The following is a 144,179-nucleotide window of genomic DNA, read 5'->3' on the forward strand; positions in this document are numbered from 1 at the left end:
AAAAAACCATAGAATTTGCAAAATACTAACTTCAAACGACACCGTTAAAACCCCTGCAGCATCAATTTGTTTGTAAGTAGCTTGCCTTAATTTAAAAACTTGTCATACGCAGAACAAGCCCTTGCATATCGAACCATTTGATATATAAACACCATATGCGGATGATAATGAAATACTGTTATATAAATATTGGAAGAACCTGAAATCATCCCATTTATCATAGACTTGAGTTGTTAGTTTACCGTTAATATCGATTTTCAATACAATGTCTAAGTATAAAGCTGAAGTGGACGACTCCGTGGTGCCTTTTATCTTGAGTTCACGGAGATCTATTGGGTCGACATATAAATGAAGATTTTTATTGCTATTAGATAAAACATGGCCGATATATCTAAATGTTGTATTGAAGACCACAGCAGGGAGTTTCTCCTTCTCACGCAGAAGTGTTTTAATAAATTCCGCTTCATCAGAATATAAAAACTGGTCAGCTAACGAAGAAGCATAATTCTTGCCGATGGGAATTCCAACTGACTGTTTCAAGACCTGATCACCAAAGACTATGAAGATATTGCCAATGAGGAATTCTAGCATATTTTTTATTTCAACTTCACAGTACCAATTAAATGACCGAAGTTCTCCTGTATTAAGGGTTTTTTAGAAAACGTGGTTTGATGTCCTTATTTTCAACTGTAACAACATCACCAGTAATGATATGTCCCGTTGGACTATAGTTGAAAGAAGACGAAGAACAAGAACACGTAGTTGGATTAAGTTTAAGATGGTCTATATCTAGGCACTACAAGGTTTGTTTTTTAATTAAAACGTTTGGATGCAATGGCAGAAGTATATTTGTAAAAAATACAGGGTGTAGACTTGAATTTGAAATAAGTTGGAATGCAAAGCTGGATAATATACCTGTATCAATTATGCAAGTATAGAATGGTCAGCAGGTTTGATAAATGCTCGCAGCTCGCAACGCCATTGTTGTCAAACTTTTTGTGAACACTTTGACATATTTATGATTTAGAAATTACTTGAAAGTAATCGCAATGATTTCAAAACTAGCTAAATTTTATAGATTAGTTCAGGATTGTAGTTAGTTAATTTGCCAGTTTGTGCTGTATATCATCAACCCGACAATATAATCAACCATGTTGTTGTTGCTGCTCTTGTTATTTACATCAACAGATGAATCTTTTACCCATTTTTTTCATTAACAAACTTGTCTCTGATTTTCTGACTGTCTTTTCTTTGTTTCTCTTTGATGAATGGGGTAATTAATTTTATTATGAAGACAATCCAAAATAGAATTTTAAAAGTGCCAAGATATTTTGAATGTCATTTGAGTTCCTTTCCTAATACGAAAATATTGAGATCGGTTTCCGAAGGTCCTCCATAGCTTATGAAACTGACACGCACATAGGAAGTGAATATTTCGATCATCTTAAAAACTGTATTGACATTTCTTGATTTTTTCTTCATTGACACTTCAACGGTAAGTCAAATCAATACGTATTGTTGTTAAAGGCATAGGGTCTAAGATATCAGTGATATTTTGCATGTTCCAAAACGGTGGCGAAATTTAAGATCATAACTAGAAATTCACACAAAGTTCTTCAGAATGTTTACAAACACATTGGATATGATAGTAATTTCAAAATAATTCCCTGTTCTCATTTGCCTAAACTGGTACCCTGTTGACTTCGCATCTCTTATGTTTGTGTGTAGCCACCAATCAGCAGGGTACCAGTTTAATATATTGTCCTCCAGACAAAAATTTTATAAAGGGCTAAAACATCAAAATGACTTCAATTTCAAAGCGCTGCAGCTATAGATAACTCATAATTAATACTACAAATTTGTTTTTTGAAGTTCTTCTTGCAAAATATTGTGATGTCATTTTTGAGATAAAAGATAGACCCTATCCCTTTAAATATGAATGTAACCTTCTGTTTATTTCTGAATCACAGACACCTACTGATTGTAGTCATACGCGACGTTTCTCAGATTTCTCTTGAACTATTTTTTTCATCTCCTCAATATGAATAGTTCTTGAATAAATTACGAAGTAGGTTGAAATCGTGTATTGCAGTATTATTACATTGGCCTGGGTAGCGCAGTGGTTAGATTATTTGACTAGTAATTCAAAAGTCCCGGGTTTGATCCCATGTTGATTTAAAGTTTTTCTCCCATTGTTTCCTACAAGAGATGACTTCACATATTTACTTAACATAGCTCACTATCAAAATTTGATCTACAACAAATCTGGTAGTATATTCATCTTTTCTGTAGAAACAAAATAGGATGCAAGCGAATTACTCCTAAAATTTCACAAAAAATTATATATACTTGAGAAATGTCCGATACATTTCAACCTGCTGACTGACAAGTACCGATAGTTCGGCGAAATGGTATTACTCCGACATTTCTAAAAATCACATCTAAATTAATAAGATTATAAGCGTTAAATAATTGGGTTGTTTTATCTATTTAGCTGACAACGTGCATTATTCAATTTGTCCCTGCATCATAGCATCAATGTTATAGAAAAGAATCAAAACTTAATGATTAAGCAAACGAGGAAATGTTTCGTCAGCCTAAAATCCAATTGAAAAACTAGCGCACTCATTGGTACGAAAACCGATTACTATCAAGGAAATTATTTTTTTGTCATAAATACGAGACAACGATCTCCTGTTTTAAATAACACTGACTTCCGTTAAAGATTGATTGGATAAATAATCAACACACAATAATTATATGTCCATCCTTATGTATTACTGTACTACGATGTGTATACATCCGTCCTTCCTCATTATTACTAATTATTACCTCCTATTAAAATTTTAAAATTTTCTTTATCAATTTTATTACTCATTTATAAGTTACTTCTTTATTTCATTATGATTTATGACCTAATTATAATCACATGTATGTGTCCGGCCATCAAAAGACAGTACCACAGTCATTAGACGTGTTGGTACACGATGGTCCTTATTTATTTATATTTATTTATTTTTTAAACCATGGGACAACCCATACGTCCCATACGGAGCATATGGAATGTTACTACAACACACTTCAACTTCACTATGTTGGTGCATTTGGGAGGTGTTGGAGGGTGAGGCTGGATCGCAATGAGATGGATAGTATTATGGTATATAATACAGTCACCATTCGGTTAACGATATATAGTTAACCAATCCTACGAATATCAAACAAACCCCGCCCATCCGTCCGTAGTTTCCTTATCTATCTTATTTTCTCCGTCACATCTTAAACTGAAATTTATGATATTTTAACATTCTTGTGACTCATACTAGATCATGTTTTTCCAATTCAATCTCTCTTGAGGGAGTTTCCCACTTAGTTTGAAATTGAATGCCATGTGATATGTACATGACTTGTTCGTATAACTCTTATCAGTTTTCAGGAGAGGATCATCCCAATTTACAAATTCTTCTACTTATCATTAGTATGGGTATTGAAGATCACCAAGTGGCAAGGATGTTGATTTTCTTAAATGCTTGAAAAAATAACAGGTTGTTAAATTTAGTCACTTTTCAGGAAATATTAACAGTACATGATTTGTTTGTTTCACTTTTCTCAAAGTTTTCAAATTATGAGGCCTTTGTAAACAATATCACGTTGATGTGTGCGTATTGATTTTCATTCCCAACATTTTTTCATTTGATCTTTAAACCAAACTTACCGATTGTTGAACTTAGTCAACTTTTCAGAGATAATTTACACACAGGGCTCATTGCTTGTCTATTTACCTTTTGGTAAAGTTTTCATCTACACGTAGGATTTTTTATCCATACGATGAAAAAGGAAGTAGGTCACATCTTGATGATGGCTAATAATGTCTGAAGTAAAGGTCGTGGCATTTTTCTCGTGTTTGCTAATCAATTTCCTAGATAAAAAACTCCTTAAGAAAAAACTTCCTGTCGGACCGTTCTTGGCTGATTTTGACAGCGGATTGATCCGTTCACCTGATCAAGATATAAGGGTGTATGGCGGGTGTGGCCGGTCGACAAGGGATACTTACTCCTTTTAGGCACCTGATCCCACCCCTGATGTGTCCAGGGGTCCGTGTTTGCCCAACTATCTATTTTTATTGCTTATAGGAGTTATGAGATTGATCACTGTTCATTATCTTCACCTTTCATTCATCATTGTTCGTTATTTTTACCATTTCATAAGCTTGTAACGGGAATATCATGTACTGTTACTCTTGTTGAAGAAATTTCAAATCTTTTGTCTACAGTAGTAAATGACATCAATCTAATGTGCATGCGTTAGTCTATGATTCAAATTATGAAAAAATAAAAATACAGGCCATCATCTCGAAATTTCCGGATCTTTGTTTCTAGTAATTTCGAGATCTTTTCTCGTTGTAACAAAACAATTAGGTGCACTTTCTTCCCTTGACATTAATTACCTGATGAGGCTTCTTTGAAAAGAATTTTGGACAAATGTGGACTTCAAACATGAATCTAGCAGCTTTAGCTCAACGCGAATTAGAACTTTTGAAAATATTCTTTTGTCCCAAAACTACAAATATTATCAAAATATCGACTTCCACTTAATAGTTTATCATTGCGAAAAGTTTGTATGTTCATTTGTAAGATTAATAACATTGTAATTTACTCCTAATTTGACCCTTATGTTAATGTATATTTAGAGAGTGTAGGTACCTCCTGTAACATTCCAAGGTTTTGATAAATTGAACTGAACTTTTCCCACCCTATAAATCATCGTACAGGTTACTAATCAGCGCGATTAAAACATAGTACTATTTCTCCCAAACTTAAGTTTCAAAACAATTTATAGAATTGTTGTAAAGTATTACTAACCAATTCTACTAGAAATGCACAGCAACTATATACACTTTTGGTATATCCAGGGATCCGTGGTTACCCAACCCTTAATATTGTATTCTTATAGGAGTTGTGAGATTGATCACTGTTCGTAATCTGCACATTTTCATCAATTGCATCTTTTTATCCATATTGCATTTATTGAACCAATCGGTAGATATTACAATCAAATGCATAGGAATATGAAATTGTGAAACTCGAGTTTTGTATGTAAATTTGGTGAAGTCATGACCTTCTTCTTCATTCTCATTAAGTATATGCAAATCTATCTTTCACTAACTAAGTCACGTCATCAAAAATTTTAGAAGCTTATAATTTACATGTGATGGAAAAGAGCTACAAAATGAAAAGTACCACAAAAAATATACTTCCTTTAAAATTGTATGGTATACATACTTGTCCAAATTGGAAAAATGAAGTCTGACGATAATATTCTCTCAATTCAAAAAAGAAAGTGATATGTAAGAAACCGGATATTTGATTTGTAGTGAATGGAATGGAGAACACAATTAAGCGTCACATACTATACCTTTGTTCATGGAATTTCCAGACAACCAGACTACTGATATCAACAGGTATATATAATTCTGTTTTACAAATCTGATTCCGATGTAAGGAAAACAAAATTCCAGATTTACATCAGTAAAAGAAACACAAGACATTACAGACACATAAAGATAAATTTATATTTTTTCGGTGACTAAATCTGTTTGTATTTAAAGCTCTTTTATTCGGTGTATGCGGTTTCACGTGGTTTGAGGCACAAAATGAATGTCGTTTAATTGGGCAAACTCTTGTCTCAAGACCCCATACGAACAATCCTTTCTGGACCAGCCTCCATCAACGCCGATCTTTATGGATGCAAAATCTCGGTAACATATCTTTTATATAAAGTACGAATTATACACAGCGGGGTTAAGGTGTCCTGAGTAAAATAACAAGTAATAACAGCATATTCATATAAAAGTAAAATTCTTTCAAGCGTCGCATATTTTTAGTAACAATCGTTTGTCAATACATAAACAAACATAATATCACGTGGGGAAATCCTTTGCTTAACTATTACGTCGTCATACAAGTGACGTAGAGCTATTTTTATCCGCTAGACTTTTAGTTGTTTATCACCTCTGTACAGGTGAAAGATGCACTCAAATCATTTGCAGTTTGGGCTTGATATGTCGACATTGATATGGTAAATTTAAAGAGTGATACGGATCGGTACAATATCCTCTCAAATATAGCAATTTCCATAATCTCAACTCAAATGTTGGGCATATTCCACATTCACATCCGAATCGTATCTAAACGAGGCAAAATATTGTACCTTCCGTATCAAAATCCTAAATCTGCAACTAGTTACCTTTCTGAATATGCCTTGATCGAAATAAAATATCGTCATCTTTCACTTGTATCGAGTCGATATGTACATGCGTTGGTTTTCTTTATTCCAAATGACTATACAACTACGGGTAACTCCGTTTACCTGATCAGGATATAGGGCTCACGGCGGATGTGACCTGTCGACAGGGGATGCTTATTCCTCCTAGACACCTGATCCCACCTCTGGTGTGTCCAGGGGTCTGTGTTTGCCCAACTATATATTTTGTATTGCTTATAGGAGTTATGAGATTGATCACTGTTCGTCATCTTCACCTTTTGTGCTAATGGCATCAATTACCTTCAACCATTTATGTAAATCTTTCGCTTAAAATGACACATACAGACAAGGAGATATCAAAAAAACATGTACACACATAGATAACTCAAATTGCATTTTCATAAGATAACATATATTCTTCTTATTATGTGATTCTAAATATCGGTTTAATTCATGTTTCGTTAATTTGGTGGTATTTTAGGATGCTACAAATACTCTGATCAGGATCCTGCTCTGAGAGACGGTGCTGTCTTCGATATGAATTATCATCCTTCTGCTGGTCTATGCCAAGAGCTTTGCATGGAATAAAACAAAACGTTTTCATTTGTATTTGGTATTAAGGTATTCAAATAATCCCTGAATGCTTTATACATGTAATAGAGGTTTTACACATTTTAAAAAGAGTATAATTGTCTATTGAGACAGTAGAACATTAACTGTAAGATTGGAAAAAGTACAGGGTTCCTGATTGTCATCTCTTACAGTCAAAGCATTCGACGTCACATGGATCACAATAAAAGGGTAGGTACGATTCAGCCTGGACAACCGTTATAACAAGCCCAAAGATGTGATACTTAAATCAATTATGTATTGATGATTATCAATTCACTGGTAGTAAATTGTGATACAATGAATTTACTGATAATATTTGTTATGATACAGGATTGAAATTCACATCGAAAACTACAATTTTAGTTCAATGTTTTCACGGTCGTCCGCACTGTTCAAATCATACCTACTCTATTCATTTGTGACGTAATTTTACTGTAACAGATCACAATTACCCAGTATCTCTAGGTTTGACAGTTCATGTTTCACGGTCTGGGAATTTTATTTGATGGGAAAATTTCCATTGATAAGTTTGACTGATCCCACCTCCGGTGTGTCCAGGGGTCCGTGTTTTCCCAACTATCTATTTTGCATTGCTTATAGGAGTTATGAGATTGATCACTGTTCGTTATTTTCACCTTGCATTTAAAAGATGATATGAAACCTTTCATTGATTATACTCTCTAATTATTTTTTCAAGAAAAAAAAATCTGTTTAATCTATCATATTGTATTTATCTTTCACGTACAGTGTATACCAAGTGTCAAATCAAGCATGTTTCCTCATGTATATTATCGACCAAAATCAAAAATTTTAATACACAAAATTCATTTAAAAAATATTTCCTTTTTAGGATCAAAACTGTTTTTGCTTTAAACACAGTACATCAATATTACCTCCCCTGAACAGCTGCAATAGTCGGTGTAAGGGAACCTGCAGTTCTGGGAATGGATCAACTTGTTCCAAATATCGCATATATTTGTCAGGTAACTTCACTTCCATTTCACCATCATCAAATATTTGTACATGCACAGAACTTATCCGAGTGTTTAACTAAGGTCACTCGCATATCATGTATTCGTAATTGAAATACTGTCTTGCAAGAAAGCAAGTATTCTACTTTTTAAGATAAAAGATGTTGTAAGGACTGAAACATCGTTATTTCATGGTCAGTTTCTTGATTGATTAAAGGGATTATTAGTCATACTCACAAACAATGTTGCCAATTGCCGCTCACATTGCTATAGATATTCTGTATGGCATTTGCTTACCATTCCCTGTACCGTAATTTCAAGACTCCAGTGGAACATTTAGTTTTCTCACACTAAAATTCTTCAATGTACCATTAAACTACATGTAATGAATTTAACTTGATTTCTGAAGAAGAAAAAAACAAAAAGTAGTTCTTCATGTCAGCAATTGATTCATACATATATACATACATGTTTTACAACAGTTGGAGGACAAAGGAATGACAGATTTCCCGCTGCCTATCCTGGCTGTATTGTCATACAGTGCACTGGTGATACAAGCTACCGGGTTCGACATTGTTATTCGAATTTTGCTACAGCTTGTGAAATACAAGGTAACATCTCTCTTTTCTGTCCTTTTCATAACATTTTTTCCAATTTCAATACAATTTCGCACGCCCCCACCCCTTAAAATTTACAATGTTTAGGTTACAAATCAATGCGTACTATAAAAAGAGGGAAAGTCAAATCATATCTATAATTATTGATTCTAAAAGGTGAATATCAAAATACATGAGGTGGGATCAGGTGCCTAGGAGAAGTTTCCTCTGTCGACCCGTCAACGAACCAACCAACCAACCGAATCTATGTCATTTTAGTAACACTTCATTTATGATGACATGGTTCTGAATCTAGGTCATTTTCAGAACAACAGGCGAATTGCGTTGTGGTTTTTGTACAAAACGCATTTAATTTTAAAACATGTGGACCGTTGCCAATTTTGGTAGGGAAGTAGAACCCTTGTCTTATATATGGTACAGGGGTTTCAACAGTCTCGATTGAAGTCAGCATTTCGCAAATTCTATGGTCGTTATAACGATCTAGTTCGTCAGCACTACCTCGCATTGGGTCAAATGCTGTCTTACGTTTTTCATACCGATTGTTAAGCCGTTCTTAGCACACTGATTTTGACTGCGGATAACTCCGTTTACCTGATCAGGATATAGGACTCACGTGTGTGCTTTAAACATTTCAACGCAAATCGTAATGTCTTTTAACTTATCCTGCATATCGTTAAATGTAAGAGGCCTAAACTCACCAAGTAAAAGAAAAACATTGTTTACATTTTTTAAAGAGAATTTTCAAGGCCACTTTGTTTATTTACAAGAAACAGACTCAACTGCACAAGATGAATCAAAATGGATAAACGAATGGAACTCGGATATCATATTTAATCATGGAGAATCAAATAGTAAAGGTGTAGCAATTTTATTTCCACATAATGTTGAGTATAAGATATTAAAACATACATGTGTCAACGCTGGTAGATTTCTACAAGTTTTTGTACAATTAGATAAAACAGAATTTATTTTATCAAATGTGTATGCACCAACTAAGGATAACCCATCAGAACAGAATGAATTTTCAAACAACATCTTAAAGCACTTAGAAGAAGAGAGTTCTCAGAATAAATAGAAATACACTTACACTGAGTTTCAATGGTAATAGGAGTCCCATATCAAACATGACTTGTAAAGATTTTTACTGGATTTTGATGGAAAGTATAGCAGAATTGCCAACATGTATACCAAAATGGGAAAATATTTTTGATTCAAAATTAACACAGCAAGAGTTAGAGAGTATTTACAAGTTACCTTTCACAATATCAATGGAAACATCATTACAATCTTTTCAATATAAATTAATTCACAGATTTTTAGCACACAACAAATTGCTGTATGCAATGAAAATTAAAACATCACCTTCTTGTATATTATGGGGAAATTTAGATACAATAGAGCACAGGTTTTACTTTTGTGAATATGTTGGTACTTATTGGAAGCATTTCCAAACTTGGTGGAATAGATTAAACATTACTTATATAAATGATATCTCTTATCAAGACATAATATTTGGATTTTATGAAGAAAAGTGTGAAAGTCTGAATTATTGTATACTGCTTTCTAAATATTATATACAGTTTGTGTTTAATTCAGATACAGGGCACAGTGGTCCTTCTTTATATATTTTTTTGCAATTTTTGAGAAGAAAATTGTTTGTTAAAAAATCAATTTATTGTGGCAGAAGAAATCTTGATTATTATAACCAAGTATGGAAAACGATAGAAGACAAAATAATTTCAATGTAAGATGTATCTTCCTTAAATCAATTAGTTATGCATATTTCATGTACTAGTCTCTCTTTATCTTCAAAGTAATTGTACAATATTGCTATTAATTTTCACACAGTGTTTAACATGTTTGTTGAAATATTGAAGTTGCATGTAACATCCTGTTTATATGATAATATATGTCCAAAAAGAGCCAATAAAAAATATATAGGGCTCACGGCGGGTGTGACCGGTCAACAGGGGATGCGTACTCTTCCTAGGCACCTGATCCCACCTCTGGTGTGTCCAGGGGTCCGTGTTTGCCCAACTATCTATTTTGTATTGTTATAGGAGTTATGAGATTGATCACTGTTCCTTATCTTCACCTTGCATACTGCTGATTCCGTTACAGTTTTTCACATTTTACATCAATGTAAAATTGACAGATTGATTCATATTATTATTCGTTTATGTGATCAAGATATAGGGCTCAGGGCAGTTGTGGCTGTATATTGTTTAATGTCCCGATCGAGAATATTTCACTGATATAGATACGGCACCATTGCCGTTAAGTGGCTGCAAAATGTAGTCATATGCTCGGCGCTTAATACCTTTAAGTAGGGTGGGATTTTTATCGCGATACACATGCTGTGACGCATAGCCTCGATGTTTACAGTCTCATCCGAAGGATCCCCCCATTTAGTAACTTCTTACAACAAGCAAGGGGTACATATTCTAACCCGGGTCCCGACGGGATTACATTCGGAATTGTGACATCATCAATGACGTTTTTCTAAAAGGACAGATTCGGAATTTTGACATCATCAATGGCGTTCGAGTAGCACCGCAGGCTTGAACAAACTTTACAATTATGTCATCAGCTAAAAGATTAAAAGCTTAACGAAAGCCCAAACATTTTTAATTCACCTATTGGCTTTCCAGACTGCATACAGTGTTATCAAATATCTAGGCTTCCTTCAGTATACAATTGGTTTTTGACACGATTTCTGTATTTTTGGATGCCTTTTTCCTAAACGTTGTCTTTCATGAGATTTACTCCAAAATACACCACTTAGGAGTAGAAATATTAGCTCCTTTCATCAGCACTAGTAAATAATCCCATTTTATGGTTGAAATTAACTGGTATTTTCTTTTCATTTTAGATTCCATCAATCAAGTTTATCATTTAAATCCGATAAAATTCATTTTGAAATACAAATTGATGCAAAATCCATCTAACTACTTTGGAAAAGACGTTGAAACGTTTTTCAAGAATACCTGTAAATCAAGCATTAAAAACAATTTAGAACCAGTGTGGATTGCATTCTCGAGGGAGAATTACACTCGTTTTGATAAAGGTTTGTATCAATATTCCATTTGACCCTCCTTTGTATTTCTAATGTTTTACTCTTATTAGACTGCTTACGATTCTTTGTTTTTAATCAGGGGAAATGTTATCCGATGTCGACAAACGAAACACCATGGTCTGTCTGCTGTGTAAAGATGGTTGTCGATTCGGTGATTGCAATCTTGAGGTAGACGAAGCAGTGTGTTCGGAGGTAGATTTAATTATGAATATAATCGTAGAATGTAACCCTGTGTTTGATACATTATTTGTTTGGGTTTTGTCATAAACAGTGTATTCTAATATTTTTACGACATTTACAAAGGATGAAAATGTGAAGATAATGAACAGTGATCAATTTCATAACTCTTATAAGGAATAATCTGCCGTGACAAGGGACCTCCGTTTGATGGTCATATCTGAAAAATCGGTGGTTCTCGCTTTTAAATGCCAAGCGTTTGGGGAAGTAGCAATCACTACCTATGTTTATGTCTTAGGATTGACGCGGTCATGGAACGAGTGGGGTTAGAATTCATGACCTCCCGGTTACGAAGTAAACGCTCTAAGCCATCCGACCGGTCAATAGGACTGGGGATCCCAAAGACAAAATTAAAATGTTGAGGTTTTAAAGAAAATAACATATGGTCATTTTTTTTATTTCGGTTTTGTTGTTGTTCTTGTTGTTGTTCTTGTTGTTGTTGTTGTTGTTGATGTTGTTGTTGTTGTTGTTTGTATGAGGTACATTCATTGTAATTCATTTATGAATCAATAGCTGTTTACGTTAATTATTTCTAGAATAAATCAATCGTGTAATGAACGATTTATTTACAGTATTCTGTTTATATGTCAATTGATTGACATTTTGCTTCGTAAATGTATCGATAAAAAATTTATTTAGAAAAACATGCACCTTTGTTTAGACTATAGTGACTAAGGAGACTAGCACGAAAACAGCTCTGAAGATGACAGTCACAAAACCTAGCTTTTCCAACACCGGCGTTATCTCGAAAACTTCAAATGAAACAAGAGAAACAAAAACAAGGGAGACGACTCAAGAAGGTATTAACTTTAGAAACTGCAAATTGATCTTTTGAATCTCCAGATTGTATTTTGAATCTATAATCATTAGCATTTTATATTCACTGGTAATGGTAAATATTCAGCTCGTATTCATGATCAAAACATGTTGTAGAAACGTACGTTGCATAATATAGTGAATTTTGTTTTTGAGAATTCTGGACTTCGTTAAGTTTTTTTCTTTAACATATCAACATTTTGGAATTCTGTCATCATTGACTTTGCCACAATCTGCCTCACCGTACCAGCAGAATTACAGAACGTTACATCGCTATACTTTTAATTTGTTGCAGTGTCACGGCTTCCCCGTAATTATTCTGACCATACATTGTCCTACATATTGGAGACAATGACATCAACAAACAACGGTAACTATTTTTACAAGCATTAGGAAAAATTGGATAATTTTGTAATAGTAAAAAATAGTTAGAACACAGTAATATCTGAAATGAAAAAAAATACATTTAGGCAAATTTGCTGCCATTCATTATTTGTTGGTTTTAATCAGATGATGTGAAAATCCCAAATTTTATGCATATATCTTCAGAGAAAACTTGTACTCCAGGAGTACATAATCCCATAAAGTCATCATTCGGGGATCATCAGTTTTAATTTGGTTCGCGTGTATTGAATTTCGCTCTGAGTTGCATATGGCTGACATGAAAATAGCTTGCATAATTTAAGTCTACTGGTATAAAATTACGCGGAACATGTGTTACAACAGACTTAGCGGAAATGAGTATCGTGAGTACAAAGTAAGTTCACAGTAAATAAATCGTAATTGATGTATTTCGCTTATCAAATGAACCACAAAGACAGCAAATGCATTCTACTATGTCCTACTATGTTCTTCGGTGTTCTTGAGCTGTGCTCAGTAGTTGCAACGGATTTTGGTGTGCTTAGGATTGACAGTCTTCTGCATAAGGTATGAATACATGCATTGAATACAATGAGATTGCAATATATTTTACATCATCTCAAATTTATCATGGTTTCCACTTCTTATATATTATATAGTTACATAAGTATGTATTGATTCATTACATTTCAGTGTGAAGAAAGCTGCGTTGCAATACGCTTTCCTATTTTATGTGTCAATTACCGTTTTCTATACCTCTATTGTACTTAATGTATTTTTTAGCAGACGGAAACGAACATCAGCTAAAACTGAAAGAACAGAAAGACACAAAGCACCATCATCCGGACAAATAAAGCCAATCCCTATAAAGGATTCAAAGATGGACACGTTAAAAAGTCTAAGATTATTCTAAACTTCCGCATATTTGCTCGATGAAAATGGTACATTTGAAGAAAATTGTGCTTATGACATGGCAGACAATAGAAAACTTCAAGAAGAAAGTCCCTATCTTGAAGGAGAGAGATATTATGACCACCTCAGTGACACGGCTTTTAGAAGACAAATAAGACGAAAATATATATAATCATCTAACTACTAAAGGACACACCAACATCTCCAAATACGACATGATGCAGAAACAAAGAATCACCGATGCGGTCAATCAGATTTTCGAACTGACAATCACGCGAATGCTTATGTAGAAAAATATAAATATTCGAAACCACAGAACAGGTTTTATACATACAGAATTTGGGTTAAACCATTATTCTGACAGTCGCGAAAGGGTGAAAGCTATTTTGGAAATTGAACACTTGAAGACAAGATACACTCAACTATACTTCTAAGCAACCTTCATTTTAATGAGTGTCCTTCGAAACATTATTTGATATAATTGACTTGCACACAAAGAAATAAATACATGTCATATTGCAATCTGATAACTATAAGAATTGCAAACTTCTAGTATGTAACAGGTAGACAGATTAAAGATTAAAGATGGCAAATGAATTCAATAGATAAGATATATTGTTTGTTATTCTATATTAAATTACAGTAATGAAATATTTCATACATGTTTATGTATTGTACTAGAAAAGTGTTTGGTAACTCTCCAAACTCTCATATCTCTGACTATATACAGGATCTCCCATGTTTGTGGTTTCATATGATTTATATTCAAAGAGTTGTGTGGGGTGTCTTTGTCCCCAAGCCTTGTCGAGGGAATAGAAATCACACAACTAGTTGAATATAAATTATATAAAACCACAAACAATGGTATGCTCTTTTATCACATGTTAACCCACATCCGGTTCTTCATTTATGGTACTGTATTGTCTGGAATTTTACTTTCTGACATTTTGTAAACAGACGACGTAAAATTGTTACGTCACAAACGGCGTAGGAAAACATACTGTAATAATTAAAATTTATGTAATGGGTGATACCCATTTGATAAAGGAGTAAACATGTGATAAACTACATTACCTAGATATTTAATGTTACTGAACACCACAAGCTTTACATGACGTACCATTAAGACCATAGCAGTGAAGATTTTCTATTGTAACAACACTTAACGTGACACAGGTCTCAAACTTTAACCGGTTTGCAACGAAATAGATCTCAACTTATCATATGGTGGATGACGTTCGGGTGGCAAAATTTCCCTTTTTCGTTGCCATATCTCAATCCTGTCATAGAAAGGTTACATGATAAACAAGTGATGATAACTAACAGTGATCAATCTTATAAATACTATAAAGAATACAAACTTATGATGGGCAAACACGGATGCCTGGACTCCCCAGAGGTGTGATCAGGTACCTAGGAGCAGTAAGCCTCCTCTGCTGATTGGTCACACCTGCAGTGAGCTCTATATTTTGATCAGGTAACTGAAATAATGCGCAGTATTTCGGTTAATTTACTCAAAAGCTTTTATATGAGAAGACAAAACATCCTGTGGCTTTCAATCCGACATTTAGATATAACGACGACATTTTACTTATTAACAATGCTCATTTTCATTCAGAAGTCGATTCGAAATATCCCAGTATCCTAGTGAACTCGAAATAAAAGACACCACAGAGTTAACGGCAAATTAACAACTGACTTTTATGACAAACGAAATGACTTCAGCTTCTCCATCGTCAACTTCCCATATCTATGTAGCAATATTCAATCATCACCTGTTTATGGTGTGCATCTCTGTACACTGATTCGATATACACGTACTCGAGCATGTTCTGAAAATTATCAGGATGCTTACAAATAAGTTGATGTTACGGGAGTTTTAACAGTCTCATTTAAACTTATCATTTCGCAAATTATGTGGTCGTTATAATGATCTACTTTGAAAAATATAAGCTATCACTGGACCAAATACTGTTTGAAGTGTTTGGTACGTCCGTTTAGCGGGTTTTTCCGCGGGGTGATCAATTTGGCTTCTTTTAGCGGTTAGATACCTTTCCGGCAAAATTCCACTCGCCGAATATGCATCCAATGAGAGATAACTCTTCCTTGTCTGCCAAAATTTATTTCGCTAAAATTATTAGCATACCTTTGAGCCAGCAAATCACTAAATTTTAGACCCGTGGAAAAAACACGATATACGGTAATTGATAGGCCGTTCTTTACATAATGATATTGACTACGGGTTACTCCGTTTACCTGATCAGTGACGGGTCAACAGAGGATGCTTCCTCTTCCTAATCACTTGATTTACTAATGGTGCGCCCAGGATCCCTGTTTACCTTACTCTTCAAATAGTTTTAAAGGAATCGTGAGATTGATCATTGTTATTTTCCTTTTTCATTCATCATAATTCGTTATCTTCACTTTTTCATTACTAGCTGACCATTAGAGATAATTACCAACTGTTTTGGAATGAAGACGAGAACCGGCTGTGAGCGCATTTGTTGTTCATAATCCATGGAAATTTGACAATAACATGTCACATATTTATATTACATCTGGTATAATTTCAATCATATAGATTAAGCATATGATAATCTGTCTTATAGTATGAAGAAGTAATTGAACGCAGCACTATATTAACGGGACAGTCTTGACAATACCGTTGACACTGATTCCGTATCTCTCTAGGAGTTCACCGCTATTGCCATCGCGGAACTTTCGGGATGGTAAGCTTCTTGACGACGATCTAACGATAGCAAGTCACGGCTGAGCACGCTATTTCACACCCTCCACCCCTCTTAGATCCACTACAATTTTAAGAAAAATAATTGGATCCTCACGCAAGATTTAAGTCTTTCCGATAAGCCATATAGGAGAGGTTTTTACATGGTTTGTGACGGAAGGACTGACAGAAAGTTTTTAAAAAACTGTCTCAATATAATTTGCTTATACTACTGTATGCATGAGTTTTTATTTCCGGCTTTTTCTTCCCATTTAGAAGCTTTTGAATAAATTCATAAGAATGCGAAAATAGGTCAGCTAACAAAAGAGCACAATTCGTTCCTATGGGAATTTCAACAGACTGTTGGAAGGTCTGACCTACAAAGACTACGAAGATATTGTCTATGAAGAACTCCAGTATATTTTTCATTTCAACTTCAGAGTACTTGTGTGTGGTTCATAATGTTGTTTAAGAAAGTATTTTTGGAATGGCTGATCACTAAAGATTTGAAAATTTCCTTTTTCCGTGTTTGTTGAAGTAGCAAATGTCAAAATGTTAAGTCGTTCATTTATCGTGAAAAAAGGCTCTGTAAAGTATTGACATGTCATACGTTTTGATGTTGTTTATATGAGAAAAGTTTTGCAATTTCAAATTTACTAAGTTCTTTGGAATTTTTTAGGATCCACATTTGATTTACACCACTTATGGCATATGTTGTGACACGGTATGTTTGAAGTTTCTCCTTCACCACTGTTAATATTTTTGTGATGAGCAAATGTAGGGGCTTGGTGGAACATTTCCTGGATCAGATATGCATCTATGTTATTCAGCGTTTAGGAATCCAGTACAGTTCTTACAATATCGCAAAATTTTATAATGCTACAATATTCACAAATGCATCCTGGCTCATGAAACATCAATACAATCCTTAGGATGCGCGATAACATCTGGCTTGGGGTTATAAAACTTTACCGTACCCATACTCAAACTCAGCCAGTTTTGTTTTGAGTACAACTCTAAGTAAGCTTCGAAAAATACTCAAAAAATCTTGAGCATGTACTCCATTTGAGTGTGAAAAAGATTTTTTAAAAGTTTCACAACTTTCACTTTTGAGTATGAGTACGATTTAGAGCACATAGTTCGAGTTTGACTATGAAAATGTGCTCAAAAGTATTATATCCTCCAGGGCTGATTTAAATTAAGGAACCTGTATTGACAACATCTGTGCTAAGCTTAACAACACTAGGATGTTTAAGATGCAATCTAAACATCTCATATCGTAGAAAAGACATACAAATCTCTAGTAAGACCGCAGTTAGAATATTTAACTACGGTATGTGTCCAATACCAACAGGGTCACAGACACCAATTAAGAAAACGCTCAGAGAAGAGAACCTAGATACGTGACGGGAATTATAGAAACAGATCACGTGTAGAAGAAATGTTAGACCATCGGGAGTAATCAAGACTAAAACACTAAGATTTTCGATGACATGCAAGATCAGTACAAACATAGAACAATCTTGATACTTAATCCTAACGGACATACAGACATAGCATTCACAGCACCATGCTTTTACAATACCACGAGCGAATAATGACTGTGGACAATGATCAATCTTTATAAATACAATGAAAGGCTGGAATGCTTTTCCATCGAGCATTGCAAGCTCCAAATCTCTTCAGATTTTAAATTTGAAGTGAACAGCTTCCTCAAATCAGATACCAAGGTTTGTTTCAGACAGTTTTAATCTTTATCTATACATTTCTAAACTATGCCAACACACAAACCGACAGAATATTCGTAGTCACAAAGAATGTAAGAAACTAAAACAAGAACAATCTCTTTAAAAAATGCGAAAAAACGCTCACACCTTATGATAAAAAATGATAAATGAACGTTATATAATTTTAAAAAGCCAGTAATTAACCAATGTTGATATAGCAGTAAATACGTTCCACGAACTCGCAGTGCCATTGTTGTCTCACGTGCTGTGGCAATCTCACAAACCGTAATAATAATATGATGGAAGTACATAATTGCAAAAATATAATGCACTAAAGATCAATGAAAAATCTCTACCACAAAATACAAAAATGAATGAGCAATGTATATATAGTAGGTACCGAAGATCGAACACAAAAAATGGCAAAATTATAAACAAATATTAGAAGCCAGAAAAAACTACGCAAAAATAATAAACGGTAGCAAATTTCAAAATAATAAATGAAATGTGAAGATATCGAAAAGTGATCAATCTCATAACTCCTATATGCAATACAAAATAAACAGTTGGGCAAAAACGGACCCATGGATATACCAGGGGTGAGATGAGGTGCTACGGAAAAGTAAGCATCCCCTGTCGAACTGTCACACTCGCTGTGAGCCCTATATCTTGATCAGGTAAATGGAGATATCCGTAGACAAAATCAGCGTCCCGAGGACATTCTGACAATCGGTATGAAACAATTCAGAGTAAATTTGACCCAATGATAGGTTATATTGGCAAACTAGATCGTTAAAAAACCCATAGAATTTGCAAAATACTGACTTCAAACGACACCGTTGAAACCCCTACAGCATTAATTTGTTTGTAAGTAGCTTGCCTCGATTTAAAAACTTGTCATACGCAGAACAAGCCCTTGCATATCGAACCATTTGATATATAAACACCATATGCGGATGATAATGAAATATTGTTACATAAATATTGGAAGTTGACTATGAAGAACCTGAAATCATCCCATTTATCATAGACTTGAATTGTTAGTTTACCGTTAATATCGATTTTCAATACAATGTCTAAGTATAAAGCTGAAGTGGACGACTCTCTGGTGCCTTTTATCTTGAGTTCACGGAGATCTATCGGTTCGACATATAAATGAAGATTTTTATTGCTATTAGATAAAACGTGGCTGATATATCTAAATGTTGTATTGAAGACCACAGCAGGGAGTTTCTCCTTCTCACGCAGAAGTGTTTTAATAAATTCCGCTTCATCAGAATATAAAAAACTGGTCAGCTAACGAAGAAGCATAATTCCTGCCGATGGGAATTCCAACAAACTGTTTAAAGACCTGATCACCAAAGACTCTGAAGATATTGTCAATGAGGAATTCTAGCATATTTTTTATTTCAACTTCACAGTACCAATTAAAAGACAGAAGTTCTCCTGTAGTAAGGGTCTTTTAGAAAACGTGGTTTGATGTCCTTATTTTCAACTATAACAACATCACCAGTAATTGTATGTCCCGTTGGACTATAGTTGAAAGAAGATGAAGAACAAGAACACGTAGTTGGGTTAAGTTTAAGATGGTCTATATCTAGGCACTGCAAGGTTTGTTTTTTTAATTAAAACGTTTGGATGCAATAGCAGAAGTTTATTTGTAAGAAATACAGGGTGTAGACTTGAATTTGAAATAAGTTGGAATACAAAGCTGGATAATATACCTGTATGAATTATGCAAGTATAGAATGGTCAGCAGGTTTAATAAATGCTCGCAGCTCGCAACGTCATTGTTGTCAAACTTTTTGTGAACACTTTGACATATTTATGATTTAGAAATTACTTGAAAGTAATCGCAATGATTTCAAAACTAGCTAAATTTTATAGACTAGTTCAGCATTGTAGTTAGTTAATTTGCCAGTGTGTGCTGTATATTATCAACCCGACAATAAAATCAACCCTTTTGTTGTTGCTGCTCTTGTTTACATCAACAGATGAATCTTTTACCCATTTTGTTTCATTAACAATCTTGTCTCTGGTTTTCTGACTGTCTTTTCTTTGTTTCTCTTTGATTGATACATGAATGGGTTGATTAATTTTATTATGAAGACAACCCAAAATAGAATTTTAAAAGTTCCAAGATATTTTGAATGTCATTTGAGTTCCTTTCCTAATACGGAAATATTGAGATCGGTTTCCGAGGGTCCTCCATAGCTTATGAAACTGACACGCACATAGGAAGTGAATATCTCGATCATCTTAAAAACTGTATTGACATTTCTTGGTTTTCTCTTCATTGACACTTCAACGGTAAGTCAAATCAATACGTATTGTTGTTAAATATTAATCTAACCTGTTTATGTCTGAATCACAGACACCTATTAATTGTAGTCATACGGGATATCTCTCAGATTTTTCTTGAACTATTTTTTTCATATCCTCAATATGAATAGTTCTTGAATAAATTACGAAGTAGGTTGAAATCTTGTATTGCAGTATTACTACATTTCGTATATTGCCCTGAGTAGCGCAGTGGTAAGATTATTTGACTAGTAATTCAAAAGTCCCGGGTTTGATCCCCTGTTGATTTATAGTTTTTCTCCCCTTGTTCCCTACAAGAGATGACTTCACATATTTACTTAACACAGCTCACTATCAAAATTTGCTGTACAACAAATCTGGTAGTATATTCAACTTTTCTCTAGAAATAAAATAGGATGCAAGCGAATAAATCCTAAAACTTCACGAAAAATTCTATATACTTGAGAAATGTCCTATACATTTTAACTTGTTGACTGACAAGTACCAATAGTTCGGCGAAATGGTATTACTGCGACATTTCTAAAAATCACACCTAAAATAATGAGATTATAAGCGTTGAATAATTGGGTTGTTTTATCTATTTGGCCGACAACGTGCATTATTCAATTTGTCCCTGCATCATAGCATAACTGTTAAAAAAAAGAATAAACACTTAATGATTAAGTATACAAGGAAATGTTTCGTCAGCCTAAAATCCAATTGAAAAACTAGTGCACTTATTGGTACGAAAGCCGATCACTATCAAGGAAATTATTTTTCTCATAAATACGAGACAACGATCTCGTGTTTTAAAAAACACTGACTTCCGTTAAAGATTGCTTGGGTAAATAATCAACACACAACCCTGATACTCGTTATACATTGCTTGGGTAAATAATCAACATACAATAATTATACTCCTTATAGATTGCTTGGGTAAATAAAATTTTGATGCACCAGATGTGCATTTCGACAAATAATGTCTCTTCAGTGATGCTCAACCGAAATGTTTGAAATCCGAAATAACTATAAAGTTTTAGATCTAAATATAGCCAAAAACAGCGTGCCAAACAAGTGGAGCCAAATTCGTCCAAGGATAAGAGCTATGCAAGAGGGAGATAATCCTTAATTTTGAAATGAATTTCGAAATTTTATAACAGTAATTAAATATACATCCGTATTTTCAAGCTAGTAACGAAGTACTTAGCTACTGGGTTGTAGAGACCCTCGGGGACTAACAGTCCACCAGCAGAGGCCTCGACCCAGGGGTCATAATGTAAAACTTATACGGTACCAATTTTGATGCACCAGATGCGCATTTCGACAAATGATGTCTCTTCAGTGATGCTCAACCGAAATGTTTGAAATCCGAAATAACTATAAAGTTTTAGATCTAAGTATAGCCAAAAACAGCGTGCCAAACAAGTGGAGCCAAATTCGTCCAAGGATAAGAGCTATGCAAGAGGGAGATAATCCTTAATTTTGAAATGAATTTCGAAATTTTATAACAGCAATTAAATATACATCCGTATTTTCAAGCTAGTAACGAAGTACTTAGCTACTGGGCTGTAGAGACCCTCGGGGACTAGCAGTTCACCAGCAGAGGCCTCGACCCAGGGGTCATAATGTAAAACTTATACGGTACCAATTTTGATCTTATTTTCTCCGTCCCATCTTAAATTGAAATCTGTGATATTTTAACATTCTTGTGACTCATACTTGATCATGTTTTTCCTTTTCAATCTCTCTTGAGGGAGTTTCCCATTCAGTTTGAAATTGAATGTCATGTGATATGTACATAATGTACATGACTTGTTCATCTAACTCTTATCAGTTTTCAAGAGAGGATCATCCTATTTTACAGATTATTCTACTTATCATTTGTATGGGAATTGAAGATCACCAAGTGGCAGGGATGTTGAAAAAATAACAGGTTGTTAAATTTAGTCACTTTTTAGGAAATATTAACAGTACATGATTTGTTTGTTTCACTTTTCTCAAAGTTTTCAAATTATGAGGCCTTTGTAAACAATTTCACGCTGATGTGTGCGTATTGATGTTCATTCCCAACATTTTTTCATTTGATGTTTAAACAAAACTTACCGATTGTTGAACTTAGTCAACTTTTCAGAGATAATTTACACACAGGGCTCATTACTTTTCTATCTACCTTTTGGCAAAGTTTTCATCTGCAAATAAGATCTTTTATCTATACGATGCAAAGTCAGTATCTCACATCTTGATGATGGCTAATAATATCTCAAGTATAGATCGTGGCATTTTTCTCGTGTTTCCTAATTAATTTCCTAGAAACAAAACTCCTTTAAAAAAGACCTTCCCGTCTGACGTGTTTCATATCGTTCTTGGTTGATTTTGACTGCGGATTGTTCCGATCACCTGATCAAGATATAGGGTGTATGGCGGGTGTGGCCGGTCGACAAGAGATACTTAGTCCTCCTAGGCACCTGATCCCATCCCTGCTGTCTCCAGGGATCCGTGTTTGCCCAACAATCTATTTTGTATTGCTTATAGGAGTTATAAGATTTATCACTGTTCGTAATCTTCGCCTTTCATTGATCATTGTTCGTTATTTTTACCTTTTCATAAGCTTGTGACGGGAATATTATGTACTGTTAATGGTACTCTTGTAGAAGAAATTTCAAGTCTTTTGTCTACAGTAGTAAATAACATCAATCTTATAATACTGCGTTAGTCTATGATTCAAATTATGATAAAATAAAAATACAGGCCATCATCTCGAAATTTCCGGATCTTTTTCTAGTAATTTCGTAATCTTTTCCCGTGATAACAAAAAAATTAGTTGTACTTTCTTCCCTTGACACTAATTACCTGGTAAGGCTTTTTTTTTAAGAATTTTGGACAAATGTGGACTTCAAACATGAATCTAGCAGCTTTAGCGCAACGCTAATTAGATCATGTAAAACTATTCCTTAGTCCCAAGACTAAAAATATTATTAAAATCTTGACTTCCACTTAATAGTTTACTATTGCGAAAACTGTGTATGTTCATTTGTAAGATTAATAACATTGCCATTTACTCCTACTTTGACCGTTATGTTAATGTATATTGAAATAGCGTTTGTACCTCTTGTAACATTCCATGGTTTTGATAAATTGAACTGAACTTGTGCCACCCTATATATCATCGTACAGTTACTAATCAGCGCGATTAAAACACAGTACTATATTTCCAAAGCTTAATTTTGAAAACAAATGATATTGTATAAAATTGTTGTAAAATATTACTGACCATTTTTACTCGAAACGCGCTGCAATTATATTTACTTCTGGTATATCCAGGGGTACGTATCTACCCAACTCTTAATTTTGTATTCCTTATAGGATTTATGAGATTGATTCCTGTTCGTTATCTTCACATTTTCATCAATCGTATCTTTTGATTTGTTTTGAATTTATTGAATCAATCGGTAGATATTACAATTAAATGTAAAGGAATATGAAATTGTGAAACTCGAGTTTTGTATGTAAATTTCTTCTTCATTCTCATTAAGTATATATAAATCTGTATTTCACTTACTAAATCATACTATCAAAACTTTTAGAAAGCTTATAATTTACATGTGATGGGAAAGAGCTACAAAATGAAAAGTACCACAAAAACTACACTTCCTTTCAAAGTTGTATGTTATATATTTTTGTCCAAATTGGAACATGACGTCTGAAGATAATATTCTCTTAATTCAAAAAAGAAAGTGATATGTAAAACCGGATATTTGATTTGTAGTGAATGAAATGGAGAACACAATTAAGCGTCAAATACTATACCTTTGTTCATGGAATTTCCAGACTACCAGACTACTGATATCAATAGGTATATATAATTCTGTTTTACAAATCTGATTCCGATGTAAGGAAAACGAAATTGCAGATTTACATTATTAAAATTACAGATACATAGAGATAAATTCATATAAAAAAAAATATAATATATTAAACATAAATTAGTATTATTATAATTATTATATAAATCAAATCAAATAAAAATTATTATATTAAATTTTCTTTATCATTTTTATTAATCATTTATAAGTTACTTCTTTATTTGATTATGATTTATGACATATGACCACATGTATGTTTCCGGCCATCAAAAGACAGTACCACAGTCATTAGACGTGTTGGTACACGGTGGTCCTTATTTATTTATATTTATTTATTTTTAAACCATGGGACAACCCATACGTCCCATACGGAGCATATGTATGTTACTACAACACACTTCAACTTCACTACATTGGTGCATTTGGGAGGTGTTGGAGGGTGAGGCTGGATCGCAATGAGATGGATAGTATTATGGCAGATAATACAGTCACCATTCGGTTAACGATATATAGTTAACCAATCCTACGAATATCAAACAAAAAAAAAATTCATATTTTTCGGTGACTAAATTTATTTGTGTTTTAGCTCTTTTATTCGGTGTATGCGGTTACACGTGGTTTGAGGCACAAAATGAATGTCGTTTAGTCGGAGAAACTCTTGGCTTGAGACCTCATACGATCGAACCTTTCTGGACCAGCCTCCATAAACGTCGATCTTTATGGATGCAAAATCTTGGTAACAGATTTTTTTCTCTATTTAAAGTACAGATTGTATTTTATGTATTTGTCAATCTTTGCTTTCTGACGGTAAACTTCTCTATTTTAGTCATAGCATGATCAAAATAATCCCAAACATTTAATTTGAATGATATACACACATTAACAAATCTACATACCGTGAATTCGTACCATGCACCACATACCACGCCTCCCATCATCTGTTGTATATCAATGTATTGTTGTCATCTTCTTATGTCTTCTTCAAGCAGGATATATTTGAATAAGAATAATCCTAATGGCATCAATTACCCTCAACCACTTATGTAAATTTTTCACTTAATATGACACATGCAGACAAGCAGATACAAAATACACACATAAGTAACGCAAATTACATTTTTATAAGATAACATACATTCTTCTTATCATGTGATTCTAAATATCGGATTAATTCATGTTTCGTTAATTTGGTGGTATTTTAGGATGCTACAAATACTCTGATCAGGATCCTGCTCTGAAAGACGGTGATGTCTTTGATATGACTCATTACGCTTCAGCTGGTCTATGCCAAGAGCTCTGTATGGAACAAAACAAAAAGTTTTCATTTTTATTTGGTATTAAGGTATTCAAATAATCTGTCAATGCTTTATGCATGTAATAGAGTTTTTGTGTATTTTTAAAAAAGAGCATCATTGTTTATTGAGACAGTAGAATATTAACTGGCATGACAGGAAAAAGTACAGCGTTCGATTGTTATCTGTTACAGTCAAAACATTCGACGTCACATTGACCACAATAAAAGGGTAGGTGCGATTCAGCCAGAACAAACGTGATAACAAACCCAAAGATGTGATACTTAAATACATTATGCATAAATGATTATGATTTACTTGTAGTAAATTGTGATACAATGAATTTGCTGATAATATTTGTTATGATACAGGATTGAAATTCACATCGAAAACTAAAATTTAGTTCAATGTTTTACGATCGCCCTCACTGTTCAAATTATACCTATTCTTTTTATTTGTGACGTCATTTTACTGTAACAGATCACAATCGCCCAGTATCTCTAGGAATGACAGTTCATGTTTCTCGGTCTGTGTATATTATTTAATGGGACAATTCTCAATGCTTCGTTGATTAAAAAGATGATATTTTTGCAGACACTAAACCTGTCATTGATTATACTCTCTAATTCATTTTTCAAGAAAGAAATATCTGTTTAATCTATCATACTGTATGTATCTTTCACGTATATCAGGTAACCCAAAATATCAAATCAAACATGGAGATCTACGTTTGGATAAGGCCGCATCTAGTCTCTGGAACTCTATGCCTTTTAAACTCAGACAATGCACTTCACTGTCTAGTTTTAAAGCGGACCGCCAAACGCATCTTTATAGATGACCTTATAATTTGTGATTTTTTTTATTTACTTAGTGCTCTTACATTACAGCTCTGACTGTGCTGTTACATTTTTTAAAACACAAAACCTTCAATAGTTGATATTTGAACTGTAATTTGTTACTATGTCTATGTTTTATATGTATTTAATTATTCTTGTTAAATATGTTATTATGATAATTATATAATTGCATTATGCGCTATATATTAATAATGATATTTATGCATTTCAATTCTGACATTATGAATATCTTATTCACTTGTATGTGTACATCGATTTTATATTATCTTTTCTCTCACATTTGTAAAGCACGTTAGAGAACTAATGTTGATAGAGCGCTATATATTAGTTACAATTACAGTCTTTCCTCTCAGTATATTATGGATCAAAATCGAAATTTAATCCACCATCATATAAAGTGCACAACATTCATTTCGGAAACATTTCCTTTGTAGGATCAAAACTGTTTCTGCTTTAAATACGACATATTACCTCTCCTGAACAGCTGCAATAGTCGGTGTAAGGGAACCTGCAGTTCTGGGAATGGATCAAATTGTTCCAAATATCGCACATATTTGTCTGGTATTTTCACTTCCATTTTACTATCAACAAATGTTTGTGCATGCACTAAACTTCCCCGAGCGTTTAGTTAAGGTCGCTCGTATATCATGCATTCGTAATTGAAATACTGTTTAGTAAAAAAGCAAGTTTTCTACTTTTTAAAATAAAAGATCTTGCTGGGACTGAAACATCGTTATTTCATTGTAATTTTCATGATAGATAAAACGGGTTATATTTCATACCCACAAAACAATGTTGCCAATTGCAGCTCACATTGCTATAAATCTTCTTTATGATATTTGCTTACCATTCCCAAATCTTTTTGATATTTGCTTATCATTCACTCTACCGTAATTTCAAGACTCCGGTGGAACATTTAGCGTTCTGACAATAAACTTCTTCAATGTGCCTTTGATTTACATGTAATGAATTGAACTTGATTTCTGAAGAAGAAGAAAATACAAATTAGTTCTTCATGTCAGTTATTGATTTTATAATCCTTGGCGACTCTATAAACTACATACATATTTTACAACAGTTGGAGGACAAAGGAATGACAGATTTCCCGCTGCCTATCCTGGCTGTATTGTCATACAGTGCATTGATTATATAAGCTACAAGGTTCGACGTTGTGAATCGAATTTTACTACAGCTTGTGAAATACAAGGTAACATCTCTCATTTCTGTCCTTTCCATAATATATTTTCCAATTTCATTACAATTTCTGATAATTTCTGATAACGTTTTCCACCCAGCTTCTCCATATCGGTGAAATATTTTCGAAAGGGACGTTAACAATAAACGATCAATGAATCCACCCCATCTTAATATGCATAATTGCATGTAGCTCAAGCGAGCCCCACCCCAATCATTGCCGTTGTTAAACCGAAAGGCACAGAATCCCTCCTCAATGGTTAAACACAAGCAAATAACCTTTAGAAATCATCCAAAGAAACGTCAAGCCAGCACTTCAGTGAATATGTACTTAAATAATGTAGATCGAATTTTTTTTTAATTCTCAAGTGTCAGGGTAGTGTATAACATAAATGCTATACTTTATTTAGCATAGATATATACATCGAAACTATATTTCAAAATTTTCTCAATAGGAATAAGGTTGAACTGTTTAATAATGCTATGCAAGCATATTGTCCTTAAGTCAGGATGACGTAGTATTAATTAGGGCGTAAAAAGACCAAGATCTGCATCATTAAATAACTCTAATATACAATAACATAGTTCTTTATATAAAGATATCGTTATATCGAATTACAAAAGGCCCACAAAAATGCAAAAATAGGGTGGGGTCATTTATAAATCTTCTTCTCAAGAACCACTGAGCGAGAAAAGCTGAAATTTACATGAAAGCTTTCTGAGATAGTGCAGACTCAAGTTTGGTAAAATCATGGCCCCTGGGGGCTGGATGGGGTTACAATAGGGGATCAAAGTTTTACATTCGAATATATAGGAAAAATCTATAAAAATCTTCTTCTCAAAGGGGCCAGGAAAGTGGAAATTTACATGAAAGCTTTCTGACAAAGAGCAGATTCAAGTTTATAAAATCATGATCCCCGGGAGTAAGATGCGGCGACAATAGGGGATCAAAGTTTTACATACAAATATATAGGGAAAATCTTGAAAAATGTTGTTCTCAGCAACCACTGAGCCAGAAAAGCTGAGATTTACAGGAAAGCTCCCTGACATAATGCAGATTCAAGTTGGTAAAAATCATGATCTCTGGGATTAGGATGGGGCCACAATAGAAGATCAAAGTAATAACTAATAAATAGGGAAAAAATTCTCCTTAAGAACCATTGGGCTAAGTTTACATTAGCATAAAAGCTTTTTGACAGAGTGCAAATTGAAATTTATGAAAATTATGGCCCCAGGGTGTAAGATGGTAGGGGATCAAAATTTTACAAATATATAGGGAAAATCATTAAAAATCTTCTTCTGGAAAATCACTGGCCAAAAAAGTTTCCTTTTACATGAAAGCTTTATGACATATTGTAGATTCAATTTTGTAAAAATTATGGGCCCCCGGGAGTAGGTTGGAGCCACAACAGGGATCAAAGTTTTACATGCTAATTTATAGGGAAAATCTTTAGATATGAGCCAAGGTGACTCAGGTGAGCGATGTGGACCATGGGCCTCTTCCCTAGTTGTATCATTGGGTGAAATTCTATCTGACGTGTTTCATGCCGATTGGTTGGCCGTTCTTGGCACACTGACTCCGTTTACCTGATAAAGATATAGGGGTCACGGCTAGTGTGACCGGCTGACAGGGAATGCTTACTCCTCCTATTCACTTGATTCCACCTTTGGTAAGTCCAGGGGTCGATGATTGCCCAACTATCTATTTTATATTGTTTATAGGCGTTATGAAATTGATCACTGTTCGCTATCTTCACATTTGTAAAACAAATCTCAATTACGGCAGATTTACTGTTTGTAAAAGGGAAAAAGGGACCACTAGCATTTGAAAAATGAAGAACCCCTATATATTAGAGTTTATTGCAAGCAGGGCTTTGGGATTATGGTGATATTACAATAAAAATCAATGGAAATCTATACATAGCAATAAACCCCAAAACGGCAAATAATCAAACATGTAATGTATATTCCAGCTTCTTGTTTCTTTGAATTATGTCCATTGGGCTATATATAGAGCAAGGCATTAAATTATCGCATACCAGAGTTACGGTCTATGTTTACTCTATCCGCCGACACTATGGATCAATTTTATCACGAAATAGATTTAGCCATTGAATCTGGAATGTGTGATTTTATCAAATCCATTAATCTAATAAATTATCATGTATCAACGACGCGGAGGGGCGGCCGGGCCTCCGTGGCCGAGTAGTTAGAGCATCGGGATCAAAATCACATGGCCTCTCACCTCTGTCGGCGCAAGCTCGAATCCCGTTCGCGCCGGCAAGTGAGAAAGTTTCCCAGTTTACTTTCGAAAGGTCGGTGATCTCTTCCCAGGTACATTGAATCTGGGTTCTCTCTTCCACCAATAAATTCTGGGCGCTACCAGAAAACTGAAAAATTCTTGAGTGTGGCGGAAAACATCAATCAATCAATCAATGGATCAACGACGCCATGTTATATACTTCTAGTACGCTATGTAATAGACAATGAAAATGAACCGTTTGAAGGATTTACATTTAAAAATAAACAATAATGGAACAATGTTTCAGGCAGCATTTATTTCTGTCGTACAAGATTTCTAAAATGTTGAGTTCCTTAAGATTCACAAAGCACACATGCCTTTTTCAAAGTTTTCAAATTCCGTTAGGCTTAAAGTTTCCAATTCAATCAATATGACTCCGTATTTAGAGGATTTTTCAAAAAAAATATTACCTAAGGATATTTTGGTTCCTATTCACTGCTCAATTTCAAAAATCGGCAAGGCAGGTCTAGTGAGTCAAAAAAGGTAATTGTATAGTTCGAGCAAATATTCCTCAGCAGTTGATACTTAGATTTTGATTTCATATTCGTATGATTCCGAGATAAGGACCCCGCTTGGACACGAGAACCGACGTAATTATATCTGGTTGATAATTAAGCCATTGCCAATCAGAGCACAATGATTTTAATCAACCTGCGTTTCCCCATCAGAACCGTGGTTTTATCATCTTTCAGAAGAAAGTCAAACTTTCTGGTATGATTATCTTTAAACATTAGATCCTCTATGGAAGATATATGTTAAACGGTTAAAAGACGCATAAAACGATTGTTTATCAAAATCTTTAAAGGCAATTATAGATCACTCGTCATATTTTGGTGAAATTTCATTTTTCTCATTTTCAAGCGAAGTAAGGTAAGGTAGCTTATTAGAAAAAATATACCTTACCATCAATGTTAAACAGCCCTCACTAACATTTCTTTCAAGATGAATGAAGGCAACTACGAGTATACGAGCGATGAAAATAACGAAAGTGATCAATCTCATAACTCCTATAAGCAATAAAAAATAGAGAGGATCCCTGGACACATACCAGAGCAGAGGTCGGACCAGGTGCCCAAGAGGAGTAAGCATCCCCTGTCGACCGGTCACACCCGCCGTGAGCCCCACATCCCGATCAGGCAAACGGAGTCACCCGCAGCCAAAATCAGTGTGACAAAAACGGCCCAACAATCAGCACGAAACATGCCAGACAGCACTCGCAATCGACAATGTTGAAACCCCTGTATCATCAACTTGTTTGTCAGTAGCTTGACTCGATTTAAAAACTGACCATACATAGAACAAACTCTTGCGTATGGAATCAGTTGAGAGACACAAACACCGGTGTATATGCAGGCGACAAAGAAATATTTTTATATATGTATGGAAAGTTGACAATGGAGCTGAAATTATCACTTTTGTCATAAAGTTGAGTTTTCAGAGGTGGGATCAGGTGCCTAGGATGAGTAGGTATCCCCTGTCGACCGGTCAAACGAACCAACCAACCAACCGAATTTATGTCATTTTAGTAACACTTCATTTATGATGTCATGATTACGAATCTAGGTCATTTTGAGAACAACAAGCGAATTGCGTTGTGTGTTTTGTACAGAACACATTTTATTTTAAAGCATTTGCACTGCTGTCAATGTTGGTAGGGAAGTAGAAGCCTTGTCTTATATACTGCCGATCTCTAAGGCACTGTCTCCAATTACAGTAATAATACTATTAGCTTCTTTCATCAGTCCAATGAATAATCCCATGTGATAATTGAAATTGATTTGTTTTGTTTGTTTGTTTGGGGTTTTTTTTTCATTTTAGATTCCATCAATCAAGTTTATCATTCAAATCCGGTAAATTTCGTCTTGAAATACAAGGAGGTGCAAAATCCCTCTAACTACTTTGGAAAAGACGTTGAATATTTTTTCCAGAATACATGTAAATCAATGTTAAACAACAACAACCAACCAGTGTGGATTGCATTCTCAAGGGAGAATTACACTCGTTTTGATAAAGGTATGTAACAATGTTCCATTTGACCCTCCTTTGTATTTGTAATGTTTTACTTTTATTAGTCTGCTTACGATTCTTTGTTTTAATCAGGGGAAATGTTATCCGATGTCGACAAACGAAACACCATGACCTGTCAGCTTTGTAAAGATGGTTGCCGATTCGGTGATTGCAATTTTGAGGTAGACGAAGCAGAGTGTTCGGAGGTAAATTGAATTTTGAATATAATCGTAGAATGTAACCCTGCGTTTAATACATTATTTGTTTGGATTTTGTCGTAAACAGTGTATTCTAATATTTTTATGACATTTACAAAGGATGAAAATATGAAGACAACGACCAATCTCCTGTAAGGAATACAAAATTAAGTGTATAAATAACGGCCTAAAAATTGATATGAAACGCGTCAGACAGCATTTGACCCAATGACAGGCTGTATTGGCAGACTAGATTGTCATAAGCTACAAAAGGCATTATCCTGCGCGACAACAAAACTATTCCTAAGGCGCAGTCGAAGGGAATAATTTTTGTATAGAGGCACAATTGATAAACATCTAATAGTTTCAATTCTCGGTAAACAGATAGAATCCCAGCTATGTTGACGTCTTCATTGTTTACCGATTTTCGATAATGCACTTACGACGTAGAACATGTATAATAAATTGCAAACATTCTGATCCGTTCATCTTTGGAATGTTTGTGTAATGTTCCAATATACACTAGCATTATTTGTGCAACAAAACTGCCGTAATCACTGATCTCGCTGCATTTGTAGGTACGATGTCAAGTAAAATAGAAAGGCTACTCACATGATTCTAAGAACTGAATAACTCAAGCGATGACAATGTATTCTGCTGATTATTTCGGTTTCTCTTACTTAAACATGTAGTCAACATTCTGAATTTTCCATGCAATTGAGCGAAACAATTTGATCTGTATTTTGCTTCATGAAACAAATATAAACTTTATCAAACTTTTCACAAGATATTTGTAACAGTTGCAAGCATAAACAAATCCTCTTTCTCCAGATCTAGACACCTGTATATAGAACGCATGAATTCGAACTTTAATAACAGGAAAAGGTGCAATTGAATCGTAAAAGCAGGAAGTGTCTGAATGTTAAAGCATAAGGCCTTTCGAACGAGACCTTAAACATCCAGGTTCCTTGTCACATGGTGTATACATATAAAATACGTGGCTCTGACGGTGTCTCATTGTAAGTGTAACTATCTCAATGGGAAGTTGATTGATTCGTTGGTTGGTTGTTTTACGTCCTGTCGAGAATTTTTCATTCATATTGAGACGTCATCAGTTGTACATTAAGTATCACAAATTGAGAACTATGCTTAGTGTATACGGTCGTAGTACATGTAATAAGGCTTCTTTAACGTGGCAACGCCTGCAGTGACACGGGACCTCCGTTTTAAAGTCATAGCTGAAAGACCCGTGATTCACATTTCTAAATGCCTAGCGTTTCGCGAAGAAACAATCGCTACCATTTAATGTCTTAGGTTTGAAACAACCGTGGCACGAGTGGGGCTCAAATTTATTACCTACCAGTTACAATTGTACGAAGTAAATGCTCTAAGCCATCCGACCGGTCAATAGGACGTAGAATCCCAAAGACAAAATTAAGATGATGAGGTTTTATAGAAAATAGCATATGGTCATTTTTTTTTTATTTCGGTTGGTTTCAACTGCCAACGTATAAACGAAAATCAATTCTGTGTTGTTGTTGTTGTTGTTGTTGTTGTTGTTAAAGGTACAATGCACTGTGATTGATTTATCAATCTATATCTGTTTATGCTAATGATTTCTAGAATAAATCAATCATGTAATAAACGATTTAGTTATAGTATTCTGTTTATTAATTGACATTTAGTAAAGAACAAGGTACGGTTTTAGCCAAAATCTGCCCTGTCAAGGAAATTCACCAAAATATTAAATTCTGGTATTTGAGAATGTGCCATTTATGAAAATGACCATTTTTATTCTTTATCTACCATAGTAGCTGTAATATATTCAACGGAAAACTTTATATTAACCTGACGACGTCACCAAATTTGACGTTAACTTTGACGTAATATACGAGAGTTCTCCCCAAGCGATGTTTTGAGTAGGAAAATGAAAACTGTATCACAGAAAGAAGTATTAATTCTTAATAAATGCGAAAATATTGGTTTTTGTACTGATTTAATGGGTATTAAATGGAAATTGAAACCACATCAGATATGCTGCACAGGGGCAAAAACTGCAGGCATTCGCGGAAAGCTTTTCTGGTGCAGAAATATATTGGTTTGAACACCTATTAACTAAAGAAACATTTATATACTGGTAACAATGATTTCTTATTTCTGTCTCCAACTTCCTTTATTGTGGCGAATTGTAAGATTTTTTTTATATTTGTTAGAGTCTCACGCGCATTCGAAAAAAAAATGATGACATCAAAGGCAGCTCAAATTCAAATCACTGAACTTTATGCGAAGTTTGGGTTATCACCAATGTAATTTTTCACGAATCGGAACACAATAAAATTCATCGGTATTTGTTTTTAATTGGCATACGCAATATTCCATATATGTATATTCTCAATATTATATGCGTGGTATTAATTTGGAGTAAAATGTCATTTCATAGGTATAGTCAGGAAAAAACGCAGTATTTCTGAGAAACTAGAAACACAACTTCAAAGGGAAGATAATTATGAAACGGTTACGGTTATCAGTGGTAGGGCTTTCTCTTCGTAACCGGGAGGTATAGTGTGTTCGAACCCCGCTCATTACATGCCACGTCGAACCTGAGACGTAGACATACATGTGCTCTTCGACAAATCTCGACAAAAGTGAGAATCACGGATCTTTTAGATAGGCACCTGATGCCATCTCGACTGTGTCCAGGGGTCCGTGTTTGCCCTACTCTTTGTTTTGTATTCTTTATAGAAATTACGCAAATTCATCACTATTCGATATCTTCAGCTTTTCGTGACCTTGAAAAGGAGGTCCTGTGTCACAATAGGTGTTGGCACGTTAAACAAATCAATGCTATAGCCTTAAGTGCTAATGGTTATCTTCTAGCATCCGAGTAATATTCACATTATCAAATAGATGGGCGGTCCTTCTGTCACGAGTGCGCGGACCGCCCATCTCTTTGATAATATGAATTTTACGAGGACACTAGAAGATGACCGCCTTGTCACATATTTTAAAAGCTTCTCATTTTACATTTATTGAACCATACATTCAATACAATGGTAGATTGCCATATACCATCGTCGGACGATGCATGTGAATATAAAATTTAATATACTTTACCCGTAAAACAGCAAAACTAACTTAACGAAAATTGATTATCCCTGTCAGTATCAATCACATATTGGTGGCTTCATAAATAATTTTTCAGGAATTTATTCTATACATATATTTGTACAAATTGTTTTAAGAAAACATGTATAACACAAATATTAAAGTAGGAAAAGGATTAAAGACTCGCATTAGCAAACTCTTTATAAAATGAGAGAGAGAGAACTATTTAACATTACTGACTGCAAAAACGGTCACAGGTATGTGTATACATGTATTTGTTACATAACACTTCTCGTCTGTTTCAACGCCCCAGACATCAATCGGCGCACGCTTTACCCGTGAAACAGCAAAAGTAACTTCACGAAAACTGAATTATCCCTGTCTTGTTTCTATTGTGTAATTCTGATGTTAGTACCGCCTATGCAATAACAAGGTGGGAGGAGCTCGTTTTATCACATATGCGATAAAAACTATGTTGATGATAACCAGATACAATACCTGAACAACAACAAAAAATCACTGTAAATATGTGACAAATATGTGGTACTTCACATACAGCTGATGATTTCTCAATTTGAGTGAAAAGTTCTCGAAAGGACTTAAAATAAACAAACAAAACATTAAAAACTTTTAAAGTCAAAATACTCTCTCTCTCTCTCTCTCTCTCTCTCTCTCTCTCTCTCTCTCTCTCTCTCTCTCTATCTTTCTATCTATCTATCTCTATCTATCTCTCTATCTCTATCTCTCTCTCTCTCTCTCTCTCTCTCTCTCTCTCTCTCTCTCATAAATTCATAAATATACCATGCCTCAAACATACTGTCTCTCATAGTCATATACATATTCACACATGCTCTCACTCACCATTATCAGGCTCAGATTTCTCCACAAAAAAATCGTCAACGTGTTCGGTACTGTACAACTGAGCGACACAAACTGTTACATCCCAACACTTGGTTGGTGCAATTCAGTGTCATTGTATCCACTTTTGCCCAAAGAATCCCTCTTAAAATTTATAAAATACAAAAATCATTCGATAGAGAAATAAAACTTAAGACTTGCTAACCAACCCCCGCCCATGATAAAAGAAAACCATTCATATATAAACTGCATTTTCTCATTATGCAAGTATATATATACATCGTATGTTTATCTCGAATGGAGAAAAACAAAATTTTGACGGAATGCTCAATTTTGCGAGTCTCAATATTATATTTGTATATATCCATACGTTGTGTATTCGCTTTGTGTAACCTTCCTCCCCCGGACTGCATTTTATAGTAGTAGAGAAAGATAGATGAAATGTAATTGTAAGTGATGCATTGGGTACATGTAATCAACCTACTCCATTGACCAATGCTACCGAAATCCCCATTTGTTTGTTTGTCAATGTTTTCGAGAAGTCAACCCCCTCCCCTTTTTTTTGAAAAACGATATATGCGCCTATAATCTATTTCAATTTCAATCATTGTAAATCAAAATACATACCGTAATGCGAGTAACACATATGGAGGAAATTATCTTTCAGGCACCTAAATCAAACCATTTAAAAATAATTTTAATGAGTGACATATTTTCAATTCCTTCTAAAAATTTTGCTTAGATAAACTTGCACCTTTGTTTAGACTATAGTGACTAAGGAGACTAGCATGAAATCAACTCTGAAAATGACAGTCACAAAACCCAGCTTTTCGAAAACCGACGGTTTCTCAAAAACCCCAAATGAAACAAGAGAAACAAAAGGAAGGGAGACGACTGAAAACGGTATTAACTTTAGTAACTGTAAATTAGTCTTTTGAATCTCCAGATTATATTTTGAATCTATAATCATTAACATTTTATATTCACTGGTAATGGTAAATATTCAGCTTGTATTCATGATCAAAAAATATGTTGTAAAAACGCACGCTGCATAATATAGTGAATTTTGTTTTGAGAATTCTGGGCTTCCTTAAGTTCCTTTCTTTAACATATCAATATTTTGAATTCTTTCATCGTTGACTTTGCCACAATCTGCCTGACCGTACCAGCATAATGACAGAACGTTACATCGCTATACTTTTAATTTGTTACAGTGTCAGGGCTTTCTCATAATTATTCTGACCAAACATTGTCCTACATATTGGCGACAACGACATCAACAAACAACGGTAACTATATTTATATGTAATTTTTTTTAAATTATGATTTTGTAATAGTAAAAACTATTAAACATAGAAATATCTGAATTTGAATATGATCGGCATTAATACTTGAAGATAAACAAATTACATTTGATGTCATCAATTTTAATGTCGTTCATTAAACGAACCATATACAGACAGAAAATCGCTTTCAACTATGTTCTTGGGTGTTCTTGCACTATGCTTGGTAGTTGCAACAAGTTTGGTGTGCTTAGGATTGACAGTCTTTTGCATAAGGTATGAATACATGCATTAAATACAATGAAATTGTAATACAATCTCAAACTTATCTTATTGTACACTTTTTACGCATTATATAGTTACATATATATACACTGCTTCATCAGATCACAGTGAATACTAAACACTGTAGTTCAATAAAATTCCCAATTGTCAATTATCGTGTAGACTTCTACTGTATCTAATGTAAATTTTGACACAGGAAACGAACATCAGCTAAAACTGAAAGAACAGAAAGACGCAAAGCACCATCAACTGGAAAAATAAAGCCAATCCCTACAAAGGATTCAAAGATGGACACATTAGCCGAACTTAAAACCTCCGCATATGCATTGGCAGACAACAGCAGATTTGAACAAAATTGTGCCAATGAAAAGGTTGACAACAGCAGATTTGAAGAGTGTGTCTATGACGTGGCAGACAACAGCAAGCTTAAAGAGGAAAGTCCCTATTCTGAAGGGGGAGAAGGACACTATGACCATCTCAGGGACACGACTTCTAGAAGACAAGTAGATGAAGATACATATAACCATATCGCACCTGCAGGATACGCCACCATTTCCGAATATGATGTAATGCGAAAAAAGGAAAATGACCAATACCGTCAATCACAATTCCCGACTAACAATTATGCACATGCTTATAGCTGTGTCACCCTGGAGTTGTATGACAAAAAATGGAAATATTTAAAACCACAGAAAAGGCTTGAATAGATAAAGACAATGAACGAAAATATCACTGTGACAGTCGCGAAAGGGGTGAAAAATATGGAGGAAATTGCACATTTCAAGACAAGATACACTCCGTCAACATAATTATGAACACTTTTGCTTGCAATAAAAGTGCCCTTGAGAACAACATTATAGTATGCTTGACTTGCACACAAAAAGTTGTACATGTCAAATACATGTAGGACATTCCTAACTTAGAGTTACAAACTTCTATAGTGTGACAGACAGACAGACAGATTAGAGATCGTATATAAATTCAATGTTCGTCGTATAATGCAATGTTTATTCTTTTTATTAAATTACAATTATGAAATTGTTCATATTTGTTTATGCTTTCGAGATTTTATACCAGGGAAATACTCGGTAGTACACTAAACTCACATACCTCTGAATAAATCACATTGCTTAGCTATTCAATGTTACTGAACATCACGAGCTTTACATGACGTGCCATAAAGATTGCAGCAGTCAGGGTTCTCTATTGTACCAATACTTACGTTACACAGATCTCAGTCTTGTAACGAAATTGAACTCAGCCTATAATATGGTAAATGACACTGGGGTTTCAAATTTTCCTATTTTCTTTGCAATCGAGAAAATTTGCCTCGCTATTAAATTTGGCGAAAGTGACCTTTTGCATCAAAATTAAAAGAGCGCAAACGATTTTCCATTTCAAAAGTATTCTTGGAAAAGTTATATTTCATTCTGTTGTTAATTTATACCTGAAGAATCTGTTTACGTAATCTCAGGGTAGTTTGTATATATACATACAGACAGACAGACAGACATATACATACAGACAGACAGACAGACATATACATACAGACAGACAGACATATACATACAGACAGAGAGACAGACATACTTGCATACAGATGAATAACAATCTTTTATCATTCGAATAATGCTAAATGTACAGGAATCCACTAATTTATGAAGATTTCATTATCTATATCTGCATCATTTGCATCTACAATGCTTGCTCCCAATTATCACTTTGACGTCCCAATATGAGTGAATAGAGGGACGTTAAACATCAAACAATTAATTTTCACTTTAGTGCATCGAGATGAAGACGTAATGAAGCGTGAGGGTTATCAATACCGACAATTCATGTGGATGTACCTATATTACCTATTTTATATTTACTCAAAACATTGGTTTCCCAAAACATTACGAGTGCACGATCATTTATTCGACTACATTTGCATATCATCATATCATACTGGGAGATTAAAAAAAATCGCCACTTACTAAACGTTCGTAATAAAATAAGTTAAATGTAGTCAGAATCATACCCACGTAAAAACTACATAAAACCTACGTCAATGCGTTCAGAATTTCGTGTTTTCAAAGGACTTTAAAAGGCGAATTCTGCCTCAGATTTCACTCGGCTTCAGGACGGAGAAATGAAAGGTTGGTTTTCCGAGAAAGAAAGCAGCGTACCAATTTTGGTATTCCTTTTTCAATGTACCCTTGCACAATTAGTACAATTTAGTCCCCGAGTTCGAAATCGATCAGAAGCTATTGACCATATGCTGTACAAAAAAGTGAATCAAAGCACAAACAAATCGATGGTGCACTAAAATTAATTTGCGCCAATGTCTTGGCACCTCTGCGATAAAATAGGTAGGTGTCAAATTTTCTCATTTTACAGTATCTCAAAGTACCGTTTGAATTCTGTCATAGGCACTTTACATGCCAAACAGGTGAAGATAACGAATATTGATCAATGAAATGTGAAAATAACGAACAGTGATCAATCTTATAAATCCTATACAGAATAAAGAATTAAGAGTAGGACAAACATGGATCCCTGGATACAGCAATGGTGCCTAGTATCCCCTGTTGACCGGTTACACCCGCCGTGAGCCCTATTGTTGACCGGTCACACCCGCCGTGAGCCCTATTGTTGACCGGTCACACCCGCCGTGAGCCCTATTGTTGACCGGTCACACCCGCCGTGAGCCCTAGTGTTGACTGGTCACACCAGCCGTGAACCCTAGTGTTGACCGGTCACACCCGCCGTGAGCCCTATATCTTGATCAGGAAATCGGTCCAGTGATAGCTTCAACTTGCAAAGTAGATCATTTTGACGACCATAGAATTTGCGAAAGCTAATTTTAGACGATTTAAAAACTGATAATACACAGAATAATTTCTTGCGTATCGAATCAGTTGAAAGACATAAACAATCATATATAGGTGATGATAGAATATTGCTAGATAGATAAGGGAAGTTGGCGATGAGGAAGCTGAATTCATTCTATTTGTCAGAAAGCTGAGTTGTTAGTTTGCAGTTAACATCTATTTGTTCAACAAAATATCCAAATATGAAGCATATGTGGAAGGCTCCGTGGTGTTTCTTTATTTCGAGTTCACTGGGATATATGGAACTGACATATGAATGAAAATGAGCATACAAAAATAGGTCAGATAATAAAGAAGCACAATTCGTGCCCGTGGGAATTCCGACAGACTGTTGGAAAACCTGATCACCAAATACTACATAGATATTGTCAAGTAGGAACTCCGTCATCTTTTTGAAATCAGATTCCGAGAACTTGTGTTTAGAATCAATACCTGGTCACACATCAAAAAATGCAAATCTCAAAAAGAAAAAGAAAACTATGTTTGTTCAGTAAGCGCATGTTAGTATTTGATGAGACCATGCTGTGTGTATCCATCACTAGCCTAAGTTCATGTTCCCCATACATTTCCATTTTGAGGCAAATGTTAGAAAAAATATAACAGTTACAATGAAACTTGTGCAATCCAAATCTGGAATGTTGTGTAAATAGTATATTTACACACATCATGGCATAAAATATTCAATTCTAACATTTAAAAAATAGCAGTATTTGAGATTGTTGTTCGATCCAAAGACTTTTTTTCTAGAACCAAGTACACATCTGGGTTAAAAAAAAAAGCTTCACCATACATTGTTCTTTAAATCGTGGTAGAGATACTCATATACATGTATAAACATTAAACATCTAATTGTTGTTACCTATGAATAATTTACTTACAGGGCACTTAACCACAGAAAATAAATTAAATCTGACCTGTAACATATCGCTGGCCTCATTGCGTTTAAAGAAGTACTTTTTGGATGAATTGTCACAAGATCCGAACATTTTCAAGTCGCATTTTTATTGAAGTCTTTGATTTCAAAAAGCCTAGTCATTTATTTACGAGGAATGGCCTCGTAAAGTGTTGAAAAGTCATACGTTTCGATATTGATGTTGATGATTTAAACTGTTGTGATTTACAAATTTACAAAAGGTTCTTCGGAATTTCTTAGAATCCTCATTTGATTTACACCACTTCTCCCATATGTTGTGTCACAATACGTTTGGAGTTTCTTCTTCACATCAGTTAATATTTTCGAGAGGAGCAACGATGGGCTTTTGGTAAAACAATTAACGGATATTTTGTACTCTAATATGGCATAATTTATTCAAAAGCTTTTATATGAGAAAAAAAATATCCTGGTGGGCCCCACAACACACAACATTTAGATAAATCGACGTTGTTTTATCTAAAATAATACCAACTTTCATTCATATGTCCATTCTATATAGTTCTGTGAACTCGAAATAAAAGAAACCACAGAGTATTCAATACTAACGGGAAAAAGAAACTGTCCATTATTTAATATATGAAAAAATGATAAAAAATAATAATGAACACATTTTATTTTTTGTAATACTGTTAACAAATGTATTCGTTACAACATTTCATAATCTATTAATGTTAACGTCGAATAACGTCAATTTCAGCACACTCGAAAGACACTGTTATTCGAACTTGAATTAACAAGTTAATAACACGTGTCCACCATTTACATTCACGCATGATTGACAACGGCGCCTTATTGATGTCACTAAAGTGTTCAGAAATGCTTGAGGGATGTTGTTCCAGATGTTGGTTAAAGCCTGGCCTAAATCAGTCAATGTCACTGGCTGATTTGGTAAACGGCGTAGACGTCATTCCATTTCATCCCAGACGTATTCGATCGGCGAAAAATCGGGGGGAACAGCTGGCCAAGACAAGACATCGACATTATGTTGTAAAACAAAGTCCCTGACTACAGGTGCAACATGTTTCCTTGAGTTGTCTTGCTGCAGAGTGATGTGATTTTGCTATCTCTGTATAAAGGGTATCACATGGTGCTGATTAATTTCGTCTCGATAGCGTACGCCAGTGAGATTTCCATTGACAATTTGTAGAGGGGTGCTTCCACGTACTGTTATTCCACCCCACACCATAACGCTACCTCCACCGAATTGTCGACGTTGCACAACACAAGTGTCCTGGTACCGCTCCCCAACGCGACGATACACTCTACAACGGCTGTCACTGTCATTCAAATGAAATCTAGATTCATCAGTGAACAGAATATTGGCCCAGTCCTGTATTCTGAATCGCAGATGTCGTCTGCACCACGCTAGTCTAGCGATACGATGACGTTGAAGCAGTATTGGGCGCACCGCTGGACGTCTTGGTCTGATGTTGTGCTCGCGCAGACGATTACGCACAGTTCTTGGACTGATTGGTCGAAGTCCAGGAATGCTACGAGCAGTCAAACTTGCTGTGTGGAAACGATTTCTCAGGTACACAAGTCTAATGTGGTCCTGTCGACGCGACGTCACACAAGGATGCCCAGAACGTGGTCGATCCCGAGTGTTACCAGATTGTTGAAAACTCCAAAGTGTCTTGCTACGATATTTTGTGCCATTCCAGCTTGAAGCATCCCAACAGCACGATTACGTTGGTTTTCGCTGAGTCGTGGCATGACAGAAGGGTAAATTTTGTCAAGACTAAAGTGCTTTCCTTAAGAATAGTGTCCAAACAAACCTTTTACACTTACTCCAAACAGTATTCGCCAGAAAAACTCGTGCGTACGAACACTTCAATAAACAACATGTGTTCACTAACCATGAAAAGGTATGTGCATCTGAGTCGGGTACTATCCGATATTGTTTTAAAACATCACCTTTATCGATTGTTTAGATTTTATAAATATAAACAATAAAATAGAAAAAATATACTAAATTTTATAATGCACTTTCTTTTTTCCGCTAGAATATATCTGATTCATACTTGAATATTTTATTCAACATAGATATTAACAGCAAACTAACAACACAACTTTCTCAAAACTTGACTCTAACGTTATTTATGTGGCAATATTTTATAATCACATGTATATGGTGTTTATATTTATGTCCGTCCCATTGATTGCATTTCTATTCATAAATCTGTGCGCTTTATAAATTTTAATAATAATGTCTCTCAACTGATTCGGGTGTGACCGGTCGACAGGAGATGTTTACTCCTCCTAGGCACCTGATCCCACCTCTGGTGTGTCCAGAGGTCCGTGTTTGCCCAACTATCTATTTTGTATTGCTTATAGGAGTTATGAGATTGATCACTGTTCGTTATCTTCACATTTCATTAATTCAGAATTGTAGTTAGTTAATTTTCCAGTTTTTGCCGACCATATAATCAACCCCGTTGTTGCTGTTGCTGCTGCTCTTGTTGTTTACTTCAACAGATGAATCTTTCACCTCGTTTTTGACTGGGTTTTTTCTTTGCTTCACTTTTATACCTACATGTATGAGGTGATTAAATTTATCATGGGAAGAACCCAAAAATAGAATTTTAAAAGTACCAAGAGATTTTTATAGTCATTTAAGTTCCTTCCCTAATACTAAATAATTTATATCGGTTTCCGGAGGTTCTCCATGGCTTATGAAACTGACATGCACACAGAAAGTGAATATTTGGATCATCGTAAAAACTGTATTGACATTTCTTCGGGTTTTTTCTTCATTGACACTTCAGTGGTAAATCAAATCAATCCGTATTTTTCTTAAAAATGAATGTAAACGTCTGTCTACTTCTGAGTCATGCGCGACTTTTCTCGGATTTTTCTCGAACTATTTTTTTTAATCTCCTCAATATGAAGAGTTCTTGAATAAATTACGAAGTAGGTTTAAATCATGTATTGCAGTATTACTACATCTCGTATATCGGCCTGGGTAGCGCAGTGGTTAGATTATTTGACTAGTAATTTAAACTTCCTGGGTTTGATCGCCTGTTAAATTAATGTTTTTCCCCCTTGTTTGCTACAAGAGATCACTTCACATATTTACTTAACACAGCTTACTATCAAAATTTGCTCTAAAACAAATATGGTAGTATATCCAACTTTTTTGTAGAATCAAAATAGGATGCAGGCGAATTACTCCTATGTAATGAGGTTTTTTCTTTTTTGATTTTGTCAGATTGAGCAAAGACTAACGATAAGTTGTTGAATAAACAATAACAAATTTATTAATTAAATAAATAATATATAAAAACATTCCTTTCACTCTCAACACAAATTTACATGAATAAGCAATTGACAATATGAATATCTGATATGTTATAAACACAGTTCTCTTTTGAAAAGTCCGATAGTACGTATCAGATGTAAAGAAAATGTACAGGTTTTAACTTTTGAAGTTAAAACAATATTCAAAAGTAGTATAATTTAAAAAAAGTTCCAAATATTCAATTCTCCTTTTCTTTAATATAATATTCTTTGGTTTTGTTTCTAAATTCGAGTTACTTTAACTTCATAATATAACTAATATGAACTCTGAAGACACTGTTCCGGTCTCCCGCCAATTTGCGATAAGCACGCCCAGAACGGAAAACATTCCACCACCATGCAAGCCTTGCACGAGCTATCGTCAACTCCTGACAATACACCAGGGTTCCGATGCCTCCCAAGTCTCGGGTTATCCTCTACAGAGCTACACCACGCCCTTCCATATTGTAGCACAATATCCGCATGAATTTCCGTATATCCGAATCCCGCAACTCTCTGCCTGCCTTCGGGTTGAAACTGGTTTTGTTAAACACCCATGTTCGCACTAAAATTAATTTCATTAAAAACTACCAACTTGCAACTAAACAAGAAACCGAGAACTCACAAATAACAAGATCGTGCTAGACTTATTAATACTCACGAAGTATCAGAATACAAACAAAACACGCTTACCGGCTAGGAAAAAGATGTGCCCTCCAAACACACTCCTATTTCAGTAGTTATATTTCTTCAAATGTCCTACATAGAATCTGACAGGAAAATAACTATCCCCTGAACTTCTAGGACCTGTCAACGTGGCACTCGGCTGATGTCGTTACCGTGCCCTATCTAATTTACAACCAGCCAAACCGGTCTCTTTTATACTAGCAACTAAAAATAACTCACACCCGACTCACTCTTACGATAACCCATTCGCATAAAAATCAAAACAAACGAAAAATACAAAACGCTAAATCAGCAAAACTGAATCAACTTCATTAAATGTCACGACAAATTCTATATACATTTCAATTTCTTGACTGATAAGTACCTCCTCCTAGGCACCTGATCCCACCTCTGGTGTGTCCAGGGGTCCGTGTTTGCCCAACTATCTATTTTGTATTGCTTATAGGAGTTATGAGATTTATCACTATTCGTTATCTTCACATTTCATTAATTCAAAATTGTAGTTAGTTAATTTGCCAGTTTTTGCCGTATATTATCAACACGCCAATATAATCAATCCCGTTGTTGCTGTTCCTGCTGCACTTATTGTTTACTCCAACAGAGGAATTTTTCACCTCCATACACCCCTTCTAGTCTCGTTTTTGACTGTTTTTCCTTCTTCTTTGTTTCACTTGTATACATACATGTATGAGGTGATTAGGTTTATCATGGGAAGAACCCAAAAATAGAATTTTAAAAGTGCCAAGAGATTTTAAATGTCATTTGAGTTCCTTCCCTAATACCAAATAATTTAGATCGCTTTCCGGATGTTCTCCATAGCTTATGAAACTGACACGCACATAGGAAGTGAATATTTCGATCATCTTAAAAACTGTATTGCCATTTCTTAGTTTTTTCTTCATTGACACTTCAACGGTAAGTCAAATCAATTCGAAATATGAATGTAACCTTCTGTTTACTTCTGATTCACAGACACTTACTGAATGTAGTCATACGAGACGTTTCTCAGATTTTTCTAAAACTATTTTTTTCATCTCCTCAATATGAAGAGTTCTTGAATGAATTACGAAGTAGGTTTAAATCATGTATTGCAGTATTACTACATCTCGTATATCGGCCTGGGTAGCGCAGTGGTTAGATTATTTGACTAGTAATTCAAACTTCCGGGTTTGATCGCCTGTTAAATTAATGTTTTTCTCCCATTGTTTCCTACAAGAGATGACTTCACATATTTACTTAACACAGCTTACTATCACAATTTGCTCTACAACAAATCTGGTAGTATATTCATCTTTTCTATAGAAACAAAATAAGATGCAAGCGAATTACTCCTAAAATTTCACGAAAAATTCTATATACTTGGGAAATGTCCTATACATTTCAACTTGCTGACTGAAAAGTACCGATAGTTCGGCGAAATGGTATTACTCCGACATATCTAAAAATCACATCTAAAATAATGAGAATATAAGCGTTAAGGAAGTTAGCTCCTGAGCTTTTGAGAACAAATGCGCAGGATGCTACAACTAAGTATTTACTGATTCAATACTAATCCCATTGGTGCAAACATATCACACATCTATTGCTGAACCCTATCCAGTTGAAATTTTTTTTATCAATTCAAATTTTGAAAGAGTTTGGCAGGGGCTATATTTTGTGGAAGAAGGTTTTATTAATCAAAAAGATCTAAATCTGCATGATATTACAGTTTCTTCCAATGTATCGTCTATTTTTATACTCCTATTCGTGTATTTCAGTTTTATAATTTATGATACAGGGAGCTGAGACTTGGAAGTAATTCAAATGTTGTAATTTATTAACTCGGTTGATATATTTTTCCAAACAGATTGCCGATTGTTAAAAAGGTTTTAATTAATTTATTCGAAATTTTGTATAAAAATTCAGTATTTTCGCCAATAATTCAAAAATTTGATCTCCAACCCCCACCTTTTATAGTTTCATTTTAAAGTGTAGGACCAGGCCTTGAAAATTATGTAAAATTTTAGAAATTGACATTACTCCTAATATGTCCTTTTAAACTCTCAATTTTGATATTAAGAAGTTTTTCGTATATCTAGTGCAAAAAGGTCATTATTATTTTTTCCTCCATTACTAGTGATAATATTTTTATCTGTATTGTTAGAAGACATGATTATGTATCTATTTTATGTAATGATTGATTTGTGTTGATTATGTTGTGTTGACACCAACAGTAAAATCTAGTTTAATTGAATAAATTCTAAGTACAAAAAGGTCATGTTTAGAACACTGTAGCTCAATAACAAGCGTTGCAATCCCAGTTTTTCTTTTTAATTTCCTAATTCTCCTTCAATGTAGAAATCGAAAATACAATTCCAAAAAAATTGACATTATTCCAAATCTCAGTTGCGAACCTCTTTAAATCATTGAGTTGTTTTATCTATTTCGCCGAAAACGTGCATTATTCATTTTTCCCTGCTTCGTAGCATAAATGTTAAATAAAAGAATCAACACTTAATGATTAAGCATACAAGGAAAAGTTTCATCAGCCTAAAATTCCATTGAAAACCTAGTGCAGTTATTGGTATGAAAGCCGATTAGTATCAAGGAAATTATTTTCTCCTATAAATACGAGACAGTGATCTTCCGTTAAAGATTGCTTGGGTAATTCAACACACAATAATGATATCCCGTGGGGATCCGGGTTAGAATAGGTCCTCAGTACCCCTTCAGAAAACCTAGGTCCCGTGTCACAGCAGGTGTGGCACGATAAAGATCCCTCGATCCTGCCCAATGGCCATCCGCGCCGAGCAGAGGCCTAAATTTTGCAGCCCTTCACTGGCAGTGGTGACGTATCCGTGTAAAACTTATACGGTCGTATTTCTGATGCACTAAATGCGCATTTCGACAAATAATGTCTCTTCAGTGATGCTCAACCGAAAGGTTTGAAATCCGAAATAACAATAAACTTGTAAGAGCTATTTTAGGGACAAACAGAGTGCCGAAAAGTGGAGTCAAACAAAGGATAAGAACTATGCATGAGGGAGATAATCCTTCATTTTGAAACGAATTTCTAAATTTAATCACAGCAATTCAATATACATCCGTATTTTCAAGCTAGTAACGAAGTATTCAGCTACTGGGCTGTAGCGACCCTCGGGGACTAACAGTTCACCATCAGAGGCCTCTACCCAGGGGTCATAATGTAAGACTTATATGGTAGTAATTTTCATGCACCAGACGCGCATTTCGACAAACAATGTCTTTTCAGTGATGCTCAACCGAAAGGTTTGAAATCCGAAATAACAATAAACTTGTAAGAGCTATTTTAGGGACAAACAGAGTGCCGAAAAGTGGAGTCAAACAAAGGATAAGAGCTATGCATGAGGGAGATAATCCTTCATTTTGAAATGAATTTCTAAATTTTATCACAGCAATTCAATACACATCCGTATTTTCAAGCTAGTAACGAAGTATTCAGCCACTGGGCTGTAGCGACCCTCGGGGACTAACAGTCCACCATCAGAGGCTTCCACCCAGGGGTCATAATGTAAGACTTATATGGTAGTAATTTTCATGCACCAGACGCCAATTTCGACAAACAATGTCTTTTCAGTGATGCTCAACCGAAATTTTTGAAATCCGAAATAACAATAAACTTGTAAGAGTTATTTTAGGGGAACACAGAGTGAAGTATTCTCGAGAGGGACGTTAAACAACATAAAATCAATCAATCCAGATACTTGTTATAGGGCAGTTTCTGTTTTATCTGTCCGTCCTTAGATATTACTGTGCTACGATGTGTATACATTCGTCCTTCCACCACCACCCCGCCCATCCGTGCGGGGTTTCCTTTTCTATTTTTATTTCTCCATCATATCTCAAGCTGAAATTTATATTGTAGCATTCTTGTGAGTCAATCTAGATCATTTTTTAATTTTGATCCAATTCGATCTCTCTTGCTGGCGTTTTCCACTTAGTATGAAATTTAACGTTATATGTGAAATGTGCATGATTTGTCCGTCTACATGTAACTCTTATCAGTTCTCTACATGTTATTCTTATTGCAGTTTTCAGGAGAGGATCATCCTGTTTTACAGATTCTTCTACTTATCATTTGTATGGGTATTGAAGATCAGCAAGTGGCAATAATGTTGATTTTCTTCAATTCTTGAGAACATAACTGGTTGTTAAATTTAGTCCACTTTGAGGAAATATGAACGGTACATCACTTGTTTATTTCACTTCTCTCAAAGTTTTCAAGTTATGAGGCCATTGTAAACAATTACAAGTTGATGTGTGCGTATTGATTTGGATTCCCAACATTTTTTCCTTTGATGGTTGAAACAAAATCACCGATTGTTGAACTTAGTCAACTTTTCAGAGATAATTTACACACAGAGCTCATTACTTTTCTATCTACCTCTTGGCAAAGTTTTCATCTACACGTACGATGATTGATTGCATATTGTTTAACTCGAGAATATTTCACTCATTGGAGACGTCACCATTGCCGGTGAAGGGCTGCAAAATTCAGGCCTATGCTCGGCGCTTATGGCATTTGAGCAGGAAGGGATCTTTATCGTGCCACATCTCATCCGAAGGACCGCCCCCATTTAGTCGCCTCTTACGACAAGCAAGGAGGTATTGAGGACCTATTCTAACCCGGATCCCCACGGGATTACACGTAGGATCTTTTATCCATGTGATGCAAAAGAAAGTATGTCACAACTTGATGATGGCTAATAGTGTCTTAAGTAAAGGTTGGGGCAATTTTCTCGTGTTTCCTAATCAATTTCCTAGAAAACAAACTTCCTAACAAAAACTTCGATTACCTGTCATTGTTGTCTAATGTGTGTCATATCATTTGTTAGGCCATTCTTGGCACACTGATTTCGACTAAGGAAAACTCCGTTTACCTGATTGAGATTTGGGGCTCACGGCGGGTGTGGCCGGTCGACAGGGGATGGTTACTCCTCCTAGGCACATGATCCCACCTCTGGTATATCCAGGGGTTGGTGTTTCCCCAACTCTTAATTTTGTATTCCATATAGAAGTTATAAGATTGACCATTGTTTGTTATTTCTACCTTATGACGGGAATATTATGTACTGTTTCTGGTACTCTTGTTGACAAAATATCAAGTATTTTGTCTACGGTAGTAAATGACATCAATACAGTGTGCATGTGTTAGTCTATGTTCAAATTGTGAAAAATATAGGCCATCATCTCGAGCCTTCCTTATCTTTTTTCTAGTAATTTCGAGATCTTTTCTCGTGATAACGAGATAATTATGAGCACGAATTACTTGATGAGGCTTTTTTTAACGAATTTTGGACAAATGTGGACTTTAAAAATATGGCTTGAATATGAATCTAGCAGCTTAAGCGTGACATGAATTAGAAGATGTAAAAGTATTGTCTGTCCCCAATGCTAAAAATATTATGAAATCTTGACTTTCACTTATAGTTTATCATTACGAAAACTTTGTATGTTCATTTGTAAGATTAATAACATTGTCATTTACTCCTAATTTGACCCTTATGTTAATGTATATATAGATAGTGTTTTGTACCTCCTGTAACATTCCATGGTTTTGTTAAATTGATCTATATTTTCCTACCCTATAAACCATCGTAAAGGTTAGTAATCAGCGCGATTAAAACACAGTACTATTTTTCCCAAACTTAAGTTTCGAAACAAAGTATAAAATTGTTGTAAAATATTACTTACCATTTTACTTGAAACGTGCAGCAATTATAAACACTTCTGGTATATCTCGGGGTCTGTGTTTACGCAACTCTTAATTTTGTATTCCTTATAGGAGTTGTGAAATTGATCACTGTTTGTTATCTTCACATTTTCTTCAATCGCATCTTTTTATTCATTATGTATTTATTGAACCAATCGGTAGATCTTACAATTAAATGCAGGGGAATATGAAATTGTGAAACTCGAGAGTTTTGTATGTAAATTTGGAGAAGACTTATATGTTGAATTTATCCTGATCTTCTTCTTCATTCTCATTAAGTATATGCAAATCTATATGTCACTTACTAAATCACGCTATCAAAACTTTCAGAAGGTTATATTTTACATGTGATGGAGAAAAAATGAAAAGTACTACAAAAACTACACTTCCTCTTGTACAAATTGGAAAAAAGAAGTCTGAAGGTAATATTCTCTCAATTCAGAAAGGTAACATGTAATAAAAAGGATATTTGTTTTGTAGTGAATGGAATGGAGAGCACAATTAACCGTCAGATACTCCACCTATATCTATGGAATTTCCAAACTACCAGACTACTGATATCGATAGGTATATATAATTCTGTTTTACAAATCTGATTCCAAGGTAATGAAAATGTCATTGCAGAGATACATTATTGAAAGAAACACAAGGAAATACAGATACATGTACATAATAATCAATTCATATATTTTCAGTTACTAAATCTGTTTGCATTTAAAGCTATGTTATACGGTGTGTGTGGTTTCACGTGGTTTGAGGCACAAAACGAATGTCGTTTAGTCGGACAAACTCTTGGCTCAAGATCTAACACAACCAAAACTTTCTGGACCAGTTCCAATAAACGTCGATCTTTCTGGATTCACAATCTCGGTAATAGATCTTTAAAATCATGTAGGAATCGTATCAATCTTTGCTTTGTAACAACGTGAAAGTCTCTGCTGCAGTTGATATAACGTGATTGAAACAATACATTTATTTCAATTGAAATATACGTATTGACAAATCTACCTTCCTTTTGTTCGTACAGTATTTCCAGAATCTGTTGTATATCAATGTATTATTGTCATCTTCTTAGATATCGTAAAGCAAGATATATTTGACTAAGAATAATTCTAATGATATTCATTACCTTCAACCACTTTGGTATTTTTCACTTAGAGATGACACATAAAGACAAGCAGATACAAAAAATACACATAAATAACGCAAAAATTTGCATTTTTATCAAATAACAAATATCTTATTAAAAGTATGCGATTCCAAAATCGGTTCAATTCAATGCCACTGCATGTTTTCTTTGTGGTATTTTAGGATGCTGCAAATACTCTGATCTGGACCCTGCTCTGAGAGACGGTGCTGTCTTTGATATGGCTTATTCTTCTGCTGGTCTATGCCAAGAGCTTTGCATGGAACAAAACAAAAAACCATTTTTATTTGGCATTAAGGTATTCAAATAATCTGTTTAAAAATATTTTATATAGATTATGGATATTTTACGTATTTTAAAAAGGGCATTATTCTATATTAAGACCGTGAAAGATTGGGAAAAGTACAACGATTGTCATCTGTTACAGTCAAAACATTCGACATCACATTGATCACAATGAAAATGTTAGGTACGATTCAGCAAGCACAGAGGTGAAAATGGGTGCAAAGATGTGATATCTCAAGAAATTATACATTAATTATTATTGATTTACTTGTATTCTATTATAAGACAATGAATGTACTAATGATATGTGTTGTGATACAAGATTGAAATTCACCTAAACAAAACTACAACCCGCCTTAAAATGGTTGACATAATGCCAAAACGGCGTAAAACCATAATCAATTAAACTACAATTTTAGTCCAATGTTTTCACGGCCGTCCGCACTTAACCCTATCTACTCTTTTCATTTGTGACGTCATTTTACTGCAACAGATGACAATCTCTAGTTTTGGCAGTTCATGTTTCGCGGTCTGGGACTTGTATTTGATGGGGCAATTTTCAATGATAAGTTGATCAAAAAGATTATATTGTTAGCAAACACTAAACCTTTTATTGAATATAATTCATTTTTCGAGAAAAAAAATATGTTTAATCTATTACATTGTATCTATCGTTCACATATATTAGTAGCTGCAATAATGTAGCCCTATCCAATTTTTTTTTATTCTGACGTTTTCGGGATAGGGCTACAATTCCATAGGATCTCCGTAATGGTGCAAAATAATTTTATGAATAACCGATAATAAACTCTGTGTATTGGTCCCAAATGTTGTTTACACCAAAAGGAGTACCAACTTTGTGCTCGGGCATGTCTAATAAAGGTGTTTTTCATTAAATATAATGTACAGCATGCAAAATTCTTCGTCTGCTCCGCCATGCTTGTTATCGCGAGATCTCGTAGGTGGATCTAATGAAAAGCCTAAACATTGACAATCAGCGCGAAAATGTAGTTACTCGAGCCACTTCGACAAAGGAAAGAAAATCATATTGTTGCAGAAAGAATTTACACTCTGCTGTTCGGTTTTTAACTTGATATTAAATTCAAACCTTCTCAATACCGACGAAATAGCTTTCGCCTCCATACTTGTCCATTGATGTAAATACCACCTTATATGGCATATGCAAATGACTTGACAACCGGAAGTTGAAACTTCAGTACATCAAACATGGCACATAAATATGAATCGAGAAACTGGGATTTATCGAAATTGTTGAAAACGGTAGAATAGAGCCTCACAAATCTAAAGTTGCAGGTTGTAAATTTATATATTGACTAAGAAACATAGAATATCATTTTAATTACGTAAAGAAAGTCAGGAAATGTTTAGAATGAGCGCAAATGTTGCGGGAGTGAATCACTCCCGCATTTGCACCATTACGGAGATCCTAAGGAGTTGTAGCCCTCTCCCTAAAAAAAAAAAAAAAAAAAAAAAAAAAAAAAAATCAGAGAGGGCTACATTATTGCAGCTAATATATTAGGTAACCCAATATATCAAATTAAGCATGTTTCCTCATGGTATATTATCCATCAAAATTAAAACTTTTTTAAAATACACATTGTTACAAAATTGTACAAAATTCATTTCCAAAATATTTCCTTTGTAGGATCAAAAGTGTGTTTGCTTTAAACGCAGCACACCAATATTACCTCCCCTGAACAGATGCAAACAACAGTGTATGGGAACCTGTACGTCTGGGAATGGATCAAAATGTTCCCAATATCGCACATATTTATCTGGTAACTTCACTTACATTTCACCATCATCAAATATTTGAGGGGCCTCCTTAGCCGAGTGGTTAGAGCATCGCGCTCAAAATCAAACGGCCTCTCACCTCTGTTGGCGCGGGTTCGAATCCCGCTCGCGCCAGTAAGTGAGAAAGTTTCCCAGTTTACTTTCGGAATGTCGGTGGTCTCTTCCCAGGTACATTGTATCTGGGGTCTCTCTTCCACCAATAAAAACTGGACGCCACCAGATAACTGAAAAATTGTTGAGTGTGGCGGAAAATATCAATCAATCAATTATCAAATATTTGTACATGCACGGAACTTCTCTGAGCGTCTAACTAAGGCCACTCGCATATCATGCATCCGTAATTGAAATATTGTCTTACAAGAAAGTAGGTGTTCTACTTTTTAAAATTTCATTGTAATTTTCTTGATTGATTAAACGTGTTATAATTCATACCCACAAAACAATTATACCAATTACAGCTCATATTGCTATAAATCTTCTTTATGATATTTGCTTACCATTCCATGTACCGTAATTTCAAGACTCCAGTGGAACATTTAGTGTTCTGACACTAAACGTCTTCAACGTATCATGGATCAACATATAATGAATTGAACTTGACTTTTAAGAATTCAAAAAATAGTCCTTAAAGTCAGCAATTGATTTTATGATCCTTGCCGACTCTATAAACTACATACTACATACCGATTGTTAGACCGTTCTTGGCACGCTTATTTTTACTACGGATAACTCCGTTTACCTGACCAAGATATAGGGTTCATGGCGGGTGTGACCGGTCGACAGGGGATACTTACTCCTCCTAGGAACCTAATCCCACCTCTGGTGAGTCTAGGGATCCGTGTTTGCCCAACTATTTATTTTGTATTGCTTATAGGAGTTATAATATTGATCACTGTTCGTTATCTTCACCTTTCATGCATGTTTTACAGCAGTTGGAGGACAAAGGAATGACAGATTTCCCGCTACCTATCCTGGCTGTATTGTCATACAGTGCACTGGTGATACAAGCTATAAAGTTCGACATTGTGATTCGAATTTTGCATCAGCTTGTAAAATACAAGGTAACATCTAATTTTTGTCCTTTTCATATTTTTTTTTTTTTTTTTTTTTTTTGAATTTCATTACAATTTCTGATAACGTTTTCCACCTCACCTTAAATATACAAAATTGCATGTAGCTCAATTAGCGAATTTTGCAACATGATCATTGCGGTTGGTCAACCAAAAGGGTAGAATCTCTCTTCGATGGGTAAACATTAGTAAATATCGTTTAGAAACTTCTAGCCAGCACTTCAGTAAATGTCTACTAAAATATTGCAGAGGTCATTTTTTTTCCAATAATTCACAGGTGTCAAGTTAACCTATAGCGTAAATGCGATACAGAATTTACCATAGAAATATACATGGAAGCTATATTTTGAAATTTTCTAAATAGGAATAAAATTGCAGAGTTTGAAAATGCTATGCAAGCATATTGTCTTTATAGCCCTGAATGTAAAGATGGCGTAACATTAAAGGGACGTGGACACGATTTGAGCTGAAAATTTTCAAATTTTATTTTTTGATTTTTAATGTTTAGAATGCTTAACTAAGGTATTACTAGTGATCAGCAAAAATTTGAATGTCAGTAGTCAAGGTACATGGGAGATACAGAGGTCACTAGTCCTTGTTATGTAAATAAGGTTCGTGTAATGTTTTTGTTTACATAGGTTAAATAAACTAGTAAACGTTTCTTGAAAGCAGATTTTTTCAATTTATAAGGAAATTATTAACACAATCAAATATTTTCTAGTGTTTAGCACATATCATATTGTTTTAAACAGGCTATTTTCTATTAAACAGTCTAATGTAGGCAAAAACATGGTACGAGCCTTGTTTACAAAAGAAAGAATTGCGAGTGTTGTATCTCACTTACCTCAACAACTGATATTCAAATTTTGGTCGACTATTAGAAATACTTTAGTTAACAATAAAAATGAACAAATAAAATTTGAAAATTTTCAGCTCAAATCATGTCCATGCCCCTTTAATACGCAATTTCTCTGAGTTTTCCAATAGTTGTTTCCCTTTGTTCAACTCTTACGTACGTTGAGACGCAAAATAAATTTTCGTACAGACGCGGTGGGTACAAACTTATTGCTTCGTTCATATGTTGCCAAAAGGATTATATACCAGCTGTCGTGCAATTTCCTGAGCTTCAGGGAAACACAAATTTTGAAAGTTTATGAGTATTTAATAATAAAATAACGCACACAAAAATCGATAATCATCGTCTTTGTAGATAATGGTATCACTCGTGTCAAAGAGGAAATAAATAATGATTTCTTATTTAATTTGATTTAATGGCCTATTGTTTATAGGAGTTATGAGACTGATCACTGTTCGTTATCTTCACCTTCTATTTCAAATAAATTATGCTTCATATGCTCTGTCTAATGCATACCAACAGCTGATATAGACAAAATTTACGCTTTCATAACTTTTATCGATATCTACGTGACTAATCGATAATATATGTACACATCTTGTACCCACCCAAGCGGTTAATAGAATAATGAACGTACCTCCATTACAGAACAGCTGATATCTCAAAAATTGTGATTTGGGGCATAAAAAGAGTGATTTGCGTCATTTAAGGTAACTCCATGCTCGCAGTTTTATCTGATTCAAGTTTTTAAAATGTATTTATTTCCATTCATTAGAGTTAAAACTAACAAATTATCAAATAAAATATATAGGTCATCACACTTTTTAAGTTGTGAAATATACATATACAGAATCATGTATCACAGTGAGAAAATTGCAAGTTTCCTTAAACAGTGTTATCAAAATTTCAAAACAACTGGTTATGACGATATAATCGCATTCATAACAATTTCATGAATCTGTTTCTTCACAAAAATATACAAAATGTCTGTAAAAAAAAATAAATGAAATATATCGCGTAATAGACTTGATAAAGAAATCAATAAAAACATAGTTATTGCCCTTGGGTTTAATATTTTAAAACTTATCGTTGATTATTCATCTATAATTTAGACTTTTGAAGTAGTTTATTTTTAACAAGATTTTTTTACAATAACTATCGGATTGATTTTGCAAAATCTGATGACATCATAGGAGGGTGGAATTACTTTAATTCAACTCTAATATGTACTAGCATAGTTCTTTACATAAAGGTATCGTTAGATCAAATACTATACAGCTTTACGTCAATTCATCTAAGGGAATTAATCATGACGTATTCAAAAGCATATGTATGTGGATGAGTGGAAGATTTAGAGGAGGTCCCCTTTTGCGCCACAAATCGGCAAGGCATTACTGGTGTGTATAGATGAAAACTCCAGAAACTCCAGATTTGGCACATAAAATGGCTGAGTGTTTTGGTAAATGTTTGACTTTCACATGTACACCCCTTTCAGAAATCCCGGATCCTTCCCTGTGATTTTCCCTCCATTTTCTTTTCTTGTAAAAAAAAAAAATGTCTCAATAACGACAGAGATACAGTTTACAAAGAAAAAAATAGACCTATATGTACTAGTATTTGAAGAGTGAAGGCCCCCTATAGATTCTAGTTTATTTCAAACATGGCTTTTAGATTAAGATGGCGTTGTCAATGGAAAGCTTCACATGGTAATAAACAGCAAATAATTAAAGATTATATATATATTCCAGCTTCTTGCTTCTTTGAAGTATGTCCCTTGGGGCTAGAGCAAGGCATTGAATTCTATTTATGGATCAACCCTGTCACGAAATACATCTAGCCAATCTGCACTATGCGATACAATTAAACTCGTTCTATTCAAACTTAAAACTAAATATAGCACAAAACAATAATCTATCAACGACGCCATGTAATATACTGTGTGATGTAATACACGATAAAAATGAATCGTTTCGAGAATTTACATAATAAAGCTAACAACAATGGACTAACGTTTGATTTTTGTCGTACATGGTTTCTATAATGCTGAGATGAATAATTAAAATTCACAAACTGAACTTGCCTTTTCCAATGAGCCTGACAGTTACCTATCTAATCAACATAGATCTGGATTTAGAGGATTTTTTTCAACAAAAAATATTTCAATCTTTCCACTCCTCAATTTCAAAAATCGGTAGGGCAAATCTAGTGGGTCAGAGAGGATACATGTAGTCCGAGAATCTCGTCCATGTATGCTATAATGAGCTTGACGCTGGAGAGGAGTTTCAAAGATTTTCTATAGAAGTATCCTTGAATATTATGTTCACTATTGAACAATGACTTAAAACTAATTTGGAAGTGAATGCATCATTGTGCAATATGTAGTTGTACAATATAGTGTAAATTCATCTATAGTTCTGCAAGAATATGCCTGTAGTACTACAATCAAGGATTCCCAAAACGTTTCCATCACGGGAAAATTATATGTGAACTGTGTTATTGACAGTAGTCGAAATAAATCCATGAAACCGTTAGATCAGTGACAAAAATCGGAATAACTCACTGCCAACTATTAATTTATTAATGTCTAGCTGTTGATTTTCATTGGCCTCAATATTCACTAGTTCGTAATACACTAACTGCGCATGTGCGATTGTTATAAACAATGTCGGGGGAAATGCTGACCGGTATTTATATCCCTCAGCTGTTTATTCTTATTTTTTTCATTTAGGTTAAGTATATTGCACTGTTAAAAGTTGATATCATCATATTATCTCAGATGTAATAGAAGACAAAACACGCATAACATATTTACTTCAGAAATTTTATTTGTGTTTGGCGTGTTTGGTCGCGGTGAATAATATTGGCCAATGAATAAATAGGGGCGGCCGCCGGGTCGCCCCCCCCCCCCCCTAACAATGTACAATACAAGTGGCAACCCCAAGTGGGCTTAATTATGCACTGGGTAAAACAACTTCTCAAATGCACAACGCCACATAAACAATGTTATATCGATGCAATATAATTGATCGAAGGGCCAATATCCTATGAATATAAATGTCCAATTTTTCAATGGGTCAATATCCCATGAATATAAATGTCCGATTATTAACTTCAACGGGCCAATATCCCATGCAATACACATAATTGTTGAAAGTCAAAAATTCAATGTTTAAAAACTTTGTGAAAATGCGCTATTTGCACAACTGCAACTTTACAAGTTAATATCAAAATTGATCCATTTGAGGTGGGGTTTGACGAGAATGCCACATACACACCAGTGCATGCGCCACCAATATAAGTGACCTAAATATTGATGATGTCGTCACAACTCCACCTCAAATAGTCACCGCTGACCAGCACCATAGCAGTAAAAGCGAGGCGATATGATGATTGACCATGGGTACCAATTGTCATGACCACCCATGAAGCGCTCAATTACCACCTGTAAATTAGTAAAAAAAATCATTTCCTAGTTGATACAAGTGTACCCCGTCCGTTTAAACAGCTAAGTAAAACTAGCATTGAATTGTGGATGTTGGATGAATGCCCCTCCCAAGAACACAACTGATCTAGGTACCACTCAATCTAATCGGACCCTAACTTAACTCATTGATATAATCTGTTGGAATATATCCATGACTTCCTAGGGAGAGCGCAAGACAAAACAAGCTTGGAATCAGGAAACAAACCCCTACACTCCGATAAGATGGGTCTAATGACAGGCGTCTTATGTGTAAGCCATCTATGTTGCTAGCTCCACCATAGATGATGACAATTTTAGGTGTATTGTCTGAATGAATTTTTACAGGTATTTCAAAGATCTAAGAGGCTCTTACCACAGCCTCCTGCCACTAAATATGTGCGTTGGGACAGTGAGACTCATGCCTCCTGTCCTGCAGGTAGCAGCATTGTTGCTCGCTTGATGAAAGCAGACCATGCCATCCACACCTTAACTGGTGATTTATATTAGCAAACAAAACTAATATGAAGCAGTACAAATTGCTGTCTCACCTGATATACAAGATCAAATTAATGATCCACTCGTAAAGGGCAACTAGTTTGGTTTAGCCAATCCGAATGCAGCATTTAAAAGCATTAGCTTACATGTACCAACGGCCAGAGGCCTGTAGCTTGCCTGAGCGCCCCTGGTGAGTCATGATTCTAGCTGCTCCTATTTGTAGGGATGGCAATTATATAGCTTACTATCAATGCCTAGAAAATTTAGTGTTTGATACAACACTGAAGAGAATTGATATTAAACGAGTCAGTATTTGCCGGAATAATGATAACACAGGGAGTCTGGACATTAGGACAAGCTTGTAGATATTTGATAGGGCGGGAGACTTGTCTGGTGTTTTCAATGGACAGGATGGTACCTAACCGACCTTGGTCAGTTTTGGAATGTACTTGATAAGTAAACTAATTGCTGAATCTTGGATGGAAATGTGCTAAACCTGGATGATTTTATTCGGTGAATTATCCTTTGAGAGGGTTAATTCCCCTACCCTCAATAAGGCGTGATAAGCAGGGTAAAGCAGTTCTGAATAAATTGTCTCGTGTGAGTCGGGCATACCAAATGCAACTAAGGAACCATTTGATTTAAGATTACTATGGTAATAGGGAGGCTCAGGGCTCCGTCATGATTACTTTTTCCGCAGCCTCTAAATGTTAAACCTATCAGGAAATGTTTCATGTCACTACATTCTGCAGTGAAATGCAATAGCGGAAGTAAATGTTCTCGCCGTGGATTGTATGTACCCAGGATGGACAATTGAGTTATAAACATGAGCATGAGCTCAAATAGTGGTGGTCATTAGAGACTCAATTGCTGCAGTAGTCTGAACTGATCGAAGGCTTGTAGACCTACTGAATATGCTTTGTTAAATTTTAATGGTGACCTAAAGAGGCTGTTTATTTTATATACAATAATACATTGTGGAAGGATGCTGGAATTGCCTGGGGCTGTTGGTTGGCTGTATGAGCTAGGTCCCTAAATCTACTCCACTGTTGACGAGATATTGCATCGGGCATAGCATTATGTTTATCCTGAATGTGTTGTTTCTGAAATTGTAAAATGTTTGTTAAAGTTACAAGCATAAGTGTCATAATAAGGAACATTACCTGGTGAGATGATGGAGATTATCAATAAGGTGAACCAAAGCTAAGTCAACAATATGCAAGATGATTTTATGTTTGTAGTGCGTGATCCCATGTGTAAAGGCCAAAACCATTCATAATAATTCCGAAAAATGATGTCACAGATAATTAGTATAACTGCCAAACTTGTTGGCCACTGAAGGTGGGCCCACTGTCCCTCACCAAGTAGCCCCCCCCCCCCCCCCCCCCCCCTCCTAATGAAGCGGTCCCTGAGCTATCCGTGAAAACTTGGTTGTCTGTGAAATATATAACCATATGAAATTGGTAAGAAACTCAACCAGATCTGCATGACTGGTTGAATAGGTTTAGTAATGTTGACATGATAGAGTTTGAGATATTTTTTATTAAATGCACGAAATAGAGCAGCCAAAAGGCAACATTTTAACTAGATATGATAAGCCCCCTTAAGTAAAACCGTAATAGTTCAAAGTCCCCCAGAGATACGGGTTGGCATTTGTCCTCAGTACCCCCTTGCTTGTCGTAACAGGCAACTAAATGGGGCAGTCCTTCGAATCAGACAGCAAATTCCGAGGTCCTGTGTCACATTAGGCATGGCACGATAAAGATCCCTCCCTGCTCAATGGCCACAAGCGCCTCTCATAGGCCTAAATTTTTGCAGCCCCTAACCGACACGAAAGATTCTTGAGAGGGACGTTAAACAATATACAATCAAAGTCCCCTGTATAATTTGGTATGAACCTAAATGGAGTTTAATGTGTGATTTAGCTAATACCACCCTCCCCTGTTGACTTACGGTATTTATATTTGGTGTTAATAAATTAAATGCATGTTCCTTTTTACATTTAATGCATCTGTGCGTCCAAGAGCGATTGGGTCTCAACTCAAACATGAAGCTATTTAGTTAAATTCTTAGCATATCCCACCCTCGGGCATAAGGGGGTGTTAGTGGATGTCCTGTAGGGCACTCGAAATTCAGTGTCAATTTCTCGCCAATCTGCGTAGGATTTATCCATGCCCTAATACGATTTTGATTCATAATAATTAATCCAGTCATGTGACAGTTGTGCACCCAGCCTACTGTCTTGCATATATTTCAGGAACTGTTGAACTCTTTCAGGATATACAGCTGTATAAATGCTTGTGAAAATAATAAATGCCTCTGTCCACTTGTCTATGTTTTGAATTTCTTGTTGTTTAGATGGGCTACCAGTTAGCCCCTGTGATCAATAGATAGTATGGATAAGATTTGAGTTTGGTTCTCTGACTGGTAGCGGGTCCAGATTAATAAATTTCCCCCAATATAATTTCATCCCTGGTTTTTGGCACGCTGCCAATATCTACATAAAAACCGAAAGAAAAATGGGTTGACCAACTGATATTGGCACGAGACCTTGAAATTAACTAATAGAGGTAATAATCAAAAACGTGATGATATAGCTCAGTCTGTTTGTTGCTTGTGTAGGCCTGACGAAATTGTTGGGTATACTTCCGGCAACTCTCCTGGGAGAGGGGGTGGTGGGATGTTGAGACGACGACTTTTTTGTGTAATGGTGGTTGTGTTGTCGTTGATACGTGGCCGTATAGCTAATCTCTGCATTGGTGTTGCTCATCCATGGCTGGTTTGTGTGACCTTGACTTGTTTGTTTTTTTTGGCAAGGTATGCGTGCAAAATTAAGTATCAAAATAAGATAAAATTCATTTTCGGTTTAGCAACCGCTTGCCAAGACTTTACAAGCAAGATAAATTTATCATGAAAGTGAACCTGACCGACTTACAGATGAATTATGTACTCGATGTGATAAACATGGCGTAGGTGGTTTAAAAATGCAGCACATATTCAATCCAAAAGCAATAATTAACCATCCGACAACGTGGCGTACTTAAATACTTGGATATAGGCCTCTAAACTTGAAAACAATCTCAGTGTTTAATGCAATTAAACAGACTTTAATTCATATTTTTAAAATTTGAGATGTCTGAATGGTCTGACCCACCAGTTTGTTCGGCTGCTAGAATAGAAAGGAGGATATGACGTAACTGAGGTTATTTATTACTAGGAGATTTTTAGAGCCGAATATGCACTAAATATTCCGTAAAACAAAGTCCTAATCATGCAATGAATCATCCCCGAGATAAATAGGCGTATTCTTAGACTTAGCTTGAATACGCACTATTATATGCAAAAATTCAAATCCAAAAATATCCACAAAGTTTTGAGTCCATCGTTGTATGGTTCCCTCATCAGCCTCTTCGACTCGAGAATCGTCGTTATTGTGCCCGGTAGATAATTAAGCAATAGATAAATAAAAGGAAAATACACAACAAAATTGTAATTTAAAGCAGTTCCACCGTCCTCTGACGCCATCAAAATCAATGGTTTATTTGGATTTAGGCATGATAGATACATTTTGTAAATTTTGTTGGAGTCTTTTCTAATAGTTATGGTAAAAATCTTGTTAAACATAAAAATATTTCAAACGTTGAAGTTGCATATGAATAATCAATTATGTTCCAAAACATGAATCCGTAGGCAATAAAACTGTTTTCATTGAATTATTTATCAAATTCATTATGCGATGTATTTCCTCTATTTTCCATAGACATTTTATATAGTTTTGTAAACAAAAACAAGTTTTATGAAACTATTATGAATACTATTATATCATTATAACCAATTTTTGCTGTTTCAGGTAAAATTGCAATTTTCTGACTTTGATATATGATTCTGTTTATGTATATCTCGCATCTTTTAACGTGCAATTATCGATATATCATATTTGATAATTTATTTGTTTTAACTTTAATAAACTGGAATAAATACACTTTCCATAATTTTATAAGATAATAATGCGATTATGGAGTTACCTTGATACAGGTTGCTTTCCTCTATTCATCAAACTGCGTATCCCATCAGAACTATGGATTTATCATATTTTCAGAAGGTGAAACGTTTGGACTCCATGGAAGATTGTTTTTTGACATATTAGAGGAATGAAAATGAAGATTTTGCATATTAGGTCCTAATTGTTAAAAGACGTATGAAAAGATTGTCTATCGTAATTCATAAAGAAAATTATAGGTCACAAACCAAAATTTTATTATTTTCAAGCGGAGGGGGGGATTATATGGAAAAATATCTTACATTGAATGCTAACAAGCCTTCTCTTATAGTTGTATCAAAATGGATGAAAGGAGCTATCAGTAAATATAATTAAAGTTTTAAAATGTTTAAAAATAACTTTAGTATTAATACTGTAATCAGATACAGAGCATCAGACATCTGCAGTATATTGTCGAAATGCGCATCTGGTGCATCAAAATTGGTACCGTATAGGTTTTACATTATGACCCCTGGGTCGAGGTCTCTGCTGGTGGACTGTTAGTCCCCGAGGGTCTCTACAGCTCAGTAGCTAAGTACTTCGTTACTAGCTTGAAAATACGGATGTATGTTTAATTGCTGTTATAAAATTTAGAAATTCATTTCAAAATTAAGGATTATCTCCCTCATGCATAGCTCTTATCCTTAGACGAATTTGGCTTCACTGTTTTTGGCACGCTGTTTTTGGCTATATTTAGCTCTAAAATTTCACATTTATTTCGGATTTCAAACATTTCGGTCGAGCATCACTGAAGAGACATTATTTGTCGAAATGCGCATCTGGTGCATCAAAATTGGTACCGTATAAGTTTTACATGTGGCAAGGGTTTTACTTCCCTACCAAAGTAGGTCGCCGTGCATGTGTTTTAAAATTAAATGTATTTTGTACAAAAATCACAATGAAATTCGCCTGGTTTTATTTTTTCAAAATGAACTAGATTCGGAATTATGATATCATCAATGAAGTTTTCCTAAAATTACATAGCTTCGGAATTATGACATCATCATTCACATTTTCAAAAATGATAGATTTCGGAATTTTGACATCATAAATGACGTTTGAGCGCAGGCTTAACATACCGAGTCTCAAAGAGAACCAACGCATTTGTATTTGCCTATTCTCCTTCGAATCTACATAGATTGTCAATAACTATCTAGCCTTCCTTCAATGTGCTTTAAATGTACAGTTGGTATTTGACACAATATCTGTATTTTTGGATATCGTTTTCCTAAAAGTTGTCTTTGATAAGAATCACTCCAAAACATACCACTTAGGAGTAGAAATATTAGTTTCTTTCATCCGCATTAGGAAATATTCCCATTTCGCGTCCACTTCTGCTTCATATTTAGAAATTTGATTGCAAATAGATAATGGCAAATTAACAACTCAACTTTATAACAAACGGGATTATTTCAGCTTCTTCATCGTCAACTTTCCATATTTATGTAGCAATTTTCCATTATCACCTGCACATGATGTTTACATCTCTCAACTGATACGCGAGAGCTTGTTCTGCGTACATGTATGGTTAGTTTTCTAATCGAGGCAGGTTACTGACAAAGTAGTTGATGGTGGAGGGGTTTCAACAGTCCCGTATAAAGTCAGCATTTCGCAAATTCTATGGTCGTTATAACGATCTAGTTTGCAAATACAACCTATCATTGGGTCAAATGATGTTTCATGCCGATTGTTAGGCCGTTCTTGGCACACTGATTTGGACAACGAATAACTCCGTTTACCTGATCAAGATATGCGGCTCACGGCGGGTATGATTGGTCGACAGGGGATGTTTACTGCTCCTAGGCACCTCATCCCACCTGTGGTATATCCAGGAGTCCGTGTTTACGCAACTCACTATTTTGTATTGTATAAGAAAAGTTAAGATAACGAACAGTGCTCATGTAGGAGTTATGAGATATTTCACTGTTCGTGATCTTCACCTTTCATATAATAGATGTAATTTATTTGTATTTACTTTTCATTTCAGATTCCATCAATGAAATATATCATTCACATCGGTCAAATATCAACTCCAAATACGCGCTGCTGCGAAATTCTTTTAACTACTTTGGAAAACACGTTGAATCTTTTTTCAAGAATATATGTAAATCAAGCATTAAAAACAATGAAGTACCAGTGTGGATTGCATTTTCAAGGGAGAATTACATTCGTTTTGATAAAGGTTTGTAACAATTTTCATTTGACCCTCCTTTGTATTTGTAATGTTTTACTCCTATTAGACTGCTTACGTTTCTTTGTTTTTAATCAGGGGAAATGTTATCCGATATCGACAAACGAAACACCATGGCCTGTCAGCTTTGTAAAGATGGTTGTCGATTTGAAGATTGCGACACTGATGTCCGAGAAATAGTATGTTCAAAGGTAAAATGAATGTAGTTGTATAATGTGACCTCGTCTTTGATATATCATTTGTTTAAATTTTGTAATAGACAGTGTATTTACTATTTTTACGATATTTACAAAGATGATTATCCTGCGAGACAGACGCAATCGAGAGAAATATTTTTTGTTGAGAGGCAAAATTGATAAACTTTTAATGGTTTCAATTCAATAGAATCCCGGCTAGGTTAAGGTCTTCATTGTTTAATGACTTTCGATTATACGCGTTTTCTTTTTTGTTAGCTACATCTCAGTGTGATTAATTTACGAATCATATATGTTTATCTTCATGTTTTTTAGAATAAATCAATCATGTAATGAACGATTTATTTACAGAATTTTGTTTAAATGTCAATTACATGTAATTGGTATTTTGCTTAGTAAATTTATCGACAAGAAACTTTGTTTAAAAAACATCTACCTTTGATTAGACTATATTGACTACCACGAAAACAGCTCTGAAGATGACAGTCACAAAACCCAGCATTTCCAACACCGCAGATATCTCAAAAACTTCAAATGAAACAAGAGAAATCAAAGTAAGGGAGACGACTGAAGAAGGTATTAACTTTAGCGACTGCAAATTTTTCAGTTTTTTCAATCTCCAGAGTACATTTCAAATCTGTATTCATTAGCATTTTACATTTATTGGTAATAGTAAATATGCAGCTTGTATGCGTGATCGAAACTTATGTTGTAAAAACTTATGTTGCATAATATTGTGAATTTAAACAAAAACATTTTGGTTTTTTTTAACATATCAATATTTAGAATTCTGTCATCGTTGACTTTGCCACAATCTGCCTGACCGTACCAGCATAATGACAGAACGTTACAGCGCTATACTTTTAATTTGTTGCAGTGTCACGGCTTCCTCATAATTATTCTGACCAAACATTGTCCTACATACTGGCGACAACGACATCAACAAACAACGGTAACTATTTTTATAAGTAATATTTTTTTTTAAATTATGATATTGTAATAGTAAAAAATATTAAACATAGAAATATCTGAATTTGAATATGATCGGCATTAGTACTTGAAGATAAACAAATCACATTTGATGTCATCAATTTTAATTTCGTTTATTAAACGAACCACACAGACAGAAAATCGCTTTCAACTATGTTTTCGGGTGTTCTTGCACTATGCTTGGTAGTTGCAACAAGTTTGGTGTCCTTAGGATTGACAGTTGTTTGCAGAAGGTATGAATAGATGCATTGAATACAATGAGATTGTAATACTTTTCATAACATCTCAAAGTTATCTTATTGTACACTTTTTACGCATTATATAGTTACACTCACACACACACACACACACACATATATATATATATATATATATATATATATATATATATATACTGCTTCATCAGATCACAGTGAATACTAAACACTGTAGTTCAATAAAATTTCCAATTGTCAATTATCGGGTAGACTTTTACTGTATCTAATGTAAATTTTGAGCAGAAGGAAACGAGCATCAGCTAAAACTGAAAGAACAGAAAGACGCAAAGCACCATCAACCGGACAAATAAAGCCAATCCCTACAAAGAATTCAAAGATGGACACATTAGCCGAACTTAAAACCTCCGCATATGCATTGGCAGATAACAGTAGATTTGAACAAAATTGTGCCTATGAAAAGGCTGACAACAGCAGATTTGAAGAGTGTGTCTATGACGTGGCAGACAACAGCAAGCTTAAAGAAGAAAGTCCCTATTCTGAAGGGGGAGAAGGACACTATGACCATCTCAGGGACACGACTTCTAGAAGACAAATAGATGAAGATACATATAACCATATCGCACCTGCAGGATACGCCACCATTTCCGAATATGATGTAATGCGAAAAAAGGAAAATGACCAATACCGTCAATCACAATTCCCGACTAACAGTCATGCACATGCTTATAGCTGTGTCACCCTGGAGTTGTATGACAAAAAATGGAAATATTTAAAACCACAGAAAAGGCTTGGATAAAGACAATGAACGAAAATATCACTGTGACAGTCGCGAAAGGGGTGAAAAATATGGAGGAAATTGCACATTTCAAGACAAGATACACTCCGGCAACATAATTATGAACACTTTTGCTTGCAATAAAAGTGCCCTTGAGAACAACATTATGGTATGCTTGACTTGCACACAAAGAGTTGTACATGTCAAATATATGTAGGACATTCCTAACTTAGAGTTACAAACTTCTATAGTGTGACAGACAGACAGACAGATTAGAGATCGTATATAAATTCAATGATCGTCGTATAATGCAATGTTTATTCTTTTTATTAAATTACAATTATGAAATTGTTCATATTTGTTTATGCTTTCGAGATTTTATACCAGGGAAATACTCGGTAGTACACTAAACTCACATACCTCTGAATAAATCACATTGCTTAGCTATTCAATGTTACTGAACATCACGAGCTTTACATGACGTGCCATAAAGATTGCAGCAGTCAGGGTTCTCTATTGTACCAATACTTACGTTACACAGATCTCAGTCTTGTAACGAAATTGAACTCAGCCTATAATATGGTAAATGACACTGGGGTTTCAAATTTTCCTATTTTCTTTGCAATCGAGAAAATTTGCCGCGCTATTGAATTTGGCGAAAGTGACCTTTTGCACCAAAATTAAAAGAGCGCAAACGATTTTCCATTTCAAAAGTATTCTTGCAAAAGTTATATTTCATTTTGTTGTTAATTTATACCTGAAGAATATGTTTACGTAATGTCAGGGTAGTTTGTAGATATACATACAGACAGACAGACATATACAGACAGACAGACAGACAGACATATACATACAGACAGACTTGCATACAGATGAATAACGACCTTTTATCATTTGAATAATGCTAAATATACAGGAATCCACTAATTTAGGAAGATTTCATTATCTATATATGTATATGTATCATTTGCATCTACAATGCTTGCTCCCAATTATCACTTTGACGTCCCAATATGAGTGAATAGAGGGACGTTAAACATCAAACAATTAATCATCACTTTAGTGCATCGAGATGAAGACGTAATGAAGCGTGAGGGTTATCAATACCGACAATTCATGTGGATGTACCTGTATTACCTATTTTATATTTACTTAAAACAAAACATTGGTTTCCCAAAACATTACGAGTGCACAATCATTTATTCGACTACATTTGCATATCATCATATCATACTGGGAGATTAAAAAAATCGCCACTTACTAAACGTTCGTAATAAAATAAGTTAAATGTAGTCAGAATCATACCCACGTAAAAACTACTTAACCCCTACGTCAATGCGTTCAGAATTCTGTGTTTTCAAAGGACTTTAAAAGGCGAATTCTGCCTCAGATTTCACTCGGCTTCAGGACGGAGAAATGAAAGGTTGGTTTTCCGAGAAAGAAAGCAGCGTACCAATTTTGGTATTCCTTTTTCAATGTACCCTTGCACAATTAGTACAATTTAGTCCCCGAGTTCGAAATTGATCAGAAGCTATTGAGCGTATGCTGTACAAAAAAGTGGATCAAACCACAAACAAATCGATGGTGCACTAAAATTAATTTGCGCCAATGTCTTGGCACCTCTGCGATAAAATAGGTAGGTGTCAAATTTTCTCATTTTACAGTATCTTAAAGTACCGTTTGAATTCTGTCATAGGCACTTTACATGCCAAACAGGTGAAGTTAGCGAATATTGATCAATGAAATGTGAAAATTACGAACAGTGATCAATCTTATAAATCCTATACAGAATAAAGAATTAAGAGTAGGACAAACATGGACCCCTGGACACACCAGAGGTGGGATCAGGTGCCTAGGAGGACTAAGCATCACCTGTTGACCGGTTACACCCGCCGTGAGCCCTATTGTTGACCGGTTACACCCGCCGTGAGTCCTATTGTTGACCGGTCACACCCGTCGTGAGCCCTATTGTTGACCGGTCACACTCGCCGTGAGTTCTATTGTTGACCGGTCACACCAGCCGTGAGCCAATCGGTCCAGTGATAGCTTCAATTTGCAAAGTAGATCATTTTGACGACCATAGAATTTGCGAAAGCTAATTTTAAACGATTTAAAAACTGATAATACACAGAATAATTTCTTGCGTATCGAATCAGTTGAAAGACATAAACAATCATATACAGGCGATGATAGAATATTGCTACATAGATAAGGGAAGTTGGCGATGAGGAAGCTGAATTCATTCTATTTGTCAGAAAGCTGAGTTGTTAGTTTGCAGTTAACATTTATTTGTTCAACAAAATATCCAAATATGAAGCATATGTGGAAGGCTCCGTGGTGTTTCTTTATTTCGAATTCACTGGGATATATGGAACTGACATATGAATGAAAATGAGCATACAAAAATAGGTCAGATGATAAAGAAGCACAATTCGTGCCCGTGGGAATTCCGACAGACTGTTGGAAAACCTGATCACCAAATACTACATAGATATTGTCAATGAGGAACTCCGTCATCTTTTTGAAATCAGATTCCGAGAACTTGTGTTTAGAATCAATACCTGGTCACACATCAAAAAATGCAAATCTCAAAAAGAAAAAGAAAACTATGTTTGTTCAGTAAACGCATGTTATTATTTGATGAGGCCATGCTGTGTGTATCCATCACTAGCCTAAGTTCATGTTCCCCATACATTTCCATTTTGAGGCAAATGTAAGAAAAAATATAACAGTTACAATGAAACTTGTGCAATCCAAATCTGGAATGTTGTGTAAATAGTATATTTACACACATCATGGCATAAAATATTCAATTCTAACATTTAAAAAATAGCAGTATTTGAGATTGTTGTTCGATCCAAAGACTTTTTTTCTAGAACCAAGTACACATCTGGGTTAAAAAAAAAAGCTTCACCATACATTGTTCTTTAAATCGTGGTAGAGATACTCATATACATGTATAAACATTAAACATGTAATCGTGATAGAGATACTCATATACATGTATAAACATTAAACATCTAATCGTGGTAGAGATACTCATATACATGTATAAACATTAAACATCTAATCGTGATAGAGATACTCATATACATGTATAAACATTAAACATCTAATCGTGGTAGAGATACTCATATACATGTATAAACATTAAACATCTAATCGTGATAGAGATACTCATATACATGTATAAACATTAAACATCTAATCGTGGTAGAGATACTCATATACATGTATAAACATTAAACATCTAATCGTGGTAGAGATACTCATATACATGTATAAACATTAAACATCTAATCGTGGTAGAGATACTCATATACATGTATAAACATTAAACATCTAATTGTTGTTACCTATGAATAATTTACTTACAGTGCACTTAACCACAGAAAAAATTAAAACTTACCTGTAACATATCGCTGGCCTCATTGCGTTTAAAGAAGTACTTTTTGGATGAATGATCTTTTAGAATAAGTGATTTGATGTCCTTATTTTAAACTATATCAACATCGCCAGTAAAATGTCCAGCTGTACTATAGTTGAAAGAAGATGAAGAACACGTAGGTGGATTACGTATAAGATGATCTATATCTAGGCACTGCAGTTTGTTTATAGTTAAAACGTTTGGATACAATAGGAGAAGTATATTTGTAGGAAATACTGGGTGTAGAATTGAACTTGAAACAAGTTGGAATACACGACTGAACTTGTTTATGACGACGAATGTTGCTTATGTTGACGGCATCTATTCATTTGTTTGCAAATTTGAGCTGAAGGAACTGGCGGTAAGATTCAGAAGGAATATCATCCATGACCCGCGGTGGTTTAAAGAGCCTGTGATTGTCAACATCCATAATCATAGAGTTCAGTCGATATTCTGGTGTTGTAAAAATCCAAGTATAGACTAGCTTTGGCTCTTTCAAATAACGTATGTAAAGTGTGCGAATATGATGTGTACCTAATTGTCTGTTGACGTAAGGTAAAACTGAATCAAACGTAACATCATTTATACTTGGTCTTTTATATGAACGATATCCATCACTGCTTTTCCGTCTCCGAGTATTTGGAAAGAGTTCCATCACATCTACATTTTTTCTTTGTGGATTAGTCAAATTCCCTACATCATATACATTATCATTGCATTTATATAGAAATGCAGTATATACATAGAGTCCTGATCCAGTGATCATCTCGTTCTCTACGAAAAGGGGTACTTAAGATTGGATTGTTTGTATGATGGCAATTTTTTTCTAGAATTCTGACCCTCATTGACAAGATGGAGTGGTCACAAGAATTAAAGTGCTTGTAAAGAAGTTGGTTACCATCGTTACCAAAGGCGAAGATAACGAACAGTGATCAATCTCATAACTCCTACAAGGAATACAAAATAGAGAGTTTGGCAATCACAGACTCCTAGATATACCAGAGGTGGGATCAGGTGCCTATGGAAAGCACATATTAGAATACTAGTATATTTTATCATGAAAACGATGGTATAAATACACATTTTTTTATTCATCATAAAAAGTATATTAGATAATAATTTAATTAAATATATATATATACATATATATATTAAATATTTATCAAAATATAATAATTGTTCATGTGCAAAATACAAAATGTAATACAAATCTTAGAAGTCGGTAAATACAGTGTAAAAATTTCAGCGATCAGCAGGTATCAACATAAACTTTTTTGTCAAAGTGCTCCAATGACAAGGCATCTGAGAATGTTCTTTTGTCCGCCTCCATCTTGGGTCTAATGCGATGACTGCTTTCACGTCAATCAGCATTTCCTCTAGATGTGTGGTAGTGTAGTTCGTTTCAAATGTTTTGATACAGTTATAGATGAAGATAGACCCAAAGTCTTTATAACGATAAGCCTTGTATCCTGAAAGTAGAAACTGTATACATGTAGACTGATACTGGGTATGTTCTTCAATCTGTAAATTTGATGACACCGAAAACTATACACATGAAAGGCGAAGAAAACGAACAGTGATCAATCTCATAACTCCTATAAGCAACACAGAATAGACAGCTGGGCAAACACATCTATACTTACTTTAAGCAGACAGAAACTACGTAATTAGATGTGAAAGATTTAAGAATCGATCAAGTGAATAAAAAGTCCTTATGCTGAAAAGAGCATTAATGAAAACGAGGGGTGAGTTACCTTCTGTGGTGGCGTGAGCGATGAGGATATCTCCATCGGCTGGCACTCTTAGTTTATCGCTGTCCTCGTCATCACTGTCAGGCTGTACCACTGTATCCTGGTGTAACTCGCCTCGACAACATTGAAGGAAAAACACTTTAGGTTTACCTGTCGTACGAAAGATCATTGTGCAATAGACTGTCTGCAAATTTGTGATAACTGTATTTCGTTTAGGTCGGGACAGTAAAAAAAGAACATTTTTATTCCAGCATCAAAATCACCAACTAAGATACGTCTGTGTTTTTCTTTTAAATGTTATTTTCTTGAGCTTAACTCTTACCTGTAAAATTGGACACTTTATCGTTCTTAAAGTAATTTAAAATTTCTTCGACGGTTATCGTCATTTTCTTTTTTCCTTTATCAGCAGTTCTCACTCCAAACTACAATAGAATATTTTCTTTATTATAAAAACACATTTTGTTTACAGAAATTTTTCAATATTTGAATAATGAACTTACTGATATTTGACTATTTTTTTTATCTTTAAAACGTAATATTTTCCCTCCATTCCGCTACCCAATATATTTCAATAATACATATTTATAAAGTATATCATTTAATTAACACCATTAAACAACCAGTAAAAACATTCTATCAATTAAAATACTAACCTGACTTCCGTGGCCCATCAGAAAAAATGTGAAACAGTAATAGGCATTTGCATGATCGTTCAGATGCCTCGAGGTCGATTCCAGTACTTCAGTTAGCTCCCCTTTTGTTGGATCTTTAACCACATCACATTCAAATTTTAACTTGCTTTCCATGAAGCCTTTGATATTATTTACATCAATATCTGCCCCTGTTTGAAATGGTACATAGCATCAGTATTTTTGTTATTATTGTTATTTATTCTGTGCATGATATACCACAGATATTTTACAATATTGATGATTTGACCAACTTTAAGATAACAATTCAAAAGTAAAATCATTGTCCTTATTCAAAGAATGAATTTGATTTCAATGTATGTTATGCGCAATAGTACACATCATACTAATCAAATGCGAAGCTGTTTATAAAAAGCGTAATCTGAACTAAGGTATGTTATAACCTGAGAAAGTACTTCACAATCAAATTCATTCCATAAAATCAAATTGATCACTTGATTTTTATGTTTTAAAATGAATTTTAAACAAAAATGTCGAGCATTAATGACGTCATAATCTTGCACATAGCAAGTTATTGAAGAATAAATTGATTTGTTCAGCCATTTCGAATTGGGGATAGGGCTAAAATTGGCTGTGTCTACTTCCTATTATTTTGTGAATAAATGTTGCTCAAATCAACCAATCAAACTGCATGTTACAAACGAAATTACATTATTACTTCTGTTGTGCTTATCCTTATATTTGTGAATGAAATACATGTATTGTATAAATGATACTCACAGTCTCTGTTTCTGCTGAAATACACAACGAGAACGTAACCAGTCTGTTTAGGCTTACACTCATAACATCGCCCTTCTGTCGGAATACCTGGTCCTTAGAAAAAATACAAGACAGGCATCAAAATACTATGTTCAAGGTTTATTTTATCATGATGTAATTCATGTATATTAAAGTGAGGAAGGAACGGGCAGTAGCTGGAAGGACACCAAGAAATAACCATATGATTGTTCTAAATGATCTTTTAATGAGAATATGTTCTATAGAATAAAAGTTGAAGATATCAAACAGTGATCAATCCCATAACTCCTATAAGCAATACAAAATAGACAGTTGGGCAAATGCAGATCCCTTGATATACCAAAGGTGGGATCAGGTGCCTAGGAGGAGTAAGCATCCCCTGTCAACCGGTTACATCCGCCGTAAGCCCTATATCTTGATCAGGTAAACGTTATCCGTAGTCAAAATCAGTGTACCAGGAACGGCCTAACAATCGGCATGAAACACGTCAGACAGCATTTGACCCAATGATAGGTTGTATTGGCAAACTAGACTGTTATGATGACCACAGAATTTGCGAAATGCGAACATTGCAACACTTCTGAATTATGCTGTGTACTATTTGCACTGAATTGACCAAGGTTGTTCTAGAAGGTTATGTTTGCGTTATATCAAGGGTTTGTTCTGGTCTATAACAATGAACAGGGCAACATTTGACAAAAAGCACACCTCCTGTAAAAGGCTGAAGTATGTGACTCTTCTGTAGACCGCAGGAGGCAGCATTTTGTTTGGCTTCTTTTTTCGATCTCCCCCTCCCTATATGTTCTTCCATATTTTCTCTATTGTCCAGGGTCATTACAAGTTTGCACACAAAATCATCTCCATCCTTTTCAAGTTCCTCATATCTCTGTTTTATCTGCAAAAGACACCCTCATTACTTGCTTACTCCATCAGTGTGAGATTTCTACATTATCGTAGATTAAGGATTTATTACAAACAAAAAACTTAATATATTTCGTGCAACAGCTACAATTGTCATCATCCAGCTTTGTACTTTGTCAAATATTCTTACAGGTTCATCATTCTAAATTCCCTATGTATTGCAGGAGCCATTCAATATTCGCAAAATTCAAAAATCCAGCGATCATTGAAGATTAAAGAAAAAATACTGCCAAACTGCATATAAGTTGAAAGAATATGTTGCAGATAGAAACAAAATTTACTTTTTATCTTAATAAAGTAGAACTTTATCTGAACGTACAATGTGTCTATGCAACACAGGAAAAAATGTTTAAAATCCAACTGATCTAAATGCGTATTGCGGTCACTAAAATATTTCCGAATTTCAAATGATTTGGATTAAGCTAACTCGAGTTACCAATCCAAATCAAAAGATTTGCTACATCCACAAAATCAACGGAAATTACTTGAAACGTGAATTCCGTTAACTTCGAATCAGGGACTCTAAACCATCTAATTTTTTTTTAGATAATCAGAATTATTGCGAGCGTTAATTGAATTGTTGATAGCATTAATTATTCTACTGAATTGATGCGCGCAATAATTAAGGTGGTGCTCTCTTCAAATGAATTAATGATATCAAAAATTAAATTGATGCAAACTATAAATCAATTGAAGAGGACAATAATCAAAAAAATAGTTGAACTCTTTTTCTATTTAATTTAATTATAGCGTGCATCAATTCAATTAATGTGCGCAATATTATTGAATTATTGCTCTCTTCAATCGAATTAATGATTTCATTAATTCAATCGATGTGCGCAATGTGTCTTTTAGAGAGATGAATTATTTAAATATGGATATCTTCAATTCAATGGAGTTCTATTATCTCTTTACAAAATTGTTATACATAATTAATTATTATATCTCCAATAGAATTAAAGTGACCATCAAATGATTTATACCGAGCTCTAAATTAAAAAAATTTTCTAGCAAAAATTCCCCCATATTGATGCGCGCATAAATTCAGTTGATGAAAGCAATGATTGAATTGATACGTGCTTTAATTTCAATGAGGAGAGCAGTAATTGATTTGATATGTACTTCAAACTGAATTATTGTGTACAATAATTGAATTGATGTGTCCATCAAATAAACCATTGCTCTCATGAAAGGTGAAGATAACGAACAGTGATCAATCTCATAACTCCTATAGGCAATACAAAATAGAGAGTTGGGCAAACAAGGACCCCTGGACACACCAGAGGTAGGATCAGGTGCCTAGGAAGAGTAAACATCCCCTGTCATAAATTCAATTGATGTGCTCATCTCTTCAGTTGATAAAAGCAGTACACGTAATTGATTTGGTGCGCGCATCAATTGAAATATTGCGCGCATCATTTGAATTATTGCGCGCATCCCACCTCTGGTGTGTCCAGGGGTCCGTGTTTGCCCAACTATCTATTTTGTATTGCTTGTAGGAGTTATGAGATTGATCACTGTTCGTTATCTTCACCTTGCATGAAATAGTTTTCCAACATCCGTGAAATTCGGTAAGTCACTGGTTTAACGTACGGGCAATTATATCACTTGGGTTTGAATTTACTACGCAATAGTACATCATAATTCGAACCCAAACGATATAACTGCTAGTGGTTTAAAGAAACCATGATAATCCTGAAATGATTCTAAATGTCAAACCATTTGTTTTCGCACGGCCATCCAACGTACCCTTCTCAAACGCACGAGTCTTCTATTAACTAAAAACTTTGTTAAACTCTAGACTTTTAAAAATATCTGACAAATTTATAAAAATATGAACAAGGCACCCCATTCCTTCAAACCATTTACACACATTTTTAAGGATTTAATAATGTCTACTGACAGACCTCGATGTTTTGTTGACATAGTTCGTTGATTCTTGTGGCGGGTGTTTTCTCCACTTTCTTCTCTGGGGTTGCTTTGTCTTTCCATTCTTCTAAGGCCTCCGCCGCCGCCTTGTCCTTAGCGGAAGTTTTATTACTTCCGATTCCAGTGTATTTAACGTCTCCTAACGTCAAAGTGGCTAAAAATCCCTCCGGATGTGACTCAATTTGACTTAGGATCTGTAAGGATGTAATTCAAATGTATGCTTTCTATCCCTCATTAATATTCATCAATTCTTTACATTACTAACAGTACTTGGTTGGATGTTCGTCAATATAAGAATAGGCTCCTGTGTATCGAATCAGTTGAGAGATATAAACACCATATGCAGGTGGTAATGGAATAGTGCTACATAAACATGGGAAGTTGACGATGGAGAAGCTGAAATCATCCCGTTTGTCATAAAAATGCTGTACCAAAGAAATAAAGATGTTGCAAAATACAACTACAGTGTACTTTTATAGTTAGTCAACTTTTCAAAGTTTATACTAAAGTAAATAAAAGTTTCCAAGATTTTCCTACATAGTTTGTAAGATATTACGTTATTGAATCAATCAAAGCACCAATACAGTAAATCAACACTATTCATTTTCATTTACTGGAGAGGGAGGGGGGTCAAGCATTCACATTAATTATAATTATTATGCTATGTTAATTTCCATTTATATAATTAGTTAACTGGAATGGGATTCTATATAGATACTTCTATAGATGATTGTTTATTTTGCACGTTTAAACAACAATTCTTCTATTATGTTTAATTTGATATATATTATTTTTCACTGTATTTGATATATTCAGTCATAAATAGTTGTGAAGATTGTCAGTGTGTTGCCCGCGTTTGTTACTGGATGAATCAGAATGACATGAATTTACTAAAACTTAGTAAATACACAAAATCCTCCAATTAATATGTGTAATTACGGGATCTATTTTAATCATCATTTTACAAACGGACAGTTCATAATCAAAGTATTCCTGGCTTGAATAGCCCGGAAAATAAGCAGTGAATTATATTAAACAGTTTTAAAATTACACACTTCAAATCTTAAATATAAACCCGTCTCTCATTAAAATCCTCTTCTGTTCATCGTCCATTTACAATAGCAATTTATGTCATTATAGACATAAAATTAACTGCAAAAACAATTAAAAGCCGTCATTTAGACGATTGTTTCCATTTCATTTATTGGTTTCTATTATTTCCAGAACAAAATTAAATTAAAATTGACCACACTATGAAAGTTGCCCTGTACCATGACAAATCTGTTACAAGTTCAAGGGTCAAGGAAAATTTTAACCGGCAACATCATTGGAGGACAAATCTGGTCCTGTTTTCCTTGAAACTCGTGCAGAATGTCCAATTCACAGGAATGGACCAATCGACACAGGGTTCAGAAACGATGTAATTTCTTTACAAAAGCACAAAGTTAAGAACGGGTGACCTCCACTAGTCCTAAAGGTTACAGGAAACACGTCTGTAACGACTGCTGAAAATTGCGACTTGATATACCCGCGTCTGCCTTCACTACCACACTATATGTACATCTTTATATCGACTACTTAATTGCCGTGCATTTATAAACTAAGTGGGAAAATCTTAAATTTGATCCGAATCCCTGCTTAAACATCGTCGACTCCATCAATAGTCCCCAAACAATCAGTAGATCACTTACATACGTACCGTTACTCGGGTTTTCTGTGCTATTTCATCTAACTGTTTGAAGCTGCTCTTTGGGGTCTTTAATAACGAATCGGATCTCTCTGACATAGTTCAACGTTCCGCTAAAATGTACATAAAAATGATTTGTTCCCATTGATATCACTTTTATTAGTTTTTATTAATCAATTTTATTTAATTATCAGTAAAGTTGTATGATATTGGACCCATTATCCTTGTATCCTGATCGATTCCGTACCAGACCACTTCTTTCTTATACTTTCATTTTCGATTTGTTTTCGAGAAATTAGCGCTAATTAATATACCTATAATATAAATACAAATTACCCGTGTACACATCAATTCGTTTTATAAATTCTAAAATTACGCACATAGATATTTTTTAGGAAATGCATGTTACTGATCAATATGTCGCGGTCCACAGGAGTCGGCAGTTTTAAACCGTACTTCTGATTGTAGGCCGTTACAGGTAAAATTGCCAACTCCTCTGTCTCTACATGAGATAAGATGTACTAGCCTAGTATAAACTGGTCATTGTTAGAGATATCAATTCTATGATAAACTTCAAATACGAGCGTGTACAATGTACTTACCTTTGGACTCCGTACTCTCAGCTCAATTTGCTTCTTTATAAGTGTACGTATATTTATAGTTTAAAGGTATTTCCAAATTCTAAATTTAGATAATGACTCATTAATCGTCAAGCTGAGGGAAAACTTCTTTTCTCGACTGGATAGAAAATGAGCGGTGGTATTCATTAGGCCTAGTGATTTTAATTCTAGATCTTAGGCCGTAAGCTCGATCGCGATGAATTCAGTTTCAAATTATGCTATTCCGTAAAATTTTGCATTGTTTCTAAATATTCAAGAGACTAGTACCGTGTCCTACTTTCGGTTTTCTTTTATTCTTTCTCTGAGTATAGAACATATTAAATTTATTTTTTTCCAATCAAGGGACCTCAAGGGGCAGCATGAAAATACATACAAATACTGTATATATACATGTGCATATACATATCAGCAAAGAAAAAGAAGTGATTATACACAACACTATGACATAATTAAACAGAGTGTCACTATAACTGTTAATTGCACATATTGTTAAAAATAAATTTCCCAGTTATACAGCTCTTCAGAACTTAAATATGTAAATGAATTTTTTATATAAAAAAAAATCTTTACTGTTTTTTTCTATAACATCACGAAAAGATTTTCTTTCATCTTAGTACAAACTTTTCACATTTAATCTGTGCGGGAGGGAGTTGTCTCAGGTGGCAATGAGGGAGGGGGCTCTCCCAAATATTTTTAAGACCCAAAATAATGCATTCTGAGAGCATTTTGTATAATTCATATGTAAAGCTCGAGATTTCTTTGAAAATGTGTGTTTAAAAAATGAAAATGGAAAACATTTTGATATCCACATTTCATGACCAATGTAAAAATTCCATACTGAAATTAGAGGCGAATTCAGCGCCGGTGCAGGCCCCCCCCCCCTTAAATATGATCAATATTTTCTAGAAATGATGTGTAACCCCCCCCCCCCTCCCTAAATATGATCAATGTTTTCTAGAAATGATGTGTACCAAAACACTAAAACCTAAAATATATTGCGTCAAGTATTTTGTCAGAACTCGGTAGTTTAAAGGGTTTTAACCCTGGGCCCACACCAGGGCTTCACCCTGGACAGCCCCAAACACCCAGCCGTTTACGACACTCCCCTTCAGGAATGTCTGGCGATTTCCCTAAAACAATTCTTGGAAAAGGGCAAGAATCTCATTTATACGGAAGCCGATAGGTGCCAGGGTATAGAATTAATATTTATTTAACTGGCGGCCGCCACTTAATTTATGTGGCGGCCGCCACTTAATTTAACTGGCGGCCGCCACTTATTATCTGGCGGCCGCCATATAAATTAACTGGCGGCCGCCACTTAATTTATCTGGCGGCCGCCACTTAATTTAACTGGCGGCCGCCAGTTAATTTATGTGGTGGCCGCCAGTAAATTATATGGCGGCCGCCAGTTAATTTAACTGGTGGCCGCCAGATAAATTAACTGGCGGTCGCCACTCAGTTTAAATAATTTATATGGCTGTCACCAGTTATTCAATTCCTCTCTCTTTCTCTATCTCTCTCTCAAAATGAAAGGGGTGCAATCCCTCCCCAATGCTTAGTAATAAGTATGTGATATATATATATATATATATATATATATATATATATATATATACACACAATTAAGAGCATTAAATTATTGTTTTTCGATTGTACTGTTAAATACGTAGAACCACGGGGCTGACCTTCCATTTTTTTTTTGACAACGTTAAAATTCTGTTATTTTCACATGCTAACTATTTTATTTTAACATGTGAAATAAGATTAATTGGCGGATTGGCCCCCACCCCACTCTTTTGGTGGTAGTAATAAATGATAAGAAGGTAATAATGAATTAATTGATCAATTGAAGGGTGAACGGAGCCCCCTCCCTCCAAGTTAGGAGTACGAAGTTTGGGCAAAAGAGACATTTTAGGTTCCTTTTCTACTTGTCAACAATTGTAGAAGGCAATTTCTCCTCCGACTGTCCCTATATACTTTGAAAAACGATGCTGCGTGTTTGCGTACTATTCTAAATCTTTCCAAAATAATCACTCAGCGATACGAATTACATTGTTTTTGCAATTGGCAGCCACCATATAAATTAAGTGGCGGCCGCCAGATAAAATAACTGGCGGCCGCCAGATAATAAGTGGCAGTCGCCAGTTAATTTATATGGCGGCCGCCAGTTAATAAGTGGCGGCCACCAGATAATAAGTGGCGGCCGCCAGTTAAATTAAGTGGCGGCCGCCACATAAATTAAGTGGCGGCCACCAGTTAAACAAATATTAATTATATACCCTGGCACCTATCGGCTTCCGTACATTTAAAGTCACGATAGATTCGGAAACTGTATAAGGGATTTAGGAAAGTATAACAATTGTGATAAGCAGCTATATACTTTGTGGTCCACTCAACTTCCTCTTCTCTACCACTTGTCCTTATGATCGAATTTTTTTTAAAGGAATACAACATTTATCAGTCCTCATCATTCACTGCAGATACGGGAAAATCCAAATGTTGTATTTGATGTGCTTTATATGCACTATAATTTCGTCCACATCCAAATGGTAAATGCCAAGATAAGCCTTGTGGGCTCGAGAGCTTGACTGTATAGATGTATGCATGAGGGGGGTCAGTAGTGTGCAGGGCCGTAAATTACATGGAGGCGGAGGAGGCAGCTGCCTCCAACTTTTGAGCCAAAAAAAAATTAAAATTTAAAGTTCATTAGAATTTATGTTGTTTCCAATAACTAAGAACATGATACCTCCCTTAAAAAGCATTCCAAATCTTTCTTTTAGAATGAGTTAGTCAAGTAACATCTTAGAAGGCCCTAGAATCAAGGATTTTGCACGAAACGTGTTCAGTGTGCACAAAATGTGCTCAGCGTCTGGGGGCCTGGGCGGCTCCCAGAACCCCGCCTAATTTCCTGCCTCCTCCAAATTGAAGGTTAATTTACGTCCCTGGTGTGAGATAAAGCAATAGTGTCCTAAGAAAACTGCGTGTACGAATACAACCACTGCCGATAACGAGGTTCGGTCCTGAGTCACGGAGGCAAGACGTGCATTTTTTATGTCCAAAATCTAAAAGTACACTATTATTCAGTATAAGTGGTACCTATTACTGCATGTGTATATTATTTCAAGCGTTACTAATGACAAATAACATTCGTTGTTTCCCCCCCCCCCCCCTAGAAGTGTGACCTTGACGTGGTGGTGGTGGTGGGGGGGGGGGGGGGGGTTGCGTGACTCAAATCTTAAGGTTGGTGGATATATAGTAACCTCAAATAAAATCTCACGTGAACTCACTAACAAAAATGACTGTTGGACGACGTCTGCAACGTACACGTCGCCGTCGTAACGCAATTCCAAGGCGTTTTTGTAATCCACTCGAATCGTTAAATGAAGCTGAGGTCTTCGATCGGTATTGATTTGTACCTGAGACAATTGTGTTTATTGTGGGTCTACTTGAAAGATCAGTTGCGATATCAGAGCTAACGAAACAACCCTCTCACTCCACTACATCAAGTTTAATCTCAGCGAGATTCGTCGAGGCTGGATATTTGGACTGACGCCTCTTCCGAATCTCAGACCAGTGTCACATAAAGTGATTCGGGAAATCTTGCCTGAACTTCGGCCGCTTGTTGCGATTAAAATGGGTTAAATTGAATTTCTTGTCCGCTTCAACTTTTCGCCTTAGACATCCTATTAACTCCCTATCACAATGAAACATGCATTTCCCGAATCACTGATTACATCAAGTTTTAAGTTTTAAGTTGCTCTTCGGTATTTTGCAACGGGATATCCTTCTATCTGACACTTGGAGACACGTTGCTAGTATCATCAGGAACAGAACGCTCAAGACTTTCCAGTGGAGACACCATCATATACTTTGGGTTGGAGGACGGTCAGTCACGCATGCTTGGAGTAGCGTTGCTGATAACACATGAAGCAACGCATGCACTGCTGTTCTGGCAACCAGTGTCACCAAGGATCCCTATTGCAAGATTCAACTCGTAGGACAGGAAAGTCGCCATCTTGCAGTGCTACGCTCCCACAAACGCAGCAGACGTTGAAGACAAACAACAATAATTTGAGCAAATGCAAGCAACACTGAACAAAGCACCAAAGAGAGACTTGATGATCTTCATGGTCCGCGATCTAAATGCACAAGTGGGCCCACATCGGATAACGCAAACCAAGAACTCATCATGGACAGACACTGAGTTGGAGAACAGAATAAAAACGGCGAACTTTTCTGAGTTCTGAACTTTCAACGACCTCATAATCAGAGGCACTCTATTTATCCACAAAACCACATGGATTTCCCCTGACGTCAAGACCGACAACCAAATTTACAACATCGGCAGAATGTGGAGAAGCCTGCATGACGTCAGGGTGAAGTGTGGGGCAGACACAGCATCGTATCACCACCTGGTTGTAGTAACACTCAATACAAAGCTGAAAGCCTATAATGACCAGGCAGGATCCCACAAGTTCAATGTTCTCATGCTGAAAAAGATCGTAGAAGAATTCAAGGTAGAGCAGAACAAGTTCAGTGTGTTTTCCCAGCTACAAGATCTAGAAGAAATAATAGAAGAGCAATGACACATTTACAGGAAGTCTGGACAACAACATGTAATGCAACCCTAGAAAACAAGGAAACACAAATAATGGTTAACGATAGAGACCTGGACACTAATCGTCAACAAAAAGCACGTGAAGGACAAGATCAACCAGGCATAGAATGAAGAAGAGAAGCCAGAGATGAAAGCACATTACTGGTAGATGAACCGACAAGTGAAAAGAAGTGTGAGAAAAGACAAGAGAAACTTCATTGAGGATCTTACTAAAGAAGCAGAAACTGCAGTGGGACAAAAGAACATGAAGATGCTATACGAGATCACCAGAACACTCTGGTAACACCAGCATCCCCAACTGTCATCTCAGGCAAAGAGAGCAAGATGGGCTGAATACTTCAAAGAAATACTCAACAGACCTGCACCATCAGTCCAACCAAACATCCTACCACCAACCCAGCTCCTAGGTATCAGCATCAACCTCCCAACCAAGGCAGAGATCGTTAAAGCCATCAAGTTGCTAAAGTCAGGTAAGACAGCAGGTCCCGATGGAATACCACCAGAAGCACCAACGACAGATATCCAGACTTGAACCGAGATTCTACACCTACTCCTACACGAGATATGGGGGCAGGATAGAGTACCGGGGGAGTGGAAGAAAGTACACCTTCTGAAGCTGCCAAATAAAGGAGATATGTCCTTCTGTAACAACTGAAAGGGAATATTCTGCTATCTGTTTCAGGGAGTCCTTGCAGTATAATGTTTAGAACTCCATAATTCTGTAACAGTTGCAACAGCACAAGATCTACATGTTTCACCTGGTATTTTTCTTCACTTTTTCATAACTTTTTTTCTGTATGGTTCATCATTCTTATATCAAGGTTCAATTTTATTGTAATATCCATTTACAGAGGCAGATCCCAGATTCTTTAATCCTGGTACCAGTATCTAAACTTCTTCCCCATGTAAAATAAAAATTAGCAGCAAGATATATTGGCAGATTGCCTCCCCTACCTTTTTTAGTGATTCAAAGGACGAATGCCACCCCCACGGGATTTTTTTCAAGGTTGAGCAAAAGAATATCTTTCAACTTTTTTCCCCTTTTCTACTCGCTTGTCAAGAATATTAGACAAATTGCGAGCTCAATTCCACCTGCCCCTTTGAAAATAGAAGATATGTGCCTTTGTGTACATGTGCATTGTATATACATGTCTACAAATGAAAATTTATGTCACAATTCCTAATGTGCATCATTCAGTTCAAGTTCATTTATTCTTTCGAAACCATTTATAAAGCATGTCATGTAATCTAATTATACTATTCTCGAGTTGTGGTACTTCGAATGCTTAACTCAAGCACGTTTCAATCACACAATCCGTTGAAATTTCCCTCATCACTTCACAATTCATGAGATTGTTCTCTTATCCAATATCTAAGGAGATAATCCACACAATGGCTACATTGACCTTATTGTGTGTAATCAACCAACCCAAGGTCATTTGCACTTCAATAGGTCAAGGTCATTGTGAAACAAAAGAAAAACAACCATAGAATTCTAAAACTCTTGTCAGGGTTTATTAATCAGTTTTGTAATTCCATACAGTTATTAAATTCTGCATAAAAAAAACATCCATCTGTTTATCCATTATATTACTCCATTCATGACAATAAAATTCTACAAATCATCGCACATACAGAGCTCAGCAGTGTCTCGCACACAGGGTACAGCCAACGCATTACTTTATACTCTGTGTCCTAAATCCTACCTGTTGTTAATAATGAATGAACTGAGAAAATCTAATCCAGAAAATATGGAGTACAGTAAGTGTCCTGGTTTGTACTTTGTACAGGTGTGATATTTCATTTACAACTATCATGACTGAGATCTAAAAATTGTGTTTCCAAAATGTTTCTGATAGTATGTGTATACATCTAAAAAAGGTAATGTATTCTCATATCAAATGGCAGTACACACAACAATAAAAATACAGACTAACAAACTTACATCAAATAATTCATTTGTTATTTGTTCTTAAACATGAGGGAGACTAGATGCACTTATTATCATGCATATTTATTTTTGATATATATGGTCTCTGGTTGCACTGGCCCATCAATCATATCTTCCTCCACCCCTTGAAGACACCATTGGTGGTTGCACACTTCTAGCGCCTCCCACTCAGCTTTAAAGGCTTTCATTGGATCAGGGGGTGTCATCATTCCCGCCCCTGACATCTGCTCCTGCATGGATTTGGTCTGATCAGCCGCTACAATAAATTGCTATTATATTAGTTTACAAATTTACAAATTGAAATGAAACATCCATTTATTTTCTTATTTTATCACACCCTATTACTCGTAAAAAAAAAATATATACAAAGCCTTGTTCTGTTGTTGAAAAAAAGATGGAAATATTTTATAGAATTTTTTTTTTATTTCATAGTGAATATATTTTTGTACAGATGTATTTGGGGTGTCCCTAAATTTTACAATTTTGCTTTAGCATCAAAATTAAAAGCATTATTCATGACTTAAATTAGAACAATGACTAAGATTAGAACAATGACATCATAGTTGACCTTCACCTACTCTATTTTTCAAGCAAACTTTATTATTTAAAGAATTAAGCATTGACTACTTCAACTCTGGCTTAGATCTATAACATAGATTTATCTTTTTAGAGCACTTTTAAGTGACCCTAAAAACTGCTTATTGAAAGAAAAACACTTAAACATTTTTGATATAATTGTTTGAAGGAAATTTCAGTAAACTTTAGAAAATGCATCACTTTTTGCTGTCATTTCCTTCAAATTTTGTAAATATTGAGACAGTAGTGAACAGAATCTACTTTATAAAACAAAACAGAATCTAAAGCTTTGAATTATTCGTATCTACAAGACCCCTTAAAGACCCAACTTTAAGTTAACGCCCCCAAATTTTACCTGTGTAGCGATCAATGATAAGCTGCTGGTCAATCAAACTTTTAATAATAGAGCTTAGGTTGATTGACATTTGCAGAGACCTTGGTCTACAGCTACCTGAGAAAGATGTTTTGATAACAATCATGGCTAATGATGACCAGCAGTCTTCAGATCTCGAGGAAAGCCCCAGTATACCTGAGTTTTGATAGCATTGACTCACACCTAGAATATTTTAATTTCTAACGTCCCCTATACAATGCAATTTATCATCGTATTTTCTCTCTCCATCTTTATACATGTATTATAGATTAAACAATCAGAAATCAAACAATAATAATAAAAAAAAAAAAAAAAACAAACAAACATAAGTTATTGGAATATTTTCTATTAATGATTTGTTGTGGCTTTATATTTATAAAAACATGAACAATTCTTTATTGGTGCAGCACATCAACATGTATAATGGTTATATTGCCCATGCGTAAAGCTGTTACAGTAGTTTTAAAAAAATGCTTCTGTTTGAGATACCACATGGATTATAAATTACACAATCAGAAATCAAACAATAGTATAAAAAAAAAAAAAAAAAAAGCATAAATAAGTTATTGAGATATTTCTACTTATAATTTATCACGGCTTTATATTTAGAGAGAGAGAGAGAGTTACTGAGATATTTCTATTTATAATTTATCACGGCTTTTATTTATAAAGATAAATAGAGAGAGAGAGAGAGAGAGTTATTGAGCTATTTATAATTTATCACGATTTCATATTTATAAAGAGAGAGAGAGAGAGAAATGTGTAAAACTGTAGCAATAGTATAGATGAAATAATATGGCATGGCAATAGTGTTGCATACGTATGACAATAATTACTCATTTAGTCAATGATTGAGAGTAAGGGAGAGAGAAGGGGAGGGGGGTAGACTAGCTATGTGTCAGCTTCTGTTTGGGATACCATCGTTACACAAACACTACGTCCACAGAAACCCTAAAGAGAGAGAGAGAGGAGGGGGGGTAGACTTCGTGTCAGCTTCTGTTTGGGATACCACCATTACGCAAACACTACAGCTACAGAAACCCTACAGACGGCCCATATTGAGGGGTATCTTGATCATTCTTCATTTGGTTGTACATGTACACAGATCTACTTGGATTTATTCATTCTCTCGAAACATGGATATTTTACCTACTACACCCACGACATCGCGAACTCCCAAGACACCAGGAAGTGCCCGGAAACGCCGGGTAATATTATATTCAGGAAATTATTTATATGCAATATATAACAATTTAATTAGAAGTTTTAAAAAGCAAAGGTTTAGAAATGGGCTAAACCTGTCATTTGCAATACATAAATATGACCAAGTTTGAAGGTTTACGGGAAATAGAAATGCGGTATGCATGTAGGTAGAAATTTAAATTTTTATTTTTTTTTTTGCACAAATCAAGACACTAAGCATAATTTGTAATAACCTGAGAAATTTCCTGTGTATATCATAAAAATATACACAACAGCTGATCTCTTGGCCAGGTAAATAACATTGACCGTGGATAAGCTCCGCCCACATTCAGTGATCCGTGGAGCAACCCTACGGTGTTTTTTTTGGGTCTTTAACTGATATCATAAATGATATCTAATGGAAACAAGAAAGAATTCTTACAATTATCCTGGCCCAGTATAAGTGTATAGAAGCTCCTCAATCCAAAGACATTCAGGAAATACCAGGAAGCCGAGCTAACCCTGAAATTGAAACAGATATACATTTGTATTTCTGTCATTGAAGTTTACACTTAACAACAAAAATTACATAAACACCAATATAATGAATATATTTCTTTCATTTCTGTATGTGTTACACTTGTATTAAGGGTGACATCAAAAGGTCAATGTCTGATAAAAAACTTTAATTCACTTACTAGTTGTCATATTATGTTTACACTTTTATCTGTACGCTTAATCTATTCTTAGTTGGGGAATCCGCATTCATTTCTATAAATACATTTGGCTTAGTGCGCATGCACAGTATTGTGTAACCAATCAAATTATTCAGAAGTATTGAATGTGGTACAGTTATGTCGACTTGTGTGTATTACAAACATCACACTAGTTTTCATCAAGACCCCCCTCCCCCTCTCAAAACTTCATATAATGAATTTTGACTCAAAAAGATTATCATGAAATACACAATAGTACTAAATAACAATCTATATATGTTTTTTAATGTTTATTAACAAATGTGGTCTTTTAATGTCACCATGCCTACATCCACTCAGTCAAGGTCAATAAATGTGTGTATATCGTAAACATGTTAGTTAATACATCAAAAAACGCTGTACTGACACAGAATAGGAGCGTTTAAAAAGATTAACTCATACCAAAATTATTTTTAAAAGTATCATATGTATAATAAAACTGAGGTCAGATGACCAAAACTTGCGTGAGTTTTTAACTACTCTCACCAAACTATTTTTATACGACATTGATCTTTTGATCTTGCCTCTTATATAGATCTACTATGTAAGTGTACAGTGTATTTAGTTTTGTGTACCATGCAACACTGTTTTTCACCAAATAAACAATTTGATTGCAATTCAAAACTGAATTAAAATTTCCTGGTTTATGGGAACCAGGTTCTCTTATTCAGTGTAGCATGTATCAAGTACCGGTATTTTTGACATCCAGAAAATTTGGTGGATTTTTCTCGAAACGTACAATGTACAGTTGTCGTTCGAAATGTTGCCAATTTATCTTAAAGGTACTAATGAACGATCCCCACCCCCACCCCACCCCCCTCCTTTGACTCATAGAATCATTAAAATTTAATGACTCTTCAACTATTCGGTCTGCAAAAAGGGGGGGGGGGGGGGGGGGGTCCGGACCCCCTGGACCACCCCACCCCCACGGATCTGCCATTGTATTTTTATCTTAATATTGCAAATATATGAAAATGATTTTGTTTAACATATACATGGCCCATAACTTTTTGAAAATCTGCCTTAAAAATGTTAAAAGTTATTTTGACAATTTTCAAAGACAGTAAATAATCATCAGCTTTATCCCATCATTCCAAAATAGGAATCACTTCAGAGAAAAATAAATCTCCATTTCAGTTTCTATTTCAACAAGGAATATTTTTGTTTATAATATTTACATTTCTGGACCATAAACAGCTATTATCACACAATGTCCTTTGTTTACAATTAAATGCATCATAGATATGAAAACGAATTTGTGGTTTGATATTCCAACTTCAAGAAATACGTCAGCTCACCATGAAGCGTCTAGTGATACCAGCTCCACTCCTCGCTGTAACATGGGCTTAAATCGTAGAGTCAGGGGGAAAGGAACTTTGGCTACAAAAATACGATAAAAATTGTCAAGGTCATCTGCATATTTATATCCAATTCAGTCCAGTGTGATTATTTTGAAACTTCAATATGACACATATTTTAAAAATCAATTTGTTTGATAGTTATTTACTTACTTGTCAAAAACCCTGAGAACGCCCAGTTAATCCAGCCTCCGATAATTATCATTGGTAAAACATTGGTAACATTGCCCTTCAGCATGTCTGTCATCATAGATGGGTCTACAAACAAACACAGCATTATCGTGAGCACTTCCATGTATATAGCAATACATGTATATAGCAAAGTGCTAATTTAAAATCTCTCATGACAATTACAACATCTAAGTTTAGGTATAGCTTAAAATTCAAGGATAATAGTTGATGTAACAGGTATAGCTAGTTCTCTACGTCCCGCGTGACTCGACAACAGGGGCATAAAGATCACTAAAATTCACACCTAAAGGGTTCACAAAATTATGCTCCATCATCATACACTGAAGATGTCATTCCAATCCAATTCACGTCAACATTATTAAGGTCTTCCGTTGTTACGGAAGACCTTCTACTGATTGTGCTGGTTAAGATTATTCTTATTATTCTTCTTTTTTTTCTTTTTCCTAGACGCTAACTTTGAAGCTTCATATCTCGCTCATTTCTGCATGGATTTTGCTCAAATTTTCAGGGTTTATAAACTTTATAGAATGATTTTAAAATAATGTACTACATTTCAGAAATTCCCTTCTGTTCACGAGTTATTCCCCTTTGAATGAAATTTTAGGGGCTTTGGTTTCCAGACAAAGGCTCCGATACTGTATAAGCTTGAGCAGAAAATGCATCGAAAATGAAAAGTAGGAGCATTCTAGTTGTGCACATCGTTTTATGTTTTTTGATTACAGCGTTCGAAATGGTGGTTGACAGGGTTAAAAAATTAGGACGCCTAAAGGAGCAAAAAATTACACATATTTTCCTTTGTATCTTTTAAACTAAAAATATTTTGTTAAGACGTGTAGAACAAAAGTTGTGCAAAATGTTAAGAGCTTTCTTTTGATATCCCTAAAAAGGGGCTGGCCCCTTAAATTAGGGATCTGGGGATCTTCAAAGTTTTCGCTTTATAACTCAAAAATGGTAAATATTTCGATATGGCTTTCGCTGGAAAAGTTGTGCTTTAACATCTTATTGATCTCATAAACATAATATTTTGCTCGAGTATTGTGTTATATATGAGTAAAATGCTTGACCCGCAAACAGGTAACCGTATCATTAGGTAGGTGAAGGGGGAAAAATATGTATAACTTACTTCGGCACGTGCCCCTGGCGTGAAATTCATACGCGACTTCTGTGCGCACTGTGTACATAATATACTTACATGTATTTACGCAGATAGATATTAAAGTTTAATAAAATATTCAAGATTTGAGAGCAATTTATTTGATTTGTATGTATAAATAATTCAAACTCGATGAATTATTCTCTTCAGTCTGAATATTATGCTATCATAATTTTGTTGTATGATAAAATATTGTTAACAGCTATAAACCTTTATTGTATGTCCTGAGCCATAAATTTCATAAATTTAAATAGTAATTTTTTGTTCATTATTGGGACTGAAAAGTTAAATGCTGAAAGAATTTAATCCCACATACACGCACGCCTCAAAAGACTGATTCGTGGAATGAGATCATACACGCATGTACTTGAGTAGTATAAATTTATTAAACACCTAACTATAAAAATTTATAGTACACCTTTATAGCTTCATTTCAATGATATATATTAAATTCTCAAACTATTTCATAAGTACATACGAGAAGTCAGAATCGCCAGCGTAGCCAAACTACTTATATCGTTACAGTACTTATCTTCCTGTCACAGTACAGTTGATTATTTTCTTTCTAAAAACTTAACTTGTATTCATCTTTTGTAAAATCACTGGATAATTATTTCAAATAATTTTTCCCGGGGTGATGTTACGTATAACATATCAAGAGGGAAAGAAGGCGAAAGTTAGATCCCACACACACATACTCATGTATGGTTCCTGTATTTTTATGTTAACTAGGCTGCATTAGGACCTGACCCAAGGACATATGGTCAAGTTTAAGGTTTTTATGTCACACAGCTCCGATGGAAGACCTCTCGTTGCTTTGCAACGAGCTTGGCTCTAGTTACACATATATTTCAATCTTAATTCTAACCAACATAGATGTAGGACGGAGAGATTCCTGTGTCCTGACATGATTTGAAGATGACAAAGAACTAAATCCTTGCCATCTTAACACACAATAACCTGTCATTGGGTTTTTGGTATTTGATTCCCTCTTTTCTGTTTTGAAATAACCACTATTTTCTGCATTGAAAAAGCTCTTCCTCATTAAAAATCCCTACAAAATGCAAAAAATAAACAATTATGTCTGAAAATAAAAGTTGTAGATATATACATGTTGTTTCTTTGATTCAGTTAGTCTTTAATACTTTATTTTTAACGTAGAAAGAAGATATTAAAAAAAATGTATTTTGAAACAGAATTTGGTTTCTACACTTCAGTTCATTCAATAGATTACAAATTTAGCATTCTCTATCTGTAACACCTAACAATTACCTGTTTTGTTATGAATTTCCCATTTTCTCTTAGGATCTTGCTCCTTATTAGTACGTGACTGAAATTTGAAAATGAAACTTGTTAAAGCTGAAGATTATTAACACTCAGATTTTGCATATAACATTACAACTCTGTCTAATAATGTTTACTATGTAACCAACATCGAACAGTTACCAGCAACCTGCAGTATTATCATCTGTTCAACAGCTGTAACAGCACCAGGGCTATAAACAGCACCAGGGCTAACAGCACCGAGGCTTCAAGCTAACTTTTTATGTCACCAGTTCAGCCGGACTGATGGAGTATAATTTCAACCAGTCCACAAAAAATTTACCACTCCACCAGTTTTCCAGAAATAATTAAACATATTTGCTAATGCTATTTAAAACGAAGTAATGAAATTTAAGTAGATATGCCTCAGGCAATATTGTAACACTTCATGTGTGATTTATATTTACTAATAGGGTGCATCTGATATTTAGAGAGGAATGCAATTTTATGCGTGTTTAAGATTCCATAAGTTTGTTTTCCAAAATGATGTTTAGAAAATTGACCATTCCCATCGGACTGAATGGCGCAAACGTCAGTCAGTCCGCCAGACTTTTAACCAGTCACGGACTGACATGCATAATTATGTTAATTTTGAGTCCTGAGCACTCATTTGCTGACCTGAATGGATCAGATAAAGTCTGTTGATCTTGTACAAGTAAAAATAATTTCATTCAACTTTTTATCATTATTAAAGATATGGATATTCTACAAATCCAGTTAGAGATAAAATTCATTCCATATGTTTGTAATACATGTAGTAGCAAACATATTTTTGAATCAGCGAATTTTCATAACACACCTTCACTGAATTTCATACATCAATGTGTTTTACAAAAAGGAAAAATGTATTCTGCAGGTCTATATCTGGATTGCCATTGTAACAATAAATCCAGAGAGTTCCTTAAAAAGAAAATATTTTACACAAGTTGTTTTATGTTGTTTACACTTGGATTTATGTATAGTTTTGGAAAAAAATAACTTTCTTTATACTACATGTACTGCTTTTATGTTAAGCACTGTCACTGACTATCTAATAATTAATGCACACAGAGCTGATGTCCTCTGCCTTGCTATTGATTCAAGAGTAAATGGGATCGAAAAATATTGTAACTGTGATGAGAGTATCAAGAAACAGATTATTTTAACTAGTGTTTAATGGCAGAACACTTATTTTGGATGATTTCACGCGGAGTAACAAAAATCCTCCGGTCTCCAGTCCTATATGACATAGATCCAGTAATAGAGCCAAATTAGATCCAAGGCTAAAATAAAATATATACATGTGCATTTCTGGTTTCCAGACCCTACCTACTTAATACTGCCAACTCTAAAGAGTGAGTAAAGACTTTATTGACAATATACATCATATATATAAATAAAATAAAAATGTGCAATTTTCACAATGAATTTTTTCTTTTCTTTTCGCATTTGAGTTTCTCTGATGAACTACTATTGATCTTCAAAATGTTTTAAAATGTAATTGTAATGTATATAGATATGTATTCATTGTGTATCAAAAACTAAGATTTCAAATAAATGTTTCAATAAAGTAAAATGTTTTACCTACCTAATATTTTTGGGGAGGGAAATAGGAAAGATATATTTTATTTCGGCCTAAGGAAATACTGCTTCACAGTGCAGTGTGTACACCCAAACATGGAATACTTTGCCAAATCAAGTTGTTTGTGCTAAAACCCTCAACTTATTCAGAATAGATTGGACAATTGGTGGGATGATCAGGACGATTATAGATCCCAGGGCTCGTGCTGCCCATCGCATTTGTCGCATTTTGCAATTTTTCAGAAAAAATGCGACAGAAATTCCGGAAATGCGACACGGACATTTCGTATTTTAGTATTCGCGCGCCATTTTGAATTTCAGCTGTTGGCATCCAAACAGCCTCAGGGCTGTTTTACCTGTGCAGAATGTGGATACCCTGTCGCATGGGAACAATAAGACTTAGGGGCGTCTTGTTTATTTAGCAGTTTACACAAAACAAAGGGTTGATCCTCTATGTGCAGGTAAGTGTGAATGAAATGAACTTTGCACGTGCCAGTTGCCTACAGTACATATCGTAATTTTAGAGATACCTGGAGTCATTACTGGGGAGCTACCTGTTTTGTACTGGATGGAATAAAAAGCGTGTGATTGTGCACACAAGCTAGTCAATGGAAGATACTTCCGTGTTAATAAAAATATATAAAATTTAATTTGTCGGTTCATCACAGTACAAAAGCGATTTCATCTAGAAAGGTAAACTAGAATGTTCAGCTATATTTTCTAATCCATTTAACATTAGTATAGTGTATAAATAGAGGAATGTTGGGAAATTGCATTATTCTTTAGGTCTTTAGTTTGATCTATTTAGAAAATGGCCATGAGGAAACGCAAAACAGTAGGTTCTTCTGAAATTGCTATCCTGTCATCTTTTGACTTCACATCATCTTAAGCCATTTAAAATTTGTTTCAGACTTCATGAAGTCCCTTCTCCTCTACATGATGAGATTCACCAAAGGACCACTTTGTCATTCTGGATTTCAAGATGAAAACAGGATTCTTCAGTGAAAATGTGATGTGAAACTATGATCATGTGTTATGTATTACAGTAATTAATTTTCAGTGACTTTCTAGACTGCAAATTTAATGAGTAATATATGTCATTTACACTACTAAAATGATTAATAAACATTTAGAAACTCATTTCTTGTCTTTATTTAATATAGCCAGTTTATATGCTATGAAATACTCCTATTTTTCTGGTATGAAATAGAATTGAGTCAACTTAGCCAAAAACAATATTTAGAAATAAAACCATTATTGTGCTGCAATGTCATCAGACTGACTAAAAAGCAATCTGCTGAAATACGATCGATTTTCACAATATCCTAATAATTATAGTGAGCGCAGCGAGCCAGCGCGGAGCGCTGGCTTGTACTGCGAGCTATAATGACTAGAGCGCGGGAAATAATCCGAGCTAAATCTCAACCTCTAACAAGAATTTTTTTTTGACGCCAATCCCAGAAGTCCCTCATACAATATGGCGGATGGTTCGATTCGTAAAATAATAATTAAAAAAAATCTTTGAAGTATTACAAACCTTTCTTATTTGAAAGGAAAGGATGACAATCATATTCTTCCCCCTTTCTTTTTCTTTTTAAAATATTGTCTAAAGAAATGTAAACAGTCACGTCACAACTACCAGGCTACGTCACAACACGCTCGTTGCATTTCCCGCTAAACTGGTTCCTACATTGGCGAGAAGAGCAAGACAGTAATCCTACGTATTGACAGTGAACGAGATCAGTTTTCCTTGTTTTCAATATAAATTTTATGAAAATGTATTCAGATATGCTGCACTCGCCCCAACGGTCACACCGTAATCATATTAGTGATTTGTGATAAAAGCTAAACAAAGCTATGTTGTATACATTGTGTAAGAATAATCAGAGATATAATAGCGAGCCAGCGCCCGTACTGCGAGCTCTAATGACTAGAGCACGGGAAATAATCCGAGCTAAATCTCAACCTCTAACAAGAATTTTTTTTTGACGCCAATCCCAGAAGTCCCTCGTACAAAATGGCGGATGGTTCAATTCGTAAAATAATAATTAAAAAAAATCTTTAAAGTATTACAAACCTTTCTTATTTGAAAGGAAAGGATGAATATCATATTCTTCCCCCTTTCTTTTTCTTTTTAAAATATTGTCTAAAGAAATGTAAACAGTCATGTCACAACTACCAGGCTACGTCACAACACGCTCGTTGCATTTCCCGCTAAACTGGTTCCTACATTGGCATTGACAGTGAACCAGATCAGTTTTCCTTGTTTTCAATATAAATTTTTTGAAAATGTATTAGATATGCTGCGCTCGCCCCAACGGTCACACCGTAATCATATTATGTTGTATATGCTTCTTGAATAACATACATGAAATATAGATCTACAGTAAACATGTATGAGTCGATGCACGCGCGCCAGGTTGCGACACAAAATGTTGGTCCAGTGTGAGCCATGAGATCCGAAATTAACAATAACATCATCGGAAGTCACAAGTTTAAGTTATGCTTAGTATCGGAGGAAGAGACCAATAATGAGGATCCAAAAGGAGCCTGCATCGGAAATCAACGTTACGTAAGTATATCATTGTGCAGCTGAATATTCGAATTTCCTCTATTCCCACACGAGCACCCGGCTCGGGTCTTACGCTTGCTTGTAAACTGAGGAAATTCGAACACAAACAGAACAGCGTCATTCCTCACCTATCAGTTACTTGTTGCAATTCCGTCTTCTTTTCCGAAGACAAAAGTATTGTTACGTAGTGCTTTATGATTCCAGTGAAGAATGTGATTAATACAATGGGCAAAAACACCCAAATTCGGATATCCGAGTCCAACAGCAACTCCGCCATACTGCAAAACCGGAAATATATTTGGAAACGTCTTATTTGTGGTAATGATTTATCGTATGCAATTTTCTCTCTTTATCTATCCGATTTTAAAGTAAAGAAACAAAATCTAATTTATCTCAATTTGAATATCTCATAGAAAATTATTTAAATTAATATCATTATTACTAATTTTAATGTTGCAAAACAGGGGAAGTCACTCTGAATTTTATATGATACAGCATGTGTGCAGAAAGTATCCCATCAAAAGTATTGCAGTATGAACAGTTTCTGAATGAAAGATTGAAGACAGATCTTAGGTAGTGGAATTGCTTATGTTCAATCATATTTATTTCTACAATTTTTATATGCTGTTACGTCATAACTGTTCATCATGTGATACAGACCTTGCTCACACAGCTGTCACCCTCACAACATTTTTATGATTTTAATTTAGATATAGTCTCATTGTAATGTACTATGATATTATGTACTATAGATAAACTGTCTCGAATATTTAATGTATGTGTATACGGTATCATGTAGTTATGTTTAATTGATAGTAAAGTAAATTTATTTAAAGTCGGCACTATATACATTCAACAAATCAAAACACAAGCTCTGTAGAGCTTTTCAACCGACTAATAATATCGACTAATAATACTGATAATATTGTATACTATAAATAAGCTGTCTCGAATACTTGGAGTACAGAACTTCTAATAGGTATCAGGAGTACTTGTACCCAGGAGAACCCGAACTTTGTCATTTTAACAAATAGAAATGTGGGTACAAGTTCTCCTAGAGAAAAACTTGTCAATTGTATTATTAAAAATCTGTGTACGAGTTCTCCTGCAGAAAAAACTTTGTCATTTCAGTCATAAAAATCTGGGTACGAGTTCTCCCAGAGAAAAAAACATAGTTATTTTATCTGATAAATATGGGTACGAGTTCTCCTGGAGAAAAACTTTGTCATTTCTGTCATAAAAATCTAGGTACGAGTTCTCCCGGAGAAAAAAAAAACTTAATCATTTTATTAAATGGATTCTCCTGGAGAAAAACTACGTCTTTTTTGTCATATAAATTGTGGTAAGAGTTCTCCTGGAGAAAAAGTTTGTCATTATATAGTAATCAAAATTTTGATATGAGTTTATCTCATTAAGAATTGTACCATTTTAGGTTTTGGAATCTGGTTGCAATTTCTCCTTGAAAAAATCGAGGATTTCACACATTATACATAATTTACTATGAACAAGCCTTTCAATCGAATAAAAAAAGTAAATACAATGATCATACTTGTTTGTTGTTTTGTTTTTTCATTTGAATTGCTGATTGGCTAGAGACAATAATTGTATAATTATTGCAATTAAACACCAATTTTAAACCTGCGACATTGTATTTTTATAGAGTACCTCTATTCTCCGCCACATGGAGATTTTTTATGACAAAATGACGAAGTTTTTCACCAGGAGAACTCATACCCAGATTTTTATGATAGAAATGACAAAGTTTTTTTCTGCAGGAGAACTCGTACCCAGATTCATCAGATAAAATGATAATGTTTTTTTCTCCAGGAGAACTCGTACCCAGATTTTTATGACAGAAATGACAAAGTTTTTCTCCAGGAGAACTCATACCCAGATTTATCTGATAAATAAAATGACAAAGTTTTTTCTCCGGTAGAACTCGTACCCACATTTCTATTTGATAAAATGACAAAGTTTTTCTCCAGGAGAACTCGTACCCAGATATTGATGGGTACGACTTCTCTTGGAGAACTCGTACCCAAATTTCTGGGTACGAGTTCTCCTGGGTACGAGTTCTCCAGAAGTCTTCTAATACTGGTCAGTCTGATTGACTTGGCACAGACACTGTCCCTTTGCTCTTGGTACCCTCTGTGTTCAGAACATTTTATCATATTGTTTCACTTTACTTCCCATATAGAATCCGTGTTGTACAGTTCATTACCAATCAGCATTTCTATGAGCCAATTCTAAACTAATTTCAATATAGAAATCCTTTAAATTAAATAATGTGTGTGTGTGGTATACATGTGTATATTGTATCATGTAGTTATAATGTTTAATTGTTAAAATTGTATATACCCCCAGACGGCTTTTGATTGGTGAATAAATTAATAAATATACATTGCACTGTAATCTGTATTCTAGAAGAAAACGCGTCAGACAAAAACGCATCAGACAAATACAATCTTCAACTAAATAGATTAAGTACAAGTACAATCGTATATATTCCATTTTTCAGTCAAGTGGTTGACCAGAGAGATAAGCTCTATGGAGAGGTAGCAGAGTATTTACAGCTGAAAACTGTCATCGAAAGAATTAAGGTATGTTTATTAAACAAAATTCATCACACCCTATTTAAACAATTTGTCTATAGATAGTAACAAATTGCATGCGTTAGTCACTTTACAATGAAACCATTTAAAATGAATCAAAAGGAAAAAATCAAGTAATGCTTTCAAGAAATTCTGTTTGTCAGGTCCTGATAAGAAATTCTGTTTGTCAGGTCCTAATAAATTTTATTAAACTGTCAAGGATGAAACTTGGATATGGGTACTAGAATTTAATTTGTTTTCGAAGTTAAATATAAAAGGTTGTAGTTGATGACAAGGATAGTCTTTTCGGGGTTTTGTTGTGTATTTTGTGTTTGATTGAAATGCACTTGTAAGAATGCTAACCTACACCAACAGTCAAGGGAGCCAAGTGATTAGGGCAATCAATTTGCCTCATCAAACCTAACACTTAACAGAGGTAGTATTGACTGTCCCTTTATGAAGTGTGCAGAAAACGTTTGAAGGTTAAAGAACCCTCACTGCTACAGTCTTGATCTTGTTTCAAGCTTTGTGTTACTTCACCTAAGACTGGTATTAATGACTCTGTAGTGGTTAGGGCTATTATCGGCCTGGTCAGCTCAGTGGTTAGAGCACCTGACTAGTGATGCAGGGCTCCCGGGTTTGATTCCCGGTCCAGCCATTTATTTTCTCTCTCCTATATAAACTACAGTTGGTACCGATGACCACTCCTGCACTGCAGGTTGTTCTGCCAGAGACAAAATAGAATATGGATTGTGTGTCTTCGAGGGCAAAGACAAATTAAAGGAGGGAGGCATGTAGTAGTTAGGGCTATACAGACTGTGAATATTAACCTGGGTAGTTCAGTAGTTAGAGCACCTGACTAGTAATGCAGGGTCCATGGTTTGATTCCCGGTCCAGCCTCAAATTTTCTTCTCTCCTATACATGTACATGTATCTCTCCTATATACTACAGACTCTTTATAAGTAAAAAATTCCTGATTGGGATGTAAAACAACATACAAATATCATACACACTCCATACTTGATTTCCTGTTGTGCTCCAAGATCTTGATTTCCTGTTGTGCTCCAAGATCTTGATTTCCTCTAGTGCTCCAAGGTCTTGATTTCCTGTTGTGCTCCAAGATCTTGATTTCCTCTTGTGCTCAGAATTGAATATAGAAGACCAAAGTCATTGCATGGAATGCAAATTTTAGAATTCCTTGTGTTCCGATTTCAGCACTTGTACGATTATTATTTCATAATGTGTCATGTTAAGTTGTCTTGGTTACAAGTATGATTGGGTTTTTTTCTGTTTCAGGAATCAGATTTCCAAACTAATGGTCTGAAAACCAAAGTGGACTTGGGGTGCAACTTCTATGTACAAGCACATGTGTAAGTTTATTCAAGAGGCATGTTTATATTTGTACGATAATTACTTTCTTTAAAAATCAGAACTAGATGTTAGTATTGACTGCCTTTATTTAACAATTGCCTTCAGAAATAAAAAAAATAATGAAAATATTTTATATTTTGCAGTCCAGATGCCTCCATGATTTTTGTGAGTGTGGGTTATGGATTTTTCTTGGAAATGACCCACACCGAGGCTCTGGCATTCATAGAGAAAAAAGTTTCAATAAATAATGCCAAGATAGATGCCCTTACTACAGAAGTTGCTAAAATAAAGGCCCATATCAAGCTTGTCCTGCAGGTAAGTTAAAATACAGGCCCATATCAAGCTTGTCCTGCAGGTAAGTTAAAATACAGGCCCATATCAAGCTTGTCCTGCAGGTAAATTAAAATACAAGCCCATATCAAGCTTGTGCTGCTGGTAAGTTAAAATACAAGCCCATATCAATCTTGTCCTGCAGGTAAGTTAAAACAAAACAAAGGCTCATATCAAGCTTGTGCTGCAGGTAAGTTAAATACAGGCTCATATCAAACTTGTGCTGCAGGTAAGTTAAAATACAGGCTCATATCAAGCTTGTGCTGCAGGTAAGTTAAAATACAGGCTCATATCAAGCTTGTGCTGCAGGTAAGTTAAAATACAGGCTCATATCAAGCTTGTGCTGCAGGTAAGTTAAAATACAGGCTCATATCAAGCCTGTGCTGCAGGTAAGTTAAAATACAGGCCCGTATCAAGCTTGTGCTGCAGGTAAGTTGGAAATAAAATGAATTTTGCTGAAGTCAGGTTATGAAAGAACAAATCTTCCTCAAAACCATGTTATGAAAGACACATTGGTCCTCTCCCTGTCTGATTTAAAGCTATCCCTATGTACTCCATATTGGGCGCACTTGTTTCAGAAATCCGTGGATGACCTGGTTCACTTTTATTACATGACGTTTTGACCCGGTTTGTCTTGCGAAACGAGTGGGAAATCGGCCGAATATATATCAAAATGTAAAATCAAAAATTATGTATTTTTCAAAGAACATCTGCAAAACAGATTTCATAAAATGGAACCCATGTAAGTTTAAAAATTATAATTGATAATCAGTTTTCTATTCAAATATTTTGTTCACAAACACTGCAAACTCCTCTGATTTCTGAGAAATTCAGTCGCATGCCTGCTCACTACTTTATGCTAATTGAAATTTAAACTCTTTTAATGAATGAAAGATGGATAAATAACGAGCAAGAAAATGTTTATCTATATTTTCCGCCATATTGTTTTCCATGTGCCCGCTCTAAATTTATTGGGCGATCCGGGCTACTTTTCGGTCGACCGACGGCTTAAAAATACTTGAAACAAGTTACTTACCCGCTTCCGGAAGTATCAACCCGCTTGACCCGGGCGATGAAACAAGTGAACCCATAAAGTCTCTACCACTCATTTATTGGGGTATCAACCATATATAATATAGATATATATATGTGTGATATATGTGTGATATATATATATATATATATATATATATATATATACACACACACATATATTCCCAAGCACATCAATAGATATGCATTTTGTTGTTAGGGGCGAGATCAAAAGTTCAATGACAAAAAACTAAATTCACATAGTTTTCACAAGACATCTCCACCCCCATTAAAGGGACTGATTCCTGATTTCCGCCAAAATTTTGTTTTTCCTTTTTAATGATCAAAACCTTCTGTCTAATGTGTTTAAAAGATTTCACTTAAATATTAAGGTTATACATTATCAATTAGAAGTTCATTTTAGAGAGTTTGTTACTTGTTTTGTAAACAAAGATTGCGGTATGTTATTGTTTACGGAATTTTCAAAAGAAATGGATATCAACCAAAGTTTATTATATCTTTCACATTTCAAGCATTCTTTGGGTAGAATGTGTCATCTAAAAGTCAGAATTTGTGACTATGGAAAATTAAGATGCTTTATATTACAAAATTAATATTTCACTGCTTTGTTTTTATACATAACAAGAGATGTTTGTAAAACACATATGCCCCCCCCCCCCCCCCCCCCCATGGTGCAAAATTGAAAAGGGTTATACACACACACATCATTTAATTGAGAGTAGTATCATCAATTCAAAATATTGAGCAGACAATATCTTCCTATGTCAAGAGTGGATTGACCATCTGACCTAAAAATCAATAGGGGTCATCAACTCCTGAAGTTGTACCAGTGTACCAAGTTTGATGTCTGTCAAGCAAAGGGTTCTCAAGATATTGACCGAACAGTATATTCCTATGTCCAGTTTGACCCTTGACCTTTGACCATGTGACCTAAAAATCATTAGGGTTCATCTTTTCCTGAAGATGTACCAGTGTACCAAGTTTGATGTCTGTCAAGCAAAGGGTTCTCAAGATATTGACCGGACAGTATATTCCTATGTCCAGTTTGACCCTTGACCTTTGACCATGTGACCTCAAAATCAATATGGGTCATCTTCTGCTAAAGATATACCAGTGTACCAAGTTTGATGTCTGTCAAGCAAAGGATTCTTGAGACATTCAATGGTCAATATATTCCTATGTCCATTTTGACCCTTGACCTTTGACCATGTGACCTCAAAATCAATAGGTGTCATCTTCTCCTGATGATGTACCAGTGTACCAAGTCTGATGTCTGTCAAGCAAAGGGTTCTCAAGATATTGAGCGGACAGTATATTCCTATGTCCAGAGTAGATTGACCCTTGACCTTTAACCTTTTGACCTGAAAAACAATAGGGGCCCTCTTCTTTTTATAACCAACCCACATATGAAATATCATTACAATCAAGTGAATGGTTCACAAGATATTGAGCAGACAACTCCTGGTCTACCACATGGGGTTAAGACCAGCAGTTTGACCTTGACCTTTGACCACGTGACCTGAAAATCCATAGGGATCATCTACTCTCTGAGGAAAGCCTCTGTATCAATTTTGGCTATTATCAAGCAAAGGGGTCAAAAGATATTGAGCGGACAACACATGGGCTTAAGACCAGAGGTTTGACCTTGACCTTTGGCCATGTGACCTGAAGGTCAATAGGGATCATCTACTCTCCAAGGGTAACCCTTGTACTAAGTTTGGTAGTTATCATGCATAGGGGTCAAAAGTTATTGAGTGGACAACACATGGGGTAAAGACCAGCAGTTTGACCTTGACCTTTGACCATGTGACCTGAAAATCAATAAGGATCATCTACTCTCCAGGGGCAACCCCTGTACCAAGTTTGGTTGTTATCAAGCAAAGGGGTCGAAAGATATTGAGGGGACAACACATGGTCTACAGACCGACCGACAGTTGCAAAACAATATGCCCCCTCTTTTTCAAAGGGAGGCATAAAAAGACTTGAGTCTTTGTTTACATAACACAGATTTAAGGCTAAAATATTGCTTTTATTCTTGCATTCAGAAGGTCAAATTTTGGCTGTCAACATTAAATGAGTTATATTTTTAATGTTTAACATCAAAAATGCAAAATATTTTTTTTTTCAAAAATTGTGAACCAGTCCCTTTAAAACTAAATTTTAACTTACAAGTATAAATAACACTGTATACCCTTTCTACTGTGTATTCACAAATGAAAGTGTGCATTAAAACTACCGGTATTTAGAAATGTTCATTAAAATGTAATATTATTATATGTATGTGGTTTATTTTACAATCGCTTGTCTTTTTTTCTTTTTCCACTAAAGTGTAATTTAATCCATGTAGGATGACAGAAACGTATTGGGGGATTTTATCCCCCACCCCCTAACTGTTTGAATTTAGGTTTTTATCCGACATTGATCTTTTGATCTCGCCCCCTAGGGAATGAACTAAATATTTTTAAACTCTTGTCCCTTTACAATGGCCTGACTGTTACCTTGCATTAAAATCATTCAGTAGTACTAGTACCAACATCAAAGTATGTCACATCGAAATTCAAAGTAGGTCAAAATGACCTCCTCTCTGCAGTGAAAATGTCCTGCCCCAATGTAGGAGGTATATCGTTGTTCTGTCTGAGACATTAATAATAATAATAACTAGACGATCACGTTGCGAGCAACGAGTAGGTCTTCCGTCCGATTTGTTGATGCACTCGGAGTTAAAAAAAAAAAAAAAAAGACAAAATGAGTCCCAATTTAGTTTCCGACTTTAAGACACTTTAGATATAATCAATTTTTCATATCATAAGCTTCTGAAGCAAAGTTGCGGTGAAATTCGTTTGAAATTCGACTCTCCAGGCGAGCCATAAGGCCCGCGGGCCTATTTCTTGATGTCATTTGTTAGCCCTCTATAGACTCAACAACTTTAGTTCTATATGTCTTTACAAAATATTTACCTGTAAAAAGTTATTGAGATCGACCGATATCGACAAAAAATCGACTCTACAGGCGAGCCATTAGGACCATAGGCCTATTTCTTGATATCAATCGATAGATCTCGATAAACTGAACAACTTTTGTTCAATATGTCCTTACAAAATATTTACCAGTTACAAGTTTTTGAAATCGACTGATATCGACAAAAATCGACTCTACAGGCGAGCCATGAGGCCCACAGACCCATTTTTTGATATTGATCGATAGGTTATGACACATTGAACAACTTTTGTTCAATAATGCTTTTCAAAAAATATGTCGTTTTAAAGATATGAGACGTCAAATATTTACGATTTTGGCCCTTAAAATCTCTAATTACGTAACATATGACCTACTTTTTCATTGGATAAGATCAAGCTCGTTGAGATGAACATTTCCGCTTCTACAACTTATTATAAAATATTAATAGTTTCTGAGATATTCTCGAAAACATTTGGACCCTTCTGAACCCCTAATTTAAAGGGCCAGCCCGTTTTGCTTGATATCGTAAGAAAGGCCTTGTCATTTTAAACATTTTTTGCTCAACAAGTATTTAGAAATTCTTTACCGTTCTCGAGTTATCTCTACAACAAATATTTAGGGGCCAAACTGTAGCTCCCTAACGGGGCCACATAGGGAAAAAACGAAATGTACATATTGTTTAGATTATCATTCTGAACAACTTTTGTTCAATAATGCTTTTCAAAATATTTGTCGTTTTCAAGATATGAGGCGTCAATTATTTATGATTTTGGCCCTTAAAATCCCTTATTACGTAACATATGACCTACTTTTTGATTTGATAAGAACAAGCTCGTTTAGATGAACATTTCCGCTTCAGTGACTTATTACAAAATATTAATAGTTTCTGAGATATTCTCATAAACCTTTGGACCCTTCTGGGCCCCTAATTTAAAGGGTCAGCCCCTTTTGCTTGATATCGTAAGAAAGGTCATGACATTTCAAACATTTTTTGTTCAACAAGTATTTAGAAATTCTTTACCATTCTCGAGTTATTTCTAGAAGTAATTTTTAGGAGCCAAACTGTAGCTCCCTAACGGGGCCACATAGGGTAAAAACGAAATATGCATATTGTTCAGATCATCATTCTGAACAACTTTTGTTCTTTATTGCTTTTCAAAATATTTGTCGTTTTCGAGATACAAGGGGTAAAAAAATTATGGTTTTGGCCCTTTAAATCCCTTATTACGTAACATATGACCTAAATTTTTATATGAATAGATTTGGATTGTTGAGGTGAACATTTTTTGTTCTTTGACTTATACCAAAATATTAACGATTTTTGAGATATTTGATCTAGACTTTGAGCCCTTCTAGATCCCTAATTTAAGGGGCTAGCCCCTAAATCTTGATATTTTCGAAAAGATCTCATAAATGTGCACAACTTTTGTTCTACATGTCTTAACAAAGTATTTGCAAGAAAAAAGATATTGGAGATCAAAGGTCAAAAATCGCCGAAATCGGTGAAAATTTTTGGCATCCATTTTTTCAGGTCCAGGCGAGCTTTTAGGCAAATCGCCTCCGGTAAAATCGAATCCCCCACAAATCTTCTAAAATGTTTACTCTATCTTGTGTAGAAATTTCAAGACTCTAGCTTCAAAACTAACGGAGGAGATGTGTGGACAACAAGGCCCTTCAAAAAGTCACTAAAAGAGAGATAACTCCTGACCGGAAGTGACGTCAAGCACGAAATTTTGCAAGCAAGGTCTCGTCACCAAAAGACATCTTTCCTGAAAATTTCGTGAAAATCGATCGAGAAATGGCTGAGAAAAACGCGTGTACTACCAAGGAAAATAATAATAATAATGAAGAAGAAGAACGCGAACAATAATAGTAAGGTCTTCCGCAGGAGACGGAAGACCTTAATAATGAAGAAGAAGAAGAACGCGAACAATAATAGTAAGGTCTTCCGCAGGTGACGGAAGACCTTAATAATAATAATGAAGAAGAACGCGAACAATAATAGTAAGGTCTTCCGACGGAAGACCTTAATAATAATAATAATAATGAAGAAGAAGAACGCGAACAATAATAGTAAGGTCTTCCGCAGGAGACGGAAGACCTTAATAATAATAATAATAATGAAGAAGAAGAACGCGAACAATAATAGTAAGGTCTTCCGCAGGAGACGGAAGACCTTAATAATACCATATTTATATAGCACCCTTTTCATACACTATGTATGCTCAAAGGTGCTTTACAAATGTAATGTACATTATTACCCCGGCAGACCTTATATCAATCAATGTCTGAGACATTAACCTTGGTTATGTGTCAAGGTTAAATCTATGCAACTGATAATGGTCAAATTTGTTACATTTCAATGTAGTTATGCTCACATGCATATTGTATTTAGCTGCAAGTAGAACTATTTATTAAAATTTGAGTGAATTTTGTTATCCTTTTATGTTTCAGGGTTTACAAGAGATCCAGAATTTAGATTATGAAACAGAGAAGCCATACAGAGATGTGTTAAGCTGAGAATTCTGTTAAAAATCTCCATCCAGTATCTAGGATGTATACATGATGAAAGCTTGCCTCGGAGCCTGGAGTACAGAAGACGCATTATTCAATGACTGAAATATTCCAAAATCTAAGCATAGGCTGCAGTGTATTAAAATACTGATTACAAAGCTTTATACTCAAAAAAGTGGGAGTGACTGATCAAATATGTCTGATTTCATTTATATTTTGTCATCTTGTTTAAAATGCCAAAATGAATAAACTAAGAGTAAATGTCTGTGTTTAACATTCATGCCGTATGCTTTTCATTAATTTTTTAAAAGCACCGCCTTAAACATCCCAGAAAGTGGCACTGCCATATTTAATCACCACAGTCAATATTTATTGTATCATGACCATTGATCATAATGTTAAGTTCAAGACCAGTTTACTCAATAAATTAAAGTCGTGAACTGATGTGATATTTAAATACTCAAGTTTTTAACGTACTGTAGATCTGATTTTATTCACAAGAGTTTGAGTTTTACATCATTTCATGAATTCTTACAATGAACTTTATGCATCTGTTGTGTTAAATAAAAAACGAGAGGTACTGTGAGTAATTCTCACCAAGAATGCCCCCCGCTTACCCCAATCTTCCAAAGGGTGTTGTTGATAGGCATAAATTACCTCTTTTCTGAGTGTAAAAAAGAAAGGGGATGACGAAACCTTGGGTAGTCTCTTCTCTAGCGAGAAGTGGATGAGATTGATTGAATGTTGTTTTACGTCCCTCTCGAGAATATTTCTCTCATATGGAGACATCACCATTGCTGGTGAAGGGCTGCAAAATTTAGGCTTATGCTCAGCGCTCATGGCCATTGAGCAGGGAGGGATCTTTATCGTGCTACACCTGCTGCGACACAGGACCTTGGTTTTTGCAGTCTCATCCGAAGGACCGCCCCATTTAGTCACCTCTTACGACAAGTAAGGGTACTGAGGAACTATTCTAGGATCCCCACGGGACGAAATGGATAAGAGATGAAACCATATTGCTACTTCGATGCCCAGTGCGCTTCACTTTCGACCCCAAATTTGATAGGGAACATCGTCCCATGGGTAGTCCATTTGGTGACTGTATGTGGAATGGATAATGCTTTAGAGCTCGGAAACCAGTGCATCTACAGACGAACAACCCAATTCAGTATACCCCCACCCCGCAACAAAGTTGCCGGGGGGGGGGGGGGGGGGGGGGGGGGGGGGGGGGATAAGGGTATGATAACGAATTTTGAAGAAATTTCCATTAGGAAATGAAATGGTCAAATCCTTTGGTGGCCAAAGGCTTCTTAGAAGATTATGATCATGTAGCAACCCAATTCCATTTTCCAGTTTTTAAAACTTGTTATTTATTGCTTATAATGAACAGACTATTTTCAAATGACACTAACCATACACCATGATCGACGTTGCATTGGGACTCCGAAAGAGTTTTTAGCTCACCTGAACCGAAGGTTCAAGTGAGCTATTCTGATCACATTTTGTCCGGCGTCCGTCTGTCTGTCTGTCCGTCTGTCTGTAAACTTTTCACATTTTCGACTTCTTCTCCAGAACCACTGGGCCAATTTCAACCTAACTTGGCCAAAAGCATCCTTGGGTGAAGGGCTTTCAAGTTTGTTCAAATGAAGGGCCATGTCCCTTTCAAAGGGGAGATAATCACAAAAATGCAAAAATAGGGTGGGGTCATTTAAAAATCTTCTCAAGAACCACTAAGCCAGAAAAGCTGAGATTTACGTGAAAGCTTCCTGACATAATGCAGATTCAAGTTTGTTCAAATCATGGGCCCCTGGGGTTGGATGGGGCCACAATAGGGGATCAAAGTTTTACATACAAATATATAGGAAAAATCTTTAAAAATCTTCTTCTCAAGAACCACTGAGTCAGTAAAGCTGATTTTTACATGAAAACTTCCTGACATAGTGCAGATTCAAGTTTGTTCAAATCATGGCCCCCGGGGATAAGATGGGGCCCCAAGGGGGGATCAAAGTTTTACACACAAATATATAGGGAAAAACTTTAAAAATCTTCTTCTCAAGAACCACTAAGCCAGAAAAGCTGAGATTTACATGAAAGCTTCCTGACATAATGCAGATTCAAGTTTGTTCAAATGATGGGCTCCGGGGGTTGGATGGGGCCACAAAAGGGGATCAAAGTTTTACATACAAATATATAGGAAAAATCTTCTTCTCAAGAACCACTGAGTCAGTAAAGCTGATTTTTACATGAAAACTTTCTGACATAGTGCAGATTCAAGTTTCTTCAAATCATGGGCTCTGGGGTAGGATGGGGCCACAAGGGGGATCAAAGTTTTACATACAAATATATAGTTAAAATCTTTTTCTCAATAACCACTGAGTCAGAAAAGCTGATATTTACAAGAAAACTTTCTGACATAGTGCAGATTCAAGTTTGTTCAAATCATGGTCCCGGGGGGGTAGGATGGGGCCACAAGTGGGGGGGGGGTCAAAGTTTTACATACAAATATAGAAAAAAGCTTTAAAAGAACCATTGGGCCAAAGAAGTTGACATTTACATGAAAGCTTTCTGACATAGTGTAGATTCAAGTTTGCAAAGGGTAGTTTGGGCCATAATAGGGACCAAGGTTTTACATGCAAATATATATGGAAAGTCTTCAGATATGGGCCAAGGTGACTCAGGTGAGCGATGTGGCCCATGGGCCTCTTGTTTGATTATTCAGATTGCTGTTAGATATGTAGTTTAGGTTTCGTGACTGAAGATTTCTGCCATCAATCTGAGAGTGTATGTATCTACTTATGGATATGAGTGAGAGTGTGTGTGCGAGTCTAGTTGTGGATACAAGTCTGAGAGTGTACATTTGTATTTGAGAGTGTATGTTTGTATCTAGTTGTGGATATGAGTCTGAGAGTGTACGTTTGTATCTAGTTGTGGATACGAGTCTGAGAGTGTACGTTTGTATCTAGTTGTGGATATGAGTGAGAGTGTGTGTTTTTATCTAGTTGTGGATACGAGTCTGAGAGTGTGTGTTTGTATCTAGTTGTGGATATGAGTCTGAGAGTGAATGTTTGTATCTAGTTGTGGATATGAGTCTGAGAGTGTATGTTTGTATCTAGTTGTGGATATGAGTCTGAGAGTGTACGTTTGTATCTAGTTATTGATGAGTCTGAGAGTGTACATTTGTATCTAGTTGTGGATATGAGTCTGAGAGTGTACATTTGTATCTAGTTGTGGATACGAGTCTGAGAGTGTGTGTTTGTATCTAGTTGTGGATATGAGTCTGAGAGTGTATGTTTGTATCTAGTTGTGGATATGAGTCTGAGAGTGTACGTTTGTATCTAGTTATTGATATGAGTCTGAGAGTGTACATTTGTATCTAGTTGTGGATATGAGTCTGAGAGTGTACGTTTGTATCTAGTTGTGGATATGAGTCTGAGAGTGTATGTTTGTATCTAGTTGTGGATACGAGTCTGAGAGTGAACGTTTGTATCTAGTTGTGGATATGAGTCTGAGAGTGTACGTTTGTATCTAGTTATTGATATGAGTCTGAGAGTGTACATTTGTATCTAGTTGTGGATATGAGTCTGAGAGTGTACGTTTGTATCTAGTTGTGGATATGAGTATGAGAGTGTATGTTTGTATCTAGTTGTGGATATGAGTCTGAGAGTGTACGTTTGTATCTAGTTGTGGATACGAGTCTGAGAGTGTACGTTTGTATCTAGTTGTGGATATGAGTGAGAGTGTGTGTTTGTATCTAGTTGTGGATACGAGTCTGAGAGTGTGTGTTTGTATCTAGTTGTGGATATGAGTCTGAGAGTGAACGTTTGTATCTAGTTGTGGATATGAGTCTGAGAGTGTATGTTTGTATCTAGTTGTGGATATGAGTCTGAGAGTGTACGTTTGTATCTAGTTATTGATATGAGTCTGAGAGTGTACATTTGTATCTAGTTGTGGATATGAGTCTGAGAGTGTACGTTTGTATCTAGTTGTGGATATGAGTCTGAGAGTGTATGTTTGTATCTAGTTGTGGATATGAGTCTGAGAGTGAACGTTTGTATCTAGTTGTGGATATGAGTCTGAGAGTGTATGTTTGTATCTAGTTGTGGATATGAGTCTGAGAGTGTACGTTTGTATCTAGTTGTGGATACGAGTCTGAGAGTGTACGTTTGTATCTAGTTGTGGATACGAGTCTGAGAGTGTATGTTTGTATCTAGTTGTGGATATGAGTCTGAGAGTGTATGTTTGTATCTAGTTGTGGATATGAGTCTGAGAGTGTATGTTAGTATCTAGTTGTGGATACGAGTCTGAGAGTGTATGTTTGTATCTAGTTGTGGATATGAGTCTGAGAGTGTACGTTTGTATCTAGTTGTGGATATGAGTCTGAGAGTGTATGTTTGTATCTAGTTGTGGATATGAGTCTGAGAGTGAACGTTTGTATCTAGTTGTGGATATGAGTCTGAGAGTGTATGTTTGTATCTAGTTGTGGGTATGAGTCTGAGAGTGTATGTTTGTATCTAGTTGTGGATATGAGTCTGAGAGTGTATGTTTGTATCTAGTTGTGGATATGAGTCTGAGAGTGTACGTTTGTATCTAGTTGTGGATATGAGTATGAGAGTGTACATTTGTATCTGAGAGTGTATGTTTGTATCTAGTTGTGGATACGAGTCTGAGAGTGTACGTTTGTATCTAGTTGTGGATACGAGTCTGAGAGTGTACGTTTGTATCTAGTTGTGGATATGAGTATGAGAGTGTACGTTTGTATCTAGTTGTGGATATGAGTCTGAGAGTGTACGTTTGTATCTAGTTGTGGATATGAGTCTGAGAGTGAACGTTTGTATCTAGTTGTGGATATGAGTCTGAGAGTGAACGTTTGTATCTAGTTGTGGATATGAGTCTGAGAGTGAACGTTTGTATCTAGTTGTGGATATGAGTCTGAGAGTGAACGTTTGTATCTAGTTGTGGATATGAGTCTGAGAGTGTATGTTTGTATCTAGTTGTGGATATGAGTCTGAGAGTGTATGTTAGTATCTAGTTGTGGATATGAGTATGAGAGTGAACGTTTGTATCTAGTTGTGGATATGAGTCTGAGAGTGTACGTTTGTATCTAGTTGTGGATATGAGTATGAGAGTGTATGTTAGTATCTAGTTGTGGATATGAGTCTGAGAGTGAACGTTTGTATCTAGTTGTGGATATGAGTATGAGAGTGTACGTTTGTATCTAGTTATTGATATGAGTCTGAGAGTGTACGTTTGTATCTAGTTGTGGATATGAGTCCGAGAGTGTATGTTAGTATCTAGTTGTGGATATGAGTCTGAGAGTGTACATTTGTATCTAGTTGTCAATGAGTCTGAGAGTGTACGTTTGTATCTAGCTGTTGATAGGAGATGGCTGGTTGAGACAAAGTCAACAGAGGCTAAGGAATTTCAAACAGGAGGTGGATGAGTGTTTCACCCTCGCTGCAGGTTTTTCATGACTTTTATGAGCATACTTCAAACAAGTATCTATGTCCTTTGACCTCCCAAAAAATCTAAACTATTTTTCTATGGTATGTTTACAGAGCAAAGGAAAACCACAAATGCATATTGTATGCACAAAGTGTGCATAAGCCTGTTTTGGAAATGTGTCTGAAATACCGCTTCACAGTATCAAGTCAATAGATGTCAGAAAAGAAGCATTTATATACAAATTAAATTTAGATTTGATTTTTTTTTTATGTATAATATCCCATTTTCTATAACTCTTCATACTTGTCAAGAAGCCGGAACAGCCAACGATGCTTTTTAACGCAATAGTTGGATTGCCTTTTTGACATCATTGTTCTTCAATCTTGTTTAGTTTGGCATTATGACATCAATGCAGTATGTTGTCAAACAAACCACAACAAAGTTTATTAAGTTTGCCAAAGTAAATATTTATGACATCATCAACTATTTGCTAAAAAATTCTTCCGGATAGAAATCGACATAAACTATGCAAAAATAAAGTCTCACGACAATTTCTTGATCTACAGAACCAAAGGATGAAAGAAATCTGCTTGTAATGCACTTTGAATAGCTGACAGCCAATTGAAGAACATAAAAATATGCCTGGAGTTATAACAATTTTTTAAAATCAAGATCTGGCTACATAGCTTCAAAGTGGAGTACATCGGTTGGTCAACAACTATCCTGAGAGACAGATTTTTATTAAAGAAATTCAGCACTAGTTCACTAATATCATATACACATATATCAAATGCATGTCTTTTTGTGGGGTTAAACATACAAACGTGTAATAAACTACCAGCTTTATTCTATACAGTAAGACTTGATATAGGACTGGTATTTATAGTCTGGAGAAGCAGCACTAGGTTACTGGGACAGAATTTGGTTGACAGCCTTGACAATACAGTTAGCACTGATTCCGTATCTCTCCAGGAGTTCACCACTCTTGCCAGATCTCGGTATTTCCGGTACGGCAAGCTTCTTGACGGTGATGTCACGACAGCAAGCCACGGCTGAGCACACAGCCTCACCAAGACCACCTATCAATAGAGAATCAAGTGTTAGCAAGGGAGATAAAGAAAAAAGTACAAATAAGTATGGGTGATTATAATCGTGTTAGCTTGTTCTGTTCATTCTTTCATAGCCACTCGTTACATTTACGTTAACTGTGTTGCATTATTTCTGCAACGTGCGCAGGATAAGAGAACAACATTGTTATAGTCCAGCTTTGAGACCCCACACATCTGACCTTCAGGGTAGTGATCCTCCACAGTTATAATCTTTCCGCCTGTCTCTCTGGCATTTTTTCGAATTGTTTCTTCATCGATGGGTTTAATGGTGAAGGGGTCGATCACACGGATGTTGACTCCATCAATAGCGAGTTTGTCTGCTGCCTTCAGGGCTTCGAACAAAGTAACACAGCATCCGATCACCGTCACTTTGTCGCTGTCACTCTTACGTACCACCTACAAACAGAATTCACAAATACAACCTACCAACAGAATTCACAAAATACAATGGTGATGGCAGCTAGAATAACAAATGTCACCATTACTCTAATAACGCTCTAGTAAATCTGAGCAATTTCAATGACTTTGTGTCCCCCACTTAAGATGAAAGCAAGCTTCGCCTTCTATCACATTTTCTTACCCTCAGCAAAACACAGTAATCATATATTTCATATAATACATGTACTTATCTACATTTTTCACGGTAGCATGGGACAAAAATCAGCTAATTTGAAAACAATATTCACATTATCAACCATCATGCTGTCTTCCTCGGTTCAGAATTAGAGAATTCGACCATCCTCAACAGAAACAGATGTCGACTGGAAACACTGCTCTCTGATATTTGTCTTGGTATGCGCTTTATATTTCACAACATATCCTCACGTAATGCAGAAGACTATGACATCATAGTTACATCCAGTACCTCCATCCTAACGCAGAACTAAACTGTTTTACATGCTTCAGCATCAGAGATTGCAGAGTTGGCCAATATTACCAAGTGATTTTCCTCAATTAATTGAAAATCAATTTTTTGAGAGAAGTAATGGACTGATATTCTGGTATGCAAGAATACAATACTCGCCTCCTTTTACTGAAGTGGGGAACAAATATTATCTATAGGTTGGAAATTTCACTTTTGGACAGTGAATTCACTAAGGTATTATTTAGCAGCCATAGCCATGTTAAATTTTTAGAAATTCATAATATTCTACATGCAAGTAAGTAACTGCAGATCAATGCTTTAAATCGGAGTTGCACAATAAAAAGGCATGCTTCTGAAATCCATCTTTTGGTGAATTGGTGGATATAGATAAGTTATTCAAATTTTAAATATGATACCTACCCGGGCTTTTCCGATCTGCAGGTTGTCATCTGCACTATACAGAATGGGGGTGTTTGGACGGCTAGTCCTGATGAAGCAGACGCCTGGAGTGTTGGCTGCCAGCTCTACGGCCCGCTCAGTAGACACGGCATCACTAGGATAGAACACGGTGGAGCCGGGGATACTGCGGAACATAGACAGATCCTCCAACGCCATCTGTGAGGGGCCGTCTTCACCTGTGTTCCGTCATAATCAATATTTTCATTATTTTCAACAGATGAAGATCTAGAGAGGGGTCATGGACGAAAAAGTGTGAAAATGCATTAAGATATGGTCTCTTTCATGAAATTTCATTTAAAGCTTTAAAATTGCGAGTTTTATGAGGCCTAGAAAGGCTGTAATCACATGAAGTCCTTTATGGGTTTGTCTATTATACAACATTTATCTACATTATATGTACACATCCGCAAAAATTAATGATCTTGCAAATCAGCTCTTCTGGCGAACTGCATGTATAATAACCCCTACCCACCCTTTTAATGTAGAGTTGACACTGAAACAAAACACTCACCAATAGAAACACCAGAATGAGAGCCCACAAAGTTAGCGTTTGTCTGAGAAATAGCACCCATTCTGATCTGATCAAATGCCCTGGACAGGAAGCACGCAAATGTGGAGATAAATGGAACAGTTCGACCTCTGGTTCCGCAGCCAATTCCTACACCAACCAGATTCTGCTCGGCAATGAAGCACTCGATAAAGCGGTCAGGAAAAGCCTCCTACAATGAGAACATTACTGTCGGTTTACTATGTGACACCTATAAACGTCAAAACATAAAAATTACATCGGGTTCTCATATTCTGTGATCGGTTTCCGAGGTAGTTGAATAGCAGTGCACAACTTGACAAACCTTGAACTTGATGGAAAATGTTGAATTTTTAGTATCTCCATCCATGGCAACCACTCTGTCATTACCCTTGCCGATCTTCACAAGGGCTGTTCCATAGGCAGCTCTGGTGGCAACCTATCAAAAGAAAGTTAGCGGGAATAAAGCATTAGAATTACTGCAAAAGGAAATATCCAGTACTAGGAATTCATATATTATGTCTCAGCAATTACTTTTTGAAAAGGGTATTTGTAAGTTGACAGTGTCTCCTTTTCATACTGCATCCAGCTTTGAATTCAGTTTTCCAAAACAAAATCTGATTTTTACTCGGGTTTCAATTCATTGTTTTTATGAGTCTATAAAGCAGAATGAACCTGCCCTTAATTTTCTATTATATATTTTTGTATAAATTCAATTCTGATGTCTGTAGTTACATGATTTCTACAATTTCAATTTTTCATCTAATAGTTTTGATAAAAAAATATCACTCTAGTCCATGAATCAGGTAAACTAATAATTGATGAACTGGAGTCTTCTGGCCAATTTTATTAGTATACAACAGCTATTCACTGATAGCTAAAGTACTCAAGTACAATAAAGGCATTTTTATGTTGCCATATTTGATAGTCAGTACTGCAAGTCTCAAAAAGAAATACAAAAATATGCTTTCAACAAATTCGTAGAAAATCGTATTTGTAGACAAAACCAAAAACAGCTCTAAATTTCAATTTGTCAGTCCCTGTATAGTGTGGATTAAAATTTAAACCCCTATACATTTATAACAACGTTAGGGGTCATTAGAATAATAACATCCTACCTGAGCTCCTTTATCGTAGGTGGGAGGTTCAGACAGCTTGATGTTGGTGATGTTGACAGGTTTGGCGAGGTTGCCAGGTGATTTAGGGGTCAGTCCATGGGGCCCTTTGTTCTTCATGTTTTCTGTGATGGCCTGGATCGCTGCCTCTGATTTGGCAGACAAAGGCTTACCATGCCAGTTTTCTTGATCCTCAATGCCTAAAAAGACATATTTATTTTATCAATGTTTTAACATCGTAGAATTGAATACGATACATACAACATAAGGTGCTGTGGAATCGTTGTAATGCTTACTGTGAAATTTATCCTCATGATATTTTCACCTAGACACCTTGAAAAATCATCTTGTCTCATTTTGAATTTGTCACAAATCACCTATGGCTACTTTTGAGAAGACATGTATATCAGATTAGCACAATTTTGAATTCACCTAGCTGTTAAGAACAAGGGGGCATTGGGCAAAAATAAAATGGGGGTGAAAATTTCTGGGTATATCGGATTTTCACAGTTACTCAATTTCACGGGCATCTCAATTCCACAAATTCAAAATTTCAAATGCACAAATCATATGCTCCAGTGTACAAAATTCATACCCACAAAAATACATGCCCATGAAAATATAGAAACCGTGACAATCCATGAAAATTTATTCCATAAATTTAAATGATTTCCCAGTATGAAATACATGAATGACTACATAGATTGAACAATTTAGGAAATCAACATCACAGTGAGAATTCTTGTCTCACTAATACCTTGTGTAGATTCTGATTTGGGGAACCGACACACTTTAACCCTACCTGGAATCCCTTTGCCTTTGAAGGTCTTTAACCCTACCTGGAATCCCTTTGCCTTTGAAGGTCTTGGCCACGATACAAGTTGGTCTTCCCTTCACAGTGCTAGCATCATGAAAAGCCTTACATAAGGCATCCACGTCATGTCCATCTACCACACTGGTGTTCCAACTGTCCAGAAATAAATAATACACAATAATACTATTGGATTCATGTAGAACCTTACAGTGTATCTAATAGGATGAATTACTCTAAAGCAATCTACAGAATAAATATTCAACAACAAAAACCCATTAAAAATAATATAATTATGTTCAAAACACACTGACTTTACTTTACTTTTAAAACTAACAAAAAGAAAAAACAAGGAAACATTTAAACAAGATCTATTTGTAGATAACCCATTAGTCTCCATTCCCGTCTCCTGTCAAATTTATCTAAGGTCTTTTTCTAACAACATTTTACATATAACTTTCATAGGGTTTTTAAAAATATCTTAATCATTCATATTTGGGAATTGTTTTACAATCTATCATTCTTACATTATTTTCAACATTGCATATACACTGTGCATTTTATCAAATTTTAATGCATCATGTACAGTACAGTGTAAGTGCTTTTAATAAAGTAATTCTATATATCAATCATAAATGTGCAATAATAGAATACTAATACTATTCATTATATGATTCAATATTTCTGAGTTTTCCGATTGGCTGTGATCCAGCTAACTAGAAGAAAATCAGAACGTCATATTCATCTTCACATGCCTTGGAGGTAAACATAAATTTTAATTTTTCCTGGGCCAAAAATCACTGGTCAAAAGTGATAGAGGAGTTTTTATTTGACAACCAATTTGAAAATTTCTTATTTCAACACCCGGTCACCCATCTTTGTTTACAGCTAAAGTGCAATACCTGGTCAAAAATGATTTAAGACAAACGTTTTCATTAGTTGATTAATTTCAGAGACAGCAGTATATCATTTTAGGGTATGAGTTTGTAGTTTTACCCAAAAGCTTCTGCTCTCTTCCTGTAAACATCCATGTCGTGCTGAAGGGTGGTCGGTTCACTTTGACCCAGACGGTTCACATCAAAGACGGCCACTAAGTTGTCTAGGTTGTAATGGCTGCTGAATGCCATAGCTTCCCAGATTGACCCCTCTGCACTCTCACCATCTCCAATGATGCAGTATACACGGTAACTGAAAATTACAGCATGATTATCATCAATAACAAGTCCAGTAAATACAAATCTTGCATACTCATCCATGTCTACATATTTCAATGTGTATACAGGTAAATGTGCTTCACATGAATTTCACTTGAATTTACATGAATTTCCTGTGAAATTTTTAACATGAATTTCACATGAAAAGAGCATTAAACGTGAATTCACATGGATTTTTTTTTATATTAATAACTTCACATGAAATTCAAGAGAATTTTTCAACGTGAATTTCAAGTGATATGTACATGGGAATTTCATGTGAACAGCAATTCAAAGGAGGAGTATTTGCCTGTATATATCTCCAGTAATTACAAAGTTACACATACTGAGCTTTGTCCACAACTTTCTGTGTATCTCAAGTAATTACAGACTTATATGTACTCAACATTGTCTCGATATTTCTGTGTTTAGCCTATAGTAATCACAGAGTTATACATACTCATCATTGTCTCGATATTTCTGTGTTTAGCCCACTAACAAAGTTATACATACTCAGTTTGTCAGAGATATACATACTCCGCTTTGTCTAGATATTTCTGTGTTTAACCCAGTCATTACATAGTTATACATACTCCTCTTTGTCTAGATATTTCTGTGTTTAGCCCAGTCAGTTATACATACTCCTCTTTGTCTAGTAGATATTTCTGTGTTTAGCCTAGTAATTACAGAGTGATACATACTCAGCTTTGTCTAGATATTTTCCGGTGTACGCCATCCCTGCAGCACAGCTTAAGCCCTGTCCTAGGGAACCAGTGGCCACGTCAATGAAGTTAAGTCGCTGTTATTAAATAATCGTAAATTTTATTTTCTTTCCTCCATCGCAGTCTGACCATTACATTTGTGAATATTTACAGTCAAAATCATTATAAACATCCCGGATCAAGAATGAAAGTAGACAAAATAACCACAAAACACCTAAAACATACTTTTAAAAATCTATTTTTATTAAATTTTGATGTTAAGTAACGAGCTCTTACTGGGGTGGGATGTCCCTCCAGATCGGATTCAATTTTACGCAGCTTCAACAGTTCAGACGTTGGAAATAAGCCTGCCTCTGCCCAGGCAGCATAGAGAATTGGAGCAGCATGACCCTGTCAATCAAAGTCAAAACAACAGACAATGACAAGGTGTTTATAGAATTAATATTTTACCTGAGCATTGAATTAAAGTCAGATGCATTATTGAAGTTTGCTTCACTTATGTTTATATTGCTAAACTTTTTATAATTCTGATTTACATACAACTATCACACTTGTGCATTCTTCTCAATCTACAAATCACGTCCCCACTAAAATGTGTTTTCCTCAATCTACTATTTTTACTCCCAATAAAAAAAATCTACAGTACTGTAATCACTACTACAATGTATGTTTAACATGACACCTGTTTTTAATTCACAAATTCGATAAATCTGGAAATACTTTAAGAGGTATTGAATTGTATGTAATAAAATCATTGACGTAATGTTAAAAATAGATGGTCTGCATAGTGTTTATCCCTGAACAATGTTACCAGCCATTATTATCTTGAATAAATGACCAGTTTATGACTCTAAATAGCATATGTAGATTTCAGTTTGTTGAAATCATGAACTTTTTGTGGAGCTATATAAATTTCAAATTAAAAGTTGGCAAGTGAATGGATTCAGGTTACTTTTGTCACCCATGGGCATCTTGTTTCTTTAGCATTGTTCTTACAAACTATTACAAATCTACCTGTTAAACACTGTTTCTTTTTTATGCTCATCAAATGAAGCTAATTCTTAGCTAACTTTTAACTCCTCCTACGTAATTTGCCAAAAATGACTAAGCGAATGCTCAGTCCATCATCTTTATAAATCACTAATCTGAACAACTTTATCATTATACCTGTTCTATTTATTGTGAAGTCATATACATGTGTAATTGTTTTTATGTTGAAAAAAAAAATCAGAAAAAGTATCTTGGTGAACATGAACAGGTGTATAGTTGGCAAATCCACACAGTCAATACCATGATTTGTCTGCTGTTTGGATAACTGTCAAAAATATTTTGGAATCACAATTGCAATGGTCTCCATCTATCCAGATTGACTTCCAGAATATATCAAATTTTATTCTCATTGCACTGTGGTATTCCTAAAAACACAAAATCACCCAACCAGATTTTTACCTTGGAGAGGACAAATCTGTCGTTATTATCTCCCCTTGGTTCGGAGATGGAGTACTTCATGGCATTGAAGAACAGGACTGACATAATCTCTGCGATAGAACAACATGACGTTGGGTGTCTGTAAGAAGAAAGTTCTCCATTATCAAGATCTTTTTATTCAAAATATTTTCTATAAATTATTAATCTAGTACCTCCTCAGATCTAACAAACACTCATTTGCATAGTTTGGACCAAACTTTATTTTTGATTGCCAGATTGACATTTAGGATATGAAAATTAATGTTTACAAGTTAGCCTACACAAAACAGAACCATTCCCTTTGTAGGACACACACCTGACTGCACATACATGTTTCTAAGCTGTGGTCCATATGCCTTTACAGAGCCACATGAAATTGACAAGGGGGGGGGGGGTTGAACAAGAGGAAGCTGGGAAGCTGAGACAAACTCTGGAACAAAGTTTCACTGATCTTTTATTTCAAGTTAAAAACTCTCCCATCTGGTAAATAGACTTGACAAACAGAGCCATATCATATACAGAATGACCCCAACAAAAAATAAATTCACCAGTCAAAGTCCTATTTCTTACAGTTACAAACATTTAAAGGTGTGACAGATGCACCAACAATGGCCAAAATAATTCATAAGTGTTGTTCTGCTCGGCATGCCATATATAAAATAACCATTTCGTGACAACAAATATTGACAAGCAAGGGACTATACATTCATCACAGATATCATAAATGTTTCTTGCATGTTTATCATGGATGATTTACAGTATTTTGTAAATTTAAAACGACCCTAAAGTTTAACATTTCTTCATAAATTTAAACACGATTTAAAATTCCTTTTAGCAATTGATCCAACACTGCCCACCTAACCTGGCCTATGACTGGGCATAGTGACTCTGCAAAGAATGTTGCTCTTTGTTAAGATATCACATCCACTGGTAGTGCTCCCTCTGGATGATATCATCAAGGAAGAAAATTATTTTCTGAGTATGTGCACATATAATAAAAAGTTATATATTCTGAATCATTCTACTTTCTATTACGGCTATGAGGTATTTAGTCATAATAAAAAAAAAATCTCAACAAAAGTTTTTAAAATGCACACAAAAAATATCAACTTCAATATCAAGCAATCATATAGCAAATGATTATCTTGCACTCTAGTCAACTTTCGCAACCAATGAATTTAATATTTCAGCCATTATACCGGTGTAATATCACCTGCCAACCCTAATACCTGTAAGACGTCAGCAACACATTCCTCACTGCTTCAAAGTGTACAAACACAATTTTCTACCAGAAATCAATGCAATGTAAATGAATGTAAACACATTAATTCCAACAGCACTCCAACAATACTGATCCTTTATGCCTGGTTTATAATGGGCAAGGAAAGGCACAATTTTATCTGGTGTGTCAATTGGTTATTAAAGATCTTGCAGACCAATCGTTCTTATCCTTTAATTTTCATAAAATAAAACCCTAATTACGTCATGGTTACATGCCTGCTTAATGATGCTGAAATGAAAATCTTAATGATGCTGAAATGAAAATCCACAATGTAATTTCTCTTACAAAACACCTTACAACATGTCTACCCTATATTTTATGGATATGCTCACTTCTCAACAAGTCATGACTACACAATATTCAACTGTGACATCATAACTGAGAATTAACCAATGTATTTGAAATTCTTGAAAAAATACATTTCTGTGTTTCAGATTGAAACATTGTTCCATGTCGGTTATTAATGTATAATTATAAGGAATAATTTATACATTAAACATTTATGCATTATACATTAAACATTTATACAATACGGATAGTCACTACATGGTGTATAACCCTCACACTGCAGAGACTGTACATGTAGAAATATTTTAAAGGTCACTTCATTTATAAAAAATGATATAATGGCTACAGCTTGCCACTTACAGAGAGACAAACTAAGTACACTCACTCACCCAGTGCCAGCAGCAGTAGTAGAATTAATACTGTGAATTCGTAGCTTATTGGCAATGTCTGCAAGAACCTGTCTTGTCTCTGAATCAATAGTTCCGGCCATGATTTCTACTCACATACAGACACCCAATACGATATTTCAATATAACACCGAGTAGGCTGTAGCTTTTAAAAACAAGCTGTGAAAGATGAGCAACCCAGGATGACAACACAATTAGAGGAAATGTTGATGACAACCAACGAGTCAGTCTGTTTGTATATTCACTCAGGATAAAAATCAACAAAGGGGTCATCAATCCTATACAATTGATAATATTTATTCTTGCAAATGAGCATTGTGCCTTTCCTGCAATGTTTAAAAATCAAAGTGATTAATTAATTACTAAAATAGTAAACTAATGTAAATGTCCACTAAGTCGTAATGCACTGCTGTCAGGAAATGATTCAGAATGTCATACAGATAAACTCAAGTAGATATTTAAACGTCCACTGAACAAGCTGCAGTTAGAAGAGGCTCCACAAATTATACAATATCCTGTCAAACAGAGGTTTTCTCCTACCCACATACACCACTAGTTAAAGATGATATCCCTTGGACATATTTCTTTTCTAATTTACAAAAACCTCAGTAGTCAGGATTTTCTTTTTTTTCTTAAAAAGGAACTGGGGGACCTTCGTGTCAGCTGCAATATAATCAAAACACCTGATATGACGTGGGTGGAGACAAAAGGGGGGGAGTTTTAAATGACTCTTTATGACCTTATCAAGATCTACCTGTAAGAAACACTTTCAGTCTACTGGGAGTTTTATCTAGCACTGCATTTTAGTAAAATGAATACACAAGTTTCAAAGGTTCTGTATACATAAAACACCCTATTCCCACCTGTATATGTAAAACACCACATTCCCACCTGTATACGTAAAACACCCTATTCCCACCTGTATACGTAAAACACCCTATTCCCACCTGTATACGTAAAACACCCCATTCCCACCTGTATACGTAAAACACTCTATTCCCACCTGTATATGTAAAACACTTTATTCCCACCTGTATACGTAAAACACCCTATTCCCACCTGTATATGTAAAACACCACATTCCCACCTGTATACATAAAACACCACATTCCCACCTGTATATGTAAAACACCACATTCCCACCTGTATATGTAAAACACCACATTCCCACCTGTATATGTAAAACACCCTATTCCCACCTGTATATGTAAAACACCCTATTCCCACCTGTATACGTAAAACACTCCATTCCCACCTGTATATGTAAAACACCACATTCCCACCTGTATATGTAAAACACCACATTCCCACCTGTATATGTAAAACACCCTATTTCCACCTGTATATGTAAAACACCACATTCCCACCTGTATATGTAAAACACCACATTCCCACCTGTATATGTAAAACACCACATTCCCACCTGTATATGTAAAACACCACATTCCCACCTGTATATGTAAAACACCTTATTCCCACCAGTATACGTAAAACACCACATTCCCACCTGTATATGTAAAACACCACATTCCCACCTGTATATGTAAAACACCACATTCCCACCTGTATATGTAAAACACCCTATTCCCACCTGTATATGTAAAACACCACATTCCCACCTCCCCTCCGTTACAAACATTTCTGTCATTCTGTCAATTGGTATGCTGATCTGACATATTTGTTATAATTTCGGAAATTCAAAAAATCAATTTCATCTGGAAAAAAAACCCAGAAAGAAAACAAAGTGACACAAGATGTCTCCCGCAAGTGGAACTGATCACCTTTCTTCAGTGTCAATTCACTCCAATTCCAGCTTAAACTGCACTCAACTACATATATCATAACAACTAAGGCAGCTAAAAAAAATCCCAAAAATTTATTTTACATATATCTAGTGCACCAAAGTCTCCAGTATATAGATATATTCAATTGAAGTATTAAAGCTGATCTACGTAGTGTATTCAATTCATCTGTGTAATATCTGGAATAATTACCCGGCCGCACCGTTACGACCAATTAAGTCTGCAACTGAACTGATCCCCTAATGCATACATAATGAACAAGATACCCCATATATTTTACATCTTTCAATCTAGTATTCTACAGGAGCCTGCCACATGTATAATAATCTACAATAATTCTCTGCAATTTATAAATACCCCTCACAGGGCTGTAAAATCTTCATTCTAAATGTTTAACCTGGAAAAATTCGAATTTGGCAAATCATTTCCCATATGTGATCAAACTCAATAAAATACCCTCTAAACTTTGTATCTGTGCTGGAGACTCTGGTGCACCGGTATCATGGAGTTTTTGAAATATATTTTCACAGTAAAGTACAACAAATTCAGAACCATGCTTGGTGCTCAGGGCCGTAGCAGTGAGGTTTTTTATCATGCCAACGCTTGCCGTGACACGAGACCTCCATTTTTAAGGTCATGTCGGAAAGACCTGTGATTCTCGAATCTAAATGCCGAGCATTTTGTGAAGTAACATTGGGGTTGTGAAATACCACAATTTTTTACCAATTAATGCATATAGTGCTCTAGGCCACAGCAGATTTCTTTATTGTACCAATAAGCAATATGTGATATATATGAAACAGGAAAATTAATTTACTATTAAATTGAATTGGTTACTTTTGACACAGATTTTTAATAAATAACTGAACATTTCTGCTAAACTGCCTCAATGAAGATCAATAATGGATTTTTGGTATTCACATGACAGTTTATGAATTTTATAGCTTCAAATCACTAAGTAAACAGGAAGACAACACAGCTCACCAGGAAGCATGACTCTACATAACCTATTCCTTTAGTTCAAGGTCACAGGGTCAAACATCTTGGTACCAAAACAAAGTTCTCTTCATGAGGCATCTATATGCGAAATATCAAAAACCCTATCACCCTTGTTTCAAAAGGTATAGCCCAGGCTAAACTTCTTTCCTGAAAGTGCAACGCAGACGCCAGGGTCATGACAATAGCTCTCTAGACAGCCGCCCCAGCGAGCTAAAAAGAAACTCCTATCAGAAAAACTTCGTGACATGTAAATTCTGTTTTCACAATTTGACATATCCACAATTTCCTCTGGGTTGGTGAGAGTGTCTTGAACTTTTGATGGTCTTAGTATCAGATTCCATTCTGGAAATTGGCCTCTAGAATGCTTGAGACTGATGATCACTTCCATTTTTTATTGATACATGTATTTAAGGAGGTATGCTACACCAGAGAAATTTGATATGAATGAAAAGTAGAGGATATGTACAACAATATTTTGTAATTGAAAACTTTAAAATTTACTTTATTTAGTCAAAAAATGCAGTTTTAGTTGAAAGCAATCTAAGGAAAATTTAAAACCCCTGCTGGACTCGAACATGCGATCTACAGTTCAGCAGTCGATGTGCTAACCTACTGAGCTACTCAGCTAGGCAAGAATTTTTTAATGGACAGACAAATATTGCTGATATTTATATGTTCATCCATGTTCTAAAAGGAAGTTGGCCATTATGACGATGTAGAGTACCTCCTTAAAGCTATGAAAACAGTCATTTTCTAATGTCGTCTTTTTACAAGGAAATTTTAATATGTAATCAAAGATCTTTCAATTCAATAAATGTATTGCATGTTTATGTATCATAGTGTATGTAAATACAGAGAACATATCTGCAACGACCGATAATATAAAGAAACAACAATTCATTTTATCATCCTCATTTGAAAGCATTTTCCATTTTGCAGTGAATCCATCATAAACTTTTAAACTCATTCTTCTATGCAATAATTCTAACACAATTTCTTGCTTAAAAAGTATTTAAAATGACTGTTGAATGGTATAATTTTATACCCCATTTTCTGAGAAAATTGTCTGATTTCTGCTAGACAGAGTTTAATAGCCATTTTATTTCTGAACACTTTCATATTTTTTCTTTAGATTGCTGGAGATTGTATGAACTTAGATATGGATTGCTTACATTTAATTTTCCCCTGATCACATGATTTTAGTTGGGTGTCAGATTCTGAACAAAGAACAAGGAATTTTATCTGAATCAAATTTGTTGAATTTTCGTTACCAAAGTTAGAATGAGAGGTATTGAGAAAGAAAGGGTTAACAACCCCTGGACCTAGTCATTCAGAAAAGCATGGAGTAGCCACCAATTCAGAATAACACTTTACTGTTAAAGGCTAATCATTATTGTCATGCACTGTAAAACATGTAAACGCTACTCTGATGCTTGTATAATCTCATTAATCAAGATAACATGGGCTCAAATTCGTCAATAAGAAACATTTTTCAAAATGTTTTTTTAAGTTTGGTCTCAGTGAATTTTTACTTCCTTTTGGATGCTTGATTCCGAGAGATATCACATGTAAGATACAGACGGACAGGGATTTTTTTTTTCTACTTTTAGCTAAAAACTTTTAATTATATGGAGATTTGCTTTAAAAAAAAAAAAAGATTGTCATCATTAACATGATTAATAAAAACTGAAATTTCATTTAAATAAAATCGCAATACACATATTAAATTCAAGTTAAAAGTATAAACTGCAATATACATGATTACATGTAGCTGAAAATTTTTTCAAAGTTTTAATCATTACACATTTTAAAAGTTCATAAGGTCTTTGTGCACGTTTATATATTTTGCGGTCAAAGTAACGAGAGCCCTGGTAAGAGGTCATGGATTTCTTTTACGTAGACTTTCCTCATTTTAATGAATTCTCTTTCATTTTGAAAGAAAGCCTCATTAATGGTGGTACTACAATATAGATAGACAGGAAGATATCAACAATTACAATCCTTGACATAAAATTTCAGTTTGAATATCAATATCGAATAGATAATCTTAGTTTACTCCAATTTTATTTCTCTTGCTGTATGGTTGATTTGAATTTTATCATCTTCATAGAAATATGAAATAAACCTGTTCCTTAGATGCCAGCTGTCAAAGAAAGGTCATCATCCCTGGGAATCTTAAATTATCAGTCCATAAGATTCAGACAAGTAAGTATAACCAGTCATATTTCCAAATATATGCATACTAAATCACACACACCTACTATTATCTACTAAATCAAAACCATCAAAATAGCAAAGAGACAAGCACTTGAACAATTTCTAATATATCTTCAAAAGATTGGATGTTAATATTAGGAAAATAACCAAGTCTACTTTTGTACAGCTGACAGGTGATCCAATAATTAATTAATATAAATTGTTATCTTGGTCCATGTTAATGTACAAATTTGTTTTTTTGTTTTTTAATTTCAAGTTAAAGAATAGATCATGGTCTGGCAAAACTCTGATACATGCAGGTCTGGTAAAGTATATATCTAATTTTACCACACTACAAGTCTTAAAAAAGATTATAAAACTTTAGCAGACACCAAATTCTTTTTGTGAAAATGGGCCCCCATCATCAGATACCCATCACTTGTGGACAAACTCGCCAAAAAAATTATCGTATGTAATTAATAAGTGTGGGTCATTTGATTGGCTGCTGCACAGTCACGATGGCAAATCAACGAATCAAAGTTTATGTTACGCATGTATGTTCAGCAATGACAAAAACTTTTCCGTAGTTAACACACCTATTGCGAATAAATCCACTCACCGGTGCATTTCGCAGTTTGAGAAAGGTACTCCCATATAATTTTGACAGGTATTTGATGTAAGTGATCTGTACGACTTGTCTTTAACCATATTTGTCTGAAGTTTTCAATCTATTTTCAGTCACTGTGACCTTGACCTTTGACCTTTTTTCCTCCTTTGTTGAAGCCCGCTTGTCAACCTGCCCGCCCGCATCACCAAACCAATAGCCGAGTTCAACTTCATTGCAACTCGGCTATATATGTATCTTTGTTTTTAAATTGTGCCGTAGTTGATGTACTAAGTTTTGCAAACCCCTCGATCCTACTCCAATTTTTTTAACTTTCTCTAAAAAGTAAAATTGTCTGTCACTTGAAAATAATTTGCTGATTATTTCTATATATTCAGTTTAAATAAATATCTAAACTGTCTGTTAGCATCTTTTATTTATTTCAACATGCAAATTAAATACAAATTCAATAAATCAGTGCAATCTCTACAATTGTGAAAGCTAAGGTCATATGCCTATCCACATAACGATAATTTACATACGAATTTAATTAAATAATTGCCGAAACTGCCTTAAATCATTACAAAGATTTGATATATTCACGTTTTCACTATGCCTGCAAAAAATAGACATGTCATTCTTCATGATTTTCAGTATTGCATTATCGTATATCACTATTCCCGAGCATGCGTTTTTAGCTTACCCCGAGTTGCTGGCGTCTGTCATCTGAATACTGTGAATTCGCAGTTTATTTGCAATGTCTTTCAAGTTCTGCACAGCCTTTGCATCGGGTCTGTGGTATTCGCTCATGTTGACCTTTCAGGAATGATCTGCGTAACTGACAAGTAAGAAATATATACTAACTTCGATCAAAACGATCTACCTGATGAACTACCAACCGGCAAATCTCACGTTCGCTTTAACAGGAAGTGCAACAAGAATACCGATCCCGATAGTAACGCGAGCCAAATAATATCTACCCAGAGTTATCGTTCCTTCCTGGTATTTGAAGACAACTAAATCTCCATCAAAAATTGTCAAATTTGCACAGCAGGTGCCCGCCCCATTCATCAATAGTATACCCCATGCACATAGCGATCGGAGTAAGATAACTGACGTAACTGGTGATTTACTTCCCCTTGGGACTATCGTGATTTCTGCCTGTTTCATCAGTGAAATATGAGACGCGTGTGGTACTTTTTAAATTGAAATAACTTTGTATAAAATCAAGATATTTCCGCAAAAATGGTTTCATTAGAAAGAAGAATTATGAAATTTGCTATTTCAATCACTTATTAATCCTAAATTTATTTATAATTTTTTTTAAAATTGCTAATCATTTCAAATTTCATATGAGAGATCTTTGGTTTTGTGAAAATATTCAATTTTGGGTACTATAATGGAATCTGCATCTGGTCAATTTGGTATCCTAGAAGAGCCGATTAATTACGCTTAACAGATTAAACCAAGTTCATACTCACGGGTGATTAGTGTTTCAGATAATGGCCCCCTAATCTGTCAGGGGTTGTGCGTATTTAGCCTTTCTTCAAAGCAGGGGTAACACATTAAGAAGACTAAATACTGATTAAAACAAATAAATAAGACTAAAGTCTGACTGGATAATATGACGTTTTTAAACGTGTACACAAATCATACAGAAATTATCCATGTAACTGTTCATTACAAAAAATTTAAGCTAAAACATTTCCTAAATTTTGGTTCTAAAGAAGATGTAGGCCAAATATCAAGGGCGCTAAGTATAGTGACATTGAATTGCAAGTGTTCAAAATGCTCAAAACGGTAAGAATATCTAGTGACAAACTTAATATGCAGAACAGAACACAAATTTTTGGTCAACGCTTTAGAAGCCAGCAATAGAATTAAGGCCTACGCCGTCAGAGCCTTGATATCCTGCCACGGAGGGGACTGTCGTAAATCGTGTCAGAAATAATTACTTCGCGTGTTGGGCCCTTAAAACGAATAATTTGAAATCTTCTGTGTTAAGGAGACATTTTGATGTTCATATGAGTGACCTTGACGGGTATTTACCATGAATTATCTGAATTTCTATTTAGGACATAAGATTAAAAATAAAATTTATGAACTCTACGCAGAAATACGAAATCTCTTAATTGGGTTAATTTTCAATAAGGACATTGAATTAAGAAGTCATAGAATTATGTATGATGCTTATGAATGTCAAAGAAAGTCCATCTAACAGTTGCGCAAGGCAGGATAAGGGGGGGGGGTTATTGTGCAATATGCGTATTGTAATTTTCAATTAATGTACAGTAATCAATGATACGAAATTATTAAGTTGTTTTCTTTCTCTCTTTCTCTCTCTCGAGATAAAAGTCGGTAGTAAATTTGATTGCACACTTTGTTTAATTATCTCAAACAATTGAAATAATTGCTGCAGTAATTACATATGGCAGGAACATAATTGATAACGGTGATTGTGATAATTAGATGGCAGTCCAGAGGTCAGTTCATGTCTGACGCGCGTGCAGTTGATAACCATGAGTACGGTCAATCTGCGCGTGGCATGTTGAACACATTCAGTCTGTCCTATATAAACTCGTGCTGGAAAGAACAGCTTCACCATTGTCACGATGGAACCACAACCATTCACTTCAAACGAATATTTCCCAGGAATGCCGATCGACGAAGATACATATGCCATGGAGACTGACGTCGTTTTGGAGGAACACCTTTACCGTATGAAGATGGAGTTGGCGAGGATTTAGTTGGCTAAGACGGAGAGAAAGCTCCACCGGGCATGTCAGCAAATAGTCCTCCTGGACAACAGGTTATCGTACTTGCAGGACAGACATGATCGGGCCCAGGAGACGAACCTTCCAGCATTAAATTCCAATACAGCCACCACCTCCCACTGGCCGTCATTAAAGGAATTAAGAACGTGTACCACGACTACGCCGTACTCCAGGCGGAAAAAAAGCAAAGTCTGGAGCTGCAAATATTCAGGGAGATCCTAGTGGACTATGACGACGAGTTTGAACCTATAGACTAGGTCAGAAAAATAAATCTTCCCCAGGCCGACATACATCCAGTCACCAGAGCCTGCCACGGGCAGACAGACCCGTGGCGGGCAGAAAGTCCATAGGCGGTGTCAAAAACCAACGGCCCTTTTCAGGGCCTTACAAATATTTCGAAAAGACACCTCCATTCACGAAACGAGATTCTATCATTTTCTTACGTTCAGTTTATATTTGATCATCTACATGCACTTTAGTTAAAGGGGAAACTGGATCGTTAGCTTCGCTTTCTATTGTGACATATTTCCAACTCCTCCATGCAAGATGAATTCTGTCAACATGCGAGAAAGAAGTTTTACCCCCACCCCCACTACCTAAGTACTTGAATTTAGATTTTTATCCTACAATCAATGCAAAAATGATGTTCCCAGAAAAATATAAACAGCGTACTCTGATATTATATCTCTCTCTTTCTCTCGCACTCTCTTTTTTAAACCAAAATGAAAATTTTTCCTGTGACATATATAGGTAACATTCCTATTTCAAAATAAATAGCATTATTATTTGTAAGCTTACTCACTCCCAAGCTAGTCAATTGAATACGTAAAATCGATAACGGTACATACAATGTAGGTCGTACACATGTATATCTCAGTTAGAGTGTCGACTGCTGAACTGTAGATCGCGGGCTTTTAATTTATTTATTTTTTACTAAATAAAACAAATTTGAAAGCTTTAAGTTTTCAATATCAAAATCTTGTTGTACACATCCTATACACTGTTCTTCCGTATCAATTTCTCTGGTGGGTTATTCCTTAGTTACTTCCCTTGTATGAGCACAAACAAAATGGAGATGTCTTTTCGAGATATTTCTGACAGTATCAGAAATACAAGCTCTGTTCAATAACTCCAATCTGCATTTTGATAATGAATAAAATGAAGAATTGTGATTGGAATAATATATCCAGAAAATGTGCTTCTTATATCAGGTGCTATATTTTGTAGATATATATGAAATAGATTGTATATCTTAAAGATTGTGACAAGCTAAGCTTGATGTCTTCTAAAGGTTTCCAACCAACGAATTTCTTGAAGCATTTAAAGTATTCAATATACAGCTCACTCCACTTATATTGAAGTCGGTTATATTGAACTATCTGTTTTTTGAAGTTCAAATAAATCCTCCAGTAGCAATATACGTGTAGTTCAGCATTGGTTATATTGAACTTTGGATATAATGAAAAATTCAGGTCAGTCCCCTGAAGTTCATTATACCCGGAGTAGACTGTATAAAGAATGGAAATTGAACAATTTTGAACGATTTAAATCAAGATGAATATTCATTGTTAAATAATAATGAAAATAAAATAGTTCAAATTCACATGACTGGTAAATGATTTGAAGCCGACCTTTTTGCATTGGAAATTTTTGGAAGACTTACCCGCCCTTGATAAAAATTAGAAAAATCTAATTTTCTAAAACTATTTGCGGTAAATGATTAATTTTATTTCATATTTTATCAAGACAATATTTAAGCAACTTTTTACCGAGAGATTTTTAAGGAAATACAATTTCTTTAAAAAATATTTTATATAATACATACTATTCCCATATACGGCAATGTGAAATTCAAGGTCAAATATATCAAGAATAAATAAAAAAAAAATTGTAAATTCCTACAGTAGTTTATTTTTATTTGATAAACCCTTAAAAATGATACCATAATTACAAAAATCATTACATTCTTTTCTTAGATATGAAATATGTTCGTTATATACAGAATACCTTAATGTAAGACCAGTAAACTTGTATTCTAGCTGTAAATAAGTACTATAGCTTTTCTATATCTACTTTTGTGACCCCTGACCATACTTGAACAACAAGTATAGTGGTCTATTAAATGATGAAAATCTCAAATAGAATATACCTCGACACAGAATTTGTTTTTCAAGTCTTCCATTGTAAAGACTAAATTTCTTTTCTTTTGTATGAAATTAAAGCAATAAGATGTCTTTAATATGTGCAATGCATTGAATTGACGTATGACTTTGAAGTAGTCCCAATATTCACAACTACATGTGCTAGACAGTGAATCAAACAATTCATTTTCTCTCTTTGATTAAAGTAGATGATCAAATATAAACTGACCATAAGCAAATGGTAGAATCTCGTTTCGTGAATGCAGGTGTCTTTTCGAAATATTTGTATGGCCCTGAAAAGGGCCGTTGGTTTTCAACACCGCCTAATGACGGTTTGTCTGTCTGCCCGTGGTGGGCTCTGGTTACTAAGGACAGTTTGTCTGTCTGTCTGTGGTGGACTCTGGTGACTGGGGAAGGTTTTCTTTCCTGACCTAGTCTACTGGTTCATACTCGTGGACCTCGTCGTCAGAGACCTCTAGGATCTCCCCGTATATTTGCAGCTCCAGACTTTGCTTCTTTTTCGCCTGGAGTACGGCGTAGTCGTGGTACATGTTCTTGATTCCTTTAATGACGGCCAGTTGGAGGTGGTGGCTGTATTGGAACCCTGGAAGGTTCATCTCCTGGGCCCGATCGTGTCTGTCCTGTAAGTACGATAACTTGTAGTCCAGGAGGAATATTTCTTGACAAGCCCGGTAGAGCTTTCTCTCCGTCTTAGCCAACTCAATCTTCGCCAACTCCATCTTCATACGGTAAAGATGTTCCTCCAAAACGACGTCAGTCTCCATGGGATATGCATCTTCGTCGACAGGCATTCCTGGGAAATATTCGTTTGAAGTGAATGGTTGTTGTTCCATCGTGAGAATGGTGAAGCTGTTCTTTCCAGCACCAGTTTATATAGGACAGACTGAATGTGTTCAACATGCCACGCGCAGATTGACCGTACTCAGGGGTTGTCAACTGCACGCCCGTCACACATGAGCTGACCTCCGGACTCCCATCTAATTATCACTATCACCTGCCAGATGTAAATACATGTACTAAATACTGCAGTAAGAGTAAATGTCACAGATAATTAAACAGAATGTACAATTAAATTAACTGCCCACTTTAATCTAGCTAGATTTTTCTATGCCTAGTTCTGAATTTTATGCGTGCCTGTGTGATTGTATGGCATGGTATATGTGTATATATATTAAATATTCTAGATAGGTCATCGAGTAAATCTATGCAAAAGTTCGCTTGATATCACTTTTGAAAAGTCCTGAATATTTATTGAAATTATTAAATGTGATGATGGACTTTAAGTATTTCCTATTTACATTGGGGGAAAATTATATTTACGAAAATTTAGATAGAGATTTCCACAGGGACAAAAACATCTGTATGAAGAGGGCAATGTGCTAGAAAGTATTAGGAAGGCAAATCCAAAATTGTTTTCCTCAAAATTCGCAAAAAAGAAAGCAAACAAAGTAAATGTTTCACTAGAGGATTTACGTGAGCATTTTAAATCTTTGGCTTCTGATGTAAACCTCACTCATGAAGATAGTTTAAATAATGAAGATGATGTTATTGTTGAAGAATTAGAAGAGGAAATTAGTTTAAAGAAATTGAGGATGCTATTAAAAGTTTAAAGACGGGTAAAGGTCACGGAAAGGATTGTATTATAAATGAGTATCTTATTGTGTTTAAAGACATTCTGTTACCGTTTTTAAATACCATATTTAATGCAATGTTTTCCACTGGATATTTTCCTAACATATTATGCACATCGCTTATTGTTCCTATATACAAAAAGGGAAGTACTACTGACCCAGCAAATTACAGGGGAATTAGCTTGGCGAGCTGTTTAACTAAACTATTTACTTCAATTTTGAATTAAAGACTTATGGTTTGGGTGGAACATAATAATGTCATCTCTGACGCACAATTCGGTTTTAGACCTTCTTTAGAAACTGTTGATGCCATTTTTGCCTTGCAAACTGTAATTGATAAATATCTTTCTAAGAAAAAGAGGCTTTATTGCTGTTTTATATACCTTAAACGGGCGTTTGATTCGGTAGACAGAGCTAAAATGTGGAACAAAATTCCTATGCTAGGTATTAGAGGCAGGCCTCTTAATATTCTTCGATCATTGTACAATGATATTAAGTCATGTATTCTATTAAAGGGAAATTTATCAGATTTCTTTGTAAATAATATTGGCGTTTTACAAGGGGAGATAATTTCTCCCCGACTTTTTTCTTTGTACGTAGACGACTGTGAGATGGAATTTTTGCTTAAGTACAATGCTCCCATCGAGCTACAAGAATTATCTTTATTTCTATTAATGTATGCAGATGATATGGTTATATTAGCTAAATCGGCCTCTGACTTGCAACTTATGTTGAATTCATTGGAAATTTACACTGAAAATGGTCTTTAACGGCTAAAGTTGAAAAAACAAAAGTATTGGTTTTTAGAAACGGAGGTATTTTACGATCAGACGATAAATGGCTCTATGATAATGAACAAATTGAAGTAGTAAATAAATTTTGTTATCTTGGATTATTGTTGAATTTTAATGGAAAATTTTATGTCACACAAAAACAGTTATCATTTTCATTACAATGTAAGACAATTTATGACAAACAGCAGTTCTTTTTTCACTGCTTGGTATTTTGCTTTTTTCCAGTTTTTTTGTATTGTTTCTACAAACGTGTTTTGTTTTGTTGTAATTTTTCCTTATATCATACATGGTCAAAATATGATCAATTGTCATACTACATGTACCGAAGTACCCATACATTTCTTCCACACAGCGTCTGATTTTTGTCTCGATTGCAGCCTATTTCCCTTTTTTGTTGTTTGCAAACATAAAAAGCTTGACAATGGGTAATTCTATCGAACAACATCGTACTGCAATCGGCTCTTTTTATGTTTCGTGCAGATGTTTATCTAAATCCGCTACATTTCGCATCAAACTCAGAACTTTATACTTAAAACTTAAATCACTTGTCAGCCTCATAGTACACGGCGCAATATGTATTAGGGATAATGCAGTCCTAATTAATTTTTATCTCCAATTTTTCACATTTATTTTACTGATCTCAGGTGATATCGAGGTCAATCCTGGACCAACTGTAGACAACGTCCTTGACATATTACACTTAAATATTAGAAGTATCAGAAACAAAATAGCTCATCTTAATACAATAGTACATGACTTTGACATTTTGTGTTTCACTGAAACTCATCTAGATAACAATTTACTGAATGGCAGGGTTACAATAGATGGTTTCAAAACTATTTTTCGTAAAGACAGAAATTGTTTCGGGGGTGGCGTTATGATTTACATATCTGATATCCTTCATGTCCGCAGATGTACTGAATTTGAGCCCGCCGGTATAGAATGTATATGGCTTGAAGTCAAAATTCATACCTGTAATTACCTTCTTTGATGAAATACAGAAGAGTTCGAAATCAAGTTAACAATATGAAAAAACACGCATTTTCAAATTATTATGACAATATCGAAACGTACATAGATGATGCGAGTAAGAACAATAACAAACTCTATTGGAAATTACTGAAAGACGTTTTTCAAACAAAAACAAACAACGAATTACCCCCTTTAAAATATACAGATAATAATGGTGACGACAAAATAGCTTTCTCAGATTCTGAGAAAATAGATATTTTAAATAAATATTTTTCCTCTATCTCAAATATTATAAGTGTAGATAAGAGTTTACCTGAAATGTATAATATGCAATGTTTTGAAACTATAGATTCTATTGCGATCGAAGGAATGTGAAGTTATTGATATAATTTCCGTTTTGCCAGTCAACAAGGCCATTGGATCCGATCGTATCAGTCATAAAATGTTAAAGTTAACAATATATACAATATGTAAACCTCTGTATTTGCTTTTTAACAAATCACTGTCTGAAAACACATTTCCCAGTTGTTGGAAATTAGCCCATGTGCTACCTCTTTTCAAGAAAGAGGACCCTTAACTTTCATCAAATTACAGACCCATTTCTCTATTAAGCTGTGTGAGTAAGATAATGGAAAGAATCATTTTTAAACATGTCTATAATTATTTTCATAGTAACAACCTGTTTTATAAGTACCAAGCTGGGTTCTTGCCTGGTCACTCTACAGTTTACTAGCTTATTGAAACATATCACAGTATAGTGAAGAATATTGATGAAGGTAGATCATGCTGTATGGTTTTTTGTGATCTTTCTAAAGCTTTTGACAGGGTTTGGCATAAGGGACTTCTTTTTAAATTACAAAAATATGGAATATGTGGAAATCTTTTTCAGTGGTTTAAAAGTTATTTGTGTAATAGACGTCAGAAAGTGATGTATAAGGATTTGTTATCATCCAGCTTAACTATCAATGCTGGAGTGCCTCAAGGATCTGTACTGGGACCGCTCTTGTTTTTAATCTATGTTAATGATGTAGCACAAAATATGTTATCGTTTTGTAGATTGTACGCAGATGATAATTCAATTCAATATGCAGATAAGAATATATGTAATATAGAAAATGTTATGAATCATGATCTCAAAATTCTTGAAGAATGGTCAAATAACTGGCTTTTGAAATTTAATCCTAATAAAACTAAAGTTTTATTTTTTACCAAGGCAAAGCATAATGGAATTCCAAAACTGCTTTTTCAAAATTGTCAATTAGAACTCATTTCTTCCCACAAATATCTTGGTCTCACTTTTTCCAATGATTTAAAATGGTCTGTATATATCAATGATATCGTAAACAATGCGTATAAAAAACTAGGACTTCTAAGGAAACTCAAATTCACTTTATGTAGAAACAAACTATCTAAATTGTATATGACTTTTGTTAGACCTATACTAGAATATGCTTCAGTCGTATGGGATGGATGTTCTTCTGCAGAAATTGAAAAGTTAGAAAAAGTACAGCTCCATGCAGCTAGAATAGTAACGGGACTGCCAATTCTTGCATCCAAAGAATCATTATATTTAGAAACGGGTTGGGAAGCACTAAGCAAAAGACGGGAAATCGCAAAATTAATGACAATGTATAAAATTCACCTCAATCTTGTACCACAATATTTAGGTGATATCATTGACAATTTTCGAAAGGATACATCACGCTACAATACTCGTTACGAATATGACTATATACCTCCTAGAACTAAGCAAGAAACATACAACAAATCATTTTTTCCAGATGCCATTCGCAAATGGAACTCTTTAGCAAACGAAGCAAAGAAAACAACCTCTATCTGTCAGTTCCGTCGAAACATTTCTAATAATATCAATATTTCAATAGTGCCTAAACATTTTCTTCTTGGCAAAAGAATAGTAAATATAATTCATACTAAATTAAGACACAACTGTCTGCTGAACTATGATTTACACCGAAAAAACATTGTCAATTTTCCTAACTGTCATTGTGGTATGAGAGAAGATGCATATCATTTCTTCTTTGTTTGTAAAAGATTTTCAGTAGTAAGAAATATTATGTTTAACGAACTTTTTCAAATACAAGAATTATCTATTATTGATACACGGATTTTACTTTGGGGCAGTGACAATTTGGGTTATGAAACTAACAGCAAAATTTTTAATGCTGTTCACAAATTTATACTTAATTCAGGCAGATTCTCATGATAGTAATTCACTTTATGCTAAATGTACATGTATTTATTTTATCTATACATATGTTTGATGACAATTGTTATCAATTAATCTAAGGTGAGAACCTCGTAAGTTGTAAGAACTTGTGTTCAAACCTTTTGTATATTATATATGCAATAAAATATGTTCAAACCACTACAATATAAGAAAGCTTTATTTTCACTAAAAAGAAAATGTTCTAATATGAACTTGAATTTCACAACACTAATATTCTTATTTGATACATATGTAGGAAGCATTGCAAATTATGGATGTGAAGTGCGGGGTGCTCATTCAGCTCCTGATATCGAAAAACTTCACATGGATTTTTGTAAAAACACTGGGTGTGAAAAGTGCTGCTCCTAATGTAATGATTTATTGTGAATTGGGTAGATTACCATGGCAATGTGTGAGAAAATTACGAAATTTAAAATATTGGTTAAAGCTTTTATCAACAAAAAATTGTATCTTGAAATCATGTTATGACTATATGTGTGATGAAATGAGTAGCAAACAAAACTGTAAAAAAAAAATGGGTAGTAAATGTTAAAGGTATTTTGTCAAATGTTGGATTGATGAACCTATGGTTAAATCAATGTACTTTGAAGCCACAATACATGTTTGCAGTGGCTAAGCAACGTAGTTTTGATAATTGTAAACAAACAATACTTTCTGAAATCAACTCTTCCTTAAAATGTAGAATTTATAAACATTTGATTGACCATTTTACTTTGCAATCCCACTTAACTAAAAGAATTCCTATGCAGTATAAAAAGTTTATATGTAAGTTAAGATTATCGTCTCACTGGTTAGTTATTGGAACCGGTAGATACAAAAATGTTCCTTTAGAAAGACGTTTGTGTCCTTTACGTACCTTAGATGTAGAAGATGAGTTTCATTTTTTCTTTAAGTGTACTTATTACAGTCATTTAAGAATCAAATTTTTGAAAAAGTATTATCATATCAGACCCTTTGTCTTTAAATTAATTCAACAACCATTCACTTCAAACAAATATTTCCCAGCAATGCCGGTCGACGAAGATGCATATGCCATGGTGACGGACGTCGTTTTGGAAGAACATCTTTACCGTATGAAGATGGAGTTGGCGAAGATTGAGTTAGCTAAGACAGAAAGAAAGCTCCACCGGGCTTGTCAAGAAATAGTCCTCTTGGACTACAGGTTATCGTACTTGCAAGACAGACACGATCGGGCCCAGGAGATGAACCTTCCAGGGTTCCAATACAGCCACCATCTCCAACTGGTCGTCATTAAAGGAATCAAGAACGTGTACCACGACTACGCTCTACTCCAGGCGGAGAAGATGTGAAGTCTGGAGCTGCAAATATTCGGGGAGATCCTAGCGGTCTCTGACGACGAGGTCCACGAGTATGAACCTGTAGACTAGGTCAGGAAAGAAAACCTTCCCCCGTCACCAGAGCTCACCACGGGCAGACATACAAACCGTCCTTAGTTACCAGAGCTCACCACGGGCAGACAGACAAACCGTCCTTAGGCGGTGTTGAAAACCAACGGCCCTTTTCAGGGCCATACAAATATTTCGAAAAGACACCTGCATTCACGAAACGAGATTCTATTATTTGCACTCACGGATTTTTCTTACGAGTCCTTACGGATCTCCGACCCGTAGTCAATCGTAAGCATTCGTAAATCACTCGTCGGTATCCGTTAATAACATTCACGGATTTTTCTTACGAATCCCAACGTATTCCACAAATCCGTAAAGGTACACGGATTGTTACGATTTAGACACGGATACCCGACGAGTAATTTACGAATGCTTGCGATTGACTACGAGTCGGAGATCGGTAAGGACTTGTAAAAAAATATCCGTGAGTGTAAAGGTGGTATTAATCGTAAGTTTAAGTATGCACTATGTAAAAATCCGTAAACAACTCGTAAACTATCCGTAACATATCGTAAACTAACCGCAAAGATTCGTAAGAAAAGAAAAAAAAAGCTTTTTACGAGTGTTTTGCGGATTCTTAGGACCAGATTACGTGTTGCGACCAGTTTACGATATTTACGGATTGTTACAAGTTATTTACGGAAAATGAAATCCGTGGACAATCGGGATTTTTTTTTTTTACATATCAAAAAATTTGCCCCTACTTTCATGGATCCTTACAAGTGTGTGCGAGTTGTGACGAGTTATTAACGAATACCGACGAGTGATTTACGAATTCTTGCGATTGACTACGAGTCGGAGATCCGTAAGGACTCGTAAGAAAAATACGTGAGAGTGAAGGTGGTATTTAGCGTGCAGGGGTTTAATTACAGATAATCGTATATCAACCCGGACATATCTCATGTTATTGTTTTTCAACTGATCAACGACTTTACTGGCATAAAAGTTTCCCTCAGGATTCTTATGGCGTCATTATGAAAACTACACTTTTTAAAAAAAAGTTACGTTAAAAATTGACAAGTAAAATTGCTATAATAACGTAAGAACTACTCATGTAATTACCACTAGCAAACATGGGGATAAACAAGTCAATTGAATACGTAAAATTAATAACGCTACACACAATGTATGTCGTACACATGTACGTGTGCTAGAATATTACGATCAGAAGCACGGGAGCGGATCTATTCGCGAAATGTTATTTCTAACTGAATACTCGTGAATTATTGTATTCGCGAATAAACACCGTACTCCACAACTGCGAAATAAAATACTCGCGAAACATATGTGATCTACAGTAGTTGCATTATTGAGCTACCTATAAATAGTTACATCATATAATTAACGATTCTTTTCACTTTTAAAAATTGTTCATCTCCGGATTTGATCAAAATTTCTCTAAATTTTACCACCTTTCGCGTTTTAATTTTCTCGCGCTTTTAAACAAGGGAATTCTTTGGAACACCTTTCCTGAAAATATTCAGTTCGTACACTTCCCAGACTTTTTCCTGTCCATAAATGGTGCTTGCACCAATGTTCCCTCTTAGATATGAAATATGGTCGTTATACATTGAATACCTTAAAATACAGTTGTGTTTAAACATCTATGAACAATATTCAAAAATCATCTGTCGTATGCAAAATATTTATCGCTGGTTTTACAACACTGTTTAGCAGACATTTATGAAGAGTTGAGTAGGGATACTACATCGTCAAAATGGCTGACTTTCTTTTCAAACATGGATGAAAATATAAATATCAGCAATATTTGTCTATTCCTATTATTTG

General features: G+C 35.1%; 7 protein-coding genes across 18 annotated transcripts; 4 read left to right on the forward strand and 3 right to left on the reverse strand.

The window, feature by feature from the left end:
• The first annotated feature begins 1,340 nt into the window (after positions 1-1,340).
• LOC130047878 (uncharacterized) lies at positions 1,341-14,471 on the forward strand. 4 transcript variants are annotated; one of them, XR_008796693.1, is made up of 11 exons: positions 1,341-1,495; positions 5,372-5,458; positions 5,606-5,755; positions 6,743-6,882; positions 7,724-7,856; positions 8,327-8,455; positions 11,334-11,528; positions 11,617-11,729; positions 12,436-12,574; positions 12,886-13,517; positions 13,734-14,471. XR_008796693.1 is itself a non-coding variant. In XM_056143537.1 (8 exons), the coding sequence occupies exons 4-8, from the start codon at positions 11,393-11,395 to the stop codon at positions 13,802-13,804; spliced, it is 534 nt and encodes a 177-aa protein (XP_055999512.1). In that variant the 5' UTR covers positions 1,376-1,495; positions 7,724-7,856; positions 8,327-8,455; positions 11,334-11,392; the 3' UTR covers positions 13,805-14,471. The 4 variants fall into 4 exon arrangements, 1 of the variants encoding a protein (XP_055999512.1); XR_008796692.1 differs by having other exon boundaries at positions 12,886-14,471; XR_008796694.1 differs by lacking the exon at positions 11,334-11,528 and having other exon boundaries at positions 12,886-14,471.
• Positions 14,472-17,221: 2,750 nt separating this feature from the next.
• Positions 17,222-38,896, forward strand: LOC125655755 (uncharacterized). 6 transcript variants are annotated; one of them, XM_056143539.1, is made up of 13 exons: positions 20,516-20,624; positions 22,480-22,548; positions 24,382-24,468; positions 25,065-25,214; positions 25,681-25,820; positions 27,062-27,188; positions 27,706-27,834; positions 31,942-32,136; positions 32,224-32,336; positions 37,055-37,193; positions 37,505-37,579; positions 37,750-37,849; positions 38,055-38,896. In XM_056143539.1, exons 3-13 carry the CDS (start codon positions 24,390-24,392, stop codon positions 38,563-38,565), a joined length of 1,758 nt encoding a protein of 585 aa, XP_055999514.1. In that variant the 5' UTR covers positions 20,516-20,624; positions 22,480-22,548; positions 24,382-24,389; the 3' UTR covers positions 38,566-38,896. The 6 variants fall into 6 exon arrangements, with proteins under 6 accessions (XP_055999517.1, XP_055999514.1, XP_055999515.1 ...); XM_056143543.1 differs by lacking the exon at positions 20,516-20,624 and adding an exon at positions 21,830-22,256 and having other exon boundaries at positions 37,804-37,849; XM_056143538.1 differs by lacking the exon at positions 20,516-20,624 and adding an exon at positions 21,833-22,256.
• A 7,563-nt stretch (positions 38,897-46,459) lies between these two features.
• On the forward strand, positions 46,460-69,253 carry LOC125655761 (uncharacterized). 2 transcript variants are annotated; one of them, XM_048886261.2, is made up of 12 exons: positions 46,460-46,546; positions 51,843-51,929; positions 52,083-52,232; positions 52,674-52,807; positions 54,461-54,593; positions 55,539-55,670; positions 66,520-66,714; positions 66,802-66,914; positions 67,364-67,493; positions 67,795-67,869; positions 68,041-68,140; positions 68,408-69,253. In XM_048886261.2, exons 2-12 carry the CDS (start codon positions 51,851-51,853, stop codon positions 68,919-68,921), a joined length of 1,755 nt encoding a protein of 584 aa, XP_048742218.2. In that variant the 5' UTR covers positions 46,460-46,546; positions 51,843-51,850; the 3' UTR covers positions 68,922-69,253. The 2 variants fall into 2 exon arrangements, with proteins under 2 accessions (XP_048742218.2, XP_055999519.1); XM_056143544.1 differs by lacking the exon at positions 68,041-68,140.
• A 4,144-nt stretch (positions 69,254-73,397) lies between these two features.
• Positions 73,398-80,783, reverse strand: LOC125655772 (caspase-2-like). The gene is made up of 9 exons (XM_048886288.2): positions 80,666-80,783; positions 80,076-80,176; positions 78,355-78,570; positions 76,235-76,421; positions 75,509-75,601; positions 74,732-74,919; positions 74,401-74,500; positions 74,082-74,228; positions 73,398-73,796 (listed from the first exon to the last, which is right to left on the reverse strand). Exons 2-9 carry the CDS (start codon positions 80,160-80,162, stop codon positions 73,570-73,572), a joined length of 1,245 nt encoding a protein of 414 aa, XP_048742245.2. The 5' UTR covers positions 80,163-80,176; positions 80,666-80,783; the 3' UTR covers positions 73,398-73,569.
• A 6,008-nt stretch (positions 80,784-86,791) lies between these two features.
• LOC125655031 (ER membrane protein complex subunit 3-like) lies at positions 86,792-98,573 on the reverse strand. The gene is made up of 7 exons (XM_048885149.2): positions 98,425-98,573; positions 94,114-94,171; positions 93,802-93,895; positions 91,650-91,754; positions 91,437-91,518; positions 89,826-89,905; positions 86,792-87,508 (listed from the first exon to the last, which is right to left on the reverse strand). Exons 1-7 carry the CDS (start codon positions 98,571-98,573, stop codon positions 87,306-87,308), a joined length of 771 nt encoding a protein of 256 aa, XP_048741106.1. The 3' UTR covers positions 86,792-87,305.
• LOC125655032 (protein UXT homolog) lies at positions 98,487-109,375 on the forward strand. Of its 2 annotated transcripts, XM_048885151.2 has the most exons (6): positions 98,487-98,614; positions 98,792-98,869; positions 100,815-100,896; positions 102,185-102,258; positions 102,403-102,574; positions 109,055-109,375. In XM_048885151.2, exons 2-6 carry the CDS (start codon positions 98,793-98,795, stop codon positions 109,118-109,120), a joined length of 471 nt encoding a protein of 156 aa, XP_048741108.1. In that variant the 5' UTR covers positions 98,487-98,614; position 98,792; the 3' UTR covers positions 109,121-109,375. The 2 variants fall into 2 exon arrangements, with proteins under 2 accessions (XP_048741108.1, XP_055999520.1); XM_056143545.1 differs by lacking the exon at positions 98,487-98,614 and having other exon boundaries at positions 98,760-98,869.
• A 5,904-nt stretch (positions 109,376-115,279) lies between these two features.
• On the reverse strand, positions 115,280-131,346 carry LOC125655284 (transketolase-like protein 2). 2 transcript variants are annotated; one of them, XM_048885520.2, is made up of 12 exons: positions 131,105-131,346; positions 122,806-122,923; positions 121,633-121,746; positions 121,336-121,433; positions 120,438-120,629; positions 119,470-119,597; positions 118,634-118,830; positions 117,841-117,954; positions 117,501-117,708; positions 116,951-117,165; positions 115,845-116,061; positions 115,280-115,635 (listed from the first exon to the last, which is right to left on the reverse strand). In XM_048885520.2, exons 1-12 carry the CDS (start codon positions 131,209-131,211, stop codon positions 115,463-115,465), a joined length of 1,881 nt encoding a protein of 626 aa, XP_048741477.2. In that variant the 5' UTR covers positions 131,212-131,346; the 3' UTR covers positions 115,280-115,462. The 2 variants fall into 2 exon arrangements, with proteins under 2 accessions (XP_048741477.2, XP_048741478.1); XM_048885521.2 differs by lacking the exon at positions 131,105-131,346 and adding an exon at positions 124,783-125,144.
• Between the last annotated feature and the right edge of the window lie 12,833 nt (positions 131,347-144,179).

Source organism: Ostrea edulis, chromosome 7, assembly GCF_947568905.1.
Source record: "Ostrea edulis chromosome 7, xbOstEdul1.1, whole genome shotgun sequence".
Taxonomy (NCBI): Eukaryota; Metazoa; Mollusca; class Bivalvia; order Ostreida; family Ostreidae; genus Ostrea; species Ostrea edulis.

Excerpts from the sequence above, each read along its gene's own strand:
- LOC130047878 (XM_056143537.1), top strand. The coding sequence starts at position 11,393 with ATGCAAAATCCATCTAACTACTTTGGAAAAGACGTTGAAACGTTTTTC. Across the intron at positions 11,730-12,435 it reads ACGAAGCAGTGTGTTCGGAG|ACTATAGTGACTAAGGAGAC; the intron begins GTAGATTTAATT and ends ACCTTTGTTTAG. Across the intron at positions 12,961-13,733 it reads AATGACATCAACAAACAACG|CAGACGGAAACGAACATCAG; the intron begins GTAACTATTTTT and ends TGTATTTTTTAG.
- LOC125655755 (XM_056143542.1), top strand. The coding sequence starts at position 24,390 with ATGGAGAACACAATTAAGCGTCAAATACTATACCTTTGTTCATGGAAT. Across the intron at positions 25,215-25,680 it reads TTTATGGATGCAAAATCTTG|GATGCTACAAATACTCTGAT; the intron begins GTAACAGATTTT and ends GTGGTATTTTAG. Across the intron at positions 37,580-37,749 it reads AACGACATCAACAAACAACG|ACAGAAAATCGCTTTCAACT; the intron begins GTAACTATATTT and ends AACCATATACAG.
- LOC125655761 (XM_048886261.2), top strand. The coding sequence starts at position 51,851 with ATGGAGAGCACAATTAACCGTCAGATACTCCACCTATATCTATGGAAT. Across the intron at positions 51,930-52,082 it reads CAGACTACTGATATCGATAG|CTATGTTATACGGTGTGTGT; the intron begins GTATATATAATT and ends TTGCATTTAAAG. Across the intron at positions 52,233-52,673 it reads TTTCTGGATTCACAATCTCG|GATGCTGCAAATACTCTGAT; the intron begins GTAATAGATCTT and ends GTGGTATTTTAG.
- LOC125655772 (XM_048886288.2), bottom strand. The coding sequence starts at position 80,162 with ATGTCAGAGAGATCCGATTCGTTATTAAAGACCCCAAAGAGCAGCTTC. Across the intron at positions 76,422-78,354 it reads TATGTCAACAAAACATCGAG|ATAAAACAGAGATATGAGGA; the intron begins GTCTGTCAGTAG and ends TGTCTTTTGCAG. Across the intron at positions 74,229-74,400 it reads TAAAGTGTCCAATTTTACAG|GTAAACCTAAAGTGTTTTTC; the intron begins GTAAGAGTTAAG and ends TTCGTACGACAG.
- LOC125655031 (XM_048885149.2), bottom strand. The coding sequence starts at position 98,573 with ATGGCGGAGTTGCTGTTGGACTCGGATATCCGAATTTGGGTGTTTTTG. Across the intron at positions 91,755-93,801 it reads TACCAAAAACCCAATGACAG|ACCCATCTATGATGACAGAC; the intron begins GTTATTGTGTGT and ends GTTTGTTTGTAG. Across the intron at positions 91,519-91,649 it reads GTTCTCAGGGTTTTTGACAA|CCAAAGTTCCTTTCCCCCTG; the intron begins GTAAGTAAATAA and ends GTATTTTTGTAG.
- LOC125655032 (XM_048885151.2), top strand. The coding sequence starts at position 98,793 with ATGTGTGCAGAAAGTATCCCATCAAAAGTATTGCAGTATGAACAGTTT. Across the intron at positions 98,870-100,814 it reads AGATTGAAGACAGATCTTAG|TCAAGTGGTTGACCAGAGAG; the intron begins GTAGTGGAATTG and ends TCCATTTTTCAG. Across the intron at positions 102,259-102,402 it reads TTCTATGTACAAGCACATGT|TCCAGATGCCTCCATGATTT; the intron begins GTAAGTTTATTC and ends TATATTTTGCAG.
- LOC125655284 (XM_048885520.2), bottom strand. The coding sequence starts at position 131,211 with ATGAGCGAATACCACAGACCCGATGCAAAGGCTGTGCAGAACTTGAAA. Across the intron at positions 122,924-131,104 it reads ACAGACGCCAGCAACTCGGG|ACACCCAACGTCATGTTGTT; the intron begins GTAAGCTAAAAA and ends TTCTTCTTACAG. Across the intron at positions 121,434-121,632 it reads TGGAGGGACATCCCACCCCA|CGACTTAACTTCATTGACGT; the intron begins GTAAGAGCTCGT and ends ATTTAATAACAG.